At 39.2% G+C, this 144,179-nt stretch overlaps 1 protein-coding gene across 2 annotated transcripts; it reads right to left on the reverse strand.

Moving 5' to 3' along the window:
• Window positions 1-54,511: 54,511 nt before the first annotated feature.
• On the reverse strand, window positions 54,512-92,939 carry HMGN3 (high mobility group nucleosomal binding domain 3). Of its 2 annotated transcripts, none has more exons than XM_010586591.3 (6): window positions 92,481-92,939; window positions 66,854-66,904; window positions 60,319-60,348; window positions 57,082-57,132; window positions 55,546-55,659; window positions 54,512-55,012 (listed from the first exon to the last, which is right to left on the reverse strand). In XM_010586591.3, exons 1-6 carry the CDS (start codon window positions 92,922-92,924, stop codon window positions 54,974-54,976), a joined length of 729 nt encoding a protein of 242 aa, XP_010584893.2. In that variant the 5' UTR covers window positions 92,925-92,939; the 3' UTR covers window positions 54,512-54,973. The 2 variants fall into 2 exon arrangements, with proteins under 2 accessions (XP_010584893.2, XP_023400005.2); XM_023544237.2 differs by lacking the exon at window positions 54,512-55,012 and adding an exon at window positions 55,019-55,428.
• Between the last annotated feature and the right edge of the window lie 51,240 nt (window positions 92,940-144,179).

Below are 144,179 nucleotides of genomic sequence, written 5' to 3' on the forward strand. Positions count from 1 at the left end.
AGGTTATTTTTAATTTAATTCAAAACAGAGTGGTAGAGTCAGCCTGAGCAAAAAGTTTAAGCTACTGACAATTATTAAATAAAAATAATATTAAAGTATTTTGAGAGAAAAAATATTACTAAAAAGAAGAAAGGAACAACTGTTATTGCACACCTAGAAGGCTGGTCTCTACATATTTCATATATATGTGTAACATACACTTAGATATGTATGTCAAGTGCTTTCTATAGTTATCTTAACTAGTTTATCTTAACTGATTTTATAGAGAAGAGCCACACTGTATTGCATACCTTCAGTCACCTGTTCTTAGATATTCAGGCTTTGCATCATACCATTAATTAAAGATATGATCAGACAGCGCTAGGCCCTGCGTTATTCCTGCAGAAAGTTCCTCCATGTTGCCTCCTCTTGTGTGGAAGGTTGTGCTCAGACCTGGTCCTCTGCTGACTTTTGGCTCCTTTCCACATCTTCATCTGAATCCACTGCTGTAACTCCTGGCTGCTTTGACCTGACACCTTGTAATTGCCCTTGACTTGGCTTCTTATATGTGCCCTGGTCTCCAGGCCTGGAGCTGAGATGTGCCTGCTGCTTGTCTGGTACGGATCCCGGCACGCTCTGAGCAGGATGTGCAGCTGCCACCATCATTACCTGCAGTCAGTGCTTTTACTTTCCAAAGTTGCTTCCCATCAACTGTCCCATCTGATCCTCACAGCAGCCAGGGAAGGGAAGGCATTTATCATTTTCAAATCCTTTTATACTTGTAATGGAATCGCAGATTTAATAACTTCTTTTTCTCATAACTGATTTACTCTTTTGCACCCACTAGACAAGTGAGTGTGTTTTGAATTTACGAATTCAGTGTCTCCGATGTTTGTGGTCTAAACAATCACTTTTGGATGCCTCAATCTCTTTTAGGAAAATGCTATTTTTTTAAGATTTTTTTTTTTTCTTCTTAATTCCAAAGCAATGTTATGAAGTCCTGTGAAGGGAGGCTGGGAAGACTGGTGGTAAGAAGGAGCTTTGGATCCAGATGGTATCCCCTGTGGATCCTCACTGGTCTTTGCAGCTGAGTGGCTCGTCTGATCACTGGACTTGTAACTGTTGGTTACTGATAATTCCATTTGTTGTGTGGGTTGTTCAATGGACATCTACCACTGGACCATTTGCCCCTATGTCTCACCCCTGGATCTCATTATTCCATTGGGTCTTTCTGGATCTCTACTTTCCCATCAGGACAAACAGGAACTTCTGGATCCTGTGCTTACCACATCTAGGCCAGGAAAGCCAGGAAAGCTGATTCTTCGGTCTAGAAATCTTCCTCCACAAAGTGCTGTTGCTAAGCCACTCACCCCACATCTTCTCCCAGGGTTCCACAGAGGGAAGAGAGTAGAGTTCTTTTGCTTTAGGTTTCCTAGCATATCTAACGTACCACCCCTGCTGGCAGGACTTTTGCTTGGAAAGGGAAGTTTAGGAGTATGTCTTATTCCCTGTCTCTCTTCTCTTTTCTGCAAACCTCCCCTAGACCAAAGAGGTATCCTGGCCTCCCCTTCCCCTTCTCCACATTCTTCCAAAGTTACGTGATCTTCCCTCAGGTATCATCTTGAATTCTATCCCTGGCACATAGTAAATTCCAAGAACGAGGTCAACATGGAGCTAAAAATTTTTAGAAAATGGCTTAGTCTTTTGACAAAACCTGGATCTTAAGATAATTTTCTTGCTGCAGACTCAAAATGCCTGCTTTGGACATCAAAAGCTGAATATTGAAATGTTCTTTACTTTTGAATTCCACATAAAATATAATCCTAATGCCTCGGGCAGAATGAATGAAGGTCGCACACCAAGAAATGGAAAAAAGAAAAACTCATTAATACATATAAAAATATTCTTATCACGGTACTGATTTGGAGAAAACATATTGACTGTTGCAAAATTCCACTAATTTGGACTGAGTGGTGGAGTCAGTATGAACTAGTAAAAAGCTTAAGCTATTGACTATTACTAATAATATTAAAGTATTTAGAGAGAAAAAATATTACTAAAAAGAAGAAAGAATAACTGTTATTGAATACCTGGAAGGCTGGGCTCTACATATTTCATATATGTGTGTAACATACATGTAGATATATATGTCAAGTACTTTACATAGTTATCTTAACTGATTTTACAGAGGAGGAATCAGCACAGAAAGATCAATGACTTGCCCAAAGTCACATAGTTGGTAAATTGTTTTGCTAGGCTTGCCTGACTATGAAATCCCAATTGATAACTTTCATAAACCTATCTTTAAAAAGTGAATTCTAAGAGATTTTAAACCAATAAATGGAAAATAATGTAATTTAAAAAATGTTTTATATAAGAATAACAATCTTTGAAGACGTTTGCTTTTATTCTTCCAGAATTAGATAAAGCTTTTCCATTGCTTATTTTCCTGACAAACACTTTGTAAACTTTTCAATGAACAATTCAGCAACTGATTTACATAGCTATTCAGAATGTCCACTTTAGAAGGATTTGCCTTAATAAAATTTTACTGTATGATTTCCAAAGAATTAAATGTACTCTTTCCTTATTATGCTTGCCATTTTATCCATTTTTCTCTAGGCACTTTTCAATTACAAAGTGTCAAAATATTTACTCAATTTGCTGAAAATTAAAAAATCAGTTAAAGGTCACAGACACTGAGCATCACTTAACCAAATGGTCACTTGAACTGATTGAATTGACACATGTTGAAGAATTCAAATTTTCAGACCCTAGATTTAGTAGTAAGATATATAGAAACAAAACATACTTTTACATATATATGCGTGTGTGTAAATTGCTTGCTTGAAATAAATGGTTTAATATTCAATAGAGGCAGAAGTCTTTGACTAAAAGCGACTTGAAAATTGTAACTATGAAAAAGTTAACATTTTACAGTAACTGACTACAACATAGATAATTTAAAATTTCTGAAGTAGATAAAATGGTAGTAAAAGATGGTTTAAAAATACGTTATTAAACCTAGCACCCAGATCTTGGTTTTTAATACCATTTTCCAATTCTCCAAACAAAGGAGTTAGGGCTCCTTGGAAAAAGTTGATTCTAGGGCTGGGGCAGGGAATATACAAAGTGAATCTGGAGCATGTTGTAGTGCCATAAAATAAAACTAAAAAATAAATAAACAAAACCCATTGCCATCAATAGCGACCATGTAAGACAGAATAGAACTGCCCCACGGGGTTTCCAAGGAGTGGCTGGTGGATTCAAACCATTGACCTTTTGGTTAGCAGCCTGAGCTCCTAACCCCTGTGCCACTAAGGCTCTACCGTAAAGTAACAACAACCAAAAAAAATTCATTGCAGTAGAGCCAATTCGGACTCATAGTGACCCTATAGGACAGAGTAGAACTGCCCCATAGGGTTTCCAAGGAGTGTCTGGAGGATTTGAACTGCTGACCTTTTGGTCAGCAGCCATACTTCTTAATCACGTCACCATCAGGGCTTCCACCATAAAGTAAGGAAGGGCTTAAACACACACACATGCACACACACACGCACACCTACACAGAGAAGCACACAAGGATAGGGGTATGTCAAAGAAGCATGGGAACCAACTGAAAGAGCTCCTAATGACAAAAGCTGAAACAATTTGAGCAATAAAATTAAGTAGTATTGGGTTATAACCCAAAATATGAAGTAAATATCCACAAGTCCATATTGATGTAAATAAATGATTGAATAGATAGATACATAGATAGACAGATGGAGGAAAAGAGATAAATATCTAGTGCAGAAGAATTTTGAATAACGTCTGTAGATATTCTACCCTAAAAAAAAAATGAGCAGAACTACCCACTCCTTAATTGTAGACTATGCATAGTACCTTCCTTCTGAAGAGTACTGTATGGAATGGAGTGAAAGAGAGTAACTTTACACTGAAGAAAGCTGGCAAACACTACTTCACCCAGGTGTTATGATGTGATAAGAATGGTACTTTACCTCTGTGGTCTTTATTCAAAACACAAGTGACTCCAGTCTAAATAAGAAAAACATCAAACAAATCCCAGTTGAGATACATTCTACAAAATACCTCATCAGTATTTTCAAAACTGTCAAGGTCATCAAAAAACAAGGAAAGTCTGAGAAAGTTTTACAGTCAAAAGGAGCCTAAGAAAACATACACAATGATAAGGTAACATGGTATGCTGGATGGAATTCTGGAAGAGAAAAAGGACTTTAGCAAAAAAACTAGTAAAATATGAATAAAGAATGGACTTTAGTTTATAATAAGATATCAATATTGGTTCATTAATCGTAACAAATGCACATACTAATGTAAGATCTAAAAGTAGGGGAAAATGGGTACGAACTCTCTGTACCATCTCCTCATTTTTTCTGTAAATCTAATTCTGTTCTAAAATTTAAAAAGTTTAAAACCCCAAGAGTATGACCCCCAGACACCCTTTTAACTCAGTACTGAAGTCACTCTTGAGGTTCACCCTTACAGCCAAAGATTAGATAGGTCTACAGGGCCAACAATAACACAAGTGAGGAATGTGCTTTGCAGTTCAAGCATGTATACGAGACCAATGGGCAGACTAGCCCAAGAGTAAAGACAATAAGGCAGGACAGAACGGGAAACCTGGACAAATGGAAACAGGGAATCTGGGTGAAGAAGAGGAGAGTGCTGACACATCGTGGGGTTGGCAACCAATGTCACAAAACAATTTGTGTATTAACTGTTTAATGAGAAACTAATTTGCTCTATAAACTTTTATCTAAAGCACAACAAAATAATAATAATAAAATAAGTTTATTTAAAAAAAAAAAAGAAGCCACATGTAGATACCATATCGGACATTGTAGTTCTAGATCCAACTACTAATACTCAGGAAACACATAGAATAGGAAAACTTAACAAGGATGCAATCAGTAAAATCCAGGTTGCAGAAAAGACCACAGGGCAAACGACACAGTTCCTTCAACAAATAAATTGCAAAGGGTAAGAAAAGAGAATTGGCCGGTAAAATGAAATTAAGAGACATATCTACCAATCATAAAGTGTAAAACTTACTCGGGTGCTGATGGAAGCAAACTAAAAAAAAAATTAGGGATTTATAAAACAGTTGAAAATTTGAACACAGATTGAATATTTGATGATATTATGGAACTACTGTTAAATTTTATTTTGGATGTGATCACGCTACTGTCTTTTTTTTTTTTCAGAGTCCTTTTCTTTTAAGAACAGTTGCTGAAATATTTGAAGATTAAATTATATGATATTTGAGATTTGCTTCAAAGTAACATGGGGTAGGAGAGGCATAGGTGGGAGTAGACATGAAGCAAGATTGGCCATGAGTTGTTAATTGCTGAAGCTAAGTTATGGGTATATAGGGAATCATTATATTATTCCCAGTGCCTTTGGATATGTTTAAAATTTCCACGATGAAACAGTTAAGTGAAATAAAGCCTACAAAGTGAAAATAAGTGTCTAATAAGCATTACTGTATAGTACTCTATTTCTAAATAGTTAAGTGTTTTCCACCTACACATTACCAGTTCTCAAAATAGTAGCTTAAGGATAGAAAGTGACATTTAAGCTGTGTCTACAGGAAGCCAAAAACCTACTGGTTGATTTGGTTAATTCAGACAAAGAGCTAGTCAGTTTAGAAGAAGAAAAAAATCAAACTGCTCATTTTGCTGAGTTTACTGAATGGTACCTTGTATAGTGCCATGCACACAATAAGTTATTAATATTTGCTTGCAAATAAATGAGTGAACTGGGTATTTCTACTGGCAACTTAATGAAGACACAATTTGATTATCAACAACAAATTTAAGAAGGGAATTCAGAAACAAAGATAAAAGTCATCAAGGCTAGCTCTGCGCAAACCTGTGAAGAAGGGAACATTTATTTTCCAAATATTTACGTGTAACAGACATCACTGTAAACACACACAGCCTAAGTAAGGACAAGAACCAGACCCTGAAACTATCATTAGTTAAGTTTCGATAAAATTCTACCAAAAGTTGTAACAATTTATATTTGTGCTAAACTGGTATTTCAATGATTTGCATACTATCTTTTCTTTAAAAAAGCATAAGGAACCCTAATATATAGAGCCCTTTTAACATTTACAAAGTACTTTCATGTTGTAGAATATCATGTTACCTAATTTTGCAAATCAGACAAAAATAGGTAACATTATCTCTGTTTTTCAGATAAGAAACTGAGGCTCTGGGAGGCCTCCTAGTGTCCCCATTACTGGAAGAGGTGGGATGGGGACTGGAACCCAGGTGTTTTGGCACCAAGTCCAGTGCTCTCTGTTACACTTAGCTATCTCTCAAGGGGAAATACATAATATATTCTTGTTGCTTCCACTTGGGTTATAGCAGAAAGAAAGTTGGCATGAACAAATATCTCTAGTTTAGGAACACAAATAATATTCTCTTTTGCCAGTCTTTAGTATTTGAATTGTGTCAGTAAACTGATACTTCCCTTTAATGACTGTATATTATAAATAGTCAATATTCTAGGCAAAGTAATGCTCTAGTAGTATTACACCGTTTGTTCAGTGATGCACAGCTAAAATCCAGAAATTAAGCTCTGTGAGGATGGTAAACATTCTTCTCAACATTATTAAATTCTTTGATGTTGAAAATAGAATATGTGTTAAAGTATATTAGAATGTTATACAATAACTTTATCATGTCAAGTAATAAAAAGCTCATCATTCTGGCGCAATTATTTGGCATATGGCTTTATTCTTTCTTCCAGGAACACTTCTATTTCTCCTGAGTAGATTTAGTCCATTTATTTATCATGCCTTCAATATGACTTTTACCCATTTTCCAGCTATTTCATGTGCAAAAACAAAAAACCCATTCATAGCAGTTTACATGCAACTGCTTCTCATCTCCAGTCAAGGCTGTTTCTGTTCAAATTATTTTAAACAATGTTTTGGAGTCAGTCCATTCCTTGCTTTTGCATATGTTTTATACCTTTCTTTAAACTTCCTCCCAAATGACTCACTTTTGCCTTTGTTTTTAATTAAAAATTCGTCTTAATGGTTTCTTTCTAGAGTATCCCCTTTGGAGCTAGGCAGATATTTGTTTTACACAGCAATCTGTCCAGACAAGAACAATAATATAGACATGTATTGCAACAATGTTTAAGTGGATTTAATCAGAATGCAGTTTAACAGTTCAAATGTGCTCATATTTCAAAGACCACAGAACATAACGTTATATATTCTCTGTTTTAGTAATATGAGAAATGAAATTGTCAACCTTGTTCAGTTGAAAATAAATGTATTTCCAAAATCATTGCAAACAGCTGCATCACACTGGAGAATGTGACCCACAATTTGAGAAAGTGTATTTTGCTACCTTACCTCATGTAGAATAATCAAACTAAGAAATGTCACTTCACAAACACAAATTGAAGAAAGAAGAAGAGATTTTTGGGTTGGAAAAAAAAAAGAAAGCCAGGTTGGCCGTGGCAGAGTAGCAGCGTATGTACTAGGGATTGCCCCAGAAACTTGGGTAAGGGTCAGGGATAAGGAGGTGGTGCTGAAGGTCAGGGGAACTTTATCTCCCTGGAACATTCACACCAGGAAACTAAGAACACTATTTGCATATGTCATCCAGGAGATATTTTTTCTGCTTCACTAAGTGTATCAGTTTCCTGTTGCTGCTGTAACAAGTTAACGCAAAGTTAGTAGCTTAAAACACATGTGCTTATTATTTTACAGTTCTGTAAATCAGAGTCCAGTGGGTCTCACCATACTAAATGTGTCAACAGGGCTGTGTTCTTTTCTGGAAAGTCCAATTGAGAATTCTTTTCCTGCTTATCCAGGTTGTTGACAGAATTTAGTTCCTTGTGGTTGTAGGACTGAGGTCTCTGTTTTCTTGCTGGTTGTCATCTGAGGTCTGTTCCCAACTTCTGGATATTGCCACATTCCTTGTCTCATGCTCTCCTCCCTCCAGCTCCAAAGCCAGCACAGTGGGTCAAGTCCATCTCACATCGAGCCTCTCTGACCCTTCTTCTGTCTCCGCATTCCCTCCTTCTGACCACAGCTGGGAAAAATTAGGGAATTCCCGCTTCCCTCTTGGTCTGTGACCTAGGTGGCCTCAGGAGACCAGAAGATTATCTTATCATGTACTTAGGTTCAAATGAATTAACAATCCTTTGCCTTTTAAAAATTATGGTATTTTATTTTTTAAAAACTGCACTAATGTAAGTTTTGAAGGAGAGGGTGTATATTTTTGCTATGATTTTATTGATAAATAGAGTTTGGATTTTTACATTCTATAAACTGGAGGCAAAAAGCAAATTTACCTTGAAGCTAATGAAACTTATGTTTAAAGTTCTCTGATTTTGTAAGAGTGATATTAGATTATTTTTTCTTAAAGAGGATCCCCTGAAGAAACATGCTTCAGACCCAATAAAACTGGGTCCACCATTGACTGGAGGAGTTTTCTTTCTGTATTGTGTATTTAATAATCATCATAAATGTTTTCTTTAAAATAATGTGTATTTGATCATATTATTTTGCTATTTTCTACATCTCAGGGGTGACAGACTATTTTATTTATTCACAATTCTTCCTTCCTCTCTCCCCAGGCCATGTTTCCTTGTAGAGCAATCTACTTCCTCATCCCACTGACCTTCTGGCCATGGGACCTGCTTTAGCCAATGAAATGTGAACAGATGAAAACTATGCCATGTCAGCAAAAAGCTGCAATGCTCTTGTGTGGTTCTTCCTCAACTTCTTCTCTCTGTTATTTGTATTGAATACCTGAAATAGTGGCTAATGCTTCACCCAGAGACCCAGAATGAGAATACACACATAGCCCAGCCAAGCTCAGACCTGCAGCCCTCATGCAATGTGAGCAAGAAATACATGATTGTGGTTGCACTAAGATTTGGGCATTATTTGTTACTGCAGCAAAAGTCAGGGAAATCATCATTCTGCCCATTTTTCCACTCCACTAGAAGGTATCATGCATATGTGTGTGTGTGTATATACATATATATGTGTATGTATATATATATTCATATCCTTGGGTTTGCAGTTTACAGTATGTATATTATAGGCTCTTTAACTAGCACACTTATTGATGGTTGCCAAGGATTGAGTCATTAAATACATATCTTCTCTTCCCTGGAGACAGTCCTTTGTGTTTAAAAAAAAAAAAAAAGTAAATTGGCAGGTATATTGAGGAAGGAAGCTTACTTACATCACTGGGGACTTCAGATCCCAAGCCTGTGTTATACACTCACCATTTTCTGCAAATGCAAAATCCATCTCTGTCCGTGTATTTTATAAAATATGTGGGATTTTTTTTTTTTTTGGCTATCTAATTATTTTTAATTATGCCCCTATAGAATTAGTGCAAATTTCTCCTACTGGTTTATCCGAAACCTATTACCTGAAGTGAGGCCATGCTCCCTGATGGCCACTATTTACATTTTAAAGCATCTAAACAGGCATCTCATCTGCTGATCTTCTTCAGTGTGGTCAAATTAATACCATTTCAGTTTCTGCATTTTCACTAAATTTCCCCAATCACTGATAACAGATGTTATTTTTGTGTGTGTACTCATTAAACATAGTATTTCTGTAAACACACAAGATCATCAAGGAGCCTATACTTTCCCTAAAAGGCAAACTATCAACTTTTTTTGCCACGTGAGATATATTGCTCTTAAGATACTGTAATAATATACCTGTTGAAAAACTTGTCCTTGATAGAAGGATGAACTATCTTTGAAAAGCAACTTGATATTCTCTTTATTTTATAATTGCTTTGATGGGGCTGACTGAATGGGCACCGCTGGACCTATTTTTAACCAAACCTTAACCTGAATTGTCAAAAAAAAAAAAGTTTTACTTAAAAAAACTTTTTAGAAGTAACAGACTGAAATTATGTATATCTTCATGTTATTTAAAACATTCTAAATTTAAGCAAAGGGAAAGAGCAAAAGAAAAAGTTAATATTCAATAAATTAGGATAAAAAGAAAGAATGCGATGTAGAGAATACCAGTACATCTTTATGCCCTTTTTGTGAGTTCAAATGTATCCTTACTCTCAAGTTAAAATTTTCAAAATAGGAGAAGAAGGATTTCATAAAATTTCTACCATAAAATATAGTAAACGTTCAATGAATGTTGAGAGAATAAACTGGACTAAGCTAAAGAAATGTGTCTTATTTCAGGGACTAAGAAAATGGGAAAATGTACTTTTTAAACATAACATGAATTTTTCAATTTAGGTTAGGTTGATAACTATTTGAAATTGATTGTGAAAAGAACACACCTAATTGCTTGACTAAGGGAGCCCTGGTGGCACAGTGGTTAAGGCTCGGCTGCTAACTGAAAAGGAGAAAGATGTGGCAATCCACTTCCGTAAAGATTTACAGCCTTGGAAACCTTGTGGGGCAGTTCTACTCTGTCCTATGGGGACAGTATAAGTCAGAATTGATGGCAACCGGTAATTGCTTGACTCTATTTTTTCTTATATTAGACAATAGAGAGCTTTTACTTCTTTTAGATCTAGACCAGCAGAGTGTACACGCCACCTGTGAACATTGTTTCTGAGAATGACCTTTGTATTGGTGAGGGCAGTATCATGTAACTGACTAGTCACAGGGCAGATGCTATCAACATTGGATACATGCTTCAGGAGGCCTTACGGTGAATTTTAGCTCTGGAATGTACCAATAGGTTTCGGTCACGTTCTTAATCTTTCTCAGTTTTAATTTCTTCACTTGTAGACAGGAGGATGATTTGATGGCAACTGACAACAAAAAAACAGGGGATAATGATGCCAATCACAAAACTTATGGAGATTTTAACAAGATTTTGGAAGTAAAGTTTGTGGTATCCAATAGGCGCTTAGTAAATATAACTTTTCTCCTCTTTTTCTCACTGCAGTGTACATTTTTTAAAGGTATCCGATATTCAATTATCCATATTTAGAAGCTTTGAAGCTATTCACTCATTGAATGTTCACATTTCTATTATCTTTAATGGTTAAAGGAATAGAATACAATTCTTGGGGCCCAGATGGGAAACAAAACTAGCACAGTGTGTGCCAGTGGGAACTATTTTGGTATTATTGTTGTTCGCTACCATTGAGTCAGCCCCAACTCATAATGACTCCACATGCAACAGAACAAAATGCTTCCGGGTCCTGCATCATCCTCATGATCAGTTGCAGATTGAACCACTGTGCTCCATAGGCTTTTTATTGGCTGATTTTCAGAAATAGATCACCAGACCTTCTTGGTAGCCTGTCTTGGTCTGGAAACTCTGTTGAAACCTGTTCACCATAATAGCAACACAAAAGCCTCCACTGACAGGCAGGTGGAGGCTGTATATGAGGTGCATTGACCATGAATTGAATCTGGGTCTCCCGCATGGAAGGTGAGACTTCACTACTGAACCACCACTATCCCCACATTTTGGCATTAGGGTCTGGAAAATGATGTTAGGGGACATCTTAGGTTGGGTTCTCTAGAGAAGCAAAACCACTGAAGCATATATAATATATCACATATCTATATAGAGAGAAAGATTTATCTCAAGGAAACGGCTTGCATGGTTGTAGGGTCTGACAAGACCCAAGTCTTTGGGTGAGGCATCAGGCGTTAGGCTGGAGGCTTCTCCTGACTCACATGCTGCAGGGGCTGACGAACCCAAGATCCACAGGTCAGACTGCAGGCTGCTGGCCCAAGTCTCAAGAATGGGAAGTCAGATGCTGATGAGCTGAATCCAGGATCCAGAGCAGAACAAAGGTCAGTGAGCTTTGTCAGAAAGTCCACATATATTGGATGCAGGCCACACTCCCAAGGGAACTCCCGTTCAACTGTTTTGCTACTTATAGCAGATCTCATCATCAAGGTGATTACATTATATCAAATCTCATTATGGAAGTGATTCCATTATAATATGACTGCCAAGCTACATCATAACTGCCAAACCACTAAGAATCATGGCCCAGCCAAGTTGACACACAACCTTGACAATCGCAGGGATAGTCTCAAGCAATCCACTGTCTCTAGCACCTCTAGCCTCTACTTACTAAATGCCAGCAGTGCCCTCCCAACCATTACGACAACCAAAAGCCCTCTCTCCCACTCTTTCCAGTTGCCTCCTGAGTGTCACCCCATTCTCACTGAGACCACAGCTGGGTACTTTAAGTCCAGTCTACCTTAGACCTTTCAGGCTTGCTCTGTGTCTCATCAAAAGGGTGACTTTCAGCCCAATAACTTTGTCTAAAACTCGCTCTTTCATTGCTTCCTACTTCTTTCATCCTGTAGTGGCTATTCCACCCAATCTTGACCTCTAGGAATCCACCGTTCAGTACTGGCTGCCTGGCACCCAACAAAGAGGGGAAGGGTTTGGAAGGAAATTTAAAACTCAACAAAAGAGCTCAAAGTAATCAAAAAGTGTAAATGTATTGCAGCTACATAACATGGTATATTTCATGCCATCTTAAAATGTAAAATGTAAATTCTCAAAAGATAGATATATGTTATGCCAAAAGATATATGTTCAAATAATGTTTTTTAAGTTATTCCAAATTAGGAAAATGTATCACATGCCTTAAAATATTCAAAATCTTTGACTTAGATTGGGCTGGACAATGGGTTGGAGAGGGATGCTGGTGAGGAGTGAGCTTCTTGGATCAGGTGAACACTTGAGACTATGTTGGCATCTCCTGCCTGGAGGGAAGATGAGAGGGTAGAGGGGGTTAGAAGCTGGCAAAATGGACATGAAAAGAGAGAGTGGAGGGAAAGAGTCGGCTGTCTCATTAGGGGGGGAATAATTGGGAGTATGTAGCAAGGTGTATATAAGTTTTTATGTGAGAGACTGATTTGACTTGTAAACTTTCACTTAAGCACAATGAAAATTATTAAAAAAAAATCTTTGACTTAGTAGTTCAACTTCTAGGAATCTATCATAAGGAAATAATCTTAAATATGGTCCAAAACTATACACAAAGATATAATAATATTTAAAAATACAGTATTATTTGTATTAATATATAATTATTTAATAATAATAAACTAAAAACAATAGAAATGTCCAACAATAAAGGAAACAGAAATGGTCATGTAAATTGTGGCATGTCTATGTGATAGAATAAGGAGCCCCTGTGGCACAAAGGTTAAACATTCAGCTGCTAACTAAAAGGTTGGTGGTTTGAACCCACCCAGCGACTCCATGGGAGAAAGACTTGGCAATCTGCTTCTTTAAAGATTACAGCCAAGAAAACCCTATGGGACAGTTCTGCTCTGTCACATGGGGTCGCTACAAGGTGAAGTTGATTTGACAGCACTTCAAAAGAACAACAATGCAATAAAATAACATGCAACAATAAAAATGTTTACAAAGAATTTTTAGTGAAGTATGGAAAGGTTTTGAGAGCAAAATGTGATACATAAGTTATTCTATTTTAGAAAAACTGTTTATTTTAGAAAACCTTTGGAGTGGCTTATACAAATATACGACAAAATAAAATTAAATATAGAAAGAAGCGAACATGGAAAGTAGGACAGAAGATACTTGAATAGAAAAACAAAATTAAGCTAGGAATGGCTTTTGTCTGCAGCATGAATGCTAAAAGTCTTTGTGCTTGTGACTCTGGGCTTTTTAGCAGTTGATGACAACAGGAAAGCCAGTCACATGAATCTTATAGCCTATAAAAATGAATTTACAGTATGATCTCAACCAAACCTATATATATATATACAACAGCCATAGAAAGAAATACATCAAAATTTTCACAAAGGTTATTACAAGGTGGCAGTGGTGGTATTTTCTTTTTTATACTTTTACATATATCTGTGAAATTTTCAGAATTGACTTATCATTTACAATTAGGAGAATTTTTTTTAAGTCGTGCTTTTATGCATCTTGGTGATATTGGTAAAAGTTTATTTATTAAATGCCTCGAATGGGAAAAAAGGAAACGGGTCAATGTGCAGCTCTAATGCCAGATGAAGTTGGCTACAGAGGGGAAAGGGAAACCTGCCAAGAAGGATTAGCTGAGGTGAGATTGAAGGGCCACAGACCTTATTGTCTGCATGGAAGTGGAAGTGAAGATGCAGGAAGTCCCTCGATCCATCATAGGGTCAGAGCACTGGGAGAAACAGCCCGATCTCCCTGGGCTTCCTGCCATAATAAGGAACAGGATACAGGAGAAGGCTCAATGCCAGTAGGGATGGAGGGCTCAAGTTCTAGCATTCTTTCCTGGGGGGAAACATACAGTTAGTGTCTGCTTTTGTTGTTTCCCAAGAACCCGATTTTACTCCTAAACTGTAGCATTCAGGCAAATTTTGGGTAAAGTCACATAATGAATATGATACTTAATTCATGATAAAAAAATTCAACAGCTATATTGAGATATAATTTATATACCATAAAATTCACCTATTTAAGTATATACTTCAATAGTTTTTACTATATTCACTGAAGTGTGCAATAATCACTATAATCTAATTTTTCACCACCCTAGAAAGAAACCTCATACATACTAGCAGGCACTCTCAATTTCCCACCCCAACTCTCAGCCTTACCTGTTGCAAACCCTTTGCCATACAGTCGATTCTGACTCATATCTACCCTATAGGACAGAGTAGAACTGCCCCCATAGGATTTCCAAGGAGTGACTGGTGGATTCAAACCGCCGACCTTTTGGTTAGCAGCCTAATCTTAACCACTGTGTCACCAGGGGTCCTTCCCAGCCCTAGGCAACCACTAATCTACTTTCTGTCTCTACAGATTTGTCTTTTTTGGACATTTCATAAAAATGGAATCATATCCATTGTCTTTTATGACTGGCTTTTCTCACTAAGCATAATGTATTTTGAGATTCATCTACATTGTAGCATGTATCATGCCTTTTTATTTTACTGCATGGATAAACCATATTTTATTTATCCATTCATCTGTTGATGTATATTTGAATTGTTTCCACTTTTTGGCTAGATTGTTAAACTTTTAATATTTTTTCCTACATGGAGCCTGTGTCTTAAAAGTCACTCTTTATGAAAATCTTATTAGGTGTTTAATTTATTCCATTTCTACTAATCAAAGACATTGAAATGACTGTTATTTAGAGTTTCCAAATAGCACGCGATAATCAATTTTTGGTCAGTTATCCTCTAAAACAATCAAATATCATGTAAGCTGATGTAATTTCGGTCAATATCACAGAAAGTTGGCATTTTAGTTAGTTCGTGCAATTTAAATGTTCCATTCCGTAAGGCTTACTGATATAACAAAAATAATGTACAGATTCCCATCATTACCTCTGAGACCACTGAGGGGTCTGGAGACAGGACCTGAGGTTGGAAGTTCCTGTTTCAAATTACAGAAGAGTATGAGAGGCACTTAGCTTTACTGTTTTCAATTACATAAAGTAACAAGGACTAATTTCCAAAGCACTGGCATAAAATGTCCCTGGGGGATTTGGTTTAATGAACAGCTAAAAGTGATCCACAGTGAACATATTTGGTATCGTACATAAACAGTGCTTCTGAGGAGCTTTGGAGCTTTCTTCTTAGGAGGGTGAAATCTGGCTTAGCCTATTCATTTGTTCTTGGTGCACGGGCTGGAAGCCTCACTGACGAAGTCTGTCCTAGAGGTCACTAGTGGTCTCCAGAAGAGTGAGCCTAAAGCCTTTCTCCCCCTGTTGTCCTTCCACACTGCTTGCTCAGACCCCAGAAGGTGGAGGGTTAATCCAACTGGTCTGATTTTAGGACACTAGAGAGTACACTTTTTCCATTGGTGGTAATATCAACAAAATTTAAAGGTCCATCAAATGTGAGTAGAGCTCCTTTTCTCTGACTCTGTTTTAGCTTTTTTTTTTTCCTCTTCTTCAACACAATGCCCAGGTTCACTGCCTTGGCCTGAAAAAGCATAAGCAAAGCAAAGGGAATGGAGATTCTTGAAGGAATTTTTGAAAAATGGGCCTGATGTTGATCAGTAGAAGGTAGGTAAAACCCTCCCAAATCAAACCCACTGTCACTAAGTCGATTCTAACTCATAGCAACCCCATAGGGTTTCCAAGGCTGTAAATCTCTATGGAAACAGACTGTGGCATCTTTCTCCCGAGGTGTCAGTGGTGATTTTGAACTGTGGACCTTTTGGTTAGCAGTCGATGGCTTTAACCACAGCGCCACAAGGGCTGAAGTGCCGTGAAAATAAGGATATCCAGAGAGTAATACTCTTTTTCATGCTTCCCCACAAATCCACTTGGGCAGCCCCTCCCCATAGGTTAGGTTTTCCTGACTTGACTTTACTTCTGCCAAGATCTATAACAAAAGGTTCAGGTTAGTTATGTTAGTCAATCTAACTGCTGTAACAAACAACCCCAGACCTCAGTTGCTTCATTCTATGAAACGTATTGCTTGCTTACATCATAGTCCAGTGAAATTGGTTGTCATTCAGGAGGAGCTCAGGTTCCTTCCATCTAGTCATACCACCATTGTCAACACATAGCCTCCAAGGCCATCTTATAAACAGTGGCCAAGCTTGGAAGTCAGGTAGATCACTGCCACCCACTTCCATTGGCCAGAGCTCACATAAAACTAGCCTAACTGCAAAGAGACTTGGAAAGTTCAGTCTTCCTTTATACCCAGTAGGAAAGTAAAATGGGCTTTGTAAACACATGGCAGTGTCTCTCCCAACAAGCTGTGGGCTAGAAATTGAGAGATGTTTTCTATTGCTCCTTGAAGACATGATTCCATTGCCTCTGTAGGGAGCCCCTCATTACATTTTAGTAGTAAATTCTAAAATTTGGGTTTTAATTTGATGATTAATAGGGATTTATCTGGGCTGGATTCCTGAATATTCCTGGTTCTGCACCATCTCAATAGCATCTAATAGTACCCTATCAATAGTCATAAATTCTGAAAAAGTAAAATTAAAGGGTTTGCTGGATCTATGTGGTTAAGTGTATTTTTGTTTAGCATTGTACAGCCTTCAGTATGAACTACACTTGAATATAAAGAAAACAAAATCCACAACTGGACCAATAAGCAACATCATGATAAAAAAAGAAAAATTGAAGTTTTCAAGCATTTCATTTTACTTGGACTCATAATCAATGTCCACGGAAGCAACCAAGAAATCAAATGATGCAGTGCATTGGGCAACCTGCTACAAAAGACTTCTTTAAGTGTTAAAAAAAAAAAAAAAAGATGTCACTTTCAGGGCTAAGGTGCTCCTGACCCAAGCCATGGCATTTTCAATCTCCTCATATGCATGCAAAAGCTGGACAATGAATGAGGAAGACAGAAGAAGAATTGATGCTTTTGAATTGTGGTGTTCATGAAGAATATTGAACATATCACGGACTTCCAAAAGAATGAACAAACCTGTCTTGGAAGGAGTATAGCCAGAATACTCCTTAGAAGCAAGGATGGTGAGATTTTGTCTCACGTACTTTGAACATGTTATCAGAAGGGACCAGTCCCTGGAGAAGGACATTATACTTGGTAAAGTAAGAGGGCCAGTGAAAAAACAGGAAGACGAGGAGGTGGAGCTAAGATGGCAGAGTAGTCAGATGCTTCCAGTGAACCTTCTTACAACAAAGACCTGAAAAAACAAGTGAAATGATTACATTTATGACAAGCTAGAAGGCCTGAACATCAAAGGCAAAGTTAGAAAATGGACTGAGTGGCAGAAAAGGAAGAGACAGTTTAGAATCAGAGAAGAGTTGCCGGACCTGAAACACAGGGAACCCTCAGGCTGTGATGGGCTGGTGTTAGTGTTCGGCTGCAGTTTCCTCAGGGAGAAACAGCCAGCTGCGCAGCCTACTCACACCTCTGGAACCAGGGAAGAATGGTGCTTTCAGCAAAAGCTACGTACTTGCATATATATTCAGAGGCAGTCGATTTCCCTGGGCCACAAATAGGTCCTGTTCCGTGCTCTGAGCCATTCCCCCAGCCTTGGAGAAGGAATAAAATCATAACTGGGGAAAAGATAATCTGCCGGCTCCACTAACCTGGGAAGCTCAGGACAGAAGAGGCTCCTGTCCTGGCAAAAATGGTCCATGGAGTTTGAATACTTTCCCCCCCTGCATGGATCTGTGTGGGCCTATTTCAGGAGAATAGGCCCTTGTTGGCAGACTGCAACTGTTTCAGCAACTGCAGTGGAGAGGTGGGTGTTTGATGTTTGACACTGCTTTGCCTATTAAACAGGGTCCTCACCTACCCTCATCAGGGGCCTAAGGACTGGTGGCTCCACTCAGGTCACCCAGCCACCTGCAAAAGGGGTCCAAGGATAATTAGTACCTCCCAGTCCTTACAACCAAAAGCATTGGGTGTCCCAGGTCTGCTGCAGAACCCACCCACCTGTGCGCTCTAGGGAACACGGAAGCACTTTCCTCACAGACTCTTGGGGGAAGGTTGTCAGCCCCCTGCCTTGTGCAGAGTGTTACCCCCGATGCAACCAGATACCAGTGCCTACAGCAATCACTCTTGCCCCTCTAGACTTAGGACAGAGCCTGTACCACACACTTGATGACCAGCTACCTAGACACCTGAGCTGAATCCATACAAGAAAAGTGAATGGACTCCTAGGCTCATATACCTGGTAACAGCTCTAGCCGTCTGGTGACAGGAGGCAACCTATTTGGACATATCGAAACAAAACAAAGCAAGAAACTAGGATATAGTAAACAAACATAAAATAAACTAATACAATAACTTATAGATGGCTCGGACACAACAGTCAATATCAAATCACATAAAGAAGTAGACTATGATTGCTTCAACAAGCTCTCAAAACAAAGAATCAAGGGATCATCTGGATGAAGGTTCATTCCTGGAATTACTGGATGCAGAATACATAAGATTAATATACAGAACTCTTCAAGACATCGGGAATGAGATCAGGCAATATGCAGAGCAAGCCAAGGAACACACAGATAAAGTAGTTGAAGAAATTAAAAAGGTGATTCAAGGACATAATAAAAAATTTAATAAGCTACAAGAATCCAATCCAGAAGATAAACAATATAATTACAGAATTAGACAACTCAATAGAAAGTGAGAGGAGCAGAATTGAGCAAGTGGAAGGCAGAATTAGTGAGACTGAAGATAAGGCACTTGGCACCAATATATTTGAAGAAAAATCAGATAAAAGAATTAAAAAAAAATGAAGAAACCTTAAGAATCATGTGGAACTCTATCAAGAGAAATAACCTACGAGTGATTGGAGTACCAGAGCAGGGAAGGATAACAGAAAATACAGAGAGAATTGTAGAAGATTTGTTGGCAAAAAACTTCCCTGATATTGTGAAAGATGAGACGATCTCTATCCAAGATGCTCACTGAAATCCACATAAGGTAGATGTCAAAAGAAAGTCACCAAGACATATTATAATCAAACTTGCCAAAATTAAATAAAGAGAAAATTTTAAGAGCAGCTAAGGATAAACGAAAAGTCACCTACAAAGGAGAGTCAATAAGAATAAGCTCAGACTACTTGGCAGAAACCATGCAGGCAAGAAGGCAGTAGAATGACTTATATAAAGCACTGCAGGGAAAAAAAATTGCCAGCCAAGAATCATATATCTGGCAAAACTGTCTTTCAAATATGAAGGTGAAATTAGGACATTTCCAGAAAAACAGAACTTTAGAGAACTTGTAAAAACCAAACCGAAACTACAAGAAATACTAAAGGGAGTTCTTTGGTTAGAAAATCAATAATATCAGGTATCAACCCAATGCTAGAACACTGGACAAAGCAATCAGATGTCAACCCCTGTAAGGAAATCACAGAAATAAATCAAGAAAAAAAACACTCAAAACAAGGAAACAGTGATGTCATTATGTAAAAGAAGACAATTAAAACAATAAAGAAGGACTAAGAAATGTAGTCATAGATCTTTCATATGGAGAGGAAGACAAGGCAATATAAAGAAATATAAGTTATGTTTAAATTTAGAAAAGTGGGGGTAAAACAGTAACTGCAAAGGAGACTAACAATCCTACTCATCAAAATAAAACACAAGAAAAAAATAGAGACTCAGCAGAAACAAAATCAACTACAATGAATAAGAGGAAAAGACAATATATAAACTACTCGGCACAAAAAATTAGGTGGGAAAAAGAAACTGTCAACAACATACAAAAAAAGACATCAAAATGACAGCACTAAATTCATAAAAAAAAAAAAATTCACACCTAACTATAATTATGCTGAATGGAAATGAACTAAATGCACCAATAAAGAGACAGAAAATGGCAGAATGGATTAAAAAAACACGATCTGTCTATATGCTGCCTACAAGACACACCGTAGACTTAGAGACACAAAAAACTAAAACTCAAAGGATGGAAAAAAATATATATCAGCAAACAACAATCAAAAAAGAGCAGAAGTGGCAACATTAATTTCTGACAAAACAGACTTTAAAAGTTAAATCCACCACAAAGGATAAGGAAGGACAATATATAATGATTAAAGGGACAATATACCAGGAGGATATAACCATATTAAATATTAATGCGCCCAGTGACAGGGCTGCAAGATACATAAAACAAACTCTAACAGCATTGAAAAGTGAGATAGACAGCTCCACAATACAGTAGGAGACTTCAACATACCACTTTTGGTGAAGGACGGATGATCCAGAAAGAAGCTCAATAAAGACACGGAAGATCTAAATGCCGCAATCAACCAGCTTGACCTCATAGATATATACAGAACACTCCATCCAACAGAAGCCAAGTACACTTTGTTTTCCAAAGAATATGGAAAAGTCTCTAGAATAGACCACATATTAGGTCATAAAGCAAGCCTTAGCAGAATCCAAAATATCGAAATATTACCAAGCATCTCCTTTGATCATAAGGCCATAAAAGTAGAAATCAATAACAGAAAAAGCAGGGAAAAGAAATCAAACACTTGGAAACTGAAAAATACCCTGCTCAAAAAGACTGGATATTAGAAGACATTAAGGATGGAATAAAGAAATTCAGAGAATCCACTGAGAATGAAAACACTTCCTATCAGAACCTTTGGGACACAGCAAAAGCAGTGTTTGGAGGTCAATTTATATCAATAAATGCACACATCCAAAAGGAAGAAAGGCCCAAAATCAAAGAATTACCCCTACAACTTGATGAAATAGAAAGAGAGCAACAAAAGAAACCCTCAGGCATCAGAAGAAAGCAAATAATAACAATTAGAGCAGAATTAAATGAAATAGAAAACAGAAAAACAACTGAAAGAGTTAACAAGACCAAACACTGGTTCTTTGGAAAAAACAACAAGATTGATAAACCTTTGGCCAAACTGACAAAAGAAAAACAGGACTGGAAACAAATAACCCAAATAAGAAATGAGATGGGAGACATCGCAACAGACCCAACTGAAATTAAAAGAATCGTATCAGATTACCAACAAATTTGAAAACCTAGAAGAAATGGATGAATTTCTAGAAACACGCTACCTACCTAAACTAACACAAACAGAGGTAGAGCAACTAAATAGACCCATAACCAAAGAAGAGACTGAAAAGGAAATTAAAAAACTCCCAACAAAAAAAAAAAGCTCTGGCCCGGACGGCTTCACTGCAGAGTTCTGCCAAACTTTCAGAGAAGAGTTAACATCACTACTACTAAAGGTATTTCAGAGCATAGAAGAGGATAGGATACTCCCAAACTCACTCTATGAAGCCAACATATTGCTGATATCAAAACCAGGTAAAGACACCACAAAAAAGAGAAAATTACAAACCTATATCCCTCATGAACTTAGATGCAAAAATCCACAACAGAATTCTAGCCAAAAGAATTCAACAACATATCAAAAAAATAATTCACCGTTACCAAGTGGGATTCATATCAGGTATGCAGGGATGGTTCAACATTAGAAAAACAATGTAACCCATCACATAAATAAACAAAAGACAAGAACCACATGATCTTATCAACTGATGCAGAAAAGGTATTTGACAAAGTCTAACACCCATTCATGAAAAAACTTTGAGCAAAATAGGAATAGAAGGAAAATTCCTCAACATAATAAAGGGCATTTATACACAGCCAACAGTCAACATCATCCTAAATGAAGAAAGTCTGAAAACATTCTCCTTGAGATCGGGAACCAGACAAGAATGCCCTTTATCACCGCTCTTATTCAACATTGTGGTGGAGGTCCTAGCCAGAGCAATTAGGCTAGATAAAGAAAAAAAGGGCATCCACACTGGTAAGGAAGAAGTAAAAGTTTCTCTATTTGCAGATAACATGATCTTACACACAGAAAAAGCTAAAGAATCCTCAAGAAAACTACTGAAACTGATAGAAGATTCAGCAGATTATCAGGACACAAGACAAACATAAAAAATCAGTTGAATTCCTCTACACCAACAGAAAAGAACATCAAAGAGCAAATCACCAAATCAATACCATTTACAGTAGCCCCCAAGAAGATAAAATACTTAGGAATAAATCTTACCAGAGATGTAGGAGACCTATACAAAGAAAACTACAAGACATTACTGCAAGAAACCAAAACAGACTTACATAAGTGGAAAAACATACTTGCTCATGGATAGGAAGACTTAACATTGTAAAAAAATGTCTATTCTACCAAAAGCCATCTATAGATACAACGCAATTCTGATCTAAATTCCAAAGACATTTTTTAAGGAGATGGAGAAACAAGTCACCAACTTCATGTGGAAGGGAAAGAGGCCCCATATAAGTAAAGCATTACTGAAAAACAAGAACAAAGGGGGAAGCCTCACTCTACCTGATTTTAGAGCCTATTATACAGCCACAGTAGTAAAAACTGCCTGGTACTGGTACAACAACAGATACATAGACCAATGGAAGAGAATTGAGAATCCAGACATAAATCCATCCACGTATGAGCAGCTGATATTTGACAAGGACCCAAAGTCAGTTAAATGGGGAAAAGGCAGCCTGTTTAACAAATGGGGCTGGCATAACTGGATGTCCTTCTGCAAAAAAATGAAACAAGACCATATCTCACAAAATTCACAAAAAGTCATTCAAAATGGATCAAAGACCTAAATATAAAATCTAAAATGATAAAGATCTTGGAAGGAAAAGTAGGGACAACACTAGGAGCCCTAATACATGGTGTAGACAGTATAAAAAACATTACTAACAATGCAGAAGAGAAACTAGACAACTGGGAGCTCTTAAAAATCAATCATCTATGCTCATCCAAAGACTTCAACAAAAGAGAAAAAGATTACCTACAGACTGGGAAAAAGTTTTTAGCTATGACATTTCTGATCAGCGTCTGATCTCTAAAATCTATATGATACTGCAAAAACTGAACTACAAAAAGACAAATAACCCAATTAAAAAATGGGGAAAGGATATGAACAGACACTTCACTAAAGAAGACATTCAGGTAGCTAACGGACACATGAGGATGTGTTCATGTTCATTAGCCATTAGAGAAATGCCAATCAAAACTACAATGAGATTCTATCTTACTCCAACAAGGTTGGCATTAATCCAAAAAACACAAAATAATAAATGTTGGAGAGGTGTGGAGAGACTGGAACACTTATACACTGCTGGTGGGAATGTAAAATGGCACAACCACTTTGAAAATCAATTTGGCGCTTCCTTAAAGAACTGGAAATAGAACTGCCATAGGATCCAGCAATCCCACTCCTTGGAATATACCCTAGAGAAATAAGAGCCTTTACAAGAACAGATACACGCACAACCATGTTCATTGCAGCATTGTTTACAATAGCAAAAAGATGGAAACAACCAAGGTGCCCATCAACGGATGAATGGATAAATAAATTACAGTATATTCATACAATGGAATAATACATATCAATAAAGAACAATGATGAATCCGTGAAGCCTTTCATAACATGGAGGAATCTGGAAGGTATTATGCTGAGTGAAATTAGTTGCAAAAGGATAAATATTTTATGAGACCACTATTATAAGAACTTGAAAAATAGTTTAAAGAGAGAAGAAAATATTCTTTGATGGTTAAAAGAGTGGGGAAGGTGGGAGGGAGAGGGGTTTTCACTAATTAGATAGTAGATAAGAACAATGAAGGGAAAGACAACACACAATACAGGAGAGATCAGCACAACTGGACTAAACCAAAAGCAAAGAAGTTTCCTGAATAAACTGAATGCTTCGAAGCCAGCGTAGCAGAGGTGGGGGCTTGGTGACCATGGTTTCAGGGGACATCTAAGTCAATTGGCGTAATAAAATCTATTAAGAAAACATTCTGCATCCCAATTTGGAGAGTGGTGTTCTGGGGTCTTCAATGCTAGCAAGAGGCCATTTAAGATGCATCAATTGGTCTCAATCCACCTGGAGCAAAAGAAAATGAAGAACACCAAAGACTCAAGGTAATTATGAGCCCAAGAGACAGAAAGGGCCACATAAACCAGAGACTATATCAGCTTGATACCAGAAGAACTAGATAGTGCTGGGGTACAATCAGTGACCTCCCTGACAGGGAACACAACAGAGAACCCCTGAAGGAGAGCAGGTGAGCAGTGGGATACAGGCCCCAAATTCTCGTGAAAAGACCAGACTTCATGGTCTGACTGAGACTAGAAGGACCCCAGAGGCCACGGTCCCCAGACCTTCTGTTACCCTAAGACAGGAACCATTCCCAAAGTCAACTGTTCAGATAGGGATTGGACTGGACAATGGGATAGAAAATGATACTGGTGAAGAATGAGCTTCTTGGATCAAGGAGACACATGAGACTATGTGGGCAGCTCCTGTCTGGAGAGGAGATGAGAGAGCAGAGGGGATCAGACGCTAGCTGAATTGACACGAAAATAGAGAGTGGAGGGAAGGAGTATCCTGTCTCATTAGAGGTAGAGCAACTAGATGTATATAGCAAGGTGTATATAAGTTTTTGTATGAGACACTAACTTGGTTTGTAAACTTTCACTTAAAGCTCAATACAAATTAAAAATAAAAATTGAATACCTTATACAAAATAAAAAAAAAAAAAAGAGGAAGGCCCTCAGTGAGATGGATGGACACAGTGGCTGCAATAATGGGCTCAAACGTATCAATGATTGTGAGGATGATGCAGGACCGGACAGTGTTTTGCTCTGTTGTACACATGGTCGCTGTGAGTCGAAACTGATTTGATGGCACCTAACAACAACACTGTAAAGGTCAGCAAGAATTCAGTAGTATACTAGAGTTTGATTCTTTCCTGATTTATCATACTGAAATTTTTTATTATTGAAAAAATTTCACCTTGGGCACAAACCTGTGTGCGCTAAGAACCAGAACCTGGTTATAGAGAGACAGTTATTCCCAGTGGTTAAGAGCATAGCTTCTAGTGCAGAGCTACTAGGGTGTGACCTTAGTTAATTCTTTTGCCTCGGTTTCCTTATCTACCAACTGGGTGCATGAGGATGACAATAATAGTGACTACCTCCAATAATGTGGATTGGCTTGCTTATTCTATATTCCTTTCCCTTCCAAGGGTCTTTCTGCTACTGCCGAGGCTGGAAAGCTAAAATTTTCATTTCTCATACTGTTTTACGGCTAAGGTTCTGGATGTGATTTAGGCTTTGTCACTTAGATGGATGTGTTTGAAATTTGAAGGTAGAGGAGAGGAGACCATTCTCTCACCTCACTTGGCTATTTTTGCGCTGGCAAACAAGGTTCTAAGGGCATGAGGCTTCATTTGCATCAGGGCTCCAATATCTTTTCCACCCTGAGTATCAAGGGCAGTGGCAGTGGTGGTATCTGCAGCAGCTTCTTGAATCTGGATTCTTGCTCTAGGACTTGTTTTTGAATTTCTAGTTCCAGTGTCCTGGAACTCTCCTAGTAGATTCATTCTGTATTCCTCTGGGAATTCTTTTGGAGGCCCAGCCTGGAACGTACTTCTTGGGCCCTTCCATCAATTTTGCCAGCACCCAATTCCCTGTATTAAATCCCAGCTTGCTTAAAATACATAGAGTGGTTCTTTTTTTCTTGTAATGAAATCAATATCTCTTAAGAATATTGTGAGAATGAGATAATACATACAAAGCACTGGTGCCTGGTATGTAGTAAGTACTAAATAAATGTGAGCTTCATAATTACGCTAATTAAAGACACAAAAACTGAAATTAACTCTTATAGGCTCTCCCAATGAATTCCATTTTTAGAGATGAATCTGACAATCTGTCAGATTTAACAATCTGTCTACCCATTGCCGTCCTACCCGGGAGCAAATAAAGTGGCGTTTTAGCTGCATGGTTAATTTGCCCAAATTCCCCTTCACACGCTAATTCAGGAAAAGCTATTTGGCCCTCTGCTGACCCCATTACTTTGATAATTGCCATTTCTCCAGGTTCTGAAAGAGCACAAGCCAAAATTGTGCTTTAGCTCCTGGACTCTGTGAACACTGTAGATGGAGAGGCAAATGCACCAAGAACAGAGGTATTTTATTAAAACACCCTCTTTTTAAATCAATTTATTTAATTTTAGAAGTCAGCTAAAGATGAATAACTAGCTCTTCTAAAACAAAGGCTAATATAAAATAAAAAATGAAACAAAATTATATTTGGTCACTCTATGAAACTTTCTTTATTCTAGGTTTTAAAAGCCTAATTTAACATTCATTATTTCATCCTGAAATTCATTCAATCTGCCTTTCTTATAAATTACCTTTTCAATGCATGTTTTGCATCAAGCCACAAGAATAAGGTCTTTTTTTGATGTTTTTCCTGTTGAGCCCAGATTCTGAATTCAAAGTGACCATTAACTTGGTGTACATAAGGAATTTTCAACAATTCAATGTCATTAATGAAATTGGGTGGCTTTTTTGGGGGGGAATGTCAAATGTTTGTTATCAATGGTGGTGATGATAATGATATTCTTGACAAAAGAAAGATTATTTAACTAGGTTTTTCTGGAAGTTATAATAATTCATTTCCATATTGACACCCTTGGAGGTCTCGATATTCATCCTGTATCATCAAAGAATTGCTGGAGGCCACATAGAAGAGAGGAAGAATACACTTTAGAACGAGATAGTCTCTGATGAGATTCTGGCTACAACTTTTATTACTAACTTATGGCAAGAATTATTCCCAAATTCTTCAGTTTCCTCATCTGTAAAATGAGAATAATGACAGTTTCCCCGTAGATTTATTATGAGGACTAAAGTTGTCGCTGTTAGGTTCCGACTCATAGTGACTCTTGTTGTTAGATGCCGTCGAGTCGGTTCCGACTCATAGCGACCCTATGCACAACAGAACGAAACACTGCCTGGTCCTGTGCCACCCTCACAATCATTGTTATGCTTGAGCTCATTGTTGCAGCCACTGTGTCAATCCACCTTGTTGAGGGTCTTCCTCTTTTCCGCTGACCCTGTACTCTGCCAAGCATGATGTCATTCTGATCCCTCCTGACAACATGTCCAAAGTATATAAGACGCAGTCTCGCCATCCTTGCCTCTAAGGAGCATTCTGGCCACACTTCTTCCAAGACACATTTGTTCGTTCTTTTGGCACTCCATGGTATATTCAATATTCTTCGCCAACACCACGATTCAAAGGCTTCAACTCTTCTTTGGTCTTCCTTATTCATTGTCCAGCTTTCACATGCATATGATGCAATTGAAAATACCATGGCTTGGGTCAGGCGCACCTTAGTCTTCAGGGTGACATCTTTGCTCTTCAACACTTTGAAGAGGTCCTTTGCAGGAGATAGTGACTCTAAGAGGGAAAGAGAGAGAGATAGTGACTATTAGATCCAAGTAAAATGTAATCCTTGACAACTTCAATCTTTTCTCAGTTTATCATGATGTTGCTTATTGGTCCAGTTGTGAGGATTTTTGTTTTCTTTATTTTGAGGTGTAATCCATACTGAAGGCTGTGGTCTTTGATCTTCATCAGTAAGTGCTTCAAGTCCTCTTCACTTTCAGCAAGCAAGGTTGTGTCATCTGCATAACGCAGGTTGTTATTGAGTCTTCCTCTGTCTTTTTTTTTTTTTTTTCTGTCTTAGTCATCTAGTGCTGCCATAACAGAAATACCACAAGCGGATGGCTTTAACAAAGAGAAATTTACTTCCTCACAGTAAAGTAGGCTAAAAGTTCAAATTCAAGGTGTCAGCTCCAAGGGAAGGCTTTCTGTCTCTGCTGGCTCTGAAAGAAGGTCCTTGTCCTCAATCTTCCCATGGTCGAGGAGCTTGTCAGGCTCAGGGACCTGGGTCCAAAGGACTCTGTCTGCTCCTGCTGTTGCTTTCTTGGTGGTATGAGGTCCGCAACTTTCTGCTTGCTTCCCTTTCTCTTTATCTTTTGAGAGATAAAGCGTGGTGCAGGCACCCCTCCCCCCCCCGCCAGGGAAACTTCCTTCACATTAGAGCAGGGAGGTGACCTGAGTAAGGGTGGTGTTACAATCCCACCGTAATACTCTTTAGCACAAAACTACAATCACAAAATGGAGGACAACCACACAATACTGGGAATCATGGCCTAACCAAGTTGACATGTTTTTGGAGGGACACAATTCAATCCATGACATCCTCTGATCCTGATGCCACCTTCTTCTTCATATAGTCCAGCTTCTCAGATTATTTGCTCAGTATACAGATGGAATTTTTATGGTGAAAGAATACAACCTTGACACCCACCTTTCCTGACTTTAAACCATGCAGCATCCCTTTGTTCTGTTGGAACAACTGCCTCTTGATCTATGTACCGGTTCCTCATGAGCACAATTAAGTGTTTTGGAATTCTCATTCTTCACAATGTTATCCGCAATTTGTTTTGATCCGCAGTTGAATGCCATTGCATGGTCAATAAAACATAGGTAAACATCTTTCTGGTATTCTCTGCTTTCAGCCAAGATCCATCTGACATCAGCTATAATATCCCTGGTTTCATGTCCTTTTCTGAATCTGGCTTGAATTTCTGGCAGCTCCCTGTCGATGAACTGCTCAGCCAATTTTGAATGAGGACTAAAGGTCATGCTGTATTTAAAATGCTTAGTACAGTGCCTGCCACAAAGAGAACCTATGGAGCTGTTATTTGTGACCACAAACAAGTTGCTTTAGGTTTCTCACTAAAATCTCTTTGCAGGGTATTAGACGTGTTTGTTGCAAAACCAATTCAGGACTTGGAGCCCAATAGTTCCATTTGACCTCCTGCTAAGAATTTGCATTGCCACCCCAGATGTACAGTACTGAATTAGAAGCTACATAAGAATCACCTGGGGATCTTGTTAAAATGTAGATTCTAATTCAGTACAGTATATCTGGGGGGTGGAAATGCAAATTTTCAGCAGAGGTTGAATTGGAACCAGTTTGAAGCTCTGGACCTATTATTATTCTTTACAAGTCTTGTCAACTATCTTTTACCAGAATATTTGACTAGTGTGGCACTCCTAGAATATTATAAATAACAAAGAATTGCTGTATTTTTTAATATCTCTCAATATTTCTAAAAATAATACATTAAAAACATGAAAATAAAACTTAAATAAAAAAGGCTAAATGCCATATAATCAGTTCATGAATTACATTGTTGCATGAAAAAAAATTTTTTTTTTTTTTTCAGTTTTTATTGCATAGTCACCGAAGCATGGGACATTATATCTGAAAACATTGCTTGTTGAGTCCAGAATCTAAACTTACTGTACTGATGGTTTTAGTAAACGTTCTAAACAGGAAATAGAAAGTGTTTATAAAAGTATTAAATATCCTTATACTTGTTGTTAAGAATGTTTTGTTTACAAATGTGACTTGAACTATAAGTGTTGTAGGATTTTAAAAGGTTAAAGTCAGAGTGCTATTGGTAGGAATCATACCGTTGACATTTTGTACAATGATCATTGTAGATCTTCAGGATTGTAGTTTCCTCATTTCTGCAAGCACAATTTAAGAGTTCTGAGTGTTGTGTTAGTTTGGAGTTATAAAAGGCAGGCCCCCCTGCCCTGGTCCAAGGAGCAGACTGGATCTTGGAAGTTGAGGAGTTAGAATTGTCTTTCAAGTAGCCAGTGCCTTTGTGACCCACCAAATCCCAGGGAATAAGATTCCAGACCTCCCACAATCATTCTGGATTATTTGACTTTACCTTTCACCTAATCTTGGTCTTCTCTTTTTTTTTTAATGACCAGGCTGATCAGTTCTCATCCAGAAAAATAGCAACACTAGGGTGATTGCTAAAGTTTTGTCCTCTGGTTTCAGTACTAAGATTTATGACTATGGTATATTTACTCTGGAAATGACACAATTGGACTTTTATCCCTCAAGTTTAGAATATTTGACACCAGAGATTATAACATAGAAATTAAGAATATACAATGAGTAAACTCCTTCTTTTGTGGAAAAAAAAATTGTCTTTTATTCTTTTCTGAAGTCTCCTCATTTTTTTGAAAACAACTTTATTGAGTTATAATTTATATATCGTAAATGCATTTGTTGAAAATGTACAACTCAATGGCTTTTTATAAATTTACTAAGTTTTGCAACCATAACCATAGTCCAGTTTTAGAACATTTCCATGTAAATGCAATTTTCTTAATTTCATTTTTGCTAGTGTATGGAAATACAATTGATTTTTGTGTATTGATCTTGTATCCTGAGACCTTGCTGGTCTTTTTTATTAGTTCTAATAGTTTTTGTGTGTGTGCATCCCTTAGGATTTTCTATATGCAGGATTCTCCTGTCTGTGAATAAAGGTAGTTTTACTTCTTCTCCAGTTTTTAATCCAACTAACCCCAAACCCGCTGCCGTTGAGTTGATTGCGACTCATAGCGACCCTACAGGACAGAGTAGAACTGCCCCACAGAGTTTCCAAGGAGCGCCTGGCAGATTCGAACTGCCAAACTCTTGGTTAGCAGCCGTAGCACTTAACCACTACGCCACCAGGGTTTCCTTTAATCCAATAAAAATTCAATAGTAGTTATAAAATCTAGTCCCTTTGTGAGAAGAAGATACTGGAGTGATTAAAGGTCTTTGGCCCACACAAGCCCTTGGAAGGTGTCTGTGTGTCAAGTGACAAAAACCAGCTTTATTTCAGAATTAGGTCACATGTTCACCTTTAAGGGTTATTTGTTACAGTTAATGAGGGTACTTTCTTATGTTGAAAAGAAAAAAAAATGCAGTATTGTCAATTCAAATGCTTTGTGATGGCATTTATGGATATAAACTGTATATTATTTACTGTAGTTTCTAGTAAATGTTCATTGCCATCACTTCTTACTCAACTGGACAATGAAAGAATTACCTCCTATAAAAACTCTTTCTTTTCCCTCATAATTTCTCTAAAGCATTTGATTTTGATATCTTCATAAACTCGTCTTTCAACTTTATATCCATAACTAAGCTATTACTAATTCCTTCTTGCTTATCATATTGCCACAAAATGTTTATCTCTTTAAATTTTCCTCACCCTTTCTCTCCTTGACTACCTAGAAAGCCAAAGACATTTTCTCCATTGTTCAAGCTACTCAATATCCTGCCAGATAAAATATCAGCCCTGACATTTACTATTTACCATCTCAACTGATGTAAACCTCTCCTGGTAGCCTTGCTTATTAATCACATCCATTCACACCCAAACTAACTTTCCATCTTTGTTCTTGTGAAGACATACCATTTCTGGCCTTTTCTAAAGTGCTAACCCCATTTCCCTCTCAGGATCTTCATTACATTATGAATCCAGTTTGTCCACCGTATGCATCTCATTCAGTCTGCGTCAGCTTCTTTAAGTTTTAAGGTGCAAAGCAAACCAAGCCTGAGACAGTTTTTGCCAATCTTTTGGCTAGCAGCCTGAACTCTTAATCGCTATGCCACCAGGGCACTGAAAGAGTTTTAGTGTTGCTAAAAAAAAAAACAAACAAAAAAGACCATTACTGTCAGCAGTCAATTCCGACTCATAACCACCCTATAGGACAGAGTAGAACTGCCCCCATAGGGTTTCCAAGAAACAGATGGTAGATTCAAACTGCTGACATTTTTGGTTAGCAGCCGAGCTCGTAACCACTGGACCACTGGGCACTCATGCATTCACATATTTACTGAACAGGGGGCTTGGAAGCCAGAGAAGGTGTTCTAGTGTTGAAGAGAGATTGATAGCAGATTGTCTTGATTTTGAGTTTTCTTACCCAGGAAACCGCATATTCGTTCTAAAAAATGCCTGACCGAAATTAATTCTGTTAGTGGTTTTTCTCTCACCCAGTTGCAAATCCTTTCTTTCCTGTTTAAAGTCCAGGCTTACTGAATCTGAATTCAAAAGATGTGGTTGGGTAGAGGGCTAGAGGCCATCTACTGACCTGATTCCAGTTGATTTCAGTAAAAGGGGGAGGACAGTGTTTGATCTGTCATGTGAAGATTAGCCAGTGGTTGATTTTCTATATTTCTCTCTCCTCTTCTCTTTGTAAGCCTCATTGTACCTAGCTTCTTCGAGCCATTTGCTTTTTCTGGAATCAAAAAGGTCTCCCTATTTATATATAGGGAAACCCTGGTGCCATAGTGGTTAAGTGCTATAGCTACTAACCAAAAGATTAGCAGTTCGAATTCACCAGGCGCTCCTTGGAAATTCTATGGGGCAGTTCTACTCTGTCCTACAGGGTCACCGTGAGTCAGAATTGACTTGACGGCAATGGGTCTGTTTTTTTTTTGACATATGCATATAGAATAACTGCTCCGAATAAACCTTATGTTCAAATTTTGCTGAGTTTTGATTGTTTTTAACATCTATGTATCCCACTGGAAAAAAGGCCTGGTGATCTATTTCCAAAAAAATTAACCATTGAAAACCCTGTAGAACACAGTTCTACTCTGACACACACCTGGCTGCCATGAGTTTGAGTCTACTATAAGGTGACTAGAAAAAAAAAGTACCCTCAGCACTTACCACTGGCCTGGTACGGAGAACCCTTTTCACATTCCCTGATGATAGAACACCATCCATGTGCCTGATGACCTCTTGGGCTCTGAAGATGAAAGACAAATAAGAAGTTGCCCAGGTTTTTGATGAGCTCACCATCCAGCTATGGGCAGCGTGAAAAGGGCAATTTATGATTCATTTTGATGAGTGCTATTTTATGGTGGAGGCATGGAAAACTGCTGAGGAAACGGAAAAAAAAAATCCTGCCTCAGGAAGGTCAGGGAAGGTTACAGAAAGAGGGAGACATTAGAACAAAACCTAGAAGGAGTTTTTGCCAGAAGGGAATTGTCTTAGCTACTTTGTGCTGCTATAACAGAAATACCACAAGTGGGTGGCTTTAAGGAAGAGAAATTTATCTTCTCCCAGTTTAGCAGGCTATCAGCCTGAATTCAGGGTGCCAGTTGTAGAGGAAGCCTCTCTCCACTCTGTGGGAAAATTCTAGTCAGCTTGTCTAGCATTATTCTTGGCTTTCCTTGGAAATCTGTATAGGCTACCTGTCTTTCCCCAGTTTGTGCTTTTTGCTTCTGTGCCTAATCTGCTCCTTTTATATCTTAAAATGGTTAGGTTTAAGACACACCTTACCTATACTGATATGGCCTCATTAACATAACAAAGACATCCTATTCCCAAATGAGATTTCATCCACTGGTATGCAGGTTTCCTCAATTCACTTCAACACTATAGGACAGAGTAGAACTGCCCCTATAGGGTTTCCAAAGCTGTAATCTTTCATGGAAGCAGACTGCCACATCTTTCTTCCACGAAGGAGCCGGTGGGTTGTAACCACTGACCTATTGGTTACCAACAAGCACTTAACTACTGAGAAACCAGGGCTCATTATGTTTAAAAGTACAACTAAATAGGGGTGCATCTTCCACAGGAATCGAAGGATGGACAGGTAGATTTGGGGTCAGAGCTGAGACAGGTGCCACAGGTGGAGCAGGGACAAAGGCTGTTGGCACAATCATGGGGGGTAATTGGAATGCCATGATAAGTGGAGCTGAAGGAGGTAAGGGCACCACATTGAACCTAGGTGCGTGGATGATGGACAGCATGGGGCTGACTGTGGAGCCTGGGGGCAGGGAGATCATGGATATCATCAGGGCCTGGCTGCAGATGGGAGGTATAGGGTTTCGGATTTAGAACACATATTTTTGGGAGATACAATTTAATTTATAATAGAAATTTAAGTGGAATAATCATGTAGGCACTTGAGCTATTGGAGCAAGGTTGAAAACAACAGTATGTTAAGAGCAAACACTCAGGACTCTAGCCCTGCCTTAGCCATTTTCTAGTTATGTGATCTAGGCATATCATTTAACTGTGTTCCCATTTCCTCGCCTTTAAAATAGAAATGACACTAACAGCATCCTTCTTGTAAAAATGGTGTGACCAGCAGTGTCTGGACTTTTCTAACTTCACCAGGGAGAGAGAGAATCATTATCAGCATGAACACCCCAAGGCTGATTCCTACAAGGCTAAGGTCAGGCATGCATCCACCCTCAAACCTTCTTACCAATTCTAACACCAACCATCCTTCCCACGCACTCTCTACTTCTCTGCTGGGTTCAGTAATTCCTTGCAATGGCCACACAGAATTCACAGACCATACCTCACCATTATGGGGTTGATTAGGAAAGTAACAGGTTAGACTTCAGGCTCAGGAATGCTCAGGATACAGTTCTTCCATCAGGACAGCCTCTTCTCAGCCTTGCCACAGGCAGGCCTCTCCCCCGCCCTTGGCCCTTCAGCCCCTCAGCCTAGCCTCTGCTCTGCTCAGAAAGTGTTGCAAAGCTCTTTTAGCTGTGCCAATAAGTGTCCAGAGGCACCCCATTCTACCAGCAAGCCTCCACCTGAAGGAGCTCAGCTTCCTTGCTCTGTGGGAAGCCCAGCACCATCACCTGCCGATCTCCTGGTTCTGCTGCCTCTGCTGCCTTTTTCCGTCTGCCATGTTACAGCTTCTTTCTCTCTCTGTGTCTCCCTTTAAGCCTAGCTGGATGGCAAAACTGACCAATCTACTTGTTAGGGTTTCATACACCTTATTTGCATGGTCCCAGCTTCACAATGGCGCCATGTACCTTATTTACTTTGTTAGCAAGCTACCCAATCCCCTTGGTGGACTACAAGCACTTCATTTGCATAGTCCCACCCAGTCATTTGGTGAAAGTTACAAAGACTATCGCTAGATGGGCCATATTAAGTAATTCACTGCACTGCACCTCTCAAAACTTCTGTGAAGATTGCATGAAATTATGAGTGAACAAACTCACTTGCAAATTCTAAAACATTATATGAAAAGAGCATAATTTGAACATGTGGTATATGTGTGGTATGAAAGTTTATATTTCTATTTGGAAGTCAATGGGTAATGTTTATGTTTAAAAACCAAGCTATAAGGGGAGAAACACACATTGTTTAGAATTATGGAAACAAAATACCAAAGGAAATACCTGAAAATGGATACCTTTGGGCAGTGGACTCAGTAGGGAAGCATGCAGCAGGCAATTGTTATGTACTATTTGATTTTTAAAGCATTTAATTATTTTTTTTTAAAGTGAAATTAAATTAAAAAGAGAAAAAAAAGCAAGGATGTAAAAAAACAGAAAAGAAAGTTTATTTGTGATCTTAAATCCTCTGCTCCATCTTTTCCACCAAAAACAAGAATATAGGCCCTACCCCTCAGGACCTAACCTCACCCTCAGACTCTGACCCCTGACTTCAGGATGGGAAGTTACTAAGGTTCCCAAGCAGTATTTCTTAATGTTGTTGTTGTTGTATGCTGTGAAGTCGGTTCTGACTTATAGTGACTCTATAAGACAGAGTAGAACTGCCCCATAGGGTTCCCAAGGCTGTAAATCTTTACAGAAGCAGACTGCCACATCTTTCTCTCCAGGAGCAGCTGGTGGGTTCAAACTGCCCACCTTTTGGTTAGCAGCCAAGCTGCTTAACCATTGGGTCACCAGGGCTCCTATTTCTTAATGAGGCTGTGCTATGCCCTCAGAGGGTGTTTTAGACTTTTGTGGAGTCATTATTAGTTGTCACAATGGCCAAGGGTGAGGATGGGGTTGGGATTAGGAAATGAAGGAAGTTCCTGGCATTTTGTGGTCAGAAACCAGGGATACTAGACATTTTGCAATGTGTGAATGGTCCCACACAATGTAGGATCATCCTACATCTCTCATGACTTTCATATATCCCCCTCAACATTTGTGTAATTAAAAAAAAAAAATCCTGTTTATAGAGATTACAGCCTTGGAAATCCTATGGGTCAGTTCTACTCTGTCCAATAGGGTCGCTATGAGTCAGATTTGATTTGATTTAACGGCAACGGGTTATGCCTAGAACCTAGTTCTGCTTTAACATATAAACACCAAATAATTTTTGCACAGTTTTCAACATAATGTTTTTTGGTTTGGAACTTTAACAAGTTTTATGCAGCATTTCAGAAAATCACATCATCAGTGGCAATACCATTTAAGTCTGTGATACTGCTGTTGCTTTGCCTCACAGTGATTCATGCATGCATATAACCATACTTCAAAGTTTCAAGAATAAAGAATAAAGAAAATATGGTAATAATCCATTTGAATACGTCTTATTTTTCTTAAATCCATACTTATATATTGAAATACATAGTTGTTATGGGTTGAATTGTGTCCCCCCAAAATGCATATTGACTTCTTGGCCCCCATACCTGTAGATGTGACCCTGTTGACGTATAGGATTTTTTTATGTTAACGAAGTCATATCAGAGTAGGATGGGTCCTAAACTCAATCACTTCTGAGTTATAAAAAAAACGCAAAATAGACACAGAGCACACACAGGGGAAAGAAGAAAACAGGTGATGGAGAGAGACGATCTGTCAGCCCAGGAACACCAAAGATTGCCAGCAGCTACTAGAAGCTGAGATAGACAAGGAAGGTAGAGCCACACCACGAATCCAGACTTCTAGCCTCCTGAACAATAAGAAAATGAATTTTTGTTCTTTAAAGCCACTCACTTGTGGTATTTTTTGTTATAGCAGCACTAGGTTACCAAGGAAATAATTATACCTTACTTTCCTTTTAAATTCTTCGTATTACAGTTAGAAGAGTATGTTGAGTTCTTGAAATTATGCCTGTAGTTAGGTTTTATTATCTAAGAGCGTTATGTCAGGATAATAAAGAGGTGTCAACAAATTTTTTTTTTTTTTTATACAAAGAGGGTGGGTCCGATAGGGGTGAAAATTCTGGTGTAAGAAGGCCTGAAAGTTCTTTTTTGTATTTGACCTGGATCCTTTCTGTCAGTGCTTAATGCCATTTTCAGTTTTTCAGTCTTGCTTTCCCCCTTCCTTTCTGGAAGATGGAAAAGAGCTAAGGGGTTCTGATGGTGCAGTGGTTAAAGTGATTGACTGCTAACTGAAAGGCTGGTGGTTCAAAACCACCAGATGCTCCACAGGAGAAAGATGTGGCAGTCTGCTTCTATTAACTCTTTGGGGTCACTATGAGTTGGACTCTACTTGATGGCAGTGGGTTTGGGTTTTTTGTTTTTGTTTTTTTTTTTAAAAGAGATATTCAGAACCACCTTAAATTTTTCTATCTTTTTTTAAGTCCAAAAGTGTAAATGAAGTAGTATCTTATGCCTATTACATTTGGCATCACAAGGCCTTTTCTAGGTATAAATATAATTTTTCATTGCTCAAAGTTCAAAACCCGCTTTCTTATGGAACCAGCCAAAGAATGTCAGCAGCTTTTCTGCTGTCTTTTCACTGTGGCCTTTCTTGACTGTCCCCAACCAGCTGCAGAACTGGCACTGCTTCCTGATCTGTGGGGCTCTTTGCCTTCATCCCCCACCCCCCACCCCCAAGCTGAGGCCTGCTGCACTCCGCATTCCGGTCTTCACATTGCTAATTCACCAAGCTAATTAGGCTAGTTAAAGGTCTATAAAGGCAGAAATCTGTTGGAGTTTAGTCTCATTCATTTCTTTCAGCAGAACTTGCAAGGAAGCTCCTGTCAGCTTTTGGAACAGGAACAGAATCTCAAAGGCTTGGCATGAGAAGCAGCTGAAGGCGCCAACCTTCCAGGCCAAAGATTTTAGTCACAAAGAGTCCCAATTCAACTTTTTCCCTTGAGGCAAACTTCAAAGTATGCAGGAATCAAAAACTCATATAATGAAAATAAACCAAGGGATAACACACTTAGCTGAGATTTGCTGGAAACACATTTTTCCCTGCTGTACCTCCATTTTCTCTGCCTCCAGAACGGCCTCATGGTACTTAGTTACATATAAGGGGGGCAGAATCAAGCTTTTGATGTTTACCCACTTTATTCCATTTGTGCCTGCAAAGTTTCTTTTACTTACTTTTAAAAATTTTATTAGGTAAACAGCTATAGAGCTTACTACGTGCCAGGCACAGTTCTAAGCACTTGAAAAATATGAACTCATTTAATCTTGCTTGAAACCTTGGGAGATAAGCACTTTTACTATTCCTATGTTACAGGTCATAGCCCTGAAAACCCTCTGCGCACATCGGGTCACCAGGAGTGGAATTGACTCAATGGCAACAACAACAACATATTAGAGATAAGGAAACACCTAAACATCATTTTCTATTTTTCTTTGGTGGTGTTTTATTCGTGTGTCTTTTTCTTTTTTTGTTTTGTTTCTTTTTCCTCTATAAAGGTTTTAGAAAGATGTGGCAGTCTGCTTCCGTAGAGATTTATAGCCTTGGAAACCCTATGGTATGGGGTCTCTGTGAGTCGGAATTGACTTGATGACAGAGGGTTTGTTTTTTGGTTTATAAAGGTTTTAAGACAATGCAAAATTAAGTTTTAACCCCCCCCCTTTTTTTTAAATGATTGAAGAAAGAAAATGATTATAGTAGAGATCAGAGCAAAGCATAATAATCTCCAAACACAATATTTGGAGTTGCAGGTTTTTTGTTTTCAGTGAAATATAAGCCACTTAAGGAATTCCAGAGAAAGGCACAAACTAAAACATCTTAGAGATTCGTTTGGCCATTAGTCTCAATTTAGCAGAATAAAGCAGCTCCAGAGGTTTAATTTCTTGGATTTCTCTTGTTTTTCTGAGCTCTTGGCATTGCCTAATTTTTTTTTTTTTTTTTCCTGCTAGTGAATTGCTTACCTCCAGGCTTTTTGGGGGTGGCAAGAGAAGAATGGCATCCCCACAACCTGTGTAAGGGCATTGCTCACACATCAATGCACATATTCAAAAAGCAAATACCCAACTACAGTGACTACTGCGGAGGGTCATTCATGCTTTTCCTTTGCACCTTTATAGTACCATTTATCTGGAAGCTTTTGTCACGATTTGATTAAAATTTAATGCATATTCAGCTAGTGGTTTTACAAAATTACCAAAGTACTTGCAAAGCCTTGAAACTTGGGGCCTGTTAAAATGAGAACTTGCCTATCAAAGTATTTTGAATTTCACCAAAGAAGAGTATTCAAGGAGTTTTGCTTGTTAGGTAGATCTCCTTTCCCGTATAATTTCTTTAGGGTATTGAAATTTTTACCACCCCTAGTTTTGAATTCTGAAGCTCATGCCATTTAGATTTGGATTATTGTCAACTATCAATTAGTGGAGAGAGGTGTGGGACTGCTTTTCCCTTTAAAGCGTTTTTCCATGCCACTGAAATTTTACCATAAGCCTGCTATTATTTGGAATGGTCAGAGAATGCAGGTCTGGTTACTTGGATAAGGGAAGAGTTAATGAGAAAACCCATTCCGTTAGAACTCTTGGAATTCTTTATAAAATGAATTAGTCCACTTAACAGCCTTAGAAAAAAAAGTGCGGAGTATTTGACATCACTGAATCTTTCTTTTAGGGTGGAGGATTTTACTATACCTCAGTATCTTCATTCTGAAGGTCCATTATTATTATTATACAGAAATGCAGCTAGTGAATGAAGGAGACAGAATTCAACCTACATTGCTCCGTGGACCCACCAACTCTGGAATTCATTTTACTTACATCTCTGTTTTTTTTTTTTTTTCTGATATATAAGATTGTTTCCTTATCAGCAAGGTGTAATATAAAGCAGCCCATAACAGCACAGGTTCTGGAATAGCCTGTTAGGGTTTAAATTCTAGTTCCAGCATGTATTCACTGCATGACCTTGGGCAAGTTACTTCTCTGTTTCTAAATTTCCACATCTTAGGTAGGTAAAGCAGGTAAAGTAGTAGGATCTACGGCAATCGATCATGTGAGTATTAAATATCCACACAAAGGCACTAAGGAGCATATCTGGCACAGTGTAAATGCTCATGTAATGTTTATGACTTTTATTATTAATTGTCATCTTTCTCCTATGACAGGATCAAAGTGAAACATTTTCCTACTACTTTTCAAGCTATTTATTTTGAAAAAGCACAAGCATACAGAAAATATAAGGAATACTTGTATACTCACCACTAGATCAACAATTAATGTTTTACCATATTTGTTGTATCTACCTAGATCAATATATGTATACGTAAGGGTGCATATCCACATATACATAACATTTTTTGCTGAATCGTTTGAAAATAAGTTGCAACTGTCACAAACTCTTCATCCTTAAAAACTCCAGCATTCATTTCCTAAGAATAACTACAATGCCATTACTATATCTTAGAAAACTAACAATAATTCCCTAATATGCAGTACCTTTTAATTAAAGAATAATATGAGTTAACTAAAGGATCCAGTTAGTTGCCAGACTCCTGTTCTTTTTCATCCTGCCTCTCCACTGTGGAAGAATCCAGAATGGCTCCATGTTTCTTGTTGAATCAAGTCCAAACACTGGTGACCACTATTCAAGAATTTCTACCACCTGGTGGGTCTCCCATATCTACCCTACACGATCACATTCCCACTTAAATTTAGGTGACATTTTCTGAGTGCTTAGTGTGTTCCAGGCACAGTACTGAGTGAATTGACTTGCTCAGGTATCCAAAACTTGGTCTTGGGAGCTGGACTTATTCCAGGGATATTTTGACTCCCCATACCTCACTATTTGCCTTTGCAAAAGTTGTTTCCTCATCTGACAGCTCCTCTCACTCTTCTCTGACTCGCCCATACCTTCTGAAAGGATCAGAAGTATTTGTACTTTCTCCTCCATGAAATTTTTCATAGCTGCTCAAATGGTTTCCTTCTGTACTCTCCCAGAGCCATTTTAGTTTGAATTGCACACATTCAACACTTAATTTTGTACCCGTGATTCTTTTTTCTCTCTTTCATGTGTGTTAGTTTTGCCTGTCTTAGAGGTCAGTCGTACTTTGAAAGTTGGGAGAACAACTTGGACTGTTAATCTAGTCCTTTTAAACATTCATTGAGTGCACTATGCACCAGACTCTGTTCAGGTGCTTTGGAGAATATAAGGATGAATAACTCCCTGCCTTGAGGGGTTCAAAGTCTACTTGTGGAAATAGATAAGGAAACAATATTCTATACTACCAGACAGAACGAAATAAGCACAACATGGTAGTTCAAGAAACATGCTGTGAGAATGCAAGGGGAAAAGCAATTCGCTGTGCCAGAAAGGTCAGCCAAGTTTTCATTTATTTCCATCCATTGTGGGGCACATTGTAGACCTACTCTGTGGTTGTTGATTAACTGAGGGTTTTACTCCATGTGAGTTTCGATGAGTCGATATTCAACTTGGCGGTTAAAAAAAAAAAAATCCAGAAATGGAAATTGCCAAAGGTCCGTCTTGTCTCATTAGAATAAAGCCAAAAACTTCATCTCTTCTTAAGATTGTGATTACTTTTGTAGCACAGTGTTCAGAACACAGTAGTTGCCTAACGATCAATTTTTAAGAATACCATTCATGACCGATTTCACAGATTGAAGTTCATCACAAAAATGAAAGCATATTTTTTAAGTCACTTTATCCCGATGTAGATCCTACTTTTAAAAGATCTCAAAAGTTTCTTTGGAAAGAAAGTGATTCTTTTGGAATTCTAAGACTTGACGTTAACTATAAAACTAGACCAGATAAACACCAAAGTCAATTTCATTTCTGTGAGTCCAGAACTCTGACATCCTTGACTCTGAGGCTACCTTACTCCCACTTCCCCTCTCTCAAAATTTTATTGTACCTTTTAGGCCATTCAAATCGCATATGTCATTTGTGTGACAGACTGAGGTTTTCTAGCCCAAAAAGACATCAGAGGAAGAGCCATGAGAAGTATTCAGAACCAATTATTTCCTAGAAGTACAACTAAACATAAATTATGGGAAGAACAAATTGCCATTTTTGGCAGGCACTTTATGGTAACCAAGTAATACTAAAATAAAATAAACCTATTCAATAAGTTAACTTATTCAGTTTCTTGCAAGCTTGTTTTGTGGCTAACATCTGTTAAAGTCATTGAAATATAGTCCTGCTCGAAATGAAATCCATTAGAGGAACCACATTAAAGGTTTACCATGGAAGAGGTAAAGGTTCAATAATGGCTTTTATAAATATACATTTATTTTTGTTGCTGTATAACTACTGTCTGGCTCCATGACAGCAGGGACACTTGTCACCACTGTATCCCTTGTGCCTTGCAAAATGTTTGGCATTTAGATGTTCGATGTATTCTTGCCAAATGAATGAACCTGGGAGGCTGGCTTTGGTGCAATCTTGAAGTGCCCTTTGCTCAGTTTAACAAATTTATTAGTGATCATTTTCATTTTTGACGATTTCCAATTTTCCTACATTCATACTTTGTACATTCCAGGTTCTGATTATTAATGGATGTTTGCAGCTGTTTCTTCTCATTTTGAGTTGTGCCACATCAGCAAATGAAGGTCCTGAAAGCTTTACTCCATCCACGTCATTAAGATCGACTCTACTTTGAGGAGGCAGCTCTTCCCCAGTCATCTTTTGAGTGCCTTCCAAGCTGGTGGGCTCATCTTCCAGCACTATATCAGACAATGTTCCGCTGCTATTCATAAGGTTTTCACCGGCTAATGCTTTTCAGAAGTAGACTGCTGGGTCCTTCTTCCTAGTCTGTCTTAGTCTGGAAGTTCAGCTGAAACCTGTCCTCCTTGGGTGACCCTGCTGGTATCTGAATACCGGTGGCATAGCTTCCAGCATCACAGCAACACACAAGCCCCCACAGTACCGCAAACTGACAGATAGCTACAAACATCCATTAATAATCAGAACCTGGAACGTACGAAGTATGAATCTCAGAAAATTGGAAATAGTCAAAAATGAAATGGAATGTATAAACATCAGTATCCTAGGCATTAAAAAAAAAAAAAGGCATTAGTGAGCTGAAATGGACTGGTATTGGCCATTTTGAGTCGGACAATCATCTAGTCTACTATGCTGGGAATGGCAACTTGTAGAGGAATGGTGTTGCATTCATTGTCAAAAAGAACGTTTCAAGATCTATCCTGAAGTACAATGCTGTCAGTGATAGGATAATATCCATACACCTACAAGGAAGACCAGTTAATACGACTATTATTCAAATTTATGCACCAACCACTATGGCCAAAGATGAAAAAATAGAAGATTTTTATCAGCTGCTACAGTCTGAAATTGATCAAACATGCAATCGAGATGCATTGATAATTACTGGTGATTAGAATGCGAAAGTTGGAAACAAAGAAGAAGGATCAGTAGTTGGAAAATATGGCCTTGGTGACAGAAACAATGCCTGAGATCGAATGATAGAATTTAGGAAGACCAACGACTTCTTCATTGCAAATACCGTCTTTCACCAACATAAACGGTGACTATACACATGGACCTCGCCAGATGGAACAGACAGAAATCAAATTGACTACAGCTGTAGAAAGAGACAATGGAAAAGCTCAATATCATCAGTCAGAACAAGGCCAGGGGCTGACTATGGAACAGACCATCAATTGCTCATATGCAAGTTCAAGCTGGAACTGAAGAAAATCAGAGCAAGTCCATGGAAGCCAAAACATGACCTTGAGTATATCCCACCTGAATTTAGAAACCATCTCAAGAATAGATTTGACGCATTGAACGCTAGTGACCATGGACCAGACAAGTTGTGGAATGACATCAAGGACATCATCCATGAAGAAAGCAAGAGGTCACTGAAAAGACAAGAAAGAAAGAAAAGGCCAAGATGGATGTCAGAGGAGACTCTGAAACTTGCTCTTGAGCGTCGAGCAGCTAAAGCAAAAGGAAGAATTGGTGAAGTAAAAGAACTGAACAGAAGATTTCAAAGGGCCTCTCGAGAAGACAAAATAAAGTCTTATAATGACATGTGCAAAGAGCTGGAGATGGAAAACCAAAAGGGAAGAACACGTTCAGTGTTTCTCAAGCTGAAAGAACTAAAGAAAAAATTCAAGCCTCGAGTTGCAATAGTGAAGGATTCCATGGGGAAAATATTAAATAACGCAGGAAGCATCAAAAGAAGATGGAAGGAATACACAGAGTCATTATAGTAAAAAGAACTAGTCGATATTCAACCATTTCAAGAGGTGGCATATGATCAGGAACCGATGGTACTGAAGGAACAAGTCCAAGCTGCTCTGAAGGCATTGGTGAAAAACAAGGCTCCAGGAATTGATGGAATACCAATGGAGATGTTTCAACAAACAGATGCAGCACTGAAGCTGCACAGCTCACTCGTCTGTGCCAAGAAATATGGAAGACAGCTTCCTGGCCAACTGACTGGAAGAGATCCATATTTATGCCTATTCCCAAGAAAGGTGATCCAACCGAATGTGGAAATTATAGAACAATATCATTAATATCACACGCAAGCAAAATTTTGCTGAAGATCATTCAAAAATGGCTGCAGCAGTATATTGACAGGGAACTGCCAGAAATTCAGTCCGGTTTCAGAAGAGGACATGGAACCAGGGGTATCATTGCTGATGTCAGATGGATCCTGGCTGCAAGCAGAGAATACCAGAAGGATGTTTACCTGTGTTTTATTGACTATGCAAAGGCATTTGACTGTGTGGATCATAACAAACTATGGATAACACTGGGAAGAATGTGAATTCCAGAACACTTAGTTGTGCTCATGAGGAACCTTTACATAGATCAAGAGGCAGCTGTTCAGACAGAACAAGGGAATACTGATTGGTTTAAAGTCAGGGAAGGTGTGCATCAGGGTTGTATTCTTTCACCATACCTATTTAATCTGTATGCTGAACAAATAGTCCGAGAAGCTGGACTATATGAAGAAGAACGGGGCATCAGGATTGGTGGAAGACTCATTAACAACCTGTGTTATGCAGATGACACAACCTTGCTTGCTGAAAGTGAAGAGGACTTGAAGCATTTACTAATGAGGATCAAAGACCACAGCCTTCGGTATGGATTACACCTCAACATAAAGAAAACAAAAATCCTCACAACTGGACCAATGAGCAACATCATGATAAATGGAGAAAAGATTGAAGTTGTCAAGGATTTCATTTTACTTGGATTCACAATCAACAGCTATGGAAGCAGCAGTCAAGAAATCAAAAGACACATTGCATTGGGCAAATCTGCTGCGAAGGACCTCTTCAAAGTGTTGAAGAGCAAAGATGTCACCCTGAAGACTAAGGTGCACCTGACCCAGGCCATGGTATTTTCAATCACATCATACGCATGTGAAAGCTGGGCAATGAATAAAGAAGACCGAAGAAGAGTTGATGCCTTTGAATTGTGGTGTCGGCGAAGAATATTGAATATACCATGGACTGCCAAAAGAACGAACAAATGTGTCTTGGAAGAAGTGTGCCCAGAATACTCTTTAGAGGCAAGGATGACGAGACTGCGTCTTACATACTTTGGACATGTTGTCAGGAGGGATCAGTCCCTGGAGAAGGACATCATGCTTGGCAGAGTACAGGGTCAGCGGAAAAGAGGAAGACCCTCAACGAGCTGGATTGACACAGTGGCTGCGACAATGAGTTCAAACATAACAACAATTGTAAGGATGGCACAGAACTGGGCAGTGTTTCGTTCTATTGTGCATAGGGTCGCTATGAGTCGGAACCGACTTGACGGCACCTAACAACAACAACATTAGTGATCAGGATTAAATTACAGAAGACACACTAAGCAAATTCACAGAGAGAAAAAACTGGGAAAAGTGTAGGTCAAACCATATGAAATTGCTGTTTTTCCAGGTTCAAAAGAAAATATAGGCATTTCATATAGTTCACCCAATGTGATTGTTTTGAAAGTTTTCTGCTTCTGTTTCTCAACCATCTAAATTTAATTTAAATCCATCAGACTTTTAAAATAGTCCTATGTCCTATGATTGTGAAGGATGAAAAAAAAAAAGATGTTTTAAAGGAATGTGACAGGCATCTTCAGATGTCCGAAGGGTTGCCAAGGGGGAAGAAGGAGACTAATTCTTTTTGTCCCTGATCCTAGCAGAACTGGGATCAATAGCTAGAAGCTACAAGGAGGCAGTTCTTGTGCTCAAAAGTAAGAAAGTGCTTTCTAACTCTCAGAGTTGTTTGGATGATAACTTCTTTACAACTGGGAGCATTCAAAGCAGGTAACTCTACGCTGGTCCTATCGTAAAGGAAATCTAAGCCATGTCCGAGAGGAACTAAATGACCTCAGTGGTTCTTCCAGTCTTCAGAGTTACTGGCTTAGCTTTAAGGAACTCAGTGAGACCTGTTCACCCAGGTTCAGGTATATTTATCTGTAAATGCTAAGTCCTTTGTGATCTAGGAAGATATTGTTGATCTTAGTATATTTTTTCTAGTAAAGTTGGGCTGAACACGTATTGGCACAGACACACTAGAATAATGGTACTATAATCCATTAGAAAACTATTCTTAAAGTTTTAGTATTGTTGTTTTTAAACCACTGAGGTCATTTAGTTCCTCTCTGACATGGCTTAGATTTCCTTTACAATAGGACCAGCAAAGAGTTACCTGCTTTGAATGCTCCCAGTTGTAAAGAATTTATCAAACTAGATAAGGTAAACATTTTTGCATTAATTCTAAGGAATACTGGCCAGAATTGTGGTTTACATATGTTTTGGCTGCACCACCTCATTAGCTAAATTTAATAATGAGTACAGCAATAGTAGGAGTCCTTGAGTAGTGCAGATGGTTAAACACTTGACTACTAGCTGAAAGGTTGGCAGTTCAAACCCACCCAGAGGTGCATCCGAAGACAGGCCTGGCAACCTACATCTGAAAGGTCATAGCCTTGAAAACCCTATGGAGCAGTTCTACTCTGATGCACATGGGGCTGTCATAAGTCAGAATCGACTTGACAACAGCTAATGATACTAACAGCATAGCAACAGCAACAACCATGAGCTTGGTTCTTCCCTGTCCATGCAGTCCTCGTTTCCACTTCTCATGCCTACATTCAGTTCAACAAATATTTATTAGGCCCTTACTATGCGTCAGGTTCTAGAGACACTAAGGTGAATAAGACAATGCCCTTTGCCCCCCAAGAAATCACATCTCATCTGCTCCATATCGTGACTAAATATCAATGCTTCCTAAATACTTCCTTTGTACCACTTAACATTTATAATGCCTTATAAACTAAGTGGAACTGCCCCATAGGGTTTCCAAGGAGCAGCTGGTGGATTCAAATTGCTGACCTTTTGGTTAGCGCTGAGCTGTCAACCATTGTGTCACCAGGGCTCCATATAAACTAAGTACTATTTTTATCCCTCATTTACAGATGAGAACACTAAATTATACAGAGGTTTGAGTAAACTGTCTACGTTCATACTGTCAGTAAATAACAAAGAAGAGATTTGAACCTAGGCAGTTTGGCTTCAGAGTCCATAAGTTTAACCGTTACGCTATACTGCCCTCTCTAAACAAAGCACAAGTCTTCATTTTGCCCTGTTCAAGTGGAGACTCACTGACCTGAGGCTGACCACTATGACATGCATGCATGACATATACTCGTCAAAGAATGCCTACAAAGCCCATCTGTATTCATCCAATTCTGATTTAATTGGCATTAATGGAAAACCTATTGTATTCAGGCACTAGACTAGGTGATTTCCCAGGGACTGTCTCATTTAATCCTAACTTAGTCAAACATGTATTATTAGCTCTACTTAGAGATGAGAAAATTGAGTAGTAGAGGTTAAAGGATCAGTTTGTGTTCATATAATTACTGAGAAATAGTGCTGGGATTTAAACTCAGGTTTCCTGATTCTAAGCTCTGTACTTTCAGTAGCCTCATAAATGTCAATCTCTCTCTCTCCCTTTTTTTCCTACAATTCAGTGGTTTTTAGTATATTGACAAGGTTGTGCATCCATCACCATTCTCTAATTCCAGAACATTTTCATCACCCCATAAAGAAACTTCATAACCATTAGTAGTCACGCCCCATTCTCCCCTGCCAACTAATAATTTACTTTCTGTCTCTACAGATTTGCCTATTCTGGACATTTCACATGAATGGAATCACATAACATGTGGCCTTTTATGTCTGACTTCAGTTAACATAATGTTTTTAAGTTTCATCCACAATATAGCATGTATCAGCACTTTGTTCCTTTTTATGGCTGAATAATATTCCCTTGTATGAATATAACTCATATAACTCATTTCAACTCCATGGCATCAGGTTTGGGTTTGGTTTTCAGTGAGTAATGCTGTTAAGAATCCTCATGTGTTTATTAGCCATTTGCATATTTTATTCAAATCCTTTTTAAAATGGGATTATTTTGTCTTTTTATTGTTAAATTATAAGAGCTCTTCTGAATACTAGGCTTTTATCAGGTACATGATTTGTAAATATTTCCTCCCCATTCTGTGAGTGGTCTTTTCACTTCCTTGATGGGTTCTGTGAAGGAGAAATTTTTAATTTTGATGAAGGCCGATTTTCTATTTTTTTCTTTGTTTGCTTGTGCTTTTGGTGTCGTATCTAAGAAACCATTATCTAGTCCGAGATCACACAGATTTATACATAAATGTCATTTTAAAACTGAGCAAAGAATTGTTCTCATTTCATGAGGGAGAAATGTATAATCACAAAGTTACCTTGGCAGTTCCATCGAGGTGCTTCCAACTCATACCGACCCTACGTAAAAGAGAACAAATCACTACCCAGTCCTGTGCCATGCTCACAATCCTTGTTATGCTTGAGCCCACTGTTGCAGCCACTGTGTCATTCCATCTCATTGAGGGTCTACCTCTTTTTCATTGACCCTCTAATTTACCAAGCATGATGTCCTTTTCCAGGGACTGGTCCCTCCTGATAACATGTCCAAAGTAAGTGAGATGAAGTGTTGCCACCTTTTCTTCAAAGAAGCATTCTGGCAGTACTTCTTCCAAGACAAATTTTTTCTTTCTTCTGGCAGCCCATGGGATAGTCAATATTCTGTGCCAACACTATAATTCAAAGTCATCAATTCTTCGATCTTCCTTATTGTCCAGGTTTTGCATGCATATGAGGCTATTGAAAACACCATGGCTTCAGTCAGGGGGTCTTAGTCCTTAAAGTGACATTTTTGCTTTTTAACACTTTAAAAAGGTCTTTTGCAGCAGATTTGCCTTTGTTCTTTAGTTCTTTCAGCTTGAGAAATGTCCAGCGTGTTCTTCCCTTTTGTTTTCCTAACTCCAGGTAATTGCACATTTCATTGTAATACTTCGCTTGGTCTTCTTGAGTCACCCTTTGAAATCTTTTACTCAGCTCTTTTACTTCATCGTTTCTTCCACTCATTTTAGCTACTCTATGTTTTTTGTTTATGTTCAAGAGCGGGTTTCAAAGCCTCTTCTGACATCCATTTTGGTCTTTTCTTTCTTTTTAATTACCTCTTGTTCTTTTCATGTGTGATGTCCTTCTACAACTTGTCTGGTCTTTGGTCATTAGTGTTCAATGTGTAAAATCTTTTCTTGAGATGGTCTCTAAATTTAGGTGGAATATACTTAAGGTCCTATTTTGGCTCTTGTGGACTTGCTCTAATTTTCTTCAGCTTCAACTTGAACTTGATGGTCTGTTCTGCAGTTGGCTCCTGGCCTTGTTCTGATAATGTGAGCTTTTCCATTAGCTCTTTCCACAGATGTAGTTGATTTCGGTGCATTTCCTCTGGCAAGGTCTGTGTATATAGTCGCTGTTTATGTTGTTGAAAAAAGGTATTTGCAAAGAATAAGTTTTAGCTCTTGCAAAATTTTACTATGTGATCTCTGGCGTCATTTCTATCACCAAGGACTTATTTTCCAATTATCAATTCTTCTTCTTCGTTTCCACCTTTCACATTCCAATCAACAGTAATTATCAATGCACCTTGGTTGCATGTTTGATCAATTTCAGACTGCAAAAATTGGTAAAAATCTTCAATGCCTTCATCTTTGACATTAGTGGTTGGTACATAAATTTGAATCATAGTCTATTAACTTGTTTTCCTTGTAGGTGCATGGATCTGATCCTATCACTGACAGTGTTGTACTTCAAAATAGATCTTGAAATATTTTTGATGATGAATGTGACGCCATTCCTCTTCAATTTGTCATTCCCAGCACAGTAGATCGTATGATTATCTGTTTCAAAATGACCAGTGCTAGTCCACTTCAACTAATTAATGCCTAGGATACCAATCTTTTTGCATTCCATTTCATCTTTGACAACTTCCGATATTCTTAGATTCATACTTTGTAATTCCATGTTGCGATTATTAACGGATATTTGCAGCTGTTTTGTCTCATTTTGACCTGTGCCACATCAGCCAATAAAGGTCCCAAAAGCTTGACTCCAACCACATCATTAAGGTTGGCTATACTGGTTAAGTGCTATGGCTGCTAACCAAGAGGTTGGCAGTTTGAATCTGCCAGGTGCTCCTTGGAAACACTATGGAGCCATTCTACTCTGTCCTATAGGGTCACTAGGAGTTGGAATCGACTCAGCAGCAGTGGGTATGGTTTTTTTTTGGTTTATACTTTGAGGGGGAGGTAACTTTTCCCCAGTTGTATTTTGAGTGCCTTCCAACCCAAGGGGCTCATCTTCTGGCACTATATCAGACAATGTTCTGGAGCTATTCATAAGGTTTTCACTGGCCAATTTTTTCAGAACTAGACTGCCATTTCCTTCTTTCTAGTCTATCTTAGTCTGAAACCTGTCCACCATGGTGGCCTGTCCACTATGGGTGACCACCATTTGTCTGTCATTTTGCTGTACTGTGGTAGCTTACATGTTGTTGTGATGGTGGAAGCTATGCCACCAGTATTGGCAGTTTTAAGTGAGCTTAAACCTCTATGGATTTTTTTTTTTAAGGGGATATGGAGATTACAATAAAAATAATGAAATAATTCATAAATTTTCTTCCAAATTATAAAACAATTTGTGCTCAGTACAGGGAATTAAATAAATTCTGGCTATTTATTATAATCATTACAATAATTCAAAGAGATTTTAAATTAATGCTCTAAATAATAAATAAGAAAATAATAACAGAAATTTGGAACTTAGGATTCAGTAAGAGAAAAGCATTCAAAGAAGAGACTTGTTAGTATATGTGATAGCTAAAAGTTGACGTGGCTTCCGAGTCAGCTGTAACTAGCAATCTGAAAGATATGAGTTGCAGCTCTAGCTAAAGTGAAGCACTCTAGAATTTGAGGACAGAAAAAAACCTTAGTATTATAACCTTGTTTCATTTATTTACGTAAATGTAAGTTAAGATTTTATGGGGCAGTTCACCTGTTGTTGAACCAGTGTATCTTGATTTTTGTTAACAGAATATTTTTTCACTGAGTTTATAATTAGGAATTGCAGAGCCACTTGTTTGACAGAGCCCATTCTTACTCCATCAGAATTCATGTGGCACACTCCAGGGAGAATTTTAGCATGGCACAAACAGTTGGCACCCACCTACTAACCTAAAGGTTGGTGGTTCAAACCCACCCAATGGTGCCACGGAAGGAAGGCCTGGTTATCTGCTTCTGTAAAGATTAAAGCCAAGAAAGTCCTATGGCATAGTTTCAATCTGTAACATATGGGGTCACTGAGTCAGAATCAAGTCAATGGCAGCAGGTTTTGTTTTTTGCTTTGTGGGGCTACTACTTATGATTGTACAAGTACTGCAATGCTCAAGTACAGGGGGCACCATGTGACTCAAGTCATTGTAGATTCATTGTGTTATTATGATTTCCCAGTAGCTTGGCAGACAACTGTCTTAAAGAAGGACCTTTGTCTAACATGTATAAATTCACCAAAGAAGTAGTAGTCAGGCAGTACATGGATATTTCCAGTTGTGTGCATTGGCTCCTGGCAGTGTATTCATATGGTATCCCTGTTCTGGCAAACAAATTTGGGGTTCTTAGGTTATTTTAGACATCTATCAGCTTTACGGAGCCTTGGTGGTGCAATGATTAAGGCATTTGCCTGCCAACCAGGAGGTTGGCAGTTCAAATCCACCAACTGCTCCTTGGAAACCCTATGGGGCAGTTCTACTCTATCCTATAGGGTCACTATGAGTCAGAATCAACTCGATGGCAATGGGCTTGGTATTTTTTTTTTTTTAATCAGTTTTATAGTATTCCTCCCTTGGTCAATGTGGTAAGGATAATATCCATATATTTTAATATAGACCCATGTACACTTATTTCTTTAGAAAGGAGGGTGCTTATCCTTGGGAAGCAGGCCAATGGCATACAGAACCTTGTGTGTTTGAGAAATAAAATACCATCAATCAATGGTCAAATGAGTAGTAATGATTTAAAACACACCTACTTCCCAATATAAAAATAGATAAAATGGCAAATCACAGAAGAAATTCCAATGACTCTTAAACATATGAAAAGGAGCTCAATTTTACTAGTTATAAAATAAATGTAAATTAAGACAGTGCCATCGAGTCGTTTCCGACTCATAGCGACCCTATGCAATGCCCCATAGGGTTTGCGACAGTGAGGCATTATTTTTCATTTATTAGACTTGACCAAAATAAGAGCGCTGGGAAAGGTAGGAAGAGACGGTATTCGCATGCTGCTGATGGGAATGGAAATCAGTACAACTCTTTTGGCAGTGGTCAAAATGCCAAACGTGCACTCCCCTGGACTCAGACATTCCATTTCTAGAAAATTATTTAGTTGAGTAGAAATACATATGTAGGTAAAGCTGTGTGTACAAAACTGTTTACTGCATTATTGGTTGCTGTTGTGTGCCACCGAGTCAATTCCAAGTAAGCTATAGATCTCCGAGTATACTGTTTGAAAAAATTCAAAATAAAATGTATAGTATGATACCATCTTCTGTTTAAAAATTATACCCAGTGGGTAGTGTTAGAGACTGGGGAATAGGAGGGCTTTGACTTTTTGCTTTATATATAATTATTTGATATTTAAAAAAAAACACCCATATCACTTTTGTAATTTTGAAACAAGTAAACCTATGGAGAAAAACCCCACCTCTGAATTGGATGCTGGCCAGCAATGTACTTTGACTGCATACTGAGTATATACTGAAAATATTTTTGTAAAGTATTACAGGATACCAGACATTTTTCTTTGGGGTAAAAGTGTTTTTTAGCATATCCAACACAACTGCTCAGAATTATGGTACATTCTATTTTATAATCACAAGCCATGGAAACTATGGATGAGATCACTCTGTACATAGTATGGTTGATAATCTGCAACAGACTAATGACTGATGGGGGACAATGACATAAGTTTAAGTTTTGAGCTGTGAAGTACAAGTGGAGGGAATTTGTTTTTGTTGGTAACCACAATATAATGGCATCTAAGGCAGGAGCCCCTGAGAAGTGCAGCCAGTGACTTAAGCCTTCATCTAAGAATTCAGCTTCCCGGGTGTAGAGATGGGGGGGCTCATGCAGTTACCAAATTCCTTGGGAATGCAAGCAACAAACAAAAAAATTCACGTTTATGAAATAGCTCCTCTGTTCCTGGTACTGTTACGCTCTTCCACAGTGACAAGGGCACTAGTCTGAAATACAGATGACTAGGTTCGAGTCTGAGCTCCGCTCTTTCCTGTGGGGCCTGAAGTAAATAACATATCTTCCTACCTCCCCATTTAACCTAGAAAGAAGCTCTAAAAATACCAATGTCAATTCCCTTCTCAGGCTGATGCAAAGCTGAAAGGTAGTCATGGTTAAAGAGCTTCCAAAGCTGTGAAGTCCTTAACGAATAGGAAGTTTTTATACAAATGTGACTAAGTATTATTTTGAAAGTGGGAGATTTTCCAGGCTAAGCCCTAGGTTACGGTTTTTATTAGTTCTTTATTAGGAGAGCTCTATCCTGGCAAATGGTTTGCTCTCAGCTACTAACCAAAAGGTTGGTGATATGAATGCACCCAGTGGTGGGTGCTGTGGAAGAAAGGCCTAGCAATCTACTTCCGTAATATCACTGCTATTGAAAACTCTACAGAGTGCAGTTCTACTCTGACATGCGTGGGGTTGCTATGAGTTGGAATTGAGGGCAATTGGTTTGGTTTTTCGTATCCTCTTTATAAGCCTTTTTTTTTTTTTTTCTTTCTAAATTAGTGTTTTAGTATATGGTGATGATTGCTGGTCATTTCTGGTATAAAGTACGTTAGATGTAATTCTTCTACACTGTCACTTTTAGGTGATTTTATTAAAATAGCTTCATTTTTAAAAACCAGAAAATTAAGATACAATTCTGTTTGACTTATTAGAGATAATGTTAGGGCACAGAATGTAGAAATTCCTTATATCTTCTGCAACAATAAAACAAAGCATTCTTAAATTTAGAAATGACACTACGAGGAAGGTATTTTGCAGGCAATAAAACCTTTTATTTTAAACCACAAATAGTCAGCAGGTGGCCACAACTATCCATCTTTCATTAAAATCACATAAAACCTGGGTACAAAAGCACCACTGATTATTGCTCTAGAAAAACTGCATGAAAAATTCAAATATACACGTTAAAAACACCACAGTATGCATGGGACTAAATTTTTAAAGCAAATACATGGAACGCTGAATCAATTTTACATACAGCTTCCAATATTAAATTGATGTTTATTTTACTTGAGAACGATGGAAATTTCCAAAAAGCATTCCTATGAGAAGGTAAAATGTCCATCCTTAAATATTTTTATATGCCAACTAGTAGAATCCTAAAAAAATTAGCATTTACAAAATACTCAGTAAAAATAGCTTTTAAAAGTTGTCCCAGGAGGTACATAAAACCAACCCCAATTTTTCATGACAATTCACTCTCCCTCGTTATCTACAGATTCAATTTTCTGTGCCTGTGAAAAAGAAAAAAAAAAAAAGATACAGTTACTACTAAAACTGCTATAAGCCAAAGAAAAGTCTACCCCACCAACACACACACATTTGGGCATTTGTTTTTCAGTTGTTCTACTGTGAAGCCTATTTCCACTCTGAGTGTAAAACAGACAAGATACTACACAAACACTCATCTTCATTTACTGTTTTTCAAACAACCACAGAAGCCTTACCTGCAAGCTTTCAACGTTCATTAAAAAACACACACACATACACACAAAATCACACTACTATCTGATTCTAGTCACTGCAAACATGCTGAGTTTTCTACTGTACCCTTAACTCTCACTGTTTCAATCTGCCCCTTTACTGACAGTGTGCTGGGTGGGGTGCCTCTGGAGGTTGAGACATTAACAGTTGAGCGAGAGATGTGGATCTGCAATAACATTACAGGCAATAAAAAGAAACATTATGAACGTGCTATCACCGGCTGAAGGTCTGAGCAATTTCTTTAACACTGATTCAATCAGTGGGAGGCATTTACGGAAAGTACCTCTTCAGCTTTAGTTTCACCATTTTCAGATGGTGCAGTACCTTCCTTTCCAGCTTCCTGCTTTTCCTCCTTCTTCCCTTTAGCACCTTTGTTAATCTTCGCTCCAGGCTCTTTCTAACAAAGTACAGGGAAAGAGAGTATGTTAGACACGGTGTAGTATCAGCTAAAACCAGCCAGCTTCCATCTGGACATAAGGTGAAGTGGAACAACAGCCAACATGGCGGCCTTTAGGGAGAAATGGGAGCCCAATTTTGCTGGGCTTCAGCTGAGTTACACCTAGTTTACAGAAAATGTAATAGGCTGCTTAGAAAATCCACTGAACTTTCCCTTCCATAGAAAACATGATTCTCCTCGTGTACTGATGGTTCTCGGTGGACCTCCTCTCCCACTAAAGGGAGAAGTTTGTCACACATACAGCAGCAGCAGGCCTTGGTGAAAGGAGGCGGCGGAAGGTCGGGAGGAACTCAGCAAGGGAGAGGCTTTGCTGCCATTTTCCAGTGAAACACCTGACATGGAGACATGCGGTTTGAGTTACTAGAAAGCTGAGAGAAAGTGCTTGGAAATGAAACTTCAGATGAAGAAAAGTTCCTAATTTTAAGATAAAGCCACAGAAGAGAGTTCTGCTTCAGCAGTCACCTTCTCAATCTACTCTACAGGAAAACAACAACAAACAGACAAACAAAAACCCCATAAACATAGTTTCAAGCCACTTACAACAAGGGACAATGCTATGAAGGGTAGAGTGTTGATAAGCCATTTTGGGTAAGTTTCTTAATAATTCTGAGCTTCAGTTTCCTCATCTGCAAAATGGGATATTCAAACCTACTTCAATCGGGCTGACGTGAGGATTACATGAATAAATCAATCAGAATGGGGTCTGGGATAGTATAAAACCAAAAAACCCATTGTCGTCTAGTTGATTCCGACTCATAGCGACCCTATAGGACAGAGTAGAGCTGCCCATAGAGTTTCCAAGGAGCGCCTGGTGGATTTGAACTCCTGACCTTTTGTTTAGCAGCCGTAGCACTTAACCACTACGCCACCAGGGCTTCCTGGCATAGTATAGGGCTTTATAAATGTCTGCTGTTAATAATTATTACTGCTATTACTAGCCATCACACTGGCCTCCTAGGACCAGATATATGAAGTCAGAAGTGCCCTCCCCAATTCTCTGAGATGCTGGCAGCAGTATTTTCAGGGCCCAACTTCACCTCCTCTGGATACCACAGGACCTGCATGTTCACAAGGCAGCTGCCAAACCCCGCTTTGGACATGAAGCTTCTTGGAGCAAAATGCCCAAAATCCCAGAACTGACTTCCTGCACCTTATTGACTGAATGGAAAACACATTCCTGTTAAAGCATAAAACCGTGCTTCATGCTTTTTGAGAATGCCTGTAATAGTGGTAACAGTTTTCTGGTCAGCACATTTAGCCTGAATCATTAAACGTGACCTTTTCTTGAATGATTTTTTAGATGTGGAATTATAATTTATTCATAGTTTAAAAAGCCAAAGGGGAGGAAAAAGCGCCTCTTACCTTAGCAGATGTTTTTCTCGGTTTAGGTTCAGGTTTTGGTGGAGCAGGTTTCTGCAAAGATAATTTAAATTATGCAAATACTGGAAAAGAGAACCCTTAGCACCAAAACAAACATAGAAAGACTGCAAAAGACAACAATCAATTTTGACTCTGGCTTTGTTCATTAAAAAAAAAAAAATTTGTCCTATTTTCAGCATCAGGTAACAGCATAAAGACCTCTCTGCATTTCATAACTATTTTCTCATGTGAACTGCTGGTGAGATTTAAAAGTCAACTTATTATTCCCGGATCCAGAATATCTCTCTGGGAACAGGTTTAAGCTTCTATCTTCGACGTCTCTGTACCTCCTTTTATCACAGCATACCAGTGAGAGGAATGGCTCAGGCCTTCAACCAAGTAACTCAGTGAATTCGGTCCTAGTGGCCTTCCCAACAGTCTAGAAATCACAGCACAATCACAGGCAAAGCCCATCCGATGATGAAGGCTCCTGTTTGTGAAGTATTTCAAAATGATTTGCAAATACTTCCACCTCTGATGTAGATTTCAAGCTCTGCAGCCAAGCTTATTCCTACTTTCATCCTTTCCAATGCCACCTCAAAGTGAGAAGAATCTCTTGACCACCCAGACAACAGGCTCACTTGTTTCTAGAGCTTTTTATTAAGAATCTATTATAATGAAGAAATATCAATGGTTACCACCCACAATTTAAGATGTTCACAGATTTTATTAGCCAAACAGCCCACTAAAGCCAGGTGTCATGACGTCAATTTTAACTCATGGAGACCTTATGTGTGTCAGGGTAGAACTGTGCTCCATAGGGTTTTCAATGGCTGATTTTTTGTAAGTAGATAGTCAGGCCTTTCTTCCAAGGCATTTCTGGGTGGACTTGAACCTCCAACCTTTGGGTTAGCAGCCCAGTCTGTTAACCATTTGCATCACCCAGGGACTCCAAAGAGTAGTTATCTGCCTGCCCTCTGGCTGTGGTCCCTTCCATATATGACTTCAGCCCTAGCCAGCTTCCCCAGGGGCCTGAAACCAGGTGGCACACAGGGAGACTGGGGAAAGATAGTTTAAACCACTGGTTTTCTACAGATATTTTAGGTCAAATATTCCTCTCATAGATCCAGAAGAAAATAAGTGTGCAACTCTCCTGGCACTACGAAGAACAGTTTTTAAATAGGAAACACTGGCCAAGGCCTCCCCCGTGGAGAAAAATACATGTTTCTCCCCAACGCCCCTAGGTGGTTCAGGTTCATACTGAATGTAGACCTTTTCATCAAGGGCGCAAAATGAAATTGCAGACAGTTTAAGTCTGGAAGACTAACTGTTAGGAATGACCTTTCAAAAAAAAAAAAAATGCATTTGAAAACGAATGTTTTTATTAATCTTCTCACCACCCTAAATCTGCAGCCTGTTCCCAAAAAGGGCAGCTCTCACAGCTCCTAAATTTTCAGGATTTTAAATTTTGTTATTCTAGGCTTCGATATGTTGTATTAATAACATGTACTTGTTTTCTCAACCCATGGCAACTAATTTCATTTTCTATCATTTTCTGTAAATCAGATCTTGTAAATCAGCACTCAAGTGTTTTGATAGGACCAGGAGACTGTGAAGATTCGAAGTCCGTAGTCCTGCTGGCCGCTCATGAGGCTCTGGCTTTAGCACCACAGGGAAGTTTCCTTCTCAGTAAACCAAAAAAACCAAACCTGTTGCTGTGGAGTCGATTCCAACTCAAAGCGACCGTACAGGACAAAGTAGAGCTGCCCCATATGGTTTCCAAGGAGTAGCTGGTATATTCAAACTGTCAACCTTTTGGTTAGCAGCCAAGCTCTTAATCACTATACTACCAGGGCTCCCCTTCTTCAGTAAAAAAAAAAATTTTTTTTTTTTTTTTTCAGTAGAAGGGGCTAATATTGCTGGTGCTCGGGAAGAGCCTCATTTTAAATTGTTTTTTATGTGTCTTACAGAGAATATTCCTTTGACTGGAGATTTGTAGAGTACTATGGCTTTTTTTTTTTTTATGGCTTTTAGTGTAATTTATTGTTAAATCCAAGTCCCTGTTTGTGCTCAGCTACTAACCGAAAGGTTGGCTGATAATTAAACCAAAAGGAGTTAAAACACAGCTTCGGAACCATCCCCAAAGGAGGTACTATTTACAGGGCACACCATCTCTGAAAGGTTTGCGTAGAGTCTGGTCAACTGCAGAGAGGGAAGACAGCATCCTGCCCTTCTGTATTCCCGGTGATTCTGATAATCGCTTCCTGAGGTCAGGACTCATGTAAAACACTGGCCCATGCAACCCAAAAAAAAAAAAAAAGACATAATTCCGAATTTGTGACATGGTCCTAATACCCATTTCTGCTTCAATGCCCTACCCTGAGCCAGACACAGTATGGACTGAGGGTGACATTCATGCTTCCCTGGAGGACAAAGCAGCTTGCAGCTCTTGTGTGGGGATATCTGCTGTCAGTCAAGATGTCAATGCCTTTTCCTCTAAATCTCAGTGGGCAGCCTGGGTTGTAGGTATTTTAACAAAAATCTTTACCTGGAGCCCCCTTCCTTCTCCTACCAGAAGATCAGGCTGATAGTCTGTTGGCAGAATGAGGGCTGGTATATCAGCAGGGCAGCAGGGAGGAGCACAGGAACCAGCCAGGGGCACTCAGGGGTGAGGAAGAGCTGGAGCATGTTCCTCTCCGAGCTCAGCCATACCCGTCCCTCCCCTCGTCTCTTTCCTGGGTGTGGCACATAGAAGAAGGCTCCAAGTGACAAAGTGGAATCATGACTTCTTCAAAGATTCTCTAGCTCTGAAATGAGGCTAAAGTATATGTATTCAGACAACTTTCAGAACATTCTGACAAATGTTCTAACGTGTGAGCTGGGGCCACAGAAACAGAACTCTTGTCCACTTCAGCACATTGTAAGTAGAATCTGAAGGCTAGGACTTTATGTAATGTACTTCTTTGGCTTCAGGGATCCAGCAATATCAAACAACTTCCTGGGCTTTATATTCTTGGTTATGGGGCTTGTCACTGTTTTTCACTGGTACATCTAATTAAATGGTACAACACTGGTCAAATTTGCTAGAAATTGGTGTGACACAGATAGCTGTCAAAAAGAAGGGAGGAAAAAAAAACCTCAAGGGAGATACCACCTTCAGCTTCCTTTTGCTACTTTGCTCTAGACAGAGGAAACATGTACTCCTAAGAGCTAATACCAAAGGGTTTCTAAAGTACTTACCGCTGACAACCTGGCAGACCGTCTTGTGGGCTACAAGGGAAGGGAAAAACATTTTTTTTGGTGATCATACACAACCAAGTTGATTTAAAAAAAAATCAGCATCTTACACCGTTGAAAGAATATTATGTATAACCACCATTACCCTCTCGAGATGAATACAGTGAAACCTACCTCAAACCCTTTGGCCACTGAAATACTCAAGAGGGCATATTTCTAAAGAGGCGTAGCACACTGGTCAAAGAAATGGCCTCTCTCAATTAAGGGTATGGCAGGTAAGAAAAGGAAAGGAAAATGAATTTAGATTCCGATCCAAACCATATTGATACTTTTGTGACACAACTGATAGCAGGTACACTGAGGTGCTAAGACAGGGAGCAAAGGCCCTGAGATCAGAGGGTGCCTGTTTGAGGAACAGCAAAGGGTCTGGTGTGGTTAGAGGAGAAGCAAGTGAAAGAGAGATAGGCTATACTGTCAGGGAGGTAATAGGGGGTGGGGTGTGGAACCTAGGAACTTAGTAAAACAGGGAGGAAAGGGGCCCCCAAATCTGCAAACAAAGTAACAAGAAATGGACCAGGGCACAGAAACAAAGCCATTCCCCAGAACAATGGGACGCGTATCTAAAAAAAGCCTGCAAACTTGTTTAAAGTTGCCTTTCAAAAAGCAGCTGGAGAAAATCAGGCCCCCGGACATGCGCAGAACATCCAGCTGTGACCGCTGTGTGACCTTCCACCAGGGGCAGTGAGGGGCTACAGCCCCAGCCAGGGAATTGAACCCCGGGAGCGAGAGACTGCACAGGCGTGACACCCCATAATAAGTTCTGCTACGAATCCCAGAGGCCTCTGGGACAGGTGCCATCTTGGAAAGCTGCTGTGCAAGCACCTTAGTTAACATATCCCTACCGGTGTCTATGAATAAACATGGATCATTTCCTGCCCAAGAAATTTTAAAAACTCAGGCCCCTCTTTTGTTCTGTGAGATGGGGGTATGCGTTGCTCTAGGCCCTCCTCGTCTCCGCTTGCAAGCCTCTTCAATAAAGCTTTGCTCGTGTAGAAAACTACGTGCCTTACCTGCTCATTCTTGACCGGTGAGTGAGAGGCAAGAACCTTATTCCGGTAACAGTGCTATTTAAGAACTAATCTCCAGTCTGACGCTTGTTCCTTAAAAATTGAACTAAACATTGTAAGTTATACATGAAGGAACTTTATAATTGTGGAGAAACCAAATAGTGGGAGGTCTCTATCTTGTTACTATGTTAGAAAAGTGAATAGCTATACATTTCCAACTATTAAAAGTATATGTTCAAAGATTTAAATAGACTAAAACTTCACTGATCTTTTCTTTTCATTTGGAATTTTACAAAATTTATAAAGAACTGTGTTGAGATCAGTATTTTTCAGGAAATCGTTTCTTATTCAAGGATGGTGCAAATTAACAGCAAATGAGATTACAAAGAAATTTAAAACAAAACTTTTCCAGATACTTACAAATACGCATACAGAACTGGTATTCTACTTAGTATTCAGCAAACACAGGTTTCTCAAGGATTTCACATTAGAAAAGTATGATTGCCTTCCTTTAAAAATGTTCCAGAAATATGTACTCCATACTTTTGTCTGTTTAATCCACTGCTCTATCTCCAGTAGAAAAAAGCACTACGAAGCACACAGACTCTCAAGAAATATTTGCTGAATAAATGAATTCAAGCTTCTTCCTGATTCTTACTTTTCTATGCAGACTCTGCCTTATTAGATTAGCTTAAATGATTCAAATCATTTTTCTTAAGGAGAGTCAGTAAAAACCGTCAGCAGGAGCCCACTTCATGACTGTGAAGCATCATGGAATTCTAGAAGTGGGGCTTAGGTCAGTCTAGGTCAGTTGGTCAGGCCAAACTAGAAGACATATTTCTTGCCATCTCCATATCTAAGAACTTTCTTGCTGAAAATAGCCAAAGGAAGCTAAACTCATCTTTCTTTAAACTACAGAGGGGGAAAAAAAGGGATAGAGCTTCCATGAATAATTTTAACCCTGGGGTCTTGAGGAAAGATCAGAGCCAGACTGAAGGCCAGCTAGCAGAAGATGCCAAGAATAGGAGACTGTGCAGTTTAAGCAGTTGGCTGTGATAAATTCACTACACAGTTTAAGCGGGTGCTGAGCTCATCAGGCAGCTCAACCCACAGCCTATGGATTAGCACAGGAGAAGTCCATGTATCAGAGGCAGATTCTCCACAGGAAATGCCACATATTACCTGCTAGGATTACTACCCAGATAACTGATTTCATGAAGCACCAGGAGCCACTGGGAGTCAGAACCCAAAATCTGTGATGCCTTTCCCAGGATGGTTAATTTAAAAAGCTACAACGAACTAGTTGCCGTTGAGTTGATTCTGACTCATGGGCACCCCATGCGTGTCAGAGTAAGAACTGTGCTACTCTGAGTTTTCAATGGCTGATTTTTTGGAAGTAGACTGCCAGGCTCTTGTTCTGAAGTACCTCTTGGTGGACTAGAACCTCCAATCCTTTGGTCAGTAGCTGAGTGACTAACCGTTTGCACTACTCTGGGATTTCAATTTAAAAGCTACACTGCATTAATTGCGTACCTTCCAAGAAAAGGCAACATTATCAATTAAAGAGGTCAGCAGGTGGGTACACTGGGCTACTTCAATATGTTTTCTGAGAGGAACACCCGTCAGTTTCCAAACAGAGCGCAGTTTCCAAACAGAGCTCGGTGTAGAAGCTTCTGTGTGGTCTCAAGAACTACTCACACCATCTCACAAGTCAAGTATGGGAGAGAAGAGCACTCGGACCCGAGAGGGAGAGTAGCAGCCTTCTGCTAAAGAAAGGTGAATGGGCCTCATCTGAAGAAATTATTCCTCCCTGTCTGGTGACAAGTACATGTAACCTGCTGGCCTTACCTCACTGTTTACTTCATCTCTGTCATGTCTGTCTCCCCTGCTGTACAGGGCCATCTCCTCTTACTTTTCTGTGGCCCCACTGCCTTGCAGGAGCCCTCAATAAATGTTGAGGTGAATGGAATGGTAAATACCAGAGATGTCTGGCAATTGTGAGCTTGGGAGGCCCTAAGGTCACTACTCAGTAATTCTCCAGTTTGGGGCCAGACAAAAGGGGCTAAATACATACGTTCATCATTACTCATGACTGCTTCTCCATCTGCCAACTATTTGTTCTTAGTAAAGTCTCACTGAAGTGAGGCAAAATCACATGAAAAAGTCACCAACTCTGGTACTCTTGCTCCTCTCCCCGGAACATACTGAATAGGCAGAGTGATACTGAAGAGTCCTTCAAGAACTCGAGAGAGAGATTCCAGTCAAAGCACTGCTTCGCAGGGCCTGGAAGTCGTTCTGACACAAAGAACTCACTAAGGTTATACAATTCGGGACTAGTGTAAGAGTTTCAAAATACAAAGCCTACAAAATCAATGCGAAAATGAAGTCTCCCTAAGCTGTCTAAACCAACCAGTCTCTAAACAGCTTATTTTAACTGTAAAATCATTTTATGACTTCCTGCTTAAAACTTACCAGCTATTCTTCCTATGTCATTTAAAAAAAAAAAAAAGACTCGTCTTCAATTTTCCTTTCCCTTTCCGGTAAACATCCTAAGAGGTTTTGTTATTCACTGCAAATAGCTTTCACTCATAGTTAGCAGTACTGATCATGTATGCAAGGGCACACAGTATCCTGGAAAGCTCCATCAGTTTTCACAGCCTTTAAAATCCATAAATGATGGACTAGCTACTAGTTACGACTGCTACATTTTCCTCCTTAAAACACTGGAATTTGAAGTACACATTTGTGACTCAGGCTGTTGGGTAGGACAAAAAAAAAATAAAAATTTCTCGATTTGTTGACTGAGTGTGAATACTCAGAAAAAGTGGTCAAAAGAGTAGTTCTCAGGGAAAGAACGAAAGCTTTTAGAATGAAGGGTCACCAGGAGAGTGTGAGATCATTAATACGTGGGTTTTGTCACTGTGGCATATAAGTGCTGGGTACCATGGAAGGATTCAGTAAGTGTTTTTTGATTAACTGATCATCCTCTGGGTTGGAGAAAATCCTGGTGGAGGCTATTCTGAAAGGCATGGACTCCTTTATTGTCATGGTTACAAATGCAGCAAAGTCTAATCTCATTCTGACAAAGTTCACAGGAATAGCTAGATTCAAGTACGGTCTCATTGGACCTTGAAATATATGGCCATTCTATTGGAATGTGGAAGTATTTTTATGAGATTTCTTACTGATCCTGAGCCTACTCAAGTACTTCCAATAAAAACCAAAAGTCAAATTGCTTTTAATTATTCAAAAATGAAGAGTGATATAGAGGTGACCTTTGTATAACTGGGAAATGGGGAAAGGTATACAGCAGAACCTTGGCTAGGGAATGAAGGAAAAAGAGAAATAGGCACTGGATTCCCAGATATTTATGATTATCACAAAAGAGGCACGGGGACAGAGGATTCTAATTCAGGAGATCCAGGTATTTTTCCTGGTTCTGCAACTTACAAGTGTGACACAAGGGGCAAATCATGTATTTCCCTGAAAGCCTTGTTTGCTGTAGTAAAGACAAGGATAACAATATCTGCCTATCTGCTAACAAAAATCACACTTGTATGAAATTCTTTATTCCCCTTCCTTGCTTTATTTTTCTTCATAGCAAATATTCAATTATTTTATTTTACACACACTTTTTACCCATTTAACTGGAAGCTCCATGAAGACAGGGATTTGTCTGTTTTGTTCACTATGAAATCTACAGCGCCTAGAACAGTACCTGGCATGCTGTAGGTGTTCGATACACTTTTATTGAGGCATGAATCTGTCCTGCTTTCATTTAGGGTTATTGAAAGGATCAGATAAAATAATGGATGTGAAAACGCTTTTTAAATTGCCAAGTGTAATCACTGCAATCTATTATTTTGAGATTATTTATTGCCCAAGTTTTCTCCAGTACTGTACTCTGCACAAGGCCCTTCAAATATCATGTTTTTGGCAGAGGGTTTTTGAAGGAGGATTCCCCCTTTGTAATTGCTATCTATTTTTACTAACATCAAGGTTGTGCATACTTAATGATATAACCAGCAAATTCAGTCAATTCTATGGGGGGAGGGGGAATCAATCAATATATTTTGTGACAATTTTCACCCAAAACTACCAGCTAAGTGACTGACCTTTGCACTTTTTAATAATTTTGTTGATGTTCAGGACACATGTCATGAGTTTTAGTTTTAAGTAGGTGTTGACTTAGATGTTAGAACAAAAACAAAAAAAGGTAGAGTCTTTTCTAGGACAGATTTTTGTTAAGAACACTGGGGTTAAAATAATATATATAAGACAACTGTATCAGCAAAAACACACACATCTTTTATGTATATTCTAACCAGCCTGATTTGCTTTTACTATAGACTTTCTGACTGGCAGATCAATTTAAATACCAGTCCCTAAGTATGTTTTCCAACACTTTTCTGTGCCCAAATCGGAAAACACTAAGGTAAACTACACTTTGACTGTCTTACAAATTATATTTTCCAAGAAAATTCATTTATTATTTTATTATTCTGCTTGGTTCTTGTATTTGTTTTGTTGGCTCAAGGATAGGATCACAAACTTCACCTCCCAAACTCTGTCAAACACTGAACAATGGGTAAAGGGACAGAGAGGACTTGGTTACCGGCAGTTTTGTTTGTTTTTCTTTTACATTATTACTATAGTTTTGGTATCATGACAAACTTCCTGAATTCTTAACCACAATACGAATCATTCAAAGAATCTGTAACAAGACCCCTTTTAATTTATAAGTTCAAGGGTAAGAGCTGTAGTTTTTCCACATACTGTAAAGTTCTGTGCAAGACTGAAAGGCAGGCATCACAGTGACCACCTCATTTGCTGCTTTTAGTCCATCTTTTAGAAGTTCATGAATATTCCTATGGAGGGCTGAACACAAGCATCTCTTCCAAGTTCATAGCTTTTTTGAGCTTTTTGTATTTTATTATGGACATTTTTTGAATTGTTTAGTTATCCTAAGAACCTAAGAGTTTTCCTAATAAAAAAATTAGTTATTTTGACATTTTCTGCATCCTTCCACAGTTTTTGAGTTCAGAAATGACTCTTTTCAGAAAAATATTCAGAGCCCAAAAAGTCATTTACAGTTTGCTCACTGGAGCAGTGAATTTATGAAATCAAGTCTTTCATTTTCTTGCTGTGAAAGACAGACTTTGTTCTCCTTGATGAATTTACCTATTATCTCGCTCTTTGCCCAGAAGGAATTCTCAGCATGCACTTTAACAGTCACAGGGACTGACAGGTAGAAACAGAAACAACATAGAGTAAGTGGAAAATGCCTCATCAGTGTACCCAACTAAAACATACCCAGAAGAAGCAAGACTACACAGTGATACTTTTACCTCTGGTTTATGTTGTCTCAACTATCTTGTTTAGAATACTATTCATTCAGATGTAGACAATTATAACCATATTAAACTTTCCAATTTAAATAATCCAATACAGGATGTCAAAGATATACTCACCTCTAGTTCAGTTACTTTGGATCCATCTTTGCCCTCTGAATTCTCTGGAGACTAGAAAGAATATATTTCAGTGAATTATATTTAAATTGGAAAACACACATTAGATGGAGATACCAAAAAAAAAAAAAAAAGCCTATTTCAATTCCCTGAACCATGTAAGCCAACAGATTTTTTTTGGGCAAGGAAAAAGTGACCTTGTAAGAAGATATGTTTTATACACACTGTATTTATCTATCTGCATAACTGCTCTACTTTTTAAACAGGAGAGGTGAAAAGCTGGTATGGGCCCCTGTTCTCAATGTACATTCACTCTAAACAATTTCCATCTATCTTCCATGACGCCACTGCCGGTTAAAGAACAAGGAGCCACAGTCAGCGGCAGAGGTGACTGGAATCCACCACATGGTGCTGTCATTTTGGTCCTTGAAGATGATAGCAGGAAGCTGGGAAAGCCCAGGCCAACCAGGAAAAGGATATTTTCATCCTAAACTTACCTACTTTTGATTTCTAGCCCATTTCTTGGTATAGCTTGACAGATTTATCATGGATTATTATTTTTCCATTGCCAACTTCACCATCTCTACTCCACTCACAGCCTGGGCATGACAGCCAGACACCCTGCAACCCCCAGATTTGTTTCCTGATAGTGATGTATCCCCTGGGGCAGCACTTGTCCATACCCTGGATAGCTCTAACCTGACTGCTTTACAGGCTGCATACAACGATGGGAAAAATACACTCAGATTTATAGGGCATATCCCAACATAGTTTTATTGGCTAAAGAGTTAATAAATAAGAATAAAACAAACTAGTGAAAAGCCAAAACTATTACACACATCTTAAACTGTATAAAGCTGGAAAGTGAATACTCAAATCTCTATGGCACAAGTGGGCAAACGATAAGAATAAAGTTCCCATAAGAAAAAATACAAATGGCAATGAGAGATTTGGTACATTGTTTAGCTTAGCAAACCAAAACAGCTATGAGGTAATGCCTCATGCTAATAAAATGTGCAAAAATTTAAAAAGATCATAAAATTCGCTGTTGGTTGAGGCCGGTGACACAGTAGATTAATATACTCTTTCCAAAGAACAACTTGGCAACATGAAAAAGACACACAGAACTAATCATACAATGACCAAATAATTCCAATTTTGGAACTAGGTCTCAAAAAAGAAACTCTTTGTACACGTATGGTTTTATTTGTCCTATTTATAATATCCACCACCTGTCTGTCAGTTTGTAGTATTGTGATGGCTTCCGTGTTACTGTGATGCTGGAAGCTATGGCATAAGTATTTCAAATGCCAGGAAGATCATCCATGGTGGACAGGTTTCAGTGGAGCATCCAAACTAAGACAAAGTAGGAAGAATGGCTTGGTGATCTACTTCTGAAAATTAGCCAGTGAAAACCCTACAGATCACAACAGAATATTGCCTAATATAGTGCTAGAAGATGAGCTTCCTCGGTTGGAAGGCACTCAAAATACATAGTGGCTACAACAATGGAGATGGGCCTACCAATGACAGCGTTGATGATGCAGCACCAGGCAATGTTCAGTTCTGTTGTACCTGGGGTCTCCATGAGCTGTAGCTGATTCAACAGCATCTAATGACGACAATATTTATAACATGGAAAAGCTAGAAACAACTCCCATCATCAGAAAAAATAAGAAAAGACCAAAATGGATGTCAGAAAAGACTCCGAAGCTTGCTCTTGAAAGCTGAGTAGCCAGAGCAAATGGACGAAATGATGAAGTAAAAGAGCCGAACAGAAGATTTTAAAGGGCTGCTCAAGAAGACAAAGTATTATAATAACACATGCAAAGACCTTGAGATAGAAAACCAAAACGGAAGAACACGCTCAGCTTTTCTCAAGCTGAAAGAACTGAATTAAAAAGCCAGGCCTTAAGTTGCAATATTGAAGGATTCTATGAGGAAAATATTAAACAACGCAGGAAGCATCAAAAGAAGATGAAAGGAATACACAGAGACACTATACCAAAAAGAACCAGGCGACGTTCATCCATTTCAGGACGTAAAATATGATTAGGACTTGATGGTACTGAAGGAAGAAGTCCAAGCTGCGCTGAAGGCATTGACAAAAAACAAGGCTCCAGGAATTGACGGACTACTGAGATGTTTCAACAAACGGATGCAGCGCTGGAAGTGCTCACTCATCTATGCCAAGAAATGTGGAAGACAACTACCTGGCCAACCGGCTGGAAGAGATCCATATTTATGCCTATCACCAAGAAAGGTGATCCTACCAAATGTGGAAACTATAGAACAATATCATTAATACCACACACGAGCACAATTTTGCTGAAAATCATTCAAGAGCAGCTGTGGGAAGTGTATCGACAGGGAACTGCCAGAAATTCAGGCCGGATTCAGAAGAGGATGTGGAACCAGGGATATCACTGCTGATGTCAGATGGATCCTAGCAGCAAGCAGAGAATACCTGAAAGATGTTTACCTGTGTTTTATTGACTATGCGAAGGCATTCGACTGTGTGGATCATAACAAATTATGGATAACATTGCGAAGAATGGGAATTCCTGAATACTTAACTGTGCTTATGAGGAAAAAAAAAAAAAGATTTTTTTTTTTTTTTTAAGATGAGGAACCTGTACATAAATCAAGAGGCAGTTGTTCATACACAATAAGGGGGTACTGAGTGGATTAAAGTCAGGAAAGGTGTGCGTCAGGGTTGTATCTTTTCACCATACCTATTCAATCTGTATGCTGAGCAAATAATCCGAGAAGCTGGACTATATGAAGAAGAACAGGGCATCAGGATTGGAGGAAGACATTAACAACCTGCTTTATGCAGATGATACAACCTTGCTTGCTGAAAGTGAAGAGGACTTGAAGCCTTTACCGACCACAGCCTTCTGCATAGATTATACCTCAACATAAAGAAAACAAAAATTCTCACAACAGGACTAATAAGCAACATCATGATAAACAGAGAAAAGACTGAAGTTGTCAAGGATTTCATTTTACTTGGACGCACAATCAACACCCATGGAAGCGGCAGTCAGTAAATCAAAAGAGGCATTGCATTGGGCAAATCTGCTGCAAAACACCTCTTAAAAGTGTTCAAAATCAAAGATGTCACCTTGAAGACTAAGGTGCACCTGACCCAAGTCATGATGTTTTCAATCACCTCATATGCATGTGACAGCTGGGCAATGAATAAGGAAGACTGAAGAAGAGTTGATGCCTTTGAATTGTGGTGTTGGCAAAGAATATTGATTATACCACGGACTGCCAAAAGACTGAACAAATCTGTCTTGGAAGAAGTACAACCAGAATGTTCCTTAGAATCAAGGACGGTGAGACTTCACCTCACATGCTTTGGATGTGTTATCAGGAGGGGTCAGTCCCTGGAGAAGGACATCATACTTGATAAAGTAGAGGGTCAGAAAAAAAGAGGAAGACCCTCAACAAGATGGACTGACACAGTAGCTGCAACAATGGGTTTAGGCAAAGCAACGACTGTGAGGATGGTCCAAGACCCGGCAGTGTTTCGTTCAGTTGCGCACAGGGTCTCTATGGGTTAGAGCCTACTCGGCAGCACCTAACAACAACAACATTAATGCAATGGATGGGCTATGTGAATACATGGAAAAGTGTTCATAAAACAATGCTAAATTAAAAAATTTAAAACCTAAAATAATATGTGAAGTGTAGGTCATAAATACATAAAGTCTTTGTAAAAGACAAAAGTTTTCCTTCAAGGCAAAGGGCATGATGCACCTTCTCTACTTCCCTGGGGCTGCCTGTGCTCCTGATATATCATATCAGTTCACCTATCTCCAGGAATTCCATGCCCATGATGTTCTATTTCTGGGATCAACCTTAACCAACTTCTTTTCCCTTCTCCAATGAACCTTCTCAATCATGAAGGGAACAGTTTTCCCTTTTACGTTCCCCACTCTCTTGCACAGGAACATCTGGTTCACAGATGTTGCATTAAGGTGAGTTAGAAGAAAGCAAAATCTTACAAAGTTTGAGCATATGAGGTCAATCCCTTGGTGGGCCATTTGAACTCGCGACTTTCAATGGCTACAAACTCAATCTTTCCGGTAGCAAACCAGACCCTCTGTTGTCTAGGAGTAATGGGTTTTCCCTCATACCTGTCAGGCCACTCAACAGATTTCAGTCCAACCTATAATTGACACACATTTAAAGAAGCATTAAATAACTGTAATGACACTAGTTGATGTCAGTGACATCACTTTCAATATTCTTCATGCCGTGGTTAGTGATAGGCAATAAGACAAAGATCATTTTTTTTTAAAAACTGAACTAATAATGTTTGTACTGGTTATGAATTATTGGAAAAGAAAAACTTGGGAGAGACACTGAATTAAAAAAGCAGGTACACTAACAATGTTAATACTTTCAGATAAATGAGCATGAGACTCTAGATGTGAAGTGCCACAACTCAGGGCAAAGCTGGTTTCTCTGGCAATCTCTCCTGAGTGCTTTCTATTAGCAGGCACATAAGTAATTTGCCATCATGAACAACTGATGCTTACCCTGGTATCAATGTGGTACCCGTGGCATGAATGCAGCATGTGGGGTCAGGACACTAGGCTTGAACTGCAGCTCTGCACTTAAGAGAAGCTGTGTGATCTGGGCAGTGACTTGATCACAGGGGCTCAGTCTCTTCACCCATAAATGATAGATGATGACATCTAACTCAAGGGTCACGCTTATGATCATGGAAATGTCTCACTTATGATCAAGCGAGATCAATTCATAGACTGTCAATTATTACACAGATGTGCAATAAAAAGATAAAAGATCTTGAGTTTTCTGAAGTATCAAATATGAAATTATATTCAACAGTGCCTTAAAGTTGAGCATATTTCCTTACATCTAGATTCCCTGCAAATCTGTTACCTTTTCCCTCTGAGAGATGGTTTTTATTTTTGGTTAGTTTTTTGTGCCTTCTAAGGTGTCGCTTATGCAGAGATACACCGTTCTATCTGTTCTCCACTATGTGTTGGACCTCCGCTTTGTTTCCTGTCCCTTCCATCACTCGTGAAGAAGAAAAAAACAATCTGCCCAATCAGTTTTCAAGACTTAAAATTAAGAAAATAAACAATACAAGTAGCTAATACTTAGCAGTATGATACTTAAAAAAAGACACACCAAAGACCCAAGGACACAGAAAGTTTGAGGGTGAAAGGATGTTAAAAAATGTATACCAAGCTAAAATTAACTAAAAACTGCAAACCACCCATCTTTTTGTCTTTGTCATCAGAAGCCTAGTTAAATACATCATGGTGTATTCATATAATAAACAACACATAGTAGTGCAAACAAATGAACTATGGGTACACACAACAACATAGATGAATCTCACAAACATAATATTAGACAAAAAAAAAGCATGTCAGGCATAATTCTAAATAAAGTTTACAAATGTAAATACGGGGTAAACATGTCAAGAAAAGCAAAGGAACGGCACTGGTAATGTTATACTCTTAAGCAGGATGGTTAAGTACGATGGTTTATTTCATTATTATTATTTAAATCATACACATGTGTGGATGCTACATATGTATGTATGGTGTATTTTATATTAAAATGTCTTTAATTTTATAAAAATGTAAGAGGTTTTGAACAGGTACTTTTTTTTTAAATTATAAATGCTGAAAATGAAAAGTAGGCTCACTGAAATAAAAAACTCAAAGCATTGATAAACTCTTGACTAGAGACAGTAAAAAAAGGAAGTAATAAATTGTCAAAGATTGCTGAGGAATTAGCCCAGAAAGGAACAGAAAATAAGGAGATTAACAATATGAAAGAGAGGTTAGGAGGCATGGGGGATAAATTGAGAAATTCCCCATATATCTAACAGACAAACCAGAAAAAAAGAGAATAGAGGTACAAGTACAAAGGCAAAGATGTAATGTCTGGGAATTTTCCCAAATTGAAGTTACGAGTCTCCAATCTGAAAGCTCACTCCAAGCAATAAGTTATAAAACAAAACAAACAAAAATACAAAGAAATATACTGTAACAAAACTACAGAACATGAAGGAAAATGAGAAAAATCTTGTTATTGGAGACAAAGACAGATTATTTACAAAGAATTACTTCACACCAGCAATTAAAAATATAACAAAATACAGAGAATGTTCAAGAAGCTGATGAAAAAAACAACTGTCAACTTAGAATTCTATACCCATCTACACTATCATTGAAAAGTGAGGGAAAAGGAAGACATTTTATAATGCAAATACTAAGAGAGTTTACCACCAACAGATCCTTTCTTTCAACAAAGACCTACTACTAAAGGAGCAAATTCAGCAATAAGAAAAATGAATCCAGATGGAAGGAATGGACATAAAAAAATGAAAAGAAATGGGTGAGATTAATTTTAATATTTTATTTAATTGAAAATATGTAAAATATTATAATTTCAATATGTACTCACTATGAAAATTATTAATATGATATTCTACCAACTTTTTGTACGAAACCTTCAAAATCCAGTATGAATTTTTCACTTACAGCACATTTCCATTCAAATACTAAATTTACACTGGAAATAACCTGATTTGTATTTAGATTTTATAAAATTGACATAAGTTACACATACCTAGGTTGTTGCAAACATATTTAAAAACTTATAACTCAATCTATTATCAGTTTTTAAATTTAAATTGATTAAAATAAAATAAAATAAATTCAGTTCCTCAGTCTTTCTAAGTGCTTACTAGCCTTGTGTAGCTCGTGGCTACCAGAGTGGAGAGCACAAATCTGGACACTAACAACCACAAAAGAATGGATAAGACCTTAAAGTATACTAGAGGGTCTAGTCTTACAGTGTCAGATGATAGTCGCAAAATAATTTAAGACTTCGTTAAAATAAAATCTAAAAATGGCCACTAAAACTTTTAAGAAAAGAAATAGAATCTATAACTTCCAAAGCAGGAAGGGTGGAATAAAGTGAACTTTACCAATAAAAGGTAAGGAAGAAAAGAATCAAACAAAGGAAAACATATGCTAAATACAAAACAAAAAATAAGTAACTAGAAGAAGTCCAAATATATTAAAAAAATCATAATATATCTAAATAAATTATAGTCATTTATTATAATGTCAAGTGACAGAGGGAAGAAACAGAATAACACATGTATATAATTCCATTTTTACAAGTTTTAAAACACACACAAATCAATATTATGAATGTACATACATATCATAAAAGTACAAAGAGATGGACTGGAAGAACACACACCAAGTTCATAATGGTTACATATAGAGAGGCTGACAAAGGCGATGAAGATGTTTTGAAGGAAACTTGAACTTATTTATTTTTTAAAAAGATCTGAAGCAAATATGATAAAATGTCCAAATTTGTTAATTCTAAATGGTGGATAAATAAGCATGTTATATTATTTTCTGTATTTTTTTTTTTTACAAGTAAAAATGTTATCTATACTTAAAAAAGAAGCAAACATGCTCCATTAAACCCAATTTAATAGTGCCATATCCCTTAACACAAACTCTACAACTAGGTTTACTCAGCATTTTCTGTATTTCTTTAGTGGCCTATAAATCTGGTTCATATGCTGCCTCCTCCTTTTCTGTCCAAGACATATAATTCATAATGGCTTCATTTGTGCTGGTATGAAGGAAGCGGAGCTGGGCAAGATAGGAAGCCAAGAGCACTACAAACACTGATTCAGACCTGCTAGGAGAGCTGGGAAGAGGGAGCAGGGATTCCTTCAGCAGCTGACAAATTGTGGTCTTCATTCTTTCTTTACACAAAGATGCCTGGGTCCTGTATCTGCAGATCATAAAGTGTATGAAAGGGGACAAAACTATATTTTCCTTAGGACTAAATGAGGACTAGCAGTCCTTATCAGGAAACCAAGAAAAGAAACTTAGAATTTTTATTTCACTGACAATCCGTAAGGCATCAACAGGAAAAAATTACCCAAGTACTGAACTTCAGTTTCAGTAAATAAAGGTTATCACCTTACCAAGCGGCACTATGGGGCTGGGCAATGAGCTCAATTTTCTGCCTCCAAACTGAGGAAGACATCAGAGAAGAGAGAAAAATCCTTATGTCCCTCAAGAGTTACACCCTCCCAAGAGCTGCAACAGCTCTAGATGACATCCCATTGCCGTCAAGTCCATTGTGACTCACTGAGACCCTATAGGACAGAGTAGAACTGCCCCATGGGGTTTCTTAGGCTGTAATCATTATGGGAACAGATCACCAGGTCTTTTCTCCCTGCGGAGTGGCTGGTGGGTTAGCAGCCAAGCCCTTAACCGTTACACCACCAGGGCTCCTTCTACATGGCATAGGCCTATTGATCTGTCCCTATAGAGAACACATGTTGAGGGCATGGCAGGAGGCTGGGAAGGTAAGCTTAGTATACTCCTGGTGCCATACTCCTCAGCCACATGGGAAGGAAGAAAGAGGCTCAGGATTCTTAGCACTGAGCGTTTGACTGTTCCTACATTAAAGTTCCAAAAAGTCTTTATTGGTACGTGTAGGCTCTTAGAGTTTTACCACCAAGATTTAAAAAGTGGTAAGAGCTATTGGTTTATAATTTAAGTGAATTACTTGAGGGCCTAGAGTACTCATGAAACTCAAGTAACCATTTGCCAGCAGCCACAGAACAAATACAGTTCCAATTTTTGGCTTAGCCATACTTATGTGAAAAAACCAGGAGTAGACATAACAGTGCAAATAAACTAATAATCATTTCTTTCACCTTTGGGAATATATTAGTTTGGAGTGATTTTCTCTAATTTGCTGGCATATCAGGCGAATTTTAAAATTAATTTGCATTTTGTGTTATAAGCTCAAGGCTGGAGAAAAGAAAGCAAACAATAGTGAGCTTGTCAGAGGAGGAAAATCATTCTAGGGCAAAAATTCAAATAACCCGTAAAACAAAAGACTGAAATGTGCCCAACCTCTGTCACCCTTCTGCTAAAAATGACACAGAGCTCAACTACTTGATTATTTGAGATCCCTCAATACTGCACTGCTTTTTAAAATAATCTTTTTAAAAAATCTAATATTGAAGTTGAGATCACATTCAGAGGATTAATAATCAAACCTAGATTAAAATTCTCTGCCATTTCTTTCTCTGCTTGTTCTTATCAATTTTATGAGATGACTTCCACAAGCCAAATTGCATGGATTAAGGCTTTTCCAGGCTAGCACGTCTTATTCAATGTTTTGTTACTCAAAATAAAGTAACAGAGTGAACACTTTGCTTTAAAAGATGTGGGATGAACTGAAATAAACAGCAATGCTCTCCTTCCTGATGTACACTTAGAGGCAAATATCTCACACATTACTCAGGTATAAAAGATAACTGACGTTGAAAATATTATGCTGAGTGAAATAAGTCAGTCACAAGAGGACAAATATCGTATGATCCCACCAACATGAAATATCTACAACAGGCAAGCATATAGATATGGAAAACACACTTCGGAGACACTGAGCTTCCTTCTGTTAAGGGTGATGGAAAAAGTCAGGACTGGTTAATGGTGCTTACAACATGATGAATGTAACTAACGTCACTAAACTGTACATGTGAAGAACGTAGACATGGCAAATATTTTGTGACCTATGTATTTACCACAAAAAAAAAAAAAGATAATTGACAATAAAGGAAAAGCTATGTTTAAGAATGTTCAACGAACCTTTATTAGGATAAAAAAAATGTGTATAATTCAATAATGGGAGTATAGTTTTAATAAGAAATAAATAGTTTTAAACACTTTACACATCTCTTTGGTCTGAGTTGCCTCTTTTACCTGGGTAATGTGCTGTGGTTTTGTACAGTTGGGATCATGGAGAAAGCACCTGGCTGAGGCCAGACGCCTGAATTCCAGTTTAGCTCCCATGTGACATCTCTGAGCCTGAGTTTCTTAACAGGTAAAACGAAGAGGATGGACCCAAAGATCACTCACTCCTCTGACTTACTTAACTGTTTGTGTACTCATTTGCCACACTACAAAGTGTTTTGTGTATATTATAGGGATTCCTGGAAGTGAGGTCTTAGAAAAGACAGGAGAGGGTTCCTGAGGAGTAACAATAATAAGCTCATATATCACACATATGTGCAAGACAATGATCTAGGTGTCTTACATGATGTAAGTCATTTAATCCTCACCACAATTCTGTAAGGTTGGTAAACAGCATCATGTCCATTTATAAATGACACCAGAGAGGTTAAGTAACCTGCTCAAGCTTATCTAGCTGGTAAGTGGCAGAGCTGGGATTCAGACCCAGGTAGCCTGGCTCATTACACCATTCTAAGTGGTTTGTGCTAGCTTTTCTCATTTAAAAACTGGGTGCAGATCTGGGATGCTTAGAAAGCAAAGAGTTTCTAGCTTGGGAAATACTCTAACCTGTAGCCCCAGCTAAGGAGCACAGAGTATATAACAATGTTTCCTATTCCTCTTCATTGGAGCCTCTTAAAACAACAATGACCAAGTTCCCCTTAATAATGTTATGTTGAGTTATACATAGTTTTACTATTCTAAGTTTTTAAATGGTCACATACACATATCTATTTTTAGCTTACTATTAAAACTAAAGACAAAACACCAAATAATTTCAATCATTTTTATAGCACTTCACATTTTTCAACGTGCTTCCACACTTGTTGCATTTGATGCTCTCAACAGAGTTGAGGTAGACAGGGGCAGTCTTAATACTCTCATTTTATAGATGAAGAAGAAAGGTTCAAAGAGGCCAAAACCGATTTTCTCCTGATAAAGAGTTGCAAAGTAAATACTAGACCCAAGTCTTCCAACTTTTACGCTAGAGCTCTTACAGCATGTTACCAAAGGGTTACTTTATTTTCCTATTTGCCCAGATACTAACTTCTGGCAAATGGCAAACATGGTTACGATCTTCTTCATTTGTTTCCAAACTAGTCAGCTGACTCTGATGCAATCTACATGTGAACACTAAAAAGGAGAATAATAAGATTAAAAATTATAATTAAGGGCAAAGTAAGCAATGAGAAAGAAATTTAAGTTTTAAGAAATGTATTATATGGGATGCATGCAGAGCTTCAGAAAGAATCTTTGAAGCTTCATACCTTGATCTCTTCAAGTACTTTGGCATGTTTATCTCCCACATACAACATACCTAATATTTATGACTTCCCACAAAGTAGCACTGTCTTAGTTATCTAGTGCTGCTATGACAGAAATACCACAAGTGGATGGCTTTAACAGAAATTTATTCTCTCACAGTTTAGGAGGCTACAAGTCCAAATTAAGATCACCAGCTCTAGGAGAAAGCTTTCCCTCTCTGTCAGTTCTGGGGGAAGGTCCTTGTCATCAATCTTCCCCTAGTCTAGCAGCTTCTCAGCACAGGGACCAAGGGTCCAAAGGATGCACTCAGCTCCCAGCACTGGTGATATGAAGTCCTCATGTCTCTCTGCTTGATTCTCTCTTTTAAATCTCAAGAGACTGACTCAAGATACAACCTAATCCTGTAGATTGAGTTCTGCCTCATTAACATCATAGAGGTTAGGATTTATAACACATAGGATAATCACATCAGATCACAAAATGGTGGACAACCACGCAATACGGGGAAATATGGCCTAGCCAAGTTCACACACATTTTTGGGAGACACAATTCAATCCATAACAAGCATTTAATGAATTCTATACAATATTATATTAAAAAAAAAAACCTGAAACAAAAGAAAAACAAAATCAACACCTGTAAAAATGGTGTGGCGGCGTCTGACTTCCTCTAACTTCTCGAGCGGGGCAGAATCACAATAAGCATCAGCCCAAAGCTGATTTCTATCAGGTGGAGATCAGACATACCTCCTCTCTCCAGCCTTTTTACCAAGTTTGACAGCAGCCGTCTGTCCCTCCCTACTTCTCTGCTAGGTTAAATAAGCAGTTAATATGGCCACACAGATCACAGACGATACTCACGATTACTATGTTTATTAGAAGTAACAGCTTACAACTCAGGATCAGGATCAACAGGCTACAACTCGGGATCAGGATCAGGACGCATGTAGGCAAAGTCTTCCTTCGTCAGTATAGGACAGCTCTCTCAGCTCTTCTCAGCCGTGCATGGCTCCTCTTGGTTCCCTGAGGACGGGCCTCCTCTCTTGGCTCTCGGCCCCCATTTGGGCCTGGCCTCTGCCCTGCTTACTGAAGTGTTACAAAGCTCTTTAGCTCCACTAATTAAGTGCCTGGAAGCACCCCACTCCTCCAGCAAGCCTCGTACCAAAAGGCACTCGGCTCTCTTGCTCCATGGGTTGGTACACACATTGTACCCGCCTCACCCCAGTTTACCATGTTGGCAACTATCTTCTGGTTCTGCCGCTGCCGTTTCTCTGCAGCTGCTTCTCATTGTCTTGTGCCTTCTCTGATGTTACAGAACTCCTCGTCTCCTGGGTCTAGAAGGTTCTCAGAGCAGGGACCCCAGGTTCAAAGGATGTGCTCTGCTCCTGGTTCTTCTTTCTTGATGGTAGTGAGGTCCCCTCTCTCCCCTCTAGGGTGAGCTCATTTTAAGCCTAGTGGGATGGCAAAACTGACCAATCCCCTCAATAGGATTCCACACACCTTATTTGCACCGTCCCACCCCTGCAAGCGTTCCACGTGCCTTATTCACATTACTAGCAGGCTGTTCAATCCCCTTGGTGGGCCACAAACACTTTATTTGCATAGCCCCACCCAATCACTTTGTGGGACTCAAAAAGATTTCTTAAAAAGGCTAGAAGGGCTTTATTAAGTAATTCACTGCACAGCAACACCTCTCAGGGTAGACTTTGTGTTTGTATGGGATCAAAATTAAATCAAAATATAGTTTAAAAATAGTATTATTTGCCACCTTTTCAAAATAATTTTTTAATTAAACATTAATTAATTGATAATCCAGGACACTGAACAAAATTGTCAGTCCTAGCTCCAATAATTTTCCAAGCAATTAAGCATTTATTCTTATTTGATATGTTCCGGAAAAAAAATCCAATGCCTAAGCAATGGTGGTTTAACATTTACATTACAATCTTTCTATGCTGTATAATAAAAAAAAAAGTATAGGCAAATATAATTACATGCTCCTGATCAAAGGGGCATATTTCTGTTATAGCATACATAACAAATAAGAGAAGACAATATATCTCGGAAGCAGCAAATCTAGCAGCTAATGGAGTAATTTGAGAAAACACGAAGTCTTAAGGTCTCAGTACTCATAGAAATGAATACGTGGGTGATGGGACTATGTACATACATCTTGTATATGGTTTTATAGTCCATTACCGAAAAAAAAACCAAACCCAGTGCCATCGAGTCGATTCCAACTCATAGCGACCCTACAGAACAGAGTAGAACTGTCCCATAGAGTTTCCAAGGAGCGTCTGGAGGATTTGAACTGCCAACCCTTTGATTAGCAGCCGCAGCACTTAACCACTATGCCACCAAGGTTTCCTATAGTCCATTAGTTACTGAAATAGTCAGAAGGTTTCCTGATCATGTGCCTTTCCTATAAACCAAGACCTGGACCCTGAGGCCAGCCTGAGGGCATGATCACAGATAATAATAACTTGTCGAGTAACTTTCTAGGACCAGCACCTTGAAGCAATGGAACCAACCGGTATCTTAATAAATGTAACATTAAAAAAAAAAGAACCCCCAACACATATTTACACAATTCTTGATTCTTCCTTGTTTCATTCATTAGACACATTAATTTAAATAAAGACGTGTGAGATTATTACAAATAAACATATACAGGAAGTATTATGGTATAATGGTCAAGAGCAAAATTCTTGAAAGAGGCCTGGGATTGAGTCTTGATTCTATCACCTCCTAGCTGTGTGACTCGGAGGAAATTCCTTAGTCTAAGTCACAATATTCTCACCTGCAAGTGGGAAAGGCTGCCTGGGTCTGTGGTTAAGAGCACAAGCTCTGGAGCCACACTGCCAGGACAGAAATCCCAGCTCTCCCATTCCCTACCACTGGGACCTTGAGGAAGTCCATTAACCTCTCGATGCCTCAATTTTCTCATCTCTAAAATGAGAATGAGAAGAGTACATCCCTTAATTAGATGATTGGGAGGATTAAGTATATTAATGCAAAATGCTCAGGACAGTGCCCGATTCATAGAAAGCCACCTAAATGTTATATATTATAGTTGTCGATATTGTTATCCGTGAGACAAGGATAGCCTCATAGAATTGCTGGAAGAACTGAATGAAATAACATAAAACATATAGCTCAGGTTTGGTACATCCAGGCATTCAATAAATGGAAGCTATTTAAATTTTAACTCTATGGGGCAGTTCTACTCTGTCCTATAGGGTCGCTATGAGTCGGAATCAACTCAACAGCAGTGGGTTTGGTTTATTTAAATTTTAATAATAAATATATTTATGTTAACATATTAAACCCCTTAAAATATTAAATTTGGAACCAATTTTGATATTTTGAAGTTTTTTATATTTTCCTACTTCTGAACATGTCTAACATTAACTTCATGGGTGAGAAAATCTGCATTTGCCTTGCACATATGTAAATGGCCCTGGTTCTGGACATGCCCACAAGATAGAACCATAAGAGTACTGAACTTCATAAATACCTTGACCAGGGACCAATATTTTTGGTTCAAATGAACTCTTTTAAGGAGACAGTGAAATGTGCAATAAACAAGCAGGCAGTGAAAAATAAATTCAGCATTTTGATTTGGTTTGTTATCTTCAACACTGGTTTTTAAATTACTCAAGAGACTAACATCATATTGCAATATACTAGGTACTGTGAAAGCAGACAGCTTAAATGGTGTTTATTTCAGTCACTATTTCGAAATTGTACCCTACAGGAAAGTGGAATATATTTAACTTTGGTGTAAACAAAAGCAGTGTTTTCGGGGGAAAAAGAGGAAAAGAGGATCACTCAATAATTGATTTGCCAAAGGGATTTTAACATTATATGGAAGTATTTTTAAACATATTTTTCAGTGAGAAAAATCAACCATGTAAAAAAATAAAAAAGTACCAGATTAAAGCTAATGCTCTTTTGAAATCACCGTATTTGTTGTTTGGTTGCTGAAAGTCTACTCCTGTAACTGCAGTTAAATTAGACATTTGGGGTGAGATCTGCTTGCTCCCTATCCACTACATGTGCCATTTGGCCTCCTACAAAATGGAAACTTAGTGCTTATTACTGTAGTTCTCTCAATAATTAAAAACATTGTCAGCACAATAATGAACATCTATCGACTGTTTTACCCATGCCAGGCACTATGGTATTTGTATTCACCATCTCATTTAATTTCCACAAAAATCCAACAAGGTAGAGCATACTATTATCCCAGTTTCACAGACGAGGAAACTCAGTCTTGGAGAATTAGGAACTTTAAAGCTTAGGGAGAGGTTCGGCAACCTTTCCAAATCATGTAACTAGTTAAGTACCAGAACTATACTGGATTACCTCTCCCATAAGGATATGAAATAATCAAATTTAGAATTTTCTTCTCCTGAAAACAATTTATTCACCTACTCGTTCACCAAATGTTAACAGTACACATGCTAAGTGCTATAAACCAAAAACTAACCCATTGCTGTCGGGTCAGTTTCAACTCATAGCAACCCTATAGGGGAGAGTAGAACTGCCCCATAGGGTTTCCAAGGCTGCAAATCTTCATGCAAGAAGACCGCTACATCTCTCTCCCGCAAAGTGAACCCCTGATCTTTTAGTTAGCAGCCGAGCGCTGAGAGCTTTAACCATAGGGGATAAAAGAAAGATTGGAGCCATCAAAGATTTCATGGTCAAGTGTAATTAGAAGGACTGAAAACAAAAGTTAATTCAAAATAGGTAATAAATCAAATAAGCTGTGCCCATTTAGGAACATAGTGCCAGATACAAGAGGGTGGCTAAATGAAAGGCATGGGAACCAAGAAGTTACCGGCTCTCTACCACTGGGGGACAGCAGCTACTGCTGGCAACCTAATCTCAGTTGTTGTCACATGCCTTGAATTTAACTTCCTCATACTTCAAAGAAAGAGCCCTGGCGGTACGGGAGCTAAGCGATCTGCTGCTAACTGAAAAGCTGGCGGTTGAACCCACTCTACAGCTCTACGAGAGAAAGACCTGGCAATCTGCTCCTGTAAAGATTACAGCCTAGAAAACCCTACGGGGCAGTTCTATTCTGTCACACGGGGTCATTACGAGTTAAAAAAATCAACTCAACGGCCCCTACCAACAACAACAACACACTTTCAAGAAAGTAAGAGTTCGGAGAAAGACCTACGAAGGATCAGCTTTAGTAACAAACTAGCGTAGATCTGCTTGAGATTAAAAAAAAAAAAAAAATGTAAACTATAGCCCGCAACCCTTTCAGCCAAACAACTCTTTGTAAGTATTTTTTCTTTGGGCATGCAGTCTGGAGAAGCCCTGGTGGTACAGTGGTTAAGTGCTCGGCTGCTAACGAAAAGGTCCATGTTTCAAACCCACCAGCTGCTCTGTGGGAGAAAGATGTGGCAGTTAGCTTCCGTGAAGATTTACAGCCTTGGAAACCCTAGCGGGGCAGTTCTACTCTGTCTTATACATACCCACTGCTGTCGAGTCGATTTTGACTCATAGCAACACTACAGGACAGAGTAGAACCGCCCCATAGAGTTTCCAAGGAGCACCTGGTGAATTCAAACTGCTGACCTTTTGGTTGGCAGCTGTAGCAATTAATCACTATGCCACCAGGGTTTCCTGTCACTCTGTCTTATAGGGCCACTATAAGACAGAATTTGACTCCATGGCAATAGGTTTGGTTTTGGTTTTGAATGCAGTCTGGCCAAATCTTGAAATGCCCCTAGCTTTTCTTGTGGTCCATTATAATTTCTTACTGTTAATTATAAATATTTGTATACATGCCTTATCTACCATGTCAGACTGAAAGATCCTTAAAAACAAGGGCATTTACTCATTCACTCCAAAAAGTATCGAATAAAACAATAATTCACCACTTTATTTCTCAAGGCGATGGTACCTTATGTAAAGGTAATGATCAATAAACATCTGTTTAGTAAAGAGTGAATGAATGAATAAATTGTACATTTTGGAGTCTTTACTCAAATATAGGTTCCATATAAATACCTAACTCAATTAAACTCAGAAAGCATTTATGGATGACATACTACATGCCAGGTCCTTTCATATCCACGAACTGGAAAATTGAATACTGTTAAGATGGCAGTTCCCCCCAAAGTGATCTACAGTTTCAGTTTAAACCCCATCAAAATCACTGTAAGCTTTCAAAAAAAATAAAGTGATTCTAAAATTCATATAGAAACACAAAGATCTAAATGAGACATACACAAAAAAAAAAAACTGAAAAAGAACAAATTTGGAGGAATGACACTACCTAATTTCAAATTTTACTGTAAAACCACACTAATCAAGATGGTGTGGTATTGGCCTAAGCAAAGACGTATAGATCAATGGAGCATAATTAACAATCCAGGAAAAAAAAAAAGAAACCTCTACATTTATGGTGAACTGGCTTTTGACAAAGATGTCTAGGCAAGTCAGTGGAGAATGGATGGTCTTTTCAACAAATGATACTGAGACAACTGGATAGCCACATTAAAAAAAAAAAAAAATTGAAGTTAAATCCTATCTCACACTATACACAAAATTAATTCAAAATGGATCACTGATTTAAATGTAAGAGCTAAAATTATATACATTCTAAAAAAAAAGCAAAAAATGTCTGTGACCTTGGATTAGGCAGAGTTATCAGATATGACTGAAGTAAAACTGTCCCTATTTGTGGATGATACGATACTATACATAGAAAACTCAAAAGACTCCATGAAAAAACTACTGGAACTAACGGAAAGATCCAGCAGAGTAGCAGGATATAAGATAAACATACAAAAATCAGTTGGATTCCTATACACCAATAAAAAGAACGACAAATAGGAAATCAGGAAAACAATACCATTTACGATAGCTTCTAAAAAAATAAAATACTTAAGAATACATCTAACAAGGGACGTAAAAGACCTATACAAAGAAAACTACAGACACTTCATCGAAGACGACATTCAAGCAGCTAACAGAAACATGAGGAAATGCTCGCGATCACTAGCCATTAAAAATTCAAAATCACAATGAAATACCATCTCATCCCAACAACAAATGTTGGAGAGGCTGTGGGGAGACTGGAACTCTAATGAATTGCTGGTGGGAATGCAAAATGGTATGACTATTTTGGAAAACAATATGGTGCTTCCTTAAAAAACTGGAAATAGACATACCATATAATCCAGCAATCCCACTCTTAGGAATATATCCTAGAGAAATAAGAGCCATCGGACATATAGACATATGCATACCCATGTTCGTTACAGCATTGTTCACAACAGCAAGAAGATGGAACCAACCTGGATGTCCATCGACAGATAAATGGATAAAAAAACTATGGTACATACACACAATGTAGTGCTATGCAACTATAAATAACAATGACGAATCTGTGAAGCATCTCACAACATAGATGAAACTGGAAGGCATTATGCTGAGTGAAATAAGAATCATAGAAGGTCAAATATTGTACGAGACCACTACTACAAAAACTCACGAAAAGGTTTACACACAAAAAGAAACAATCTTTGATGGTTATGAGAGAAGGGAGGGATGGGGATGGGAAAACATTAACTAGACAATAGGTAAGTGGTAACTTTGGGGAAGGGTAAGAGAGTACACAACTGGGGAAGCCAGCAAAATCTGTCCAAGGCAAGGTCATGGAAGATCCATAGACACATCCAAACTCCCTGAGGGACTGAACTATTGAGCTGAGGGCTGTGGGAACCATGGTCTCGGGAACACCTAGCTCAATTGGCATATCAGAGCTTACAAAGAAAAATGTTCTACATTCTACTTTGATGGGTAGCATCTGGGGTCTTAAAAGCTTGTGATTGGCCATCTAAGATATTCCACTGGTCTCACCAATTGGCAGCAAGAGAGCATGAAGAAAGCTGAAGACACAAGGGAAAGATTAGTCCAAATGACTGATGGCCCACAAGTACTACAGCCTCCACCAGACTGAGTCCAGCACAACTAGATGGTGCCTGGCTACCACCACTGACTGCTCTGACAGAGATCACAATAAAGGGTTCCAAACAGAGCTGGAGAAAAATGCAGAACAAAATTCTAACTCTCTCTCTCTCTCACACACACACACACACACACATACACACACACACACAAAAGACCAGACATACTGGTCAGAGACTGGGGGAACCCTGAGAGTATGGCCCTGAGATTCCCTTTTTGCTCAGTAATGAACCCACTTCTGAGGTTTACCCTTTAGTCAAAGATTAACCCACCCATTGGCATCGAGTTGATTCCAACTCATAGCGACCCTATAGGACAGAGTAGAATTGCCCCATAGAGTTTCCAAGGAAGGCCTGGTGGATGTGAACTGCCAACCTTTTGGTTAGCAGCCATAGACTTAACCACTACACTACCAGGGTTTCCAGCCAAAGATTAACCAAAGCAAACCAAACCAAACCCAGTGCCATCGAGTCGATTCCAACTCATAGCGACCCTATAGGACAGAGTAGAACTGCCCATTAGAGTTTCCAAGCAGCACCTGGCGGATTTGAACTGCCGACTCTTTGGTTAGCAGCCATAGCACTTAACCACTACGCCACCAGGGTTTCCTTACCAAAGATTAAGCATGCTCATAAAACAAAACGAGACTGAACGGGCACACCAGCCCAGGGGCAAGGACTAGAAGGCAGGAGGGGACAGGAAAGCTGGTAATAGGGGACCCAAGGTCGAGAAGGGGAGAGTGTTGACGTGTCATGGAGTTGGTAACCACTGTCACAAAACAATATGTGTACTAATCGTTTAACGAGAAGCTAGTTTGTTCTGTAAACCTTCGTCTAAAGTACAATAATAAAAAAGAGGCAGAAAACACACAGCATGGTATCTAAAAAGAAAAAAAGTGATAAATTAAACTTCATCAAAATTAAAAACTTTTGCTTTTCAGAAGATACCATTAAGAAAAAATTTTAAACAAGCTACCGACTAGAGTAAAATATTGGAAGACCATACATTTGATAAAGGATTTGTATCCAAAATATACAAATAACTCTTACAGCATAATGTAAGACAAAAAACCCAATTAAAAAATGGGTAAAATATCTGAACAGGCATTTCACCTAATACATACCTTCTGCTAGTAATAGTAAGCACATGAAAAGATGCTAATCATCATTAGTTATTATGGGAATGTAAATTAAAATTCAAGGAATCCTGGTGGTACAAGTTAAGTGCTCAGCTGCTAACTGAAAGGTCTGCAGTTTGAACCCATCCTGCAGCTCTGAGGGAGAAAAATCTGGTGATCTGCTCTCATAAAGATTATAGCCAAGAAAACCCTTTGGGGCAGTTCTACTCTGTTGCACAGGGTCACTATGAGTCGAAATTGTCTAGGTACCCAACAAATTAAAATTCACTCTAACAGCCATATGCAAAAAAATTGACACCACCAGGTGTGAGCGAGGATGTCAAGAAACTGGAACCCTTGTGCACTGATGGTACAATCATTTTGGAATAACTGTTTGGCAGTTTCTTAAAATGTTAAGCGTAGACTTTCATATGACCCACCAAATTCCACTCCTAGGAATCTTTCCAAGAGAAATGAAAGTATATGTCCACACAAAGACCTATATGTAAATAGTAACAGTAGCATTATTTATAATAACTTAAAACTGAAGCAATCCAAATCTCAATGAAATTGTGAAAAAATAAACAAAAAGTGGTATATCCATTCAATGGAATATTATGCGCTCCTTGGAAACTCTATGGGGCAGTTCTACTCTGTCCTATAGGGACGCTATGAGTCGGAATCGACTCGATGGCACTGCGTATGGGTAGTGAAAAGGAATGAAGTACTGATATAAAGCATAGCATTGATGGGCCTTTTCTGAGGCGGGGGTGGGAGTAGGGATTGACTAAAAACAACATGAGGGAAATTTCTGGAGTGATGGAATTACGCTAATGGTTGTATAACTCTATAAATCTACTGAATCATTTACAACTCTATAAATGATTCACTAAAAAATCACTGAATTGTACACTTTGAATGGTTGTATGGTACACAAATCATACAATAAAGCATTAAAAAAAAAAAAAAAAGGCAATTATACCCCCATCCACATTGTGTGAGAGTGCTGGAATGTCTATATCCCTCAACACTAAGCAGTGATTCTTTCAATCTCTGCCCATCGGCTTGGTTAAAAAAAAGAGACACTTCTCATTAGTTTTAATATTGCATATTTCTTTGATTTCTAGTGAAGCTAAACATTTTTTTGCATGGATTGTCTATCTGAGTCATTTTTAATTTTCTTATAAGAATACATATCTTTTTTATAAGGTTATGTGAGAGCTCTTTATCTCTTTAAAAGAGAAACCTTTTTCAGTGATACATGGCACAAATATTCTTTCCCAGTTTTTCAAAAGCTTTTACATTTTAACACTGGATTTTTTTTTTTTTTTGCCATGTTAAAAATATCCATTTTCATGTAGTCAACTTTATCCATATTTTCATTTAGTTCCTAATCACTGGTGTTACAATGAGTAATACTCTTTTGAAAGACTAATCAGAAAACTTGAGTATTCTTAGTTAAGCATCCTGTGCCAAACCCTACACAACTAGGCCTTTACAATTTTAAGAAAACAAATAAAAATCTAATTTCAAATTTCAGAGTAGAGGAAGACAGCCTTTTCTTCCTTAAACCCTTAAGTGTAGAGATACTGCTGTTTATATCCCGAATTCATGGAAAATTGCCTTATTAGAGAATTTCTGATGTGATACACTAGACATTCCCAATAGTTCTAGTGATGAGGAACTGAGAAAATTAAAAAAAAAAAAGGATGTGAAAATGTGTTTTCTCTTGCTAACCATTCTAGGACAGGGATTCTAGGCCTCACTGGCTGATGCCCCTTTGTAGAACATCACATCACTACCTAACGGCATGACCACTGCAATGTCATAAGAGCATTTTATATTAATACATAAAATGGACGGTATTACAACCTTGAAGTTGTATAGCTGAGACCTGGTCATGATAACACACAATCGGAAGAGGCATTCAAATGCTTGATAACAGAGAGTCCATATCTCTTTCTCTCTCTGTATATGGAAGTCCTACCCACATTTTCAGGTCCCTGGGTGGACCAAACAGTTAAGTGCTGGACTACTAGCTGAAAGGTTGGAGGTTAGAACCCACCCAGGGGCACCCTGGAAGAGAGGCCTGCCAATCTGCTTCCAAAAGGTCAAAGCCTTGAAAACCTTACAGAGCAGTTCTGCTCTGTACACATGGGGCCACCATGAGTCAGGGTCAACTTGATGGCAACTAACAATAATCCACACTTTCAGGACCAGCCCCAATTCAACCTTCTTTCCTTAACTATCCTAGAGTATAAAAAAACCTGTTGCTGTAGAGTCACTTCTAACTCATGACAACCCTATGTGTTACGGAGTAGAACTGCCCCGCAGGATTTTCTTGGCTGTAATCTTAATGGAAGCAGATTGCCAGGCCATTCTTCTGCCGTACCACTGGGTGGGTTTGAACTGTGAACCTTTTCAGTTAGTGGTGGAGCACGAACCGTTTGTACTACTTAGGAACTTCATCTACAATATAGATAAGGAAAAGAAAAGATTTTAGAATCCATACTAGACATTCTGGAATGTTCCATTTGTTTTGTATCACCTCACTGAATATGTAAGTTCCATAAGAGCAGTAAATGAAATAGAAACTCCACGAGAACAAGCTGTATATCCCTGCAGCATTAAAGCTGTGCTAGACTTCAGATGTTTTTATTGATTTTAATAGTACTGCTTCTTGCTCTGCAGAACAACCTACTCAGATACTCATTAAATAACCATTTGTAATTTCTGTGAAAAGATGGAAAAAAGGGCAAAGATGGCAAAAATTTTCACAGGGCACTTTTAAAGCTTATTAAAATGTAGACTGAGCAGCTCTTTAGTCATGCAAAATATTGTGTAAAAAAAAAAAAATGTTTTGGCAGTTTCCCAGCATTACTGATCTTGAAGAACTACGCATGGCGGACTGTCTCAGGTTCTTTTCTTTGCAACATAGGCAGGCTTTACCCAATGACAGTGGTTTCCAATGCAATTGCAGTGAACACCAAGATTCCATTAGGAATCTCTTAGGTTTGACTGAAAAATGAGATGGCCGTGATAGTCATGTTTAATTTGTGGCTGCTCCTGCCCAGGTATCAACCCAGGACTTTGGGCTACAGGTATAAATGAAAAGCCTTCCTATCAATCATGGAGATTTTTCAAGCCTGAAGAACACTACGATGTCATGAGGGATGACATACTGGTGCTGGTTCACAGATCTGCTTCTAGGGCCAGGTTGCTTGGGGATTCCCTGCCATCTGGAGAAATGAAACCATAATCAAAAGCCAGTTCCTCTACCGTCTCTGTCTCAAGAGTGGTGGACAGTGGAGGAAATCAAGACTAATTACTACACCAACTATGGCCCCTTAACATCTACAAGGAAGAGGTGGTTCCACCACTTCAGGGACCATTATATGTACAGAGTGCACATTTAACCTACTGTTCATCTAAACTTCTGCTAATAATTCCCAGGAAAGGAGATAGCACCCACTCACTCTGTAACCTATTTCTTGATGGTTAGGTCCTTTAACTTTACTAGTCATTTAACCCTCAGATAAAATACTGAAAACGACGGCATTGTTTTAATATGCTCATTCTGTATAATTCTTTCATGAAAATTGAGTTTAAACAACAAATTTAAAGGATTAGTACTCTTAATATGCCATCCATCTTCTTAGGCTGGGAGTTTCTTGGAATTTCCTAAATTCCTCTTGACCCACTCACTACTAAATGGGGAATGAACAAATAATGACTGAGAGAAAGGACTTTGGGATCTACAGCATCTGATTATTGAATCTTTGATAGCAGTATTTGGTTGTTGAGATATGGGGCTATTCATGTCCCTTAAGTCCCAGTTCAACGGCGATACTCTCTCAAGGTATTCTGAGGATTAAATGCGATGCTGCAAGTCAAACCCTTTACATGGCACATAGCATGTGCACAATAAACTATATTAAAAAAAAAAAAGTTGCCCTCCAGCAGGTTCTGACTCACAGTGACCCTCTCATGTGTACAAGAGTAAAACTTTGTCCCATAAGGTTTTCAATAGCTGATTTTTCAGAAGTAGATTGCTAGGCCTCCCCCGCCCCCAATGTGCCTCTTGGGTGAGTTCAAACTGCCAAACTTTAGGTTAGTACTGGAGCGCTAACTGTTTGTGCCACTCAGGGACCCATAAACCATAATATTTTTAAAAATCTGGGCCAATTATTACGCTTTTAAGAAAGTGGAGAAGGAGACAAGTTTCCATCAAATTCTTAGTAATGACAGATAAGGAGGCAAATCTAGATTTTTTAAACTTAAATATTTTCTATTAATGCATTCACTCGCACACACAAATTAGTCCAGACTTTACTGATAATGCAGGATATTACTTGTAAGTATGCTTCAAATTTAATACCCGGGCGGAATGACATTGTTGGAAACCCTGGGATAGGCGATGGGCGGATGCAAAACATTTCCTTAGGAACCAGCCGCCAAACACTGCATTTCTCCGACAGAAGTTCCTCTTTCCCTCCCATCCCTGGGACAATGACAACTAGCAGCCGACCCCAAGGGAAGAATACGTCCCCGTGCGTGGTACTCGCTGTGCGGGGCCCGCGCGGAAGGGGACAGTCTGCAAGTGGCGGAAGAGGAGACTAAAATGATCCCCGTCCCTAAACGCGCGGAAGGGCGCGGGAACGCGCGGACCCGCCTTCCCGACCCGACCGTGGTTTCAAGCCGCCGGGGTGGGAGCCGGTGGCCCCTGCTTGTGGAGCCGCGGGCGCCGTCCCGTCTTCCATGTTGCCAACTCCGCCGCTCCTGCTGAGAACAGCGGGCAGTTCCCGGCCGCCGGGCCCCGCCTGCGCTGTCCCCAGCCCTGATTGACACTGGAGTTGGTACATACGGGTCTGCCGCGGAGGCGAGCAGGAGGGTGAGCGGTGTTTTAAATATGGCTTTCCCTCTCTCCCTTAGCCCCAGAGCCATCGCGGCGCACCCAGCCGTGGGCACAGCCCACAGGGGAATAACCCTAACATCTGCCCGACTTATTTTTTTCCCCCCATTTCCCCATGTTTTTACTTGTTTTCGTCCCCCTCGCTGTTTTCCCTCTACTTCTCACAACCTAGCAGTTTGCAAAGAGGAACTCCCCTCCTAGAAGGGGGAAAAGGAAAGCCGCTTTTGCTTCTCGTTGTTGGAGGTGGAAACCATTCCAGCGAGAATGAGTTCATAAAGAGGGGAAGCCGTGTCGCTGGAAAGTAACATTTAGAGATCGAAGAGGACAGACAGGAGAGAGGAAGAAATGCCTGCAACAGGCATCTGAAAACAAGCCAGAAGAACCAAAGAGGTTCGCAATGTCGATTTACTACCACGCGCATTCCGCGCAATCCATTGCAATGACAGGATTTGCTGTAAGCACAATTTAAAGGCCTTTGAAATCTTTTCTGGCAAGTCTTACCTTTCTCTTCGGCATAATGACTGTGTTCGTACAGCAAAAAGTAAAGCAACGGGCTGGAACTGCTGCTGCCACCGCTGGATGCTGCCACCACCGCTGCAGCTGCTCACACGCAGAGCACGGCGTAGCCCGGCCTCTCGGAGCCGCACCTCCTCGGCTCCCTCCGGGGCCCTCCACTTGCTTGCCTCCCCGCTCCTCCAATGAGGAGCCCCGCCAGCCGGCAGCGAGGCCCCATTGGCTGCGGAAACGTTCTAAATTCCACGAGGACACTCCCACCTCCGCGCGCAGTGTACGCGCTGTTGTAGTTTCCACTTCGCCGAAAAAATCTGCCCGGCGACTGAGCATGCCCGGTTCAACTAGTAACCCCAAGGCCACGCAAACGTAGAGTTGTATTGTTTTGCTGCTGCCCCTCTGGATTGTATCGGTAAGAACAACCTGGGCTTCCATAGAGAGGAAAAAGATTAAGGATAGACGTATTAACTTTGTAATATAAATATGTACACGGAGGCACTTTATATGTGTGCTATCCATAAAGGCTTGTACTAAGTGTTACACGATATAGGCCTGTAAGGGGTGGGAAGGTACCCAGTTCTAGAAGAGTCTGGCAGTTTCACAGGAAGTCCGTTTCCTCGTCTAGATATCTAGTGACTTAAAAAAAAGTCTCTAAAATTACTTAGCTCTAATTTTCTAAAATCTGTGATTAAAGGTCACTGTAATTCAGCCAGCTTCAAGCTAGACGTGAAGATGAATAGGATACATTTGTTATGGAAATTAGGAAAAAAAAGAACAGATTATTTTACATATTTCAAAGATATTTAAATGACAGCCGTCATGCCACATTTTATGCCTAATTTGTTTCTCAAAGTTTTGCGAGGCGTTTGAATAGTCGTGGCAGAAACACTTCACAATTATTTTAAAGGCCGGTTTTTATTCTGATACCAAAACCAAAGACCTTAAAAGAAAAAAGAACTGCAGATTAATATCCCTCGTAAACATACACACAAAATTCCTGAACAAAACTTAGTTAAATCAAACCCAACAGCATATAAGAAGAATAATACAGCATGACCAAGTGGAATTTATGTTGGGAATGCAAAGTGATTTAAAATCTGAGAATCAATGTAGTTTACCATATTAATAGACTAAAAGAGAAAACTGATATGATCATTTCAATAGATTCAAGAAAAGCACTGGTGAATGGATAAACAAATTGTGGTAAACCCATACAAAGGAATACTACTCAACAATAAAAAGGAACAAAATGTTAGTATGTGTAATAGCATGTATTAATATAAAAAATGCTACATCAAATAACAAATATGAAAGACCATACTGAATAATTTCATTTATATGAAATTATAGAAAAGGCAAAACCAGGCAAAGTTTCAGAATCATCTTAGAATGGTAAATTCACATCGTAGGAAAATGTACTGAAGCCTTGTTAGGTTCTTGCTAGGCATAATGGGGCTGGTTCCAACTCATAGCAACCCTATTTACAACAGAATGAAATGGTGTCTCGTCCTGTGTCATCCTCACAATAGTTGTTATACTTGAGTCCGTTGTAGAAGGCACTGTGTCCGTCCATCTCACTCAGGGTCTTCCTCTTTTTCACTTAACGTTTACTTTACCAAGCATGATGTCCTTCTCCGGGGACTGGTCCCTCCTGATTCATGTCCAAAGTAAGTGAGATGAAGTCCACCATCCCCGCTTCTAAGGAGCACTCTGCCTGTACTTCTACCAAGACAGATGTGTTCATTCTGGCAGTACGTGCCATATTCTCTATTCTTTGCCAACACCATCAATTCTTCTTCAGTCTTCCTTATTCATTTTCCAGCTTTCACATGCATATGAGGTGACTGAAAATATCATGGCTTGGGTCAGGTGCACCTTAGTCCTCAAAGTGACATCTTTGCTTTTGAACGCTTCAAAGAAGTCTTTTGCAACAAATGTGCTCACTGCAATATGTCTTTTGATTTCTTGACTGCTGCTTCCATGGGTGTTGATTGTGGATCCAAGTAAAATGATATCCTTGACAACTTCATTATTTCCTCCATTTACCATGGTGTTGCTTATTGGTTCAGCTGGGAAGATTTTTGTTTTCTTTGTGTTGAGATGTAATCCATACTGAAGGCTGTAGTCTTTGATCTTCATCAGTAAGTGCTTCAAGTCTTCTTCGCTTTTCAGCAAGAAGATTTTGTCATCTGCATATCGCAGGTTGTTAATTAACCTTAAAACCAAAAAAAACAAACCCGTTGCAGTCGAGTAAATTTCGACTCATAGCGACGCTGTAGACAGAGTAAAACTGTCCCTTAGGGTTTCCAAGGAGCTGCTGGGTGGATTCAAACTGCTGACCTTTTGGTTAGCAGCTGAGCTCTTCGGTCACAGAGAGGCTGCAAATATTTATTATACAAGATCACCAAGTGACTATTTTTAATGCCTGACTTTTTTCTTGATTAATTTTCCAAGTAATGAATTGATATTCTAGCAATCTCCAGAGGTGCTGAATGGCTTTCTTTTTTGGAGCATTTTTATGAACTCATGTGTTTGTATATATTTGGTGTGTTTCAGACCAGTCCATAAGATGCTGAAATTGCCCTCTCTTTAGTCAGTGAGAACCTTTTCAAGTTGGATTCTGCGTCCTTTTGGTGTGATCCCAGTTGTCTTTGATAGATCCTTGCTTTCAGGCATTAAAAAGATCACAGTATACTAAAAACAACTGAGATAGAACCAGGTCTTTGCTTTGAAGCTGGATGAAAAGCGTAGAGGTTAGTAATTTGACCCTTAAAAATGATTTTATAATCAAGATATCTGGGAAGAGAGTTAATTTGCAAAGTGTTTGATGATAAATTCCAGTCAAGACATTTTTAGTAAGATGTTCGAGAAACGTGCTGAGCAGCACTTGAATTCTGGGTTGAATTGCTGTTTTTCTTTATGGAGAAGAAAAGATGTCACAGCAAAGGTGGAGCTAAAGTGGCTTGTTCCTTTCCATGATGAAAAGTGATTCACAAAGTTGGCTTCTTTAGTTGATATTTTTCAAAGCTAAACACTCTCAGTCAACAACAGCAAACACAATTATGAAGTTTTTACTGCAAATGATAAGATGGCTACAATGACAATGAAGCTTGCTAGTTGGATAAAGAAAACTAATCGTAGGAATGTTGAGTCATTTGAGTTTCTTTCTTTCTTTACAAATGATGAAAATGATAGCTTTAATTGTATAATAAATGACAACATTGGTTATCTTTACTTTGAAGTGGATTGTACCTGACTGAGCGGGACACTAAGGACGGGGGCCTTCTCCCTTGTGGTTTCAGGTTCTGAGAAAATCAGCAAAGACCTCCCCTGGCAGTCCAGGAGGTAAGTGGAGTAGGCAAAAAGAGTGACTTGGTGGGCAGATAGAATTCCAGGTTAGAGATAAAGACACCTGAGCAGAAATGAGCATGCCATGTTCAGGACAGAGGGAGGCCAACCTGGTAAGAAGCAAAGACTCATTTGTTTATCAGTATATTCTATTGAGCTTTTCTCTGGCCATTTGCTTTTTTTGTGTTTTGAAACACCAACTTCAGAGACACTTCTCTACAGGAAGTGAACAGACTTCTTAACACACTTAACAGACTTCTTAACACACTTCCAAAAACCAAAAAAAAAAAACAAAAAAACCCACTGCTGTCGAGTCAATTCCGACTCATAGCGACCCTATAGGACAGAGTAGAACTGCCCCGTAGAGTTTCCAAGGAGTGCCTGGCGGATTTGAACAGCTGGCCTTTTGGTTAGCGGCCATAGCACTTAACCACTACACCACCAGGGTTTCCACATTTCCAAAAAAACCAACCCACTGCCGTTGAGTCGATTCCGACTCCTAGCGACCCTATAGGACAGAGTAGAACTGCCCCATAGAGTTTCCAAGGAGCACCTGGTGGATTTGAACTGCCAACCTCTTGGTTAACAGGTGTAGCACTTAACCACTACACTACCAGGGTTTCCAAAGCAGGAGCATAAATCTGTGGTAGAAGCTTCCTCCATACACCTGCTTGCACCTGTGTGCTCCATCTCTCCTCACTTCCAGTTTTGCCTGGCACTACCTTCCTATTTCAAATTCTTCTTTCTCTTCTCTATTTTGAGGCATTGGTGGTTCAGTGGTATAATTCTCGTCTTCCATGTGGGAGACCCAATTTCAATATCCGGCCAGTGCACCTCAGGCACAGCCATCACCTGTCTATCAGTGATAGATTTCGTATTGCTATGATAAACAGAGAAAAGACTGAAGTTGTCAAGGATTTCATTTTACTTGGATCCACAGTCAACAGCCATGGAAGCGGCAGTCAGGAAATCAAGAGAGGCATTGCATTGGGTAAATCTGCTGCAAAGGACCTCTTTAAAGTGTTGAAGAACGAAGACACCTTGAAGACAAAGGTGCGCCTAACCTAAGCATTGGTATTTTAAATTGCGTCATACGCCTGTGAAACCTGGACAGCGACTAAAGAAGACTGAAGAATTGATGCCTCTGAATTGTGTTGGCGAAGAAGATTGAATATAACATGGACTGCCAAAAGAATGAACAAATCTGTCTTAGGAGAAGTACAACCAGAATGGTCCTTAGAAGCAAGCATGGTGAGACTGCGTTTTACATACTTTGGATGTGTCAGGAGGGATCAGTCCCTGGAGAAGGACATCATGCTTGGCAGAGTAGAGGGTCAGCAGAAAAGAGGAAGACCCTCAACGAGGTGGATTGACACAGTGGCTGCAACTATGAGCTCAAGCATATCAACGATTGTAAGGATGGCTCAGGACGGGGCAGTGTTTCGATCTGTTGTGCATAGGGTCGCGATGGGTTGGAACCGACTCGACGGCACCTGACAACAACAATGATGCTAAACAGATTTCAGTGGAACTTCCAGACTAAGATGGTGGACTAGGAATAAAGGCCTGATGATCTACTTACGAAAAATCATCCAGTGAAAACTCTATGAATCACAATGGTCTGATCAGCAGGACTGGGCAGCATTGTGCCTGGGGTCTCCATGAGTTGGGGCCAAGTCGAGGGCAGCTTACAACCACAACAAATTCTCTAGTTGCAAGGACTCTTAAGAGTGAATAAAAGCTGCACTCATCCAAACAAAACCAAACTCATTGCCATCGAGTCAATACTGATTCATAGCAACCTGATTGGACAAGTAGAACTGCCCCACAGGGTTTCCAAAGCTGTAATCTTTAAGGAAGCTCACTGCCATGTCTTTCCCCTGCTGAGTGGCTGGTGAGTTCAAACTGCTGACCTTTTGGTTAGCAGCTGAGTGCTTAACCATTGCGCAACCAGCCTCCTTCTGCATTTATCCAGATCTCTAGGAAGAGATTTTCCCCCCATTTTCCCAGGCTGTGCTCTAGGCAGCTCCTAGAACCCCTGGCAAGATTAAATTCCCTGGCCCTACATCCTCAAAGAAAGCTTACCCTGAGGCAAATCCCTACAGGCCCCACCCTTTCAAGGCTTTATTAACTGCATTGACAGCAAGAGGGGCTGGGCCTTCTGTGATCTTCCAAGAGGAACCTACTCTTTATTTTCCCAGCATTCAATCAAATTTAATCTGTGTGTGAATTCTTTACCCCAAGTATGTTTTACACAGTTTCCCCACCCCCAGTTCTTTTCAGGTCAATAGGTGCTATTTACCTTTCCTGTCTGCTGCTGCTGCTGCTTAAATTCACAGAGGTGTAATTAATTAGCTTTTTGAATTTTCCAAAGGACTATTTGGGGATGAATTAGGTATGCTCAGTAGCTAGAACCGGGGATTGGGGTACATTTTTTCAGCCATCTCATTCTGCCAGACTTGTTAAAGTGTCTGGTGCCAAGAGCTAGCCAGGATCAAGGTGGGGAAAATTAAGGGAGGGAAATCCTCAAGGTTCATGGCGAGGGCAGAGCAAGGAGTAAGGGCACATCCCGTCCCCCGTCCCCCGAGGGGAAAAGCCACAAGCTGCAAGGTGCTAAAGACCAGTCAAGGATAGTTGCAGAGCTGAGTTACACATTTCTGTGGATTACTGTCATTTCAAGTGCATTCTCAAACAGGACCACACCCCTGCCCTGTAAACTGGCAGTCTTGGCTACCCATTTCTGATGTCTTCTGCATTTCCTTCAGGATCCTTTGGAGCTTGTAAGAAGCATCCACTGGCCCCATTGTGGTCATTTTTCACTTCACCTCCGGTTACAGCAGTCCTGTCCATTAGGACAGATGGTATCGTTTTCATTTTCTGAATAAAAGCAAAAACTTTCAGATTTAGGGAAATGGGAATCAAATGAATCATTCTGGAAAACACCGTGGAGCCATTAGAGATGATTTTCAGGTTAGCTTGATTAATGACGATTATAATTCTTAAGCACCAGGTAAGAGGTAATAGAGGCAATAAAATGAGTTTCGCTAGCTCACAATGAATTTTAGCTGCAAGGCAATAAATTTTTACCCACCAGTGGAAAACTATCCTGAAACTGTGCCATAATCTTCAAATCTACTTTGAAGCGTAAGATTTTTTCTTTTCTTTTCATTGTGGGATTGTGCTGCTTCCACTACAAATCTAGTCTTTTACCCCTTCTCGTTACTACTCCTACTTCTGCTCTACAGAATTGTGTGCAAATGGTTTCTTTTTTTCTGAATAATCTGATTTACCTCTTTACATGCTGATTTAAAAAAAAATTTTTTTTTTTAAATAAACTCTTACTCAAAAGCTCTGAATTTGTAATCACAAGGCCTGAATTCAAATCCCAAGTCCCTGAGCTTTGATCACATTGTTTAACCTCTCTGAACCCTGGTTTCCTTGTTGTAAAATGAAGATGATAATGTTTACCCAAGGCAGACACTGCTAGTTCCTGTTCAGAATTCATGCTAGCCTTCTTCCTTACTAACAGAATTCTAATTTGGGTGGTAGATTTTGCCAAAACAAAACAAAAACTTTACTTCCTTGGCTGTCCTGCAGCTAGAGGTCGCTCTGTGACACAGTTTTGGCTAATGAGATGCACGCAAAACCACAAGATGGACCTTTCCTCAAAGCTGTTTTAACAGGGGCCAGACCCAGCTCTGGCAGGTGCCTTTTGCCTTTATTCTTCCCTGTCTTCGTCATTTAGTGCTGCTGTAACAGAATTACCACAAGTGGATGGGTTTAACAAACAAATTTATTTTCTCACAACTTAGGAGGCTAGAAGTCCAAATTCAGGGCGCCAACTCTAGGGGAAGGCTGTCTCTGTTGGCTCTGGAGGAAGGTCCTTATGTCTTCAGCTAATGTTTCCTGATTCCTTGGAGATCTCCAGGTGCCTTGGATCTATCTTCCCCCATCTTTTCTTGCTGGCTGTGTTAATCTGCTCTTTTTATGTATTATAAGAGATTCACTCAAAACTCACCCTACACTAATCCTGCCTTATTAACATGACAAAGACAACCCATCCCCAGATGGGTTTATAACCACAGGCATACATGTTGCCATTAAGTTGATTCCGACTCATAGGGTGTCCAGGATTGGAACTGCTGACCTTTTGGTTAGCAGCCAAAAGCTTAACCACTGCGCCACCAGGGTTTCTAACCACAGGCATAAAGGTTAGGATTTACAACACATATTTTGGGGTGGCACAATTTAACCCATAATATTCCACCCTTTGGCCCCCCAAAATTCATGTCCTTGCCACATGCAAAACAAGTTCATCCCATCACATCATCCTAAATGTCTTAAATCAACTCCAAGTCCAAAATCTCATCTTCTGAATCATCTAAATCAAATATGGGTGAGACTTTAGGCATATTCCATCCTGGGGCAACATTCCTCTTCATCTGTGAACCTGTGAAATCTAGAATACAAGTTATCTGCTTCTGAGTACAATAGTAGAACAGGCACAAGTTAGACATTTCCATTACAAATGGGAAAAATTGGAGGGGAAGAAAGGATAACGGGCACTAAGAAAGTCCTAAACCCAGCCGAACAATTTACATTAGCTCTCAAGGCTTGAAAACAGTCCTCTATTCTTTGGAACCATCTGGGCAGTGCCCCTCCCCCCCACCTCCGGACTGTGGGTGGTGGCCGTGCCCTCTGAATTCTGGGTGGAGGCCCCTCTGCCCTGGGCTTCAGCTTCGCCTTCCAAGCCCACTGGGATTGGCAACTCTTGCTCCCTCAGCTTTGGGCAGCCCCATTCTCCTAGTCCATCTCAGTAGCAACCCAGCTGCTCAGGCCCAGCAGACCCTAATCATCTCCCCCTTGGGCATGGCAACTCTGACCCTCTCAGTTTTGGGCAGGGACCCCATCCACCTGGCACTCGTGAACGACAGCCCTACACTCCAGAAATGGAACTGAGTTGGTGAAGGAGGCCGTTATTCCGCCCTTTGAAACTGAGAAGATCCTGGTTCCTGTGCTCCTTCCAGCAGTTCAGCTGATCTTGTAGCTGCTCCAGGAATGGTCCTTTTCTTGGAGGACAAGAGGTGTAGCTTCTTTGGCCTGTTTCCTGCCTACAGAATTCCAAGAGGCATACAGCGTTCTTTCCTTTTGTTCTTTCTCTGTTCCCTTCAGTCTAAACTGATGGGTTTTCTGCTCTGGTATTTGATTAGATCCATCAGTCACAGGCTTAATCTCTTTAACAGAACATTGTGTAGCCACGTCCTTGGTGAACTTTCTAGGACACGTGTCCTTAGTTTGTTCAACAGAATTTTCCAAGTCTTTAAGTTCTGTTTTTGTTTTGCACAATTTATTTTTAAGTCTGTCTCTTTCCTATCGAATTTTGCTGTAAGTGGCAAGGACAAACCTTTAAAATCTTGCTTAGAAATCTCAGCCTAATTTCGAAGTTCATCACTTACAAATTCTACCTTCCACCAAACATTTGAACACAATTCAGACAAGTTCTGTGCCACAACATGAAAAACATCGCCCTTCCTCCATTGTCCAGTCACATGTTCATCATTTTCTTTTAAAGCCTCAGCAGAAGCACATTTAACGTCCACATTTCTAGCAACATTCTCTTGCTGATGCCATATGTATTCTCTAAGACAGCAGAGACTTTCTTGGGGCTCTCCTCACGTCCTTCCGAACCCTCCAGAATTGCCTTTGACATCCATTATTCTACCAATAATCTCTTCAAGGAAATCCAGACTTTTACTATTTACTATTAGGCATCTTAAAACTCTTCCACCTTCTACTCATTACTCAATTCCAAAACCACTTCTGCATTGTAGGAATTTGTTAGAGAAGCACCCCCACTTCTTGGTACCAAATTCTAACTTAGTCATCTAGTGCTGCTGTAACAGAATTACCACAAATGGTTATCCTTAACAAACAGCAATTTATTTTCTCACAGCTCGGGAGGCTAGAAGTCCGACTTCAGGGTGCCAGCTCTAGGGGAAGGCTTTCTCTCTCTCTGTCAGCTCTGGAGGAGGGTCCTTGTCACTTCAAGCTTCTGTTTCCTGGTTCCTTGGAGATCTCCATGTGGCTTGGATCTGTCTTCCCCCATCTTTGCTTGCTGGCTTGTCCTAATCTGCTCTTTTTATATATTGTAAGAGATTGACTCAAAACTCACCCTATACTAATCCTGGCTCTTTAACATGACAAAGACAACCCATCCCCAAATGGGATTATAAGCACAGGCATAGAGGAAGATTTACAACACATTTTTGACAGACACAATTCAATCCAAAACATTGCCCTTCTGTCTGGGAGGTTGGTAATAATATCTGGAAGTGGAATAACTATCTTATTTCCGTGAAGATGAGAGCCACAAGTTAAGGGTGAATGAGCAGAAAGACGAAAGGAGTCTGGGGTGCTGTACTGGCCCTGGATAGCCCAGCTACAGACTACTTACATTTCTTATATTTTATGGAAAATACATATGTTTCAGCAGACCAAGGTAGGTGGATGTCTGTGACATGCAGCTAAATATAATCCCTAACTGATACACTACCTCCTAGAATTGTTGTGAAGACAGAAGTATGTAAATATACATAGGCCTGAAATCTAGTACTTAACGTAGTTTGGTTGAAGAAAGTATGTTATATTCCCTTTTAGATTATAAAAGAGAGCACAGTGAAGCATTTTAACTTTTCCTAAATGCCTAAGGGCCTGATTTTGAACATACGTGTAAACCTCTTAAAATTACTTCTTTTAAGTAGGTGGGAATGGAAATTATAAGTACTGTATTGTGGTTGTAGAATGTGGTACCCAGTCCTACCTACTGCTCCGTTATAAGAGATAGATATGTTACATTGTCACACAATTCCATTTTTGTGGTGGTATTCCTTCATGTACCGGAAGTGCTGGAGTCTGAAGGCCATATCCCAGAATCCATTGCAGCTAGGGTTATGAATGGGATTTGGATTTGGTTAGTCAGATGCATTAACATGAGCTTTGGAAACCAGAAGTGAGAGGGAGGCCACGTTTCTGTTCCATCTCCTGTGTCTGTACTTCTAGTTTCTGTGACACCGGCAGAGACCCCGCTCACCAGCTTTGTGGGTATTGAGAGGTGAGCCTTCAGGAATCCAATCTGTAGTTGTCATGGATCGAATTGTGTCCCCCCAAAATATGTGTTGACTTGGTTAGGCCGTGATTCCCAGTATTGTGTGGTTGTCCTCCATTTTGTGATTTTCTTATGTGTTATAAATCATAATCTCTACCTGTGGTTAAAGAGGATTAGGGTGTAATGTAACACTGTTGCTCAGGTTACATTCCTGATCCAGTTGAAGAAAGTTTTGCTGGGATGTGGCCTGCACCACCTTTTATCTTACAAGAGATGAAAGGGAATCAAGCAGAGAGGGGAGACCTCATACCACCAAGAAGGCAGGGCTGGGAGCAGAGCTTGTCCTTTGGACCTGGGGTTCCTGTGTGGAGAAGCTCCTAGTCCAGGGAAAGATTGACGACAAGGACATTCCTCCAGAGCCAACAGAGAAAGCATTCCTGGAGCTGATGCCCTGAATTTGGACTTGTAGCCTACTAGACTCTGAGAGAATAAGTGTCTCTCTGTTAAAGCCATCCACTTGTGGTATTTCTGTTATAGCAACACTAGATAACTAAGACAGTAGGTATAGCCTATAACAGATGTGGCGTGGTTTGGAACTGGCACCAATAATGGCTTCCTAATTGAGAGAGTATTTTTATTCTCATAAACCGCCTTGCCAGTGGATTACTGATTGCAGAAGAGGCACAGCTCTTTTGGAGACCTGGTTCTGGGTATGACTTTGAGACAGTTTTCTGAAAGTTCAACCTAGAGTCTTGTTTCTTTAGTCCCCTCAACTATCCCATAAGCTATTTAATGTTTGAACATATCCCTTCCTGCTTAAATTAGAGTAATTTCTTTTCTCTGCAACTGAACCCAGAACTATACAGCTTCCTAGTGTTGCCTACCAACTATTTCCAGCATTAAGAGGTGCTTTGTCTTCTCCCTGTAGCTATGATTATAGAAGCACATGTTGAGATGGAGACTCTGTCTGCATGTGCCCCTTAGTGACCACAGGGAACAGAACCTTTTGAAAACCTTCAATGGTAATGGAGCGCAAGTGAAAATCTTTTTAAGCTGTTGAGATTTGAGGAAACTTCACTATCACAGGATTAAATATCTTATCCTAAAATTATATAGAAATTAGAACCTGAGTGGGGTTCCGCTTTAACAATAAAATTAGCTCTGAAATATGTGACATTGGTTTAAGAGCTGGTCAGGAGAAATCAAATTATCAATTACCAAAGGCTAACCAAACCAAAACCAACCCTGTTGCCATTGAGTCGATTCCGTCTTATAGAGACCTTGTAGAGCAGAGTAGAACTGCTCCATAGAGTTTCCAAGGAGCGCCTGGTGGATTTGAACTGCCAAACTTTTAGTAAGCAGCTGTAGCTCATAACCACTGTGCCACCAGGGTTTCCCATTGAAGGCTAGAGAGATAGAAACCCATGTTTTCTAATTGTGAAACATGGTAAAGCTGTTGCCTGCAGTAAGTTAGTTGGAAGGCAAAAGCTGTACCTAATGAACTTGTAGAAGTCCCTGGGTGGCACAAACAGTTAAGTGCTTGACTAGCCAAAAGACTGGCAGTTCAGACCCACCCAGAGGCACTTACGAAGACAGGCCTGGCAATCTGCTTCTGAGAGGTCAGCCTTGAAAACCCTGTGGAGCAGTTCTACTTTGCATACATGATGTTGCTGTGAGTCACAATGGCAATGAAAAACAACAACAGCAGCAGTGAACTTGTAACTTTAGGTGAGAGGTTTGAAAACAGATTATTATTACTGTTCATTGGTTGCTGTTTGTAGGATTTAGCAAGAAATTACAAGAAAAAGATTCCTTTAGAGAAGAATTGGCTGGTGTGCAAGAAGGAACTGAAAGAAAAGGGAGTCTACCAGTTCAGGTGAAAAGGCAACTGCTTCTCAAACCAAATTGTTGTTGTTAGGTGCCATCGAGTCGGTTCCGACTTATAGCGACCCTATGTACAACAGAATGAAAGACGTTGCCTGGTCCCACGCCATCCTCACAATTGTTGTTATCCTTAAGCCCATTGTGTCAGTCCATCTCATTGAGGGTTTTCCTCTTTTTGGCTGACCCTCTACTTTACCAAGCATGATGTTCTTCTCCAGGGACTGATCCCTCCTAACGACATGTCAAAAGTATGTGAGATGTAGTCTCACCATCCTTGCTTCTAAGGAGCATTCTGGTTCTGCTTCTTCCAAGACAGATATGTTGTTCTTTTGGCAGTCCGTGGTGTATTCAATATTCTTCGTCAACACCATAATTCAAAGGCTTCAATTCTTCTGCTGTTTTCCTTATTCGTTGCCCAGGTTTCACGTGGTTGTCTGATTCAAAATGGCCAATACCAGTCCATGTCAGCTCACGAATGGTTAGGGTATCAATGTTTACGTGTTCCATTTTATTTTTGACGACTTCCAGTTTTTCTAGATTCCTACTTTGTACATTGCAGTTTCTGATTATTAATGAGTTTTTGCATCTGTTTCTTCTAATTTTAAGTTGTACCACATCAGCAAATGAAGGTCCTGAAAGTTTGACTCCATCCACGTCATTAAGGCTGACTCTACTTTGAGGAGGGAGCTCTTCCCCAGTTGTCTTTTAAGTGCCTTCCAACTCAACCGAAATAGTAAAAGATAAATTTGATGCCTGAGCAACAGAAGTGTGTTAAAACTCAACTTTGTGGCAAGGATCAGATCATGAGTGATGAATGAGGAGGGTGTTGTTAGGTGCTGTCTAGTTGATTTTCTGCTCATAGTGGCCCCATGTGACAGTGTAGAACTGCCCCATAGGGTTTTCAAAGCTGTGATCTTTACAGGAGCAGATCACCAGCTCTTTCTCCTGTGGAGCCACTGGGTGGGTTCGAACTGCCAGCCTTTAGGCTAGCAGTGGAGTGCTTAACCGTTACACCAGGGCTCCTGAATTAGGGTGTGGTGCCCTGTAATTCCTTTGAACTGGACCAGATGTCTCATGATTAATTAGAATGGTTTAAGGAAAAGGTGTAGCTCTGGATGCTAGGCTCAGGGCATCAGAATACACAATTTAAGAAAGATACATGTTCTGCCTAGTTCCCAGCTTCTACAGCCTGTGCTCTGCACAGGGTCACTCTACAGGGATGTTAGATACCAGAGATTCTCTGTAGATTTTTTATCTAGTCTGGCATTTTGCACTAGTTTTACCAACCTCTGCTTGCTGGGCCAAAGGGGAAAGCCTCTAAGGAGGCTTCACATCTACTTTTGAAGCTAAAGGAAAACTATGAGAAATTTTAGTTCAGAGGTGAGGATCAATTGACTTTACATAAAAAGGATTTTAAGAGCTTTAGCCCCACAGTCTGAGAACCAGCATCATTCCCACTGTTGTGGGCCATTTCTAAATATTTTATTTTGGCTACTTCACCTGTACTGAAACTCTATTCAGAGTAAACTATTAGTGTGTCTGTGTCTTTAGACTGGAGAAATAATCGTTACCTCAACTGCTGACAAGTCCCTTCTTCCTTAGAGGCTTAAGTCAAACATACAAAATCTCTGTATCCTGTTGATATTTTCCCTCTACCAAAATGGCAAAATTAAAAAAAAAAATGGCTTTTTGCTCCAGTTAGGATGTAGAAAGTTGTGATTCCCACCCTTAACAACTAGAAAAAAATTGGATAAACTAAGAAAATCACAGCCATCTATTCACCATAGATTTGTAGCACTGGTGTTACGTACATTATGTGTAACTTCCATGAATTCATGTAAGTGCTGCTCATGTGATACCAGGAAAAAAAAAAAAAACCTAATGAGAAAAATTAAGTATTTTAATAGAATAAGATATTACCAAATAGAGTTGAGCTTTAGGGGGCCATAAACCACTTTAATATTTAAGATTTTTTTACTCCTCCCCAAAAACCAATTTTTGTCCCATTTGGGGTGATATTACCCACATTTAGAATGTATAATGTAAATGAATTTGAACCATGGATATACAGTATTTATAAAATAATCTCGTAATATATGCAAGAAAGATACGTTTTTCCTTTGAAATGTATAAATATATTTTTAACCTATGTTTTTGTTTTTTACATATTGTTTATATGTAATTTTATTACATACTAGTATCATGGATTAAATTGTGTCCCCCAAAAATATGTGTATCAATTTGGCTAGGCCGTGATTCCCAGAATTGTATGATTGTCCATCATTTTGTCATCTGATGTGATTTTCCTATGTGTTTTAAATCCTATCTCTATGATGTTGATGAGATGGGATTATTGGCAGTCATGTTAATGAGGCAGGATTCAGTCTACAAGACTGAACTGTGTCTTAAGCTGATCTCTTTTGAGATATAAAAAAGAGAGAAGCTAGCAGAGAGACAGGAGGATCTCATACCACCCAGAAAGTAAAGCCAGGAGTGAGTCCTTTGGACCTGGGGTCCCTGTGCTGAGAAGGTTCTAGAGCAGAGGAAGATTGATGACAAGGACCTTCCCCTAGAGCCAACAGAAAGAGAAAGCATTTCCCTGAAGCTGGCACCCTAAATTTGGTTTTTAGCCTACAACACTGTGAGAGAATAAACTTCTGTTTGTTAAAGCCATCCACTTGTGGTATTTCTGTTATAGCAGCACTAGATAACCAAGACAACTAGGAATAACTTTTGTTTTCCTCCAGAAAAATTTGATTGCAGAAGTCAGTGATCTAAAGCTTATTTAATAGAAATTCATTTTGGAGGACATTTCTAAGGACTTCAGGGATCGTCTTGCACAGTGCTATCTAGCCTGAGATCTTTGCATAATTATGAAAATATTAGTGGGGTGTCATGAGTGATTTTCAGTATTTCAAAATGGCTAGAAGAAGTCACACTCTTGTTGTTTTTTTTCCCCTAGTGTGCTCAGTTATATAGATCTTTGTTTTGTAAAAACAGGATATCAAATTGCTGCTTAATTGCCTGACATCTCCCTCTTACCCAGTCACCTGTCCTGCTCTCTGCTTTCCACAGTGTCCCTTGTTTTTGTCACCACCATTCCTGATCCCCCTTGGAGATTTGTTGAGATTGTTAACAAATCATCAAGAAAAAAAAACAATTATTGCTCAGTAAGTGAATTTTTCTAGACATAGTATTTTGAAGCACAGGGTCCATGGTGAAAAATTATTAACAGGTGAGTTTAGTAGTAGAAATATCTCAGCTGCTTATCTAGCTTAATGCCCTATAGAGGTCTAAAGAGGTCAAATGCATTTTCTGAGGCCATACAGCTGGTTAATGATGGAGACAGGATTAAGTCCCAAATTTCTGACTGAAACCTGCCATTCTTTTCATTACATTAATGCTGTCCTGAGCATAGACAGCATTAAACACTCATGCCGTAAGAGGCATGAAGGCTAGTAGCTGCCTTCACCCCCCAAGGCTTGTGAGGGTACTTTTGCCTGCCTACTTGTGTGCCAGAGTGATATCCTCAGCCTGGGGTACAGCAGAAGGCTGGGAAGCCAAATCCTGGTACAGCATTTTAGACAGACTCCAAAAGCAAGCCCATGTTGTCTGTGACTGTTGAGTTGTGTTGTGATAATTGTGGTTTGCAATGATGTTCTTAAGGCACTGCAAGTTCCCAGGATGTGCTCTGAAGTATCAAAGAGTAAATTATATTTAGAACTGTTTTAGCATTTACTACATATGATAGCTTTCTAAAGTGACAATATGGCAACTCCCAGTCAAACATAATTTGTTTAGTTGGACATTAAAATAAGACTTCTGGAACACAATTTAATAGAAAACTTGTTATTAGAGTTTACACTTGTTTTTAGAGTTTACACTTGTTATGTTAGTTTTACTTTTGCCTCATCAAGACTTTACTATTATACTATGGCTTTCATTTTTTTTTTAGTTCTTTGAACTTTTCAATCCTTTGAGTTCTTTAAAACACAGTTAATTCATCAATTATGCATTCATTCAGTAAATTCATTGAGCACCTATTATGTTACAGACGTGCTAGATACTGGGGAAATATTGATGAAAAAAACAGGCATAAAACTATGGACTTGTAGCACAAATACATACAAAATTACAACTATGATGAGTGCTACTGAGGAGAGAGTATGGTGATATTAAAGATAGACTTGACAAAGTTGGGGATAACAGGAAAGTCTCCCTTGAGGGAGGAATAATTAAGGAAAAGACTGAAGAAACAGGCTTTAAATAAGCGGAGCAGGCAGAGAAGAGGCCTCCAGGTGGAAAAACAGCATGTGCAAAGTTCCTGTGGTTCAGTGAATTGGAGGAAGGCCAGTGTTTCTGGAATGCAGAGAGGGTTGGAGGATGTTATATGAGATGATGCCAGAGTCAGGAACAGGCTATGGATGATGTGTAGACAGGTTTAGGCATTTTGACTTTATTATGACAGCAGATGAAAGCACTGAAAGAAGTGGCATAATCAAGTTACATTTTGGAAAATCATTCTTACTGCCTTGTGAAGAACATATCAGAGAGGCAAGAAGGAGATACTGATACCTATTAGAAGATGACAAGTGATCGATGATTGTTTAGACCATGTGTTTTCAACAGGGGTAATATCATCCCCAACAGGGCAAGAATTGGTTCATGGGAGGCAAAGGAAAAAAAAACCCTTAGATATTACAATGATTTGTGGCCCCTCAGTGCTTGATCCTACCTGATAAAATCTTATTCCGTAGTATTTAATTTCTCTCCTTGAGTTTTTGGTTTTTTTTTTTTTTTTTGTGGGGTGGAGGGTCGTAGTAGGGGGCTATCACAAGAGTTCAGTTGACATTGAATTCATGGAAGATATATGAAATGTATGCAAGATCAGCGCTACACAACTATGGTGAATAAATCACTGTGACAGGAGGACTTTCTCTTGCTCGACTGGTCAGTTTTGAAATCTTATTATGAGAAGTACCTTGAGCATGACTACAGGCTGCTGTTTGGCTACTTGGTGGATGTTGTTTATGTTTGATCCCCATGATTTTGTGTGTGAGTTGTGCTTTGAGGATTAAATAAAAATTGTTTCTATTTTATTATGTAACTCTACAACAGTTATTCAGTCTGTCATTAGTGCTGAAAAGAAAAATGTCAGCAATATCCGAATGAATATTGTGGTGGTTACAGTTGTGTGTCAACTTGACTGTGCTACAATTCTCAGTGGTTTGGCAGTTATGTAATGATGTAATTTGTAGTTATATGATGATGTAATCTACTCTGTGATGAGATCTGCTATGAGCAGCCAATCAGTTGAAAGGGAGTTTCCTTGGGGGTGTGGCCTGTCTCCAGTATGTAAATAGATGTTCCAGCCAGGCTTTCACTCTGGATCCTGCATCTGGTTCATTATCATCTGACTTCCAGCTCTTGCAACTTGAGCTAGCAGCTTACCTGCCTATCTTGGGCTTCACCAGCCTCTGCAGCCTGTGTGCTAATCTTGGGTTCATCAGCCCCTGCAGCTACATGAGCCAGGAAAATCCTCCAGCCTGATGCCTGACCCATAGACTTGGGACTTGCCAGCCTCTACAAATGCATGAGCCATTTCTTTGAGATAAGTCTCTCTCTCTCTCTCTCTATATGCCTCATTGGTTTTGCTTCTCTAGAGCACCCTGCCAAAGACAAATATCTAGCAGCTAAATTATAAGTTATATTCTCATATCAAGTAAAAGTCAAAAGTTAAGTTCACTAAAAATAATTTTTAAGAAATTAATTTTCAGTAGCTTTACTTTTGCAGAAAAATAACACTGTAGAGTGATTTTTTAAAAATTGGATTACATTGCTATCATTATGTATTTGTATAAATTTCTAACTTGCATATATAATTAGATATATTACAATTTATATAGGCATATAAATTACATTAAAAGTTACTCAGCAAATACAGTTATAAAGCTAAGGTGAATGTTGAAAGTTTTAACATTTACCTTTTAACTTGAAAATTTTACTTACTCATTTTTAATTCTACATTGAATAAAAAAGAGTAAGCTTTAACTGGAAACCCTGGTGGCATAGTGGTTAAGTGCTACAGCTGCTAACCAAAAGGTCGGCGGTTCAAATCTGTCAGGCGCTTCTTGGAAACTTTACGGGCAGTTCTACCCTGTCCTATAGGGTCGCTATGAGTTGAAATCAACTTGATGACACTGAGTTTGGTTTTTTTTTGGTTTTAAGCTTTAACTTAACAAAAACAAAACAAAATAAGCTTTATACTTACTCTTTTTATGTATTAGCCATGAGTATAGGTACAATATATAAACAAATATATAAACAGATATACAGTCTATCTGTGGCATTAACATTTCATGGGTTGGTCAATTAAGAAAAGAATGTCTAAAAAGGCTCCTTAAAAAGTGATAATAAAGAAAAGATTGAGAAACACTGGTTTATATTAGGGTGATGGAAGTCGAATTGCAGAACAGTGGACCAATTATAGAGATGTTTGCGAGATAAAGCATTAGGATTCAGTGGTGAAACGGATATGGAGGATAAGACAGGTGAAGGCATTAAAGAGGACACAGTATAAATGATTCTGTCAGCCACTGAGATAGGGAAGCACTGGAAGAGCACCAGGAGTTTGTTTGCTCTTTTCTTGTTTATTTTGTAGGACCTGTTTTATGTGTGACTATGTGTTTGTAAGCATATGCTTAATGAAAGGGCCTTGGACATACTAACTTTTGAGTACCTGTGGTAGGCAGAATAATGCTCCACGAAACGTCTGCATCCTGATTCCTGGAATCTGTAAATATGTTAGATTACATGGCAGAAGGAATTAAGATAGGGATATTATTCTGGATTATCCAGGTAGTGCCAACGTAATCACAAGGGGCTTTAAAAATGAAGGAAAGAACAGTAAATAGGGTGAACCCAGTGAAAATAGAAGAGTGGGGACCTTCAGATTTATGCCTCCATAAAAGCATGATAAAACAGGCAAAAATTGTCAGAATCAACTTTTTCAGAGATGTAGAAACTAACCTCAGGCTTGCAGCAACCCAAGAAGCTAAATGTAAGACCTAAAACTGTAAAGCTTAGAAACATAGATATAACTTTTCATGATCTTGGATTAGGCAACAGTTTCTTAGCTATGACACCCAGAGTACAGGCAACAGTAGAAAAATAGATAAATTGTAATTTGTTATGGATTGATTTGTGTTCCCTCAAAATACATGTCAACATGGCTAGGCCATGATTCCCAGTATTGGTGGTTGTCTATCATTTTGTGATCTGATGTGATTGTCCTGTGTGTTGTAAATCTTAACCTCTGTGATGTCAATGGCACCACGTGTCTGTTAGTTGGTCCTACTGTGGTAGCTTGCATGTTGCTGTGTTATTGGAAGCTTTGCCACCAGTATTTCAAATACCAGCAGAATAATCCTTGGTGGACAGGTTTCAGTGGAGCTTCCAGGCTAAGACAGACTAGGAAGAGGGACCTGCCAGTATACTTCTGAAAGCACTGGCCTGTGAAAATCTTATGAATAGTAGCGGAATGTTGTCTGATATAGTGCTGGAATATGAGCCCCTCAAGTTGTAAGGCACTCAAAATACAACTGGGGAAGAGCTGCCTCTGCAGAGTAGAGTCGATCTTAATGACACGAGTGGAGTCAAACTTTTGGGACCCTGATTTGCTGATGTGGCATAACTGAAAAGGAGAAGAAATAGCTGCAAGCATCCATTCATAATTGGAATGTGGAATGAATGAAGTATGAATCTAGGAAAATTGGAAATTGTCAAAACTGAAATGGAATTCATAAACATTGATATTCTAGGCATTAGTGAGCTGAAATAGACTGGTATTGGCCATTTTGAATCAGCAATCATGTGGTCTACTATGCTGGGATTGACAAATTGAAGAGGAATGGTGTTACGTTCATCATAAGAAAGACCATTTCAAGATCTATTCTGATGTACAACACTGTCAGTGATAGGATGATATCCATATACCTGCAAGTAAGGCCAGTTCATAGGACTATTATTCAAATTCATGCACTAACCACTAAGGCCAAAAATGAAGAAATTCTGATCAAATGTTCAATCAAGATACATTGATAATTACCGGTGAATGGAATGCGAAAACTGGAAACAAAGAGGAAGGATGCATAGTTGGAAAATATGGCCTTGGTGATAGAAATGATGCTGGAGATCGAGTGATAGAATTTTATAAGACCAACAACGTCTTCATTGCAAATACCTTTTTTAAACAACATAAATGGTGACTGCAGATGTGGACCTCACCAGATAGAATGCACAGGAATCAAATCAACTACATCTGTGGAAAGAGATGATGGGAAAGCTCAATATCATTAGTCAGAACAAGACCAGGTGCCAACTGTGGAACAGACTGTCAATTGCTCATATGCAAGTTCAAGTTGAAGTTGAAGAAAATGAGAACAAGTCCATAAGAGCCAAAATATGGCTTTGAGTATATTCCACATGAATTTAGAGACCATCTCAAGAATAGATTTGATGCATTGGACACTAATGACTGAAGACCAGATGAGTTGTGAAATGATATCAAGGGCATCATACATGAAGAAAGCAAGACATCGTTAAAAGACCGGAAAGAGGATACTCATTGAACTCCACGTCAGGTAGATTTTAAAAGAAAGTCACCAATACCTATTATAATCAAACTTGCCAAAACCAAACATAAAGAGAGAATTTTAAGAGCAGCTAGGGATAAACAAAAAGTCATCTCCAAAAAGAGTCATTAAAAATAAGCTCGAACTACTTGGCAGGAACCACATAGGCAAGAAGGCAATCAGATGACTTATATAAAGCATTGAAGGAAAAATTGTCAACCAAGAATCATATATCCGTATCAAATATGAAAGTGAAATTAGGACATTTCCAGATAAACAGAAGTTCAGGGAAGTCATAAAAACCAAACCAAAACTACAAGAAATACTAAAGGGAGTTATTTGGTTAGAAAATCAATAATATCAGTTATCAACCCAAGACTAGAACACTGGACAGAGCAATCAGATGTCAACCCAGATGGGGAAATCACAAAAATAAATCAAGATTAAAAAAAGCTCAAAACAGGGAAATGGTGATGTTATTATGTAAAAGAAGACAACATTAAAACAATAAAGAGGGACTAAGAAATGTAGTCATAGATCTTTCATATGGAGAGGAAGACAGGCAATATAAAGAAATAAAAGTTAGGTGTAAGTTTAGAAAAATAGGGGTAAATATTTAGGTAACCACAAAGGAGACAAACTATCCTACACATCAAAATAAAGTACATGGAAAAAAAAGAGACTCAGCAGAAACAAAGTCAACAACGAATAAGAGGAAAAGACAATAAAGATAAACTACTCAGCCCAAAAAAATTAAATGGGAAAAAGAAACTGTCAAAAACACACACAAAAAAGACATCAAAATGATTCTACTAAATTCATACCTATCCATAATTACACTGAATGTAAATGGACTAAATGCACCAATAAAGAGATAGACAGTGGCAGAATGGATTAAAAAACACGATCTGTCTATATGCTGCCTAAAAGAGACACACCTTAGACTTGGAGACACAAAAAAACTAAAACTCGAAGGATGGAAAAAAACATATCAAGCAAACAACAATCAAAAAGAGCAGGAATGGCAATACTAATTTCTGACAAAATAGACTTTAAAGTTAAATCCACCACAGAATAAGGAAGGACAGTATATAATGATTAAAGGGACAATATAACATGAGGATATAACCATATTAAATATTTATGCACCCAGTGACAGGGCTGCAAGATACATAAAACGAACTCAACAGCATTGAAAAGTGAGATAGACAGTTCCACAATTATAGTAGGAGATTTCAACACACCACTTTTGGTGAAGGACAGGACATCCAGAAAGAAGTTCAATAAAGACACAGAAGATCTAAATGCCACAATCAACCCACTTGACCTTATAGACATATATAGAACACTCCTCCCAGTGGCAACCAAGTATACTTTCTTTTCTAGTGCACATGGAACATTCTCTAGAAGAGACCACATATTAGGTCTTAAAGCAAGCCTTAACAGAATCCAAAACATCGAAATATTACCAAGCATCTTCTCTGACCATAAGGCCATAAAAGTGGAAATCAATAAAAGGAAGAGCAGGGAAAAGAAATCAAACACTTGGAAACTGAACGATACCCTGCTCAAAAAAGACTTGGTTATAGAAGACAATAAGGATAGAATAAAGAAATTCGTAGAAACCAATGAAAATGAAAACACTTCCTATCAGAACCTTTGGGACACAGCAAAAGCAGTGCTCAGAGGTAAATTTATATTAATAAATGCATGCAGGCAAAAAGAAGAAAGGCCCAAAATCAAAGAATTATCCCTACAACTTGAACAAAAAGAAAGAAAGCAACAAAAGAAACCCTCAGGCGCCAGAAGAAAGCAAATAATAAAAATTAGAGCAGAATTAAATGAAATAGAAAACAGAAAAACAACTGGAAGAATTAACAAGACCAAAAGCTTGTTCGTTGGAAAAATTAACAAAATTGATAAACCATTGGCCAAACTGACAAAAGAAAAACAGGAGAGGAAGCAAATAACCTGAATAAGAAATGAGATGGGTAATATTACAACAGACCCAATGAAACTAAAAGAATCATATCAGATTACTATGAAAAATTGTACTCTAACAAATTTGAAAACCTGGAAGAAATGGGTGAATTCCTAGAAACACACCACCTACCTAAACTAACACAGAGGTAGAACAACTAAATAGACCCATAAGAAAAGAAGAGATTGAAAAGGTAATCAAGAAACTCCCAAAAACAACAACAAAAAAGCCCTGCCCTGAGGGCTTCACTGCAGAGTTCTACCAGACACTTTCAGAGAAGGGTTAACACCACTACTGCTATTTCAGAGCATAGAAAAGGACGGAACACTCCCAAACTCATTCTATGAAGCCAGCATATCCCTGAAACCCAAACCAGGTAAAGACGCCACAAAAAAAGAAAATTACAGCCCTATATCCCTCATGAACTTAGATGTGAAAATCCTCAACAAAATTCTAGCCAATAGAATTCAACATCATATCAAAAAAATAATTCACCATGACCAAGTAGGATTCATACTAGGTATGCAGGGATGGTTCAACATTAGAAAAACAATTAATGTAATCCATCATGCAAATCAAACAAAAGACAAGAATCACATGATTTTATCAATTGATGCAGAAAAGGCATTTGACAAAGTTCAACACCCACTCATGATTAAAACTTTCCACAAAATAGGAATAGAAGGAAAATTCCTCAACATACTAAAGGACATTTATACAAAGCCAACAGCCAACACCATCTTAATGGAGGGAGACTGAAAACATTCCCCTTGAGATCGGGAACCAGACAAGGATGCCCTTGATCACCGCTCTTATTCAACATTGTGCTGGAAGTCCTTGCCAGAACAATTACGCTAGATAAAGAAATAAAGGGCATCTAGATTGGTAAGGAATACGTAAAAGTATCTCTATTTGCAGATGACATGATCTTATACACAGAACACCCTAAGGAACCCTCAAGAAAACTACTGAAACTAATAGAAAAGTTCAGCAGAGTATCAGGATACAAGATGAACATACAAAAATCACTTGGATTCCTATACGCCAACAAAAAGAACATCGAAGAGGAAACCACCAAATCAATACCATTTACAGTAGCCCCCAAGAAGATAAAATACTTAGGAATAAATCTTACCAGAGATGTAAAACACTTATACAGAGAAAACTACAAAACGTTTCTGCAAGCGGCGTGCATAAGTGGAAAAATATACCTTGCTCATGGATAGGAAGACTTAACATTATAAAAATGTGTTTTCTACCAAAAGCGATCTATAGATACTATGCAATTCTGACCCAAATTCCAATGGCATTTTTTAATGAGATGGAGAAACAAATCACCAACTTCATATGGAAGGGAAAGAGGCCCTGAATAAGTAAAACATTACTGAAAAAGAAGAACAAAGTGGGAAGCCTCACTGTACCTGATTTTAGAACCTATTATACTGCCACAGTAGTCAAAACAGCCTGGTACTGGTGCAACAACAGATACGTAGACCAATGGAACAGAATTGAGAATCCAGACATAAATCTGTCCACATATGAGCAGTTGATATTTGACAAAGGCCCAAAATCTGTTAAATGAGGAAAAGACAGCCTTTTTAACAAACGGTGCTGGCATAACTGGATATCGATTTGCAAAAAAGAAGAAACAAGACCCATACATCACACCAAGCACAAAAACTAACTCAAAATGGATCAAAAACCTACACATAAAATCTAAAACAATAAAGACCATGGAAGAAAACATAGGGACAATATTAGGAGCCCTAATATATGGCATAAACAGTATACAAGACATTACTAACAATCCAAAAGAGAAACTAGATAACTGGGAGCTCCTAAAAATCAAACACCAATGCACATCCAAAGGCTTCATCAAAAGAGTAAAAAGATTACTTACAGACTGGGAAAAAGTTTTTAGCTATAACATTTCCGATCAGCGCGTGATCCCTAAAATCTACATGATACTGCAAAAGCTCAACTACAAAAAGACAAATAACCCAATTAAAAAATGGGCAAAAGATACGAACAGGGACTTCACTGAAGAAGACATTCAGATTCAGGTAGCTAACAGATACATGAGGAAATGCTCATGATCATTGGCCCTTAAAAAAATAAAAAAACAAACCTAGTGCTATCGAGTTGATTCCGACTCATAGTGACCCTATAGGACAGAGTAGAACTGCCCCATAGAGTTTCCGAGGAGTGCCTTGCAGATTTGAACTGCCGATCCTTTGGTTACCAGCTGTAGCACTTAAGCAGTACGCCACCAGGGTTTCCATTAGAGAAATGCAAATCAAAACTACAATGAGATTCCATCTCATTCCAGCAAGGCTGGCATTAATCCACAAAACACAGAATAATAAATGTTGGAGAGGTTGTGGAGAGACTAGAATGCTTATACACTGCTGGTGGGAATGTAAAATGGTACAATCACTTTGGACATCGATTTGGCGCTTACTTAAAAAGCTAAGAATAGAACTACCATACGATCCAGCAATCCCACTCCTTGGAATATATCCTAGAGAAGTAAGAGGCTTTACACAAACAGATATATGCACACCCATGTTAATTACAGCACTGTTTACAATAGCAAAGAAATGGAAGCACCAAGGTGCCCATCAATGGATGAATGGATAAATTATGTTCACACAATGGAATACTACGCATTGATAAAGAACAGTGATGAATCTGTAAAACATTTCATAACGTGGAGGAATCTGGAAGGCATTATGCTGAGTGAAATTAGTCAGTTGCAGAAGGACAAATATTGTATAAGACTATTATAAGAACTCAAGAAATAGTTTAAACAGAGAATAAAATATTCTTTGATGGTTACAAGAGGGGAGGGTGGGAGAGAAGTATTCACTAATTAGATAGTACATAAGAACTATTTTAGGTGAAGGGAAAGATAACACAGTACAGGAGAGGTCAGCACAACTGGAATAAACCAAAAGCAAAGAAGTTTCCTGAATAAACTGAATGCTTCTAAGGCTAGTGTAGCAGAGGCAGGGGTTTGGACCATGGGTTCGGGGGACGTCTAAGTCAATTGGCATAATAAAATCTATTACGAAAACATTCTGCATCCCACTTAGGAGAGTGGCATCTGGGTTAAACGCCAACAAGTGGTCATCTAAGATGCATCTCAATTGGTCTCAACCCACCTGGATCAAAGGAAAATGAAGAAGACCAAAGACACAAGGAAATTATGAGCCGAAGAGACAGAAAGGGCCACATAAACCAGAGACTACATCATCCTGAAACGAGAAGAACTAGATGGTGCCTGGCTACAACCGATGACTGCCCTGACAGGGAACACAACAGAGAACCCCTGAGGGAGCAGGAGAGCAGTGGGATGCAGACCCCAAATTCTCCTAAAAAGACCAGATTTAATGGTCTGACTGAGACTAGAAGCACCCCAGTGGTCACGGTCCCCAGACCTTCAGTTAGCCCAAGACAGGAACCATTCCCAAAGCCAACTCTTCAGACAGGGATTGGACTGGACAATGGAATAGATAATGATACTGGTGAAGAATGAGCTTCTTGGATCAAGTAGACAGATGAAACTATGTTGGCACTTCTGCCTGTAGGGGAGACGAGAGGGCAGAGGGGGTCAGAAGCTGGCCGAATGGGCACAAAAAGAGAGATTGGAGGGAAGGAGTGTGCTGTGTCATTAGGGGGAGAACAATTAGGAGTATATAGCAAGGTGTATATAAATTTTTGTATGAGAGACTGACTTGATTTGTAAACTTTCACTTAAAGCACAATAAAAAGCGAACAAACAAAATGAATATGTTGATGAAAAAAAAGAAAAGATGACAGGAAAGAAAGAAGAGTCCAAAAAGGATGTCAGAAGAGAATTTGAAAGTTGCTCTTATATGTGGAGTAGCTAAAGTGAAAGGAAGAAATGATGAAGTAGAAGAGCTGAACAAAATGTTTCAAAGGGCGGCTCGAGATGACAAAGTAAAATATTATAATGAAGCATGCAAAGACCTGGAGATAGAAAACCAAAAGGGAAGAACACACTCTGCATTTCACAAGCTGAAAGAACTGAGGAAAGAAATCGAGCCTCCAGTTGCAGTACTGGTGGATTCTACAGGGAAAATATTAAACGACACAGGAAGCATCAAAAAAAAAAAAAAAAAAAAAAGATGTAAGGAATACACAGTTCCTATACCGAAAAGAGTTGGTTGACTTTCAACCATTTCTGAAGGTAGCATATCATCAAGAACCGATGGTACTGAAGGAAGAGGTCCAAGGTGTACTAAAGGCACCGATGCAAAACAAAGCTCCAAGAATTGACAGCATACCAATTGAGATATTTGAACAAACGGATGCAGCGGTGGAAGCATTCACTTGTCTATGCCAGGAAATGTGGAAGACAGCCAACTGGCCAACTGACAGGAAAAGATCCATTATTTGTGTCCATTCCAAAAAAAAAGTGATCCAACAGAATGAGGAAACCATTGAACAATATCATTAATATCACACATGAGTAAAATTTTGCTGAAGATCATTCAAAAGCAGTTGCAGCAGTACCTCGACAGGGAACTGCCAGAAATTCAAGCCTGATTCAGAAGTGATCCTGAAACCAGGGATATCATTGCTGATGTCAGATGAATCTTGGCTGAAAGTAGAGAATACCAGAAAGATGTTTACCTGTGTTTTTTTTTTGACTATGCAAAGGCATTCAACTGTGTGGATCATGACAAATTATGGATAATATTGCAAAGAATGGGAATCCCAGAGCACTTAACTGTGCTCATGAGGAACCTGTACTTAGACCAGGAGGCAGTTGTTTGAACAAAACAAGGGGATACCACGTGATTTAAAGTCAGGGAAGGTGTGCTTCAGGGTTATATCCTTTCCCTGTACTTACTCAGTCTGTATGTTGAACAGATAATCTCACAAGCTGGATTATATGAGGAAGAATGCGGCATCAGTTTGGAGGACGACTCACTAACAGCCTCGTTATGCAGATGACACAACCTTGCTTGCTGAAGGTGGAGAAGACTTGAAGCACTTACTGATGAAGATTAAAGACCACATCCTTCAGTATGGATTACACCCCAACATGAAGAAAACAAAAATCCTAACAACTGGACCAATAAGCAACATCTTGATAAATGAAGAAAAGACTGAAGTTGTCAAGGATTTCATTTTACCGGGATCCACAGTCGGTGCCTATGAAGCAGCATCAAGAAATCTAGTGACTCATTGCATTGGGCAAATCTGCTGCAAAAGACCTCTTTGAGGTGTTAAAAAGCAAAGATGTCACTTTAAGGATTGAGGTATGCCTGACCCAAGCCATGGTGTTTTCAGTTACCTCATAGGCATGGGAAAGCTGTACAATAAATAAGGAAGACCAAAGAATTGTTGTTGTTAGGTGCTGTGGAGTCAATTCCGACTCATAGTGACCCTGTGCACAACAGAACAAATCACTGCCTGGTGGTGCACCATCCTCATAATTGTTGTTATGCTTTAGCTCATTGTTGGAGCTACTGTGCAACAATGATGGATACTGTGTCAATCCATCTTGTTGAGGGCCTTGCTCTTTTTCACTGACCCTCTACCTTTCCAGGCATGATGTACCTCTCCAGGGACTGATCCCTCCTAACAACATGTCCAAAGTATGTGAGATGTAGTCTTGCCATCCTTGCTTTTAGGGAGCATTCTGGTTGTACTTCTTCCAAGACAGATTTGTTGTTCTTTTGGCAGTCCATGGTGTATTCAGCATTCTTCACCAGTCACACAGTTCAAAGGCGTCAGTTCTTCTCTGCTCTTCCTTATTCGTTGTCCAGCTCTCGCATGCGTATGAGGTGATTGAAGACACCATGGCTTGGAATTACGGTGTTGGTGAAGAATATCAAATATACCATAGACTGCCAGAGAACAAACAAGTCTGTCTTGGAAGAAGTACAGCCAGAATGCTCCTTAGAAGCACAGATGTTGAGCCTTCATTTCACGTACTTTGGACATGTTATCAGGTGGGACTAGTCCCTGAAGAAGGACATCATGCTTGGTAAAGTAGAGAGTCAGCAAAGAAGAGGAAGATCCTCAATGAGATGAATTGACACAGCAGCTGCAGCATTGGGCTCAAACATAGCGACAATTGTAAGGATGGTGCAGGCCTGGGCAGAGTTTAGTTATGTTGTACATAGGGTCGGGACTGATTCAGTGGCATCTAACAACAACAATACTTGTACAACCTTGCAAATTTAGTAAAATCCACTGAATTTTACACTTTAAAACGGTGAATTTTATGGTATGTTGGTTACATCTCAATAAAAAATGTGAAGGAGGAGTCAGAAGAAGAGAATTAGAGGAAGAGTTGCCATGTTGCTGGCTTTGAAGATAGAGGAAAGGGACCATGAGCCAAGGAATGCTGGTTGCCTTTAGAAGATGGAAAAGGCAAGGAAACAAGTTTTCTTCTCAAGCTTCCAGAAAGGTAATCAGACCTGCCAGTACTTGATTTTGGCCCAGTAAGACCTGTGTCAAATACCTTACTACAGAACTGTGACATAATATATGTAAGTCGGTTTAAACCACTAAGTTTGTGGTTGTATGTTATACCACCAATAGAAAACTAATACAGTACCTTTGAGACATCTAAGTGGAAATGTCTAGTATGAAGTTCAATCTGAATCTAGGGTTCACAAGGGAGATTTGAACTAGAAATATAGTAATGATTTCTAGGTTGTATTCTAAGTTATATATGCTTATGTGAGAATGCATGTAGTACTCCCAGGTCATTGAGGTTAATTATTTCAATTTTATATATGCGATAACAAGGGCATATGGGAATTAAATAACTTGCCTGAGGTCACAGTGATAGAGCTATGACTCAAATGCAGGGAGCCTGGCCTCAGAGTTGGGGTCACCTCCCACAAAGAGACCTGTGAATTCTTATCCAGTAGGTGATAATTGAAGCTATCTGAACAATGCCTACTGAATTTAGCAACATGGAGCACATTGGTCACATATGCAAGAGTCGTGTTGGTGGAGTGATGGGGCAGAAACCAGATTGGGTTGATGAGTGAATGAGAGTTGAGGAAGTGGAGTCTGTAAGTTGTATAGACAGCTCTTCTGCAAAGTATGGCAGTAAAGTGGGAGAGAAGGATAGCAAGCACAGTCTTTATGGGAGTGAGGGTTGAGGGAAATAGTTTTTAAAAAGAAGTCTTGTGGATTTTAAAAACTGTTGGGAAATTCTAATGGAGGGAGCAAATCTGCAAAAGTGAAATAGAATAGATATCCCTATTTAAGAATTCTGAGAAGGAAAGGAGGGGAGAGACCCATCACACTGGAGATTTATTGGCCTCACATTGGAAAAGGGATAGTACCTTTATTTTAAGACGTTGTATTGAAATGGATGCAGGTAGGTGTAGGCAGGTTGATATATGTAGCGTCGGAAGATAAGGACGTTTCTGAGGGCTTCTGAGTTTTCCTCTCTCCTGTGAGGAAGGCGTTGAGGTCACCCTCTGAGAGTGGGGCAGGTGATGGGAGTGGAGGTGGAGTTAGTGGTAGCAGCAGTGGAGCTTTAGAAGCTTGAGGAGAGTGGAGAAGGTTTGAAATAATGATTCTGGAGAGTGGCACAATAAGCCAATCAGATGAATTTAGTAATAGTTTTGTAAGTTTTAAGAGACCATTTGAGGATTTATATGGTTTGTTAGTATTATCTTAAATTGTTCAGAGATTACTTCATGTGTCATAGACTTCTCCTTGCCCCCCACTATATTGTAAAATTCTTCTGATTTCTTCTCAATGTCTAGGGCAGTGTTGAGAAAGCATTTAAGAAATGTTTTTGGATTATCCAGAGTATTTAATTGATTAGAATACCCCAGTTCCCAACATTCCTAGATAAAAGAAGTTTATTATAACATGTTTTCAGAGGCAGATAAACTAGGCATCATCCCTTAATCCTGATTTTAGTAGACGTCTTTCTTTAAAGGAAAATGGGTCAGTTACAGAGTATCTGTTTTTAAAGTTTAAAAGAAAAATAACAATAAAAAGCGCGTATTCCACAAAGGCTAGGAAAAAAGCTTCCTAATGCTTTAATTTTTACATTTAAGTTAATAAACTTCCTCGTTTTTTCAGTTTATAGATCCATTACCAATGGAATAAACATTCAAACTGGGTATTAAATACTGAGAAAGCATTATCCTTTTTGAGGGAGCAGAATGAAACAAGAAACAAGGGATAACTCTGGGCAGAGATAAGGGGTCTCTGCCAAACTCCTTCCCTGCTGGTTACAGTCCACAAATATGTGTGTGGTTGCATTTGAGCTTCTCCGAGGCTCTGTTCCATTCCAGAGGCTGATAAAAAATGTGACCATTTAGCTACAAATGGAAATCTCAGAGTACTGAAACATAGCAACCAGGAGTGAGTCCTAAGGAAATCATCCAGCAACAATCAGAAAGTTAAAAACAAAGCAACCCAGTAACCAAAACATAACCCATACATGCTAGGGAGCCAAGGGAAAAAGGAAACACTCCAGGCAGAGTGGAGATACTTAATGTTATGTCCATTTCAGCAGTGGCATAAGACTTGTACTTGCTCACTCATATTTAGTGGGTGCGTACTGTGTGCCAGTGCTTTGCTAGGAGCTAGGGATTCTAAGTTGTGTAAGATACAGTCCCTGTCTTCAATGAAATAATGATAATGTATATGTTTTTAAAATCCAGTACCCCCTCGATGGCACTGGGTTATGGGTTAGTATCGTCTGGTAAATGCACCTGCTTAGCGTCATAGGAGCGCAGAAGAATTGGGGAGTTTGGGGTGGGAGTGTTTAATTTGAGATGTCTTTGGGATATTCAGGTGGAACTATTTAATTGGAAGTTGGTTTTAGAGACCAGAGGCTGAAGCAGACAATCTGAATATACGTATATGTGTGTGTGTTTGCACATATGTACATATATATATGAATATGTACAAGTAATAGTTGAAGTCATGGTTTTGGAGGAAGACATGAGGATATAAATTAAAATGAAAAGAGCAGAGGCTGAGAGCAGAGCTGTGGGGAGAATTGACCTTTAAGGGAAAACCAGAGAAGAGGGAGTTGGAAGCAGATAGAGGTATATACCAGCAGAGAGAAACATCAGAAATGGAGGAAAGAGGGAACATCAAGAAATGTGCAATGATTGACAGCACTCCTAAGTATACATTGAATTTGAAAGCAAGGAGGTCATTGGTGACATTCACCAGACTAGCTTAGAGCAGTGGTGGGAAGAAGCCAAATTGCCATGAGTTGAAGAAGGAGAGGAGCCCTGATGATGCAGTGGTTAAGTGCTTGGCTGCTAACGAAAAAGTTGGTGGTTGGAACCCACCAGCCACTCCGAGGAAGAAAGATGTGACTGTCTGATTCCATGAAGATTACAGTCTTGAACACCCTATGGGACAGTTCTACTCTGTCCTATAGGGTTGCTATGAGTTGGAATTGACTCCACAGCAACGGGTGTTTGGTTTTGAGGAAGAGGGAGATTAAATGTAAATATTTACACGACATTGTAAACAAAAATCTAGCAGCCTTTAAGGTTGAATGGCAAGCTTTAACACACACTTGCAAGCAGCTATCCATTAATGATCCTAGGCTTTATTTCAAGTCTTTGAGACTTTTCCCATCACTTACCAAGATTTGTGGTCAGACCCTGAAAAGCCAGGAGAGAATGTGAAGTAAACTGACACTTTCAAGCAGATATCAAGTGCCAGGTTCTTTATATACATAGTTTCGTTTTATTCCCACAAAAACCTGTTTATGAAATTATCTTTTTTTAGCTTAATATTCAAAGGAATAGTGAAAACGAGGTGTGCTACTAATCACAACTGTTTTCACTTTGTTTTGGTTTTATAGCCTCAGGAAGACCTTTTTGTTTACTTGTAGGTCTTCCAGGTTTTGAAAAGCCTTGGGTCATTGACCGTGATCCACTGTAATACTGCTTTCAGGATGCGCTCCAAGGGGTTATCTCACCTTCTCTTGCAGTCTGCATCGCAAGAGAACCGCCCACATCGTAGCTGCTAGCTGTCTGCTGCTCAGTTCTCATTAACCTCTTTTTTTTTTCCCCCTTTTGCTCATAAATTGAAAAGTCCATGTTATATCTACCTAAAAACTCTGTCCATTCACTTCTATGATGATTTTCGTCCAAGTGGAGAAATGTACTCTGAGCAATTAATTTAAATCACTCATATAATGCTCATCTTCCCATTTTATATCAGGTTGAAATCATGAAACTGCCAACTGAATGACAGCAGTTTCACATAGCTTTTGGTGATCACGTGAACTTCATGGAGGAAATGATTGGAATATTGACTGTTGATGTTTTGATTTAATGTTTTCATGGTTTCTGTGTATTTTTACTTATATTTAAAAAAAATTATTTATGTATTAGGTCAGTCTATTATTTTAATGTCTAGAGGATGTATTCATTTTTTTATTTTTATAAAAGGGGAACCAGAAATGGTACATATTAACTAAGGGACCTGTTTAAGACTTTATGTCTTCCAGAGGGTACAGCTTTGAGAAGCTGAGTTTTAAGTACAGTCCTTGAAATAATTATCAATAAATGGTCTTTGTAGACCGTAAGTGAATAGCTCCAGACACTTTAACAAGGTATGTGTGTTGCTGAATAATGTACCTTCTATAAGTTCAGATTTGGTGTTAACACTCAACCATTTTCAATTTCTCAAGCAACATGTGAACAAAAAATAATATTTACTTTGTTCACATATTGCTTTAGAAATTGATGGTATACCAAATATGGTGGTATGAGGTATGCTCGCTTCTCAGAAGAGGTTGGCTTAAGACACTGTGTAATCTTACAGATCTCATCAATGTAACTGCTGCTGATTCGTCTCATTAACATCGCAGTGACAGGATTTCAACACACAGGGAAATCACATCAGATGGTAAAACGGTAGACAATCATACAAATACTGGGAATCATGACCTAGCCAGGTTGACAGATATTTTGGGGGGACACAATTCAATCCATGACAATCCTTCAGATTTTGTAGGAAAACTCTGATATATACCTTCTAAGGTCAACTTCATTGTAAGATTTTGATGTGTAGTGCTATTTCTTGGGAACAGACAATATCCTTCCAGTCTCATTTTTTTCAGTCACAAGTTCTGTCTTGCCATGTGTTAGTGGTATTTGTATGCTAAAAAAATTTTGTTTGGTTTGTGATGTTTGAAAATGGAAGTGTACCCTAACATCCAAAACAATTATTTTACATAAAATAATTTATATACTAATTGATTCCTATCATCTCTAACATCTTTATGTGGAAAAATTGCTACTGAATCGAGAAGAAATGAGAGGACTGAAATAGCTGCCAAAGATTCCAAAGTAGAGGTAGTTAAGAAACATTCTCTTACTGGAAATTTCAGAGAAAAAAATGAATTGAAAGGAGGAATTTGTAATTGCCTGTGGAAATGGTCATTAAAAAAAAAAAATAAGGCAAACCTTCTATGTTAGAGGAAGGAAATGGTTGAATAAGAACTAGTAGTTGTACAGGAGAACATACAAGCATTACAAGGACAGGATTGTGCAAGTGTGTGTATCTAGTTTTTATATAGAAAGTAATGGAGCTAAATGAAGGCTGATGGATTCCAAGCTCTCACAGAGAATATGACCTATCTAATGTTTTTTTTTTTTTTAATGGTTTGGGCAGAAGAAGATGTGGAACCAGGGATATCATTGCTAATGTCAGATGGATCCTGGCTGAAAGCAGAGAATACCAGAAGGATGTTTACCTGCGTTTTATTGACTATGCAAAGGCATTTGACTGTGTGGATCATAACAAACTATGGATAACACTGTGAAGAATGGAAATTCCAGAACACTTAATTGTGCTCATGAGGAACCTTTACATAGATCAAGAGGCAGTTGTTTGGACAGAACAAGGGGATACTGATTGGTTTAAAGTCAGGAAAGGTGTGTGTCAGGGCTGTATTCTTTCACCATACCTATTTAATCTGTATGCTGAACAAATAATCCGAGAAGCTGGACTATATAAAGAAGAACTAGGCATCGGGACTCATTAACAGCCTGAGTTATGCAGATGACACAACCTTGCTTGCTGAAAGTGAAGAGGACTTGAAGCACTTACTAATGAAGATCAAAGACCACAGCCTTCAGTATGGATTACACCTCAACATAAAGAAAACAAAAATCCTCACAACTGGACCAGTGAGCAACATCATGATAAACGGAGAAAAGGCTGAAGTTGTCAAGGATTTCATTTTACTTGGATCCAGAATCAACAGCCATGGAAGCAGCAGTCAAGAAATCAAAAGTTGCATTGCATTGGACAAATCTGCTGCAAAGGACCTCTTCAAAGTGTTGAAGAGCAGAGATGTCACCCTGAAGACTAAGATGCACCTGACCGAAGCCATGGTATTTTCAATTGCATCATATGCATGTGAAAGCTGAGCAATGAATAAGGAAGACCGAAGAAGAGTTGATGCCTTTGAATTGTGGTGTTGGCGAAGAATATTGAATATACCGTGGACTGCCAAAAGAATGAACAAATCTGTCTTAGAAGAAGCACAACCAGAATGCTCCTTAGAAGCAAGGATGGCGAGACTGCGTCTTACATACTTTGCACATGTTGTCAGGAGGGATCGGTCCCTGGAGAAGGACATCATGCTTGGCAGAGTACAGGGTCAGCGGAAAAGAGGAAGACCTTCCTCTGGAAGACCAGCGAAAATGAGGTGGATTGACACAGTGGGTGCAACAGTGAGCTCGAGCATAACAATGATTGTGAGGATGGTGAAGGACCAGGCAGTGTTTCATTCTGTTGTGCATAGGGTCGCTATGAGTCGGAACTGACTTCGATGGCACCTAACAACAACAACAATGGTTTGGGAGAAGAGTTTTGTACCATAATTTAAAATCTTTAGTAAACCATCAGTATTGGGGGATGGAGAAGCTTTGGTGAAGGTCACTGTTAGTTGAAAACATGTCACGGAACGAACACAATAAGGTGAAATAAGAAAAGATTTCAAAGGCATAAAGAAGGAAGCTGGGAGGACAAGTCTTGGCTTTTATGTCTGTGACATTGCCGTAGAGTGGTCTAAAGCTGGAGGTATTATTATAATAAAAGTGGTGCTGTGAATGCCTTTAAAATACGAACAAATGAGCATTGTCTTCATTACTATATTTAGTGTATATATGAAAAGGAAACCCTGGCATCCAACCCAGTTAAAAGACTCGAATAATCCCTGGGAGCTTGGGGACCAGGTCCTAGCTCAGTCTTCTAAACTGGCTTGATTCTTTCTAGCCTCTAACACTACCAAGTTTCATGGCGGGAAATTATTATTGACTTTAGAGGGGTGTATTGACAGAGCATAGTTTTTTTCTAACTCCTCCGTTAGAGGTTGCATGGAGAATCAGCTCTGACATGAGAGGCCATCATGGGAGGAAAGGGTAGAAACCTCCAAATCCTTGGATTTCCCTAGGCCTTCCTCTGTAAGCTGCCTCCATTGTTGTGTGTGGTCAGCAAAGTCCTTGGGCCAGAACATGGCCAAACCTCTTGACAACACTCTTGTCAACAGTGGCACCCAGCTCCCAGGGACTAACCCAGTTAGTGGTGGCTCCTGTCAGTTTACTGGTGACAGTGACTTCTAGGAACTGCTCCAGTTGCCAGACACAGTTCCTAAGCAGAGGCAGCTCACCAGAGTCTTCAAGTCCTGAGCTCCAGTTCCATCAGCAGCAAGATAGTTCTCTGTTATTCTTTCTGAAGGCACCCATATCATAGTCCCTGCTCAGTCTAGTAGTGTTTTCCTATCTGTGGGCTTCAGATCCCTGGGAAGCCATTGAATTTACTGCAAGAACATATGAATCAATATCTACATTGAGTATGTCCATAAATCGAATAAATAATTGGTATTTATTATAGGTGACTGAGTGGTGCAAGCAATCTGTGATCACTTACTAACCTAAGGGTTGACAGTTCAAACCCACTCAGTGGTTTTGTAGAAGAAAAGCCTGGCGAACTGCTTCAGTAGAGATTACAGCCAGGACCCCAAGACCAGAAAAACTAGATGGTGCCCAGCTACCATTACTGACCACTCTGTCAGGGATCACAACAAAGGGTCCTGGACAGAGTGGGAGAAAAACTGTAGAACAAAAAATCAAATTCACAAAAAAGACCAGACTTACTGGTCTGACAAAGGCTGTAGGAAACCCTGAGACTACAGCCCTAAGGCACCCTTCTGAGCTGAAACCGAAGGCATCCCTGGAAACTACCTTTCAGTCAAATCATAAACAGGCCCATGAAATAAATAGTAACACCCAAGAGGAATGTGGTCCTTAGAACAATCAATTATACAAGATCAAAAGGGCAGCATTTACCAAAGAGCAAAGATGAAAAGACAGGAAGGGGTAGAAAATCAGGACGAAAGGAAACAGGGAAGCTAGGATGGAAATGGGAAGAGTGCTGACACATTGTGGGGAATGAAACCAATGTCATGGAACACTTTATGTACAAACTGTCGAATGGGAAACTAGTTTGCTCTGTAAACTTCCACCTAATGTACAATAAAAAATTAAAGTGAAACAAAAGTAAAGATTACAGCCAAGAAAACCTTATGGATCAGTTCTGTTCTGTAACAGGTGAGGTCTTCATAAGTCAGGGGCTGACTTGACAGCAGCTAATGACAACAGTAACGTTTATTGTGCTCTATATTCTGCACTGTACCAAGCCCTTTACATACATTATCTCATTTAATCCTCACCACAAGGTGTGAGGTGGGTATAAATACCACCCTTTTTAAAAGTGAGGACACTCGGCCTCAGAGAAATTAAACAAAAAGGACCCCAAAGCTTGCAAATGGATAAACTAGTATTCACACCCACATCATTTAACCTTGAGAGTCTATAGTCTTAACCATGACATAAGTATGTCCCGTGTATATATTACTTTTTTTTACAGATGTTCATATGTGCTTTTCGTTAAACCAAAACAAGTCAAACCCATTGCCGTTTAGTTGATTCCGACTCATAGCGACCCTATAGGACAGCGTAGAACTGCCCCATAGGGTTTTCAAGGAGTGGCCAGTGGATTTGAACTGCTGACCTTTTGGTTAGTAGCTGAGTGCTTAATCACTGCACTACCAGGCTTTTTGACTAAGAAGATATAAATAGATTTAAACTGTTATAGAAGTTATACTAACTTTTTGTTATTTTGTCTTTTCATACTCTTAAAGTACCTCCACTATTATATGATTGGTATGTGTGATAGTTAAGGTTGTGTGTCAACTTGGCTGAGCCCTGATTCTCAGTGGTTTGGCAGTCATATGATGTTGTGATCACTTCCATGATAAGGTTTGATACAATGTGATCACCTCCATGATGGAATCTGCTGTGAGTAGTCAATCAGTTGAAAAGGAGTTTCCTTGGGCATGTGGCCTGCATCAAATATAAGTGGATACTCTGGCAATGCTCGTTGGCTTCTGCTCGCTATGCATCCTGCAGCTGGTTCCTATTCATCTGATCTCTGGTTCTTGGGACTTTAGCTAGCAGCTTATCCGTGGTCTTGCCTGCCAGTCTTGGGATTCATAGAACCTTGTAGCCTGTGAGCAAGAGCCCTGCTATCTGACCTGCCTATCTTGGGTTCGCCAGCCCCTATGGCTATGTGAGTCAGGAGAAGTCTCTATCCCGACCCATGGACGTGGGACGTCGCTACATCCTCTACAACCACAAGAGCCATTTCCTTGATGTAAATATATATATATATAATATATATATATATATGTATTTATACACCTTACTGGTTTTGCTTCTCTAGAGAACCTAGCCTAAGACATTTGGTACCGAGAGTGGTTCTAGAGAAACAAAATTGTAAGGATGAGTGTTCTAAATTGGTTCTCAAGTCTGGTTAGTCTTAAAGATGTTGATGACTCTACTTCCAGTGATGAAGAGGGCACTGTGAATCCATGGCATGAGGTGGTGATACAAATACTCAAAATATCACCACCAGTCGAGGCTCTGGGTAATCGCATGTGTGATACCTTTCTACAATTTTGTCATAATGAGAAGTATAAAGAAGCTGGTTGGTTGGTCCTCCTTTCTCTAGACAAACTGGTGAAAGAAAGAGATGAGCTCAGGTCTTCAGAGTCAAAGTTCAAGTGCCGCATAAATAGCCTCAGAGTTTCCAGGGTACAACTATTTTGTCTTGCCTTGTGTTTTTCGTTAAGCATGGAATAATGTTACATGAACTGTTTCATAACTTCTTTTTCACTTAAAATTATGTCTAACTTTCCCTGTTGTTGTTATTGTGTACGTCCAGTTGATTCCAACTCTCAGCAACCCTAGAGGAGAGAGTAGAACTGCCCTTTAGAGTTTCCAAGACTGTAATCCTTATGGGTGCTGATTATCAGGTGTTTTCTTCTGTGGACCCACTAGTGGGTTTGAACAGCTGAGTGCTTAACCATTGCACCACTAGGGCTCCTTTCTAACTTTGACTACATGATTAAAAAATGGGAGACACATGGAATGGTGGGCAAGAATATGTGCTCTGGAGTTAGATTGCTTAAGCCTCAAGCCCACCATTTAACATCGCTGCTTTTTTTTACCTGTAAAATGAGGAAAATAATTGTACTACCTGCTAAGATAGAATTGTGAGGGTTAAGGGACACAATGCATACAAAGTTCTTGGAAGAGTATTTGTTATATTTTAAATTTGGTGTATTTATACAATTATGTAGATACATCATAATATATTGAAGCAATTTTCTATTATCGGACGTTTAGGTTGCTTCCAATGTTGTTACAGCAAGCTTGGTTTTAAAAAATATACCAACAAAAATTGACTAAAAGTTACATTAACAAATATTTACAAGAAGATAGAATTAGTTTTTTTTTTTTAGATAAAAGGGACAGATAAGTAATCCAGAAACCCCTTCCTCTGTAAGGTTTAGTGGTCTAGCTCTCTGATTCCAATCCATTGGTTTAACATGTTATTTAAAAGCTAAGAATAATGCTTTGTACTTTGCCAGCACGAGAAATTCACAAAGCAAGCGTTTCTGCAAAGAAAACTGTTAAAAAAATTATTTTTTAAAAAGAGATGGCAGAAAAATCTGTAGGAATTTTTATAAGTGGTCTAAAAACATAGTAATAAATGTATGATTACAACTCATGCAGGGACATTTATAGACCATTGCACCGAACAAAAGCAGACTATACTTTCTCCTTAAATTGTTCTCAGGACATTTACCAATTTAGACCATATTCTGAGCCATAAAGCAGCCTAAGTAAATTTAAAAGTCTTCATTCAGGCCGCACAAACTGTGTTTTCTGACCATAATGGAATTAAATTAGAAATCAATAACAGAAAGATCTGAGGAAAAAAAATCTGCAAATATTTGGAAAGTAAATAACATACTTTCCAATAACCCGTAGGTTGAAAAATAAAAAAGGAAATGACAAAGTATTTAAAACTGATTGAGATGAAACCTAACATATCAAAATTTATAGAATAGCTCAAAAGCAATACTGATCAGGAAATTTATAGCACTAAATGCCCATATTAGAGAAGAAGAGGGCTCAAATCAATGCAAAGGATTGAAAATTACCAAAACAATTTTCAAAATGAACAAAATTAGAGGACTAACACTCCCTGATTTTAAGACTTGTTATACAGCTACAGTACTCAGAACTCTGCTGTGACACCAAAATCATGATCCATAAAAGAAAAACAATTGATAAATAGGACTTCATCAAAATTAAAAACTTAGACCCTTCAAAAGACGCCATCAAGAAAATGAAAAGTTAAGCCACACGCTAGGAAAAAATACTGCAAATTATGTACCTAATGTTATTGTTGTTAGGTGCCACCGAGTTAGTTCCACAACTCGTAGCCACCCCATGTACAATGAAACCAAACACTGCCGGCTGCACCGTCATCACAATTGTTGATATCCTCGAGCCCGTCATTGCAGCCACTGTGTCAATACGTGTCCTAAAGAGTCTTCCTCTTTTTTGCTGACCCTCAACCTTACCAAGCATGATGTCCTTTTACAGGGACTGATCCCTCCTGATAACACGACCAAAGTACATGAGACATAGTTTCACCATCCTTGCTTCCCAGGAGCACTCTTGCCTGTACTTCTTCCAAGACAGATGAGTTCGTTCTTCTGGCAGTCCATGGTATATTCAATACTCTTCACCAACACCATAATTCAAAGACGTCAGTTCTTCTTTGATCTTCCTTATTCATTGTCCAGCTTTCGATGCATATGCGGTGATTGAAAATATCATGGCGTGGGTCAGGCACATCTTAGTCCTCAAGGTGACATCTTTGCTTTTCAAAACTTTAAAAGGTCTTTTCCAGCAGATTTGCCCAGTGTGATGCGTCTTTTGATTTCTTGACTGCTGATTCCATGGGTGTTATAGCAGATCCAAGTAAAATGAAATCCAGGTAAAGCTTCGATCTTTTCTCCGTGTATCATGATGTTGCTTATTGGTCAAGTTGTGAGAATTTTGTTTTCTTTATGCTGAGATGTAATCCATACTGAAGGCTGTAGTCTTTGATCTTCATCAGTAAGAGCTCAAGTCCTCTTCAATTTCAGCAAGCAAGGTTTTGTCATCTGCATATCACAGGTTGTTGATGAGTCTTCAACTAATCTTGATGCAATGTTCTTCTTCGTATAGTCCAACTTCTCTGATTATTTGCTCAGCATACAGATTTAATAAGTATGGTAAAAGGATACAACCCTGGTGCACGCCTTTCTTGACTTTAAGCCACACATTATCCCCTTGCTTTGTAGGAATAACTGCCTTTTGGTCTATGTACAGGTTCCCCATGAACTCAATTAAGTGTTCTGGAATCCCCATTCTTCCCAATGTTGTACGTAATTTGTTGTGATCCACCCAGTCTTTGCATAGTCAGTAAAACACAGGTAAACATCTTTCTGGTATTCTCTGCTTTCAGCCAAGATCCATCTGACATCAACAATATCCCTAGTTCTATGTCCTTTTCTGAATCTGGCTTGAATTTCTGGCAGTTTTCTGTCATTGTACTGATGCAACTGTTTTTGAATTATCTTCAGCAAAATTTTACTTGCGGGTGATATTAATGATTTTGTTAGATGACTTCCTCATTCTGTTGGATCATCTTTCTTTGGAATGGACACAAATATGGATCCTTCTCAGTCGGTTGGCCAGGTAGCTATCTTCCAAATTTCTTGGCATGGATGAGTAAGCACCTCCAGCGCTGCATCTGTTTGTTGAAACATTTCAATTGGTATTTTGTCAATTCCTGGAGCCTTGTTTTTGGCCAACGCCTTCAGTGCAGCTTGAATTTCTTTCTTCAGTACCATCGGTTCTTAATCATATGCTACCTGCTGAAGTGGCTGAACGTCAACCAGTTCTTTTTGGTCCAGTGACTTTTTGTATTCCTTCCATCTTCTTTTGATGCTTCCTGTCTGCATCGTTCAGTATGTTCCCCATAGAATCCCTTGATACTGCAACATGAAACTTGAATTTTTTCTTCAGTTCTTTCAGCTTAAGAAATGTCCAGTAAACTCTTCCGTTTTGGTTTGCTAACTCCAGGTCTTTGCACATGTCATTATAAAACATTGTTTTGTCTCTGTAAGCTACCCTTTGAAATCTTCCATTCATCTGTTTTACTTCATCATTTCTTCCATTTGCTTTTAGCTACTCGACGTTCAAGAGCAAGTTTCAGAGTCTCTTCTAACATCCATTTTAGTCTTTTCTGTCTTTTTAATGACCTTTTGCTTTTTCATGTATGATGTCCTTGATGGCATCCCACAACTTATCTGGTCTTTGGTCATTAATGTTCAGTGAGTCAAATCTATTCTTGAGAAGGTCTCCAAATTCAGGTAGTATATACTCAAGGTCATATTTTGATTCTCATGGACTTGTTTTAATTTTCTTCAGCTTCAGCTTGAACTTACGTAAGAGCAATTGATGGTCTGTTCCACAGTCTGCCCCTGGCCTTCTTCTAAATGATGATATTGAACTTCTCCATTGTCTCTTTGCACAGATGTAGTCGATTTGATTCCCGTGTTTTCCGTCTGGTAAGGTTCATGTATATAGTCACTGTTTATGCTGTTGGAAAAAGGTATTTGCAGTCAATAAGTCATTGGTCTTGCAAAATTCTATCATGTGATCTCTGGCGTTGTTTCTGTTACCAAGCCCATATATTTCAACTACACATCCTTGTTGTTTCCAACTTTTGTGTTCCAATCACCAGTATTTATCAATGCATCTTGACTGCATGTTTGATCAATTTCAGACTGCAGAAGTTGGTAGAAGTCTTCAATTTCCTCATCTTTGGCATTAATGGTTGGTGTGTAAAATGGAATAATAGTAGTATTAGCTTGTCTTCCTTAGAGGCATATGGATATTATCCTATTACTGACAGCATTGTGCTTCAGGATAGATCTGGAAATGTCTTTTTTGTCAATGAATGCTACACAATTCCTTTTCAATTTGTCATTCCCAGAATAGTAGACCATATGGTTGTCTGATTCAAAATGGCCAATACCAGTCCACTGGAGCTCATTAATGCCTAGGATAGCAATGTTTATGCATTCCATCTAATTTTTGATGACTTCCAATTTTCCTAGATTCATACTTCATACATTCCACATTCTGATTATTGATGGATGTTTGCAGCTGTTTCTTCTCCTTTTGAGTTGTGCCACATCAGCAAACGAGGGTACCGGAAGCTTCACTACAACCATGTCATTAAGGTTGACACTACTTTGAGGAGGCAGCTCTTCCCCACTCACATTTTGAGTGCCTTCCAACCTGTGGGGCTCATAACCCGGCACTATATCAGATAATGTTCTGTTGATATTCACAAGGTTTTCAATGGCCAATTTTTTCAGAAGTAGACTGCCAGGTCCTATGTCCTAGTCTGTCTTAGCCTGGAAGCTCCCCTGAAACCTGTCCACCAGGCATGACTTGCTGGTGGCATATTTTTCAGCATCACAGCAACATGCAAGTCACCACATGTAACAAAATGACAGATGTGTGGTGGGTATACCTAATAGAGGACTTATATCCGGAATTTATATAAAGAACTGTCAAAACTCAATAATGAGAAAACCACAACCCAATAAAAAATGGGTGAAAGATTTGAACAGACACTTGGAAGATATATGATGGCCAGTATGCACATGAAAAGACACTCAACATCGTCAGTCATTCAGGAAATACATGTTAAAACCACAATGAGACACCATTATACACCTTTTGTTATTTGCCATTGAGTCAATCCCAACTCTGACCCCACATGTGTCAGAGTAGAACTGTGTTCCATAAGGTTTTCAATGGCTGATATTTTGGGAAGTAAATCTCCAGGCCTTTCTTCCAAGGTACCTGTGGGTGGACTCGAAAATCTAAGTTTTTGGTTAGCAGCTAGATGTGTTAACTATTTGTACCACCAATGGACTCTCAAAATTAAAAAGACAGACCATTTCAGATATTGTCGAGAATATGGAGGAACTGGAAGTCTCATAGACTGCTGGTGGGAATGTAAAATGGTACAACCATTTTGAAAAATACTTTGCCAGTTTCTTAAGAAGTTAAACCTACACCAGTCATTAACTCCGATTTACCCAAGATGAAAGAAATACTTCTGCATGAATGTAGTAGTTTATTTGTAGTAGCCAAAATAGCCATCAACAGGTGAATGGATAACTTTTAGTAAATCCATACAAAGAAGTACTGCTCATCAATATAAAGGAATGAATTATTGATCCACACATCAACACTGGTGAGTCTCAAAATAAAGGGAATCGAAAGACCAGGACTAAAAAAGAGTACATATTTCATGATCCCATTTACATAAATTCTATAAAATGCAAACTAATCTACGATGACAGAAAGCAGATCAGTGGTTGCTTCTGAATGTAGGCAAGGATAGAAGGGAGGGATTACAAAGGCACAAGAGGATACTTATGGGGGGTAATGGGTATGTTCATTACCTTGAATGTGGTGATAGTTTCAGTGGGGTACCAAACTTATCAAATTGTACATTTTAAATATGCACAGTTGATAGTGTGTCAGTTATGCCTCAGTAAAGCTGTTTTTTAAAAACAACAAACTCATGCATACCTCCTTTTAAGTTCTGTATTGAGGTTTTACACACCCATACTTTTTGGACTGCCTGAGTTGATTAAATGCTTAGTATATGGAATGCATGGTCGTTGAGCTTCCCTCATAGAAACATCTTTGATGGTCAAGAAGCCTCCCAGCCATGTTTGCCGTCTCACTCAGGACTGAACTCTCCTGTAGCCAGGTTTCCTTCATCCTTTATCTAGACAGTATCAAAGTACACAAAATCACCAGATTGTGAGCCCTCTGGGACAGAAACAATCTGTCATTCGATTTTGTGGTCCTGGAACCATTTTATCTAGGGCCTGTTAAATGTCAGAGAGGCCTGGTGGCGCAGTGGTTAAGCACTCAACTGCTAACTGAAAGTTCTGCGGTTTGAACCCATCAGATGCTCCATGGAAGAAAGACGTGACAGTCTCCTTCCATAAAGATTACAGCCTTGGAAGTGCTATGGGGCAGTTCTGCTCTGCCTGTGGGGTTACTATGAATTGGAATCAACTTGATGGCAATGGGATTTATTTATTTTATTTTATTTTTTTAGTTTGGTTAAGTGTCAAGTATATACTTGTATAATGAAGTGAATTGACTGGACTCACAGTGAGCTTAACTATGGCTATTGATTCTTCTCAAAGGCATACTTTGGCCCAGAAGTTTATAAGGAGCCCCTGGTTTAGGTAACATTTGCTTTCGGATATGAGGCACACAGTTCCATGGTGTCTGCTTTTGTTGTTAGATGCAGTCAAGTTGATTCTGACTCATAGCAACCATATGCACAACAGAACAAAACACTGCCCAGTCCTGAGCCATCCTCACATTTGTTGCTATGCATGAGCACATTGTTGCAGCCACTATGTCAATCCACCTTGCCAAGGGTCTTCCTCTTTTTGTTGACCCTCTACTTTACCAAGCATGATGTCCTCCAGGGACTGATCCCTCCTAAAAACAAGTCCAAAGTATGGGAGAGGTAGTTTCGTCATCCTTGCTTCTAAGGAGCATTCTCGTTGTACTTCTTCCAAGACAGATTTGTTTGTTCTTTTGGCAGTCCATGGTGTATTCAATATTCTTCTCCGACACCACAATTCAAAGTCATCGGTTCTTTTTTTGGTTTTCCTTATTCATTGTCCAGCTTTTGCATGGTGTCTTAGTGAGTTAGTACTGCCATAACAAAAAATACCCCAAGTGGGTGGCCTTAAAGAACAGGAATATATTGTCTCACAGTTTCAGAGGCTAGGATTCCATATTCAGGGTGTTGGCAGGGCTAGGTGCTCTCTCTGGGCTATGAGGGAAGATCCTTGTCTTTTTTTCCTTCTATAACTTCGAGTATTTCTTGGCATTCCTTGTCTGCTTGTAGATATATCTTCACATGGTGTCTGCTTTCCCCTATGTGTGGTTGTGTCTGTTCTGCTCTTTTTATGAGCTGCCACTCAGAAGGGATTAGGTTTAGGACTCACCCTATTCTGGTATGGCCTCATTAACATAATAAAAGAAACCCCCATTTCCAAACAGAGTCATATTCACAGGTACAGTGGTTAGGACTTCAGCATAACATTTGGGGTTAGGGGGGACACAGTTCAAACCATAACGCCTAACACATGGTCTCACAGCAGGTAAATTGTCTGTTCATATTCCTGACTTTTTGCAAGTCCCTGACAAGTGATGCAACTGAGCTTGACTATCTGGAATCCTTGTCTGTAGCCTGTCTCACCTTTTGACACTGCAAATTCCTGTCCCTCCAGTTTATCGGAATGGTTGGCTGGATCTTGCATCCATCCTTGTGGTCCTGTGCTCCCCACATGCCCAACATTATGCTTCTTGACTCAGGATCTACAAGTTACTCCCCAGAAAACAAAACGAAAACAAAACAGAATCAAAAGCAGCACAGGCTAAAATTACCTTTTTAGTGGTTTCAATTCAGGCTGCAAATTAGGATCATCTGGAGAGATTTTTAAACCATGAGGTGGGGGGGGGCGGTGTTAGGTGGCCTCTGACCGATAAAATCAGAGTCACTTCAGGTGACCCCTGGGTATCGTTGTTTGTCCATTTTAAACTCCCACGGAATTCTAATGTGAAGCTAGTTGAAAACCATCGCTAGGTTTATGCCATCTTCTTTTTGTGTGGAAAGTCAGCCCTTTCTTAACATGTCTAGAAAAAACCTGACTGACTGCTTTAGTTTTGGCCTCTACAATTACCTTTTCCTGAAAGGCCGAATTCTCTCCTTGGTTGGTACAGGTCATGGCAGTTATGGGAAGATTTATCCTGTAATTAAGAATAAAATGAAACTTAATTTCTGTAGGAAATTACATTGTACTGTATTGTAAATTGCACTTTTCATTGGGAAGTTATGAAATAAAAATTTGGCATTGGCTAGAATTATATAATGTTTAATTTTTTAAATTACATGATTAAAAGATAATTAGGTGAATAGGTAATAATTTGGCTAATTGCAGTGATTAAATGATTGCTTCCATAATGTAAATTACGTTCCACCATCATCAGAGATTTAAAATATTTACTGAACATCTAGCGGCATTTTATACATTAGATCATTTTGTGTGTAAATGGCCTACATTTGCTTGATGGACTTCCTGTGACCAGTTTGTCAGCTGCACCAAGGAAGAGACCAGGAGACCAGTCATACAGGGCTGCAAGGGTCTGTAAGGATTTCTGGGTCTCAGCTAAGTGGGTTGAGGGTACAAGCATGACCCCAATGCGGGTGGGGGAAGGACACTGTGCAGGTAGTTGAGGCTCATTGTTGGTGCTCAGATATTGTTTTTGTGTCTAAAAGAGCTCTCTGAGTCCCAGTTTCCTTATTTATGAAGAGAGGATAATAATACCTACCTTGTGGGATTGTTGCTAGGATATGTATAGTAATAAAACTCTTAGTATAATACCTGGTAAGTGCTCAAGAAATTATATTAATTTTTTCCTTCGCATGAGAGATTTTCTATACATCTTCTGGCCCTTTATTTGGGGACCTACAGGGATGCTCAAGCGCTGCAGAATTGGGTAGGTCACTGGATTCTGGATGACAGTTGCCAAAGCTGCAAGACAGAGTGACAAGTGGGAGTGGGGCTATTGGTGTGGTTCCTCTTCAATAAGAACGACTTGGGAGCTGAAGCAGGCATGAGTCTTTAGGGAAAGGTCACAGCAGTGAGGGAGGGCTAGCCTTACAGATGCAAATGTGGAAAGTGTACCGTCAGATGTGACAGTGGGATTCAAACCAATTTTAAAAGTATTCCTACACAGATAAAAATTTCTGCTTGCTGTTAGGGTAAAGTTTTTATTTTTGCAAGGGTGTCACTTCCAGACTTTTCCCTTGTGTGACATTGCATACATTAATTGTAATTGAGTCAAAGACTGTATCCCAGCAGAGAAGAGTAGGTAACCTAGTGATCAATCACAGAATTTAGGACTGGAAAGGCTCATTTAGATTTTTAAAATGGGTTCTCGGACTCCTGAGTTGCACTGAAGTGACTGAGGAGCTAGTATAACAGAAGTGGAGGTGAGAGTGTGGGATCAAAGGCACAGGGCTCCATGTCCCACCCGCCCTTTCTCTTCTTCAAATTAAGTTGGTCCACTTTGATCTGTTTAATATATTGGGATTTTTAAATAAAATTCCACTTGCAAGTAAGAATTCTTTCAATCTCCTACTTAGAAAAGGTTAGGAAGCCAAAGGTTAGTTTAACACTTCCATTTTATAAATGGAGTTTTACAGTGGTAACTTACCTAAAGTTGTGTTTTAAGTAGTAGAAGTAGGGCTCGTAATTAGTTCTTCTGATTCTCAGTCCAGGGATGTGATCCCCTACATCATGTCACCTCTTAAAAAGTAGGGAAAGGAGAGAAAAAAAAAGAAAGGAAAGCCAGGTAAAATCACAACATACTTTCAAAGTCACGGCACTGAACACATTGCAAGAGAGCATCTTCAAGCAAAGTAAAGAAAGGCAGCAAAATATCAGCATCTTAATGGTGGAGCTGTCACCCTTAATGGTGGAGCTGTCACCCTGAAGGAAACAATATAAAAAAAGGGAGTGACAGAAAGGCCAAAATTTCTCTTTATTTCTCTATTATATTGGAAACTTTCTATTGTGTTGCCAATTAAGACACCTTGGAAACCATACAAAAGTTCGTATATCATACCTAGAAATGGGCAAAGGACCTTATAACATTTGTTTCATGGCAGATCCTCAGGATAAAGTGAAAGAGAAACTCCAGTGAGTGAGGGTATTTCTCACTACAATAGCTTAGAAATCCTTTTTTATGACATCACCCTTGCCTGGTTTTCAGTTATAATATTAATGAGAAATGAATATTTGCCAAAAGTTTACACCTTACTCAGAGGTATTTAATGGAACCCCATGGTCCCCATCAAGCATACCCAATGCTCTTTCCTTGACCTGTCTGTGGCCCTGGACTTTAATGATATTCTGTCTGGTAGGCTCACCTCAGAATATGACATGTTCCTCCCTGTGAATCTTGATTTCTGGTTCATCTATTAGAACAGGTAGGGTCTTTCTTACTTCACTTTCTGACATAATCTCAGTGACCCCATAGAGATACCTGCAATAAGCATGTTGTTGGGTGCTGTCAAGTTGACAAGTTGGTTGATTCATAGTGACCCTGTGACAGAGTAGAACTGCCCCGCAGGGTTTTCTTGGCTGTGATCTTTATGGAAGCAGATTGCCAAGTCTTTCTCCTGCAGAGCTGCTACGTGGTTTGGAGCCACCAGCCTTTGGTTAGCTGCTGAGCACTTAACCATTGCACTAGCAGGCCTTCTTTCAATAAACATACAATGTAGGTAAAATGGAGTGGTTGCTTTTCCCATCCCCAGCACGATAAAGACTGCTGTCCCTAAGTTCCTCCTATGTAAAAATTCTAGTGCCATCAAGGAGAAGTCCTTGATATTTGTGGAGTAGGTGAATGGAATGGATGTTGAATGAGAGGTGAATTAGCTAAACATTTGCACAAGTGCAGAGAAAAATAGTCAACTTAAAGAAATAAAACACAACCATTGAGCAGGTGCAGTGCGATGGATTGCTTTTGTGTGGCCTTTCTTGCCGTGGCCTTGTAACTCCCAGTGAATGATTGGGTGGGACCATACTAGTAAGGCATTAAAAAAATGGAATCCTAACTAGGGGATTGGTCAGTTTTGCTATCCTGCTAGGCTTAAAGTAAGCCATCCCAGAGGCAAGAGGGAAATGATCTCACCATCACCAAGGAAGAAGGGCCAAGAGTGGAGCATGTCTTTAGGACCTGGGATCTCTGCTGAGAGGATCCCGGAACCAGGAGACAGAGAGAGAGAGAGCGAGCTGTAAAGCTGAAGTCAGCAAGAAGCATTGGTAGAGAAACAGCAGCGGAAGAGACCAGCAGGAGATGGCATGATGGGCTTTCTGGCCAACGGAGCAAGGAAGCTGAGTGCCCTCAGGCAGGAGGCTTGCTGGCAGAGTGGGGTGCCTCTGGGCTCTTACCAGCAGAGCTAAAAGAGCTTTATAACACTTGTCCGAACAGGGCGGAGACCAAGGGGCCAGAGAGAGGCCTGCCTGTGGACACAGCTGAAAAGAGGCTGTCTTGATGGAAGAACTGTGTCCTCAGTGCTCCTGAACCTGAACTGTAACCTGTTACTTCCCTAATAAACCCGATAATCGTGAGTATTGCCTGTGAGTTTTGTGTGGGCATTGCAGTGAATTACTGAATCCAGCAGAGAAGTAGAGAGTGCTGTGGGAGGGATGGTTGGTGTCAGAATTCGTAAAGATGGCAGAGAGAGGAGGTATGTCTGACCTCTGCTTCATAGAAATCAGCCTTGGGCTGTTGATGTTGATTCTCCTTCCCCCTCATCAAGTTAGAGGAGATTGGAGGCCACCCCCACATTATTCTTACAGCAGGTAATAGCCACAGAATCACTGGCAGGGCAGAACTGCAGGTGGAAACCAGAACATTTAGTATGTAACCTCTTTGGGGCCTAATGGCCATCTCATCTGCATTTTGGAAGCTTGCAGATCATTATTGCTAAACCTCTGCCTAGGTTCTTCTTTCTTAATTCAGTCCTGTTTAAAATTATTCCAATTGAGAATGTGAGGTTTTTAAAAAAGAAGATAAAGACAAAAGGCAATCATGCTATTAGCAGTAAGTATTCACTATAACGTGCTTTTGGTTGTTTTAACATTATGATTTAACTAAATTGACATTTGTTGTTAGACCAGCTGAATAGGGATCTATTACTCCGATTTAACAAAGGCATGAAAGAAACATTAAAACTTAAGATTTATGCGTGCATCGTGTAACTACCCTTCTGTAGTTAAATATAATTGCAGTTTTCCAGCAAAGAATTTGTGAAGGATTAAGATGAAAATAAATAGAGGCTTGGGAAAATAGCATCAAATGGATGGAAAATATGAAATTAATTATATCTAAACGTCCAAGAAAATATGTTTCTTATAAAGAATTGGAGATCTGTTGAACTTCAAAATTATTTACATTTCTCCAAAAATGTTCTCACTGTCAGTGAAAGAATACAATGTAAAGAGGTATCTTTTGCCACATGTGCTGTGTAATATAGAGCTGGAAGAGAGTCCAACGAGGTCATCTGGTCCAGTTTGTTGAGCCCAGTTGGATGACTGCTCAAATTGCTTGCAATAAGTGGTTAAGCATTTGGCTGCA

The sequence above is a fragment of the Loxodonta africana genome, chromosome 1, assembly GCF_030014295.1.
Source record: "Loxodonta africana isolate mLoxAfr1 chromosome 1, mLoxAfr1.hap2, whole genome shotgun sequence".
Classification (NCBI taxonomy): domain Eukaryota; kingdom Metazoa; phylum Chordata; class Mammalia; order Proboscidea; family Elephantidae; genus Loxodonta; species Loxodonta africana.

What these genes read in the sequence shown, in the direction of transcription:
- HMGN3 (XM_023544237.2), bottom strand. Translation starts at nt 92,924, where the DNA reads ATGGAAGCCCAGGTTGTTCTTACCGATACAATCCAGAGGGGCAGCAGC. An exon ending in TCATTATGCCGAAGAGAAAG is followed by an intron (nt 66,905 to 92,480) that starts GTAAGACTTGCC and finishes TATTCTTTCTAG; the next exon opens with TCTCCAGAGAATTCAGAGGG. An exon ending in GTGAAACTAAAGCTGAAGAG is followed by an intron (nt 55,429 to 55,545) that starts GTACTTTCCGTA and finishes ATGTTATTGCAG; the next exon opens with ATCCACATCTCTCGCTCAAC.